This window comes from Ctenopharyngodon idella, chromosome 20, assembly GCF_019924925.1.
Source record: "Ctenopharyngodon idella isolate HZGC_01 chromosome 20, HZGC01, whole genome shotgun sequence".
Classification (NCBI taxonomy): Eukaryota; Metazoa; Chordata; class Actinopteri; order Cypriniformes; family Xenocyprididae; genus Ctenopharyngodon; species Ctenopharyngodon idella.
The window spans coordinates 3,773,042-3,917,220 of record NC_067239.1 but is presented as its reverse complement, the minus strand read 5'-3'; the positions used below and the strand labels follow the sequence as shown (position 1 = coordinate 3,917,220).

The window sequence follows — 144,179 nt, the reverse complement described above, 5'->3', positions numbered from 1 at the left end:
GGTGAGGGTTTGGTTTAGTGTTAAATGCTTGTAATTATGCATAATTTCTAGTTATTACTACAGTAACTACATGTAACGTGTAACAATAACACTGTAAAATAGTGTTACCAAATATAGGTATGTTAGTGTACCCCTTTTAAGTACAATGAAGTTGCTTTTATTACATTAAAATATACTTTGAGAGTTGAAGTGTACACATATACAATACAATTAAACACTTCTTTTTTCGAAAGACATTATGAAAGACATTATGCTTAAGACATTATGTAATTCTAGACCTTTAGAAATACCCTTTTACTCACTGTTTGCATGTAATGGAAGTGATTTGTGTGTGCGTGACCTCAGATTGCCTGATTTTCAAGAGTTTGACAGCAGGATGTACCGGATTTTGCCATGACTACACTTGACCTTGGGTCTAGTGGGGTCAAAGATCACTATCTTTTGTTTTCTTTGCCACATTCTGATCCGATAATGTTATGTTTTTTTTATAAATTACATAATTTTGTCACTGTTTGTTTTCCACAACAAAACACACTTTGGGTCAGCCTGTTATAAACAGTGAATCTGGAGAATCTGGAGAAAATTCAGTTTGTAGTTGTGACTTCCTCTCTTGACCTTGAAAACACATCAATCACGCGTCAAATGTGTCATGTAGACCTCATGAAGATGTTTGTTTAATCATTCCTGTGTCCAAACACAACTGTAGTTTGTAATGATGTAAAAGAATTTACTGTCCCTTTTGATCCAATTGAATGCTTCCTTGCTGAATAAAAGCATTTCCTTAAAAAAAAAAAAAAAAAAAATTGTAGTTACTCCAAACTTTTGAATGGTAGTATATGTTTATATTCAAAGACATCAAACTTGAAAATTATATAAAAATATTTTAGTTTAAATTTAGTGTGTTACAATTGGACTGGCTCCCTTACTGTAATTTTTTTTTTTTTTTTTTTTTTTTTTAAAGCTCTATGCAAATCCTAATGTGAGGCATAAGACATAACATTTAACTTAAAGCCTTTATATTTAATGTAATGCATTTTGAAAGTATTTTTTACTTTTACTTTTAATTATGCCTTGTAACGCACCTTATAATGCATTATAATGCAGTTATAATACTTACACTTTTAGAAAGTATAATGTATTGAAACATTATGAAAAACAACCAATTTCAGAAGTAACAAGGAATCTACAAATATTATAATACATTTTAACTTTAATTTTAACTGGTTTTATTGTTTATGAACATTATGAATACCTTTAGAATGCATTATACATAAAGGCTTTAAGTAAATGATTTTTTTTTTTTTCTTGTATTCTGAGAGAAAATGTGATCTAACCTAGTAACGTTACTGTTAAAATTAAAGTTTACATTTTATATAGAGACACGCCTTATTCTATGCTTTAATATGCAGGTGTATAAACAGATTTGACATTACAGCAGATATTTGATGAACAAATGAGTGACTTTTAGAGTTTTGGCCCACCAAATCATGATGTAAGGTCAGTTTCTGTAGGTTAAAACTTCTTTCCCTGAAGTCCTCAGTACTCAGACACTTTCTTATTAAGCTTCAGATTTATATGGATTTCTTTTAAAATGACATCAGCAGCTACCTTGTATTACATCAGTGTTGACTTGGACCATTCCCTCTTTGTGTATCTCTATTTAACAACTTCCTAATGGCACCAGAGTCGAGTGGAAATCAGACCCAGCAGCTTTATGGGCCCTGCATGGCATCTTTATGAGTGCATATTTCTGTGGATGTGTATGTTTTACTGTAATTCTACAGAATAAAACCATAATCTTACCATAAAGAAAAGATGTTGAACCACTTAGAAGTTTTTTTTATCCACAAAATGAAAGTCAATGTGGTCCAAAACACTAGACCCTAAAAGAAAGTGAATTATCCCTTTACGAATTGGACTAAGTCATTACAGACATAACATGCTCCTTTATTTATATTCCTTGGAGTAGTAAATAAACATTACATAGATCTGAAACACACAATCCTTTAAGTATTACATAAAAGAAAACATACAGTTGCACATCTTGTGTGGCCCACTCATCTTATCTAAACTGCGGCCCAAATATGTTGAGTTCAACTTTAAACCCAAGCAGATAGGATTCATTTCTCAAAATGATCTGCATTTCTCTCACTCCTCTCGTTTCTGAACTCCAGAAAGCCCCGAGATGAGCAGCCAATGACGTCTGTTTAGTGTTTCTCCAAAACCAGGAAGGACAGTCAAAACAGAAGCATGGACCAACATAAACAGATCAATCCCAATGACGTAGTGTGAGCGCAATATCTTGCTCTGAGTTGACTGTCATTGTATTTGAAAAGCATAACCTTTTAACAAAATTTTGACATTAAGTCTTGATTAACTTCTATTTTTATTGCCCTTTACTGTATTTAAGCATGGCACACAAGGTTATTAGTTTTCAATCATATTTAATAAGCAACTGAATACAGCCTGGGACCTCTTAAAGAGACCTTGGTTGTTCTCAGTGCTCTGAAAGGCTGAGGTCAATATACTCTTGTAGTCTCAAGTGAATCTCAAGATTGCAAATGTTTAAAGCAAATTGTGCAACATATGTCTACACTCTCAACTGAACGTAGAGTTAGATGTTCAGTGCATAACTCCAGAAGTTCTTTATAAAACAGGAAATTGCTGAAAGGATATTGGCCAATGACATGACGCTTGTTTTTTTCCCCCTGAATCTTTTACATTATTCCAAAATATTTTAAAAATGCAATTGAAATTTAGCGTCATTTAACCAAAATGCAGGAAGCCATTTTGTTGTCATGTGATAAGAAAATCATGAACGGGGAATTTATGGTGCATTCACATCATGTTGGGATTACCATAATTACAGGATTCAGATTTGTAAAAGGTGCTCATGTCTTTGTAAAATGTCATAATTTGTGAAATTGAAAACTTTTTTACCAGCTCTTATTTGTCATCTTATAGTTACAGTTATTCCAACATGTTGTGAACTCCCTGTTATATCACAGAAACTTCACAGACCCTCATGACTGTTAGTTGAGGTCAGTAAGCTTTGTTGTTGTTGTTGTTGTTGTTCTAAAATACTAGATGAAACTCCAAGAAAACCTTTTCATAATTCGAAAAATAATAAGTAATTAAATGAAATGAGTGTTTCACTCAAATAATAATGAAAGTTCATTGTACTTTATAGAAAAAAGTTGCGTGAACTCAATTTCATTGTAGTAAGCTGAACTTAATATGATTGAGTTGAGATGCAGCAGATTTGTAATTCCCAGCATGCCTTGTGTCAGACTTTATAAATAAATGTTGAAATTAAGTGTTATTTTGTGTTATTTTGCACGAGATTAACATAGGGAGACATAAGTTAGTGTTTAATGTTGTGTTATGTTGGGTTTTCTGTTGTTATGTTATGTTATGTTATGTTTGATTATATGTATATAATGACAGTCTCTTTGATAGTTATAATAGCATGTGTTATTTGCTATAACCAAGATCTGAATGTGATGTTTATGTAAATGAACTGTATGTAATTAACATTATGATGAGTTGGGCGAGGCTGAGAACTGTGGGAGTGAAGGGATGCCGGTGACGTGATTATTAAAGAGAGACACCTGTGCACCACACTGGTCTTGCTCCGCTTCCATGGCTCTCGGCCCCGCCCCACTTGTCACAAAAATTTTAAGTTCTACTAACTTAAAAAAAATGAGTTAGTTTACTTAAATGTTTTGAGGTCATAAGTTTCCTCAAATGTTTTGAGTATTCTGAACTTATTGACATTTACAGTGTATTTTAAATAATATTAAGTCTAATAATTAAGTTTGGAAATAATGAAAGAAAGCATTTTACTAGTTTTCACTTTTAAAAAAAATGTTTGTAACCAACATGAATACAAAGATTGCATTTCTATCCACTTTTCCAACCTTACTGTTGTTTTGGATTATGGGAGGCACTTCCGGTTTGGAGACATTCCACTCAAAAAGACTAAAAAACAAATCATTTCAAATCAAGGTTGTGCTACAAATAAACCTTATCCACCAGTTTGACTGAATGAGCTGTACAATTTCCTTCATATTCTATTTTCAGAAGTCAGGAGAATAACGTAACGTTTTGGTAGCCTATTTTAATGTGAGGCGGTATAACAAGAATATCTATGGCAGATAAGAGCTGCAATCTTTTCCTCCTGATTATTTTCTTTTTTTCCCCTTTGTATTCCGCTGTAACAGTATGAAAAAAGACAACATATACTGTGTATTTGTGGTCGGCTCTCCCGATTTAATTTACTATATATTCCATGAATAATTCACTGGAATGCACTCCTTTTTTTCACATCTAATCATATTAGCAGTGTTTACTGGAATGTTTCTAAAGCAGGTAAACACAATATTTATTGTCTGTCAAAATGACTGAAATCACTTATAAAATATTATTAGTCATTGTTCCATTTAATGAACATTTTTTATTAAGGCAATGTGCAATTGACATATTACTACTGTAATATTTATATCACTGTGGAAATAATCAATCTTTTGGGGTTATTCATCATCTGTGGCAGTAATTTGTTAATGCTTTTACACTTTTAAATTTCCTTTTAATGTCATCTCATTGTACCAAGTTTTTGTTAACGAAAAGTTACTCCCACAATTTGCACAAATATACATTCTTATTTGTCACTGACCCATATCCTATAAATCATTAATTGTTTAACATATCTGTTTGAGTCTACCATCACCTGTTTTTGTAATCAGATCAAGTCATAAAAATGGTCCAGCAGGTCATTGATCATGCATGATAGTGTTTCATGTCTGCTTATTATGATGACTAATGATGTTGTCATTTTTTGTCTGGGGTGTGTTTCATAAAAGCATCATCAGGCAACTATGGTTGCAAGCTCCATCATTACCAACATAGTTCAACAATGCAGTGTTTCCGCAAACCACACTGTTAAAAATTTCAGTGTGAAATTATTATTCCAGATTAATAACTGCATTACATTCACAGTAATTCCACAGTAGGATTTCTCTTGTATCTAACTGCACTCTTGGAAATTTCTTGCAAAATCTACTGTATTTTACTACTATGCAACTTTACTCAAACAAATACTGTGAGTTTACAGTATTGTAAATCAAAAATTACTGTAAACAATATCATGCTGTATTTCTACAGTGCATATGTACTATGAAGGTACCCAGCATGCAATGCAGCATGAATAGATTATGCTCTAGAGTTTTTTTTGTTTCACTTTTAGCAGTTTGTGTTTATTTTGTAATGTTCAGAGTTTATCTTTTTTATTATTATTATTTGTTGAGTGTCACTATTGTTGTATTTTGTATGTTGAGTATTGATGTCTGTGCATCATTAGGTGCTGCTTCACTATTGTAAAATTTCCATCTACAAACAATTATGAATTTGAAATAAGAAATTGGTAAATCTTCATGCTGAAATAACGCTAATAACAGTATAGTTTGATTAACTTATAAATCTCAGCCAATTAGTTTATTTTATATTTAAGCTTGTCATCGTTTTAACAAATCTTTTCATTTGTCACACTTTTGACTTGGCTAGATCACAAATTTGAATATGAATATACAAGATCCAAGATACCAAGCAAATTGAACACTGATCACCATTATGGTGACTTCAAAACAATTATAGTGGTAAACAATATAATTTCTTACAGTGCCTGGTTAAAGACAACTTTATCTTTATCATGTGAATTCACAGCAAAACAAGAGCAGTAAATTACTGTAATGTTAGCATCATTTTGCTTGATTCACAGTAATTTGTAAGCATGCATGTATTAATTTCACAATAAATTTCTTACTACATTAATTCATGGTAAAATAATACTTTATAATCCTGTAAATTCCTGACAATTTTTTACAGTACAAAGTTCCAATGAATATTCGCAAACAGCATCTCAAACTTGAGAGGTTGGAACTTAGCAGAAGTTAATATTCCATCACATGCGTCTTACAGCCCTATATGGTTGAACCAACGTGGTTCAAACGACAGATGTGCGACTATGTTACTTCTGTTTTGGAAACCGTCATAACTGGGTAGTAAATTCTATGTTAGTTCACGATTGTTGGTTTGGAGAGCATGTAAGTCATGTTACTATGTGAGATTGAGATATTGTGATTTTGAAGATTTAGACATTTGTGATATGTGTGCATCATGTAATAATTTTAGCTCATTATAACACTTGGTAAGCATCCCTCAGCAGTCCACCTCAATCAAATATCAGTTACACTTGGCGCCTTTGAGTTGGTATGTAGTCTCTAGTTAGATCAGCCCTTTGATTACTGTGCCAAAGGTTTCAGGTCTCATCTCAAGCATCACACCAACCTGAGAAAACTTCATGTGACATGTCATGCCCCAGATTGAGAAATGTGCAGTGTGTTGAAATGTCTTGCCCTTCTCACAAATTCACGTAACTTATTTCTGTGGCTTTTCCCAAAAGTGTTTTGCTTACATATTTGTGGAGAGGCTTTATTCGGCCCAAATTCATCCAGACATTGCATGACCTTTGCTCACGTTCTGCAAGCATTCAAACCACAGTTCGTAAAACTTTAATTGGATGTGATTTAGTTGTAGTACCATAATGTTTTTTGGATTTGTTAGCATTTCAGAGAATTCAGCCTGCAAGGATTTTCTGCAAGTTCAGTGTCAACATTGTGGTGAATTGCAGATGAGATGTAAACTTGAGTAATCCACTGTTCGCTTTATCATGTTTGAGTATGTAGTATGTCAAGCAAAACAATACAGCAATACCACAGTTTATGTTGTGAAAGCATTTGTCCTACGTTTGAATAAACCTTAATAGCTGTTTCGAAAACTTGCTATTGTAAATCTGTATATTTGTATACAGGCTCTTCAAATGTGATATACAGCAGTGGCTCAACTGGTGGGTCATGACCCAAAAATGGCCTGCAGGTTTTGATTGGGTCTCAGACAGCAAACTAAATCAATGATAAATGCAAGTAGTAAAATGCATCTAACTAGTTGCTAACTACAGTAATATAATTGTGCATAGGATAGCAACATAAATGTGTCCTGTTAAACTCTACAGCAGGGTTCCTCAAATCTGGCCCTGGGGATTTTTAGCTCGAGCCCTAATCAAAGACACCTGAGCAAGCTAATCACAGTCTTTAGGGTTACTAAAATTACAGGTGAGTTTGATCAGGGTTTGAGCAGGGCAGTGGCTCTCCAGGGCCAGATTTGGGGAACCCTGCTCTAAAGAATTTTGGTGCAAATTTATCTGTTACTTAGTAGAAGCTTGTCAAATTAGGCAAATACCAATGGATAAGTTACGTGATATCCCCATATCCTCAACGCAAAGAGAAAAGACCAGGGGCCAGTTGCATAAAATGCTAAGACTAATTTAGTCATCTTTTTTTTTTTTTTTTTTTTTCTTTAAGAGTGTTCATATCTTTTTTTTTTTTTTTTTTCAGTTACATAAAGTAGATTGGTCTAATTCGATACCAAAAAGGTAAGACTGATTACCCCCAACTGCTAGTTGGTCATACTAATTCTTAAGACACAGTCTTAACATAATATTTATGCAACTGGCCCCAGATTACACCTGGGTTATTATAACTAAAATTAAAATTAAATTAAAATGGCAACTTGACAACTAACTGAAATAAAATAAGTTTAAGTACTAAAATTACAAAAATTAAAAATAATAGAAATATTTTTAGAAAATAATAATAAAAATTACAAAAGTGCATATCAAAATAACTTCATTAAAATTATATACTGAAAATATATTAAAAAAAAGCTAATTCAAAATACTGATAAATACTATAATAATATATAAATAAAACTAAAATAACACTGGACTACATTAAATACCGGTTCACTTGCATATCGTTGTGTCTATGCAGTTTATGGTATTACTAATAATTTCAATTGTTTTTAACCCTCTAGTCCTCCTTGTTTAGGGGTCACACTTGGCTCTTTCGAGGACAAAAGTGACTGAAGCCTTGAAATGAACCTTTTTTTTTGAGGAAAACCAATATATAAAATAGAGGCAAGGCATTTGAAATCCAATTTTTTGAAGGTAGATTAATGCCATCTGGTGGAAGTAAAAAAAGAAAAACTTGTAATGCCATGGTGTAACCACTAGATTCCTATATAGTCATATATAAAGTGGCTTATAAATTCTCTAGTGGTTTTTAGACATAAATACTTATTAAGTTGTGGATTTGGGTTTATACTTAGACATTCTCAAAGACTTCTTTTTGTCAAGGTTTTTTCTTTTTTCTTTTTTTTTTTAAATGTTAATTTGAAGTGTCAGTTTTTGCATTAATTTTACTACAGTCAAACCTGAACACAGAGGAGGACATTTTGTTACACAACATCAAAATTCAATAAAAATATTTTCTTTATAAATAAAATTATTAATTAAAATGATTAATTATTGCAAAATTATGTCTGTTTTGCACTCTTGACATTTTAGAGTGTCACCTCTTCATTGCTGTGCACTTTTTTCTGCACAGTGGCTGAATTTTAGTTTGTACCACCAAAAGATTCTCTGAGTGTTCGTATTTTCTTTCTATGTTGGTCATTTGTGACCACGGAGTCAAGTGTGACTTTTTTTGTTTTTGTTTTTGATGCTTTAACAGATCCAAATCATGTCCATGATTGTTTTGTAAGATGACATAGCTAATGCGACAAAAGTCACCAAGTGTCATCCCATTTCGATGAAGCAAAAAAAAAAAAAAAAAGTAAATTTTGACCAAAGAGGACCAGAGGGTTAAATACATTTGTTTGATATTTGTGGCCACAGTCTCAACAAATATGTTTAAAAGTACAGTTCATCCAAAAATAAAATCCTGTCATAATTTACTTTTTCTAAACTTGTATGACTTTCTTTCTTCTGTGGAATATAAAAGAAGATATTTTGAGAAATTTCTCAAGTGGGGTTTTGTTGTTGTTCATTCAATGAAAGGCAATGTTGACCTAAATGTTTTGTTTACCAGCATTTTTTAAATTATCCGCAGAAATCATACAGGTCTGGAATAACATGAAGATGAGTAAATGATAACAGAATTTTCATTTTAGTGTAAACTATCCCAGTAAGGCATTGTAAAAAAGATAATGAAAATCAAAACAGTAGAGCAAGAATATGCCTGAGGTTCATCAGATAACGCACTATTTCCTCCTTATTGAAAAGCATGAGCTGAACATGAGCTGATTTTTCCTTTGTTAAATTTCACTCTGCATGGGGCCTGCTAAGGGTTTCAGCCAGTCCTGGGACCGCTCCAAGAGAAATATTGGACAAAAATATAGGGGCATGCACATCACTGAGCAAACAGCTCAGAAATATGTCCCTGGTTTTTCACCTCTCAATAACAAAAGCAGCCTCACTCTATTACAAAGGTCTTCAGGAACAGCCTCTCCATTATCCAAGGGGCATGTCATATTAAAACTACAAAACTCGCCGAGGCCACGCTTCATTCCTGAATCAGATGTATTAATAGTTCCCTTACAGATTCATTGTTGGAAAACACAACGAGAAACATGTGTATGACTACAAATGCCACTCACCCTGCACATAAATGATCAGTGAGATACGAGTCTAATTACAAACAGTCTGTTCAAAGACTACAGGGCAAGTGGTCTTGCCTCAATCCGGGGCTCAGTTTTGGGGGTTTATGACTGGAAATGATGGTGTGCATCTGGTTTAAGTTATTGTTGTTGTATTTATGACTGGTATGACATCTCTAGATAGAATGATTCGGGTTATCCATCAGGAGCAGGAGGACTCACATTAAACTTGAATCCCTCTGTGAGTCCACAGGTAGTCGGGGTCACGTTTTCGCATGTTACCCAGAAAGGGTTTTAATTGCGTACCGATGCACTCATCTGTTTCCTTTAGTTTGAGACTGGCTGGTGAATATAATCATTAAGGCAAAGCTTGATCCTGTGACCTCTTTGCTGGAAACGGGATATGAGCTTAAGTTGGAGAGCTTGGAAAATGTTAAGTTGACTTCTTTAGGGAATTTGGGCTTGAATTTCAGAATTAAATAGTAGTTGAGAACAGAACTTTTACTATGAAATTCAACTACTACTATTCATAATAATAATCCTAATTGTAGGGCTGTCAATTGATTTTTTTGTAGTTAATGCATTCATGCATGAACAAATTCAGTCTCTTTCCAAAAAAATAAAATACATATTGTGCAATTATTGGCAAATCTGCAAAATATTAAATAATAAAATAACTTCCCCCATACTTTATGGGCTTAATCTTACATGTTTAAAGTTGTCTGTGCATTAGTCCTCTGTTGCTGTTTCCATTAACATTTCTACATTATAATAATGAAATGATAATGACATACAAATATATTACACATGCACTGCCATTCAAAAGTTTGGGGTCTATAAGATTTTTAAGAAATTAATACTTTTATTCATTAAGCACACATTAATATATAAGCAGTTTGAGCAGCAAATCAGCATATTAGAATGATTTCTGAAGGATCATGTGACGCTGAAGACTGGAGTAATGATGCTGAAAATTCAGCTTTGACATCACATAAATCACATTTCAAAATATATATTCAAATAGAAAACAGTTATACTATATTTTTGATCAAATAAATGTATCCTTGGTGAGCATTAGAGACTTCTTTCAAATATCTAAATTATTCCAAACATCTTTCATAAGCATTAAAAAATCCTAGACATTTGAACGGTAGTGTATTCAATCACATGAGTTAATATGCTAACTTTAACAGCCCTAGAAATAATACTATTGCACACATATTTGGCTTATTGTCAGAACTCAAAGTCAAGAGATGTAAGAACAATGAAAAGTGGTAACCACAATCATAAAAACATCTCCATTCATCCATTTATTGAGTAATCATTCAGCCCCAGCTGAACATGTCTAAACACGCACACAATAGATACAGTACTATGCCAAGAGTTTACTCTGATTCCACCGCTCTCCCAATGAGACCTTGTACTGCCAACATGCCAACAGACTGCGCAGACAGAGGGTTTAATGACATGTCTGCACTCACCTACCGTCACTCTCATAATTACACCCCAGCCACCTGAATCTTATTAAACATAATGGCTTATTATTTTCCCAGCTGAAATTTAAAGATGACATTTAAAGATTAAGGTCAAATGTTTGCCAAAAAACCCCAAGGCTTTTATAATTTTTCGAAACTGAATTCTAAGAATGCTGCCTTCGACAATGCATGATTCTGAATCACAATTTTATGTTTTATTTTGCCTACTGATGGATACTGAAACTTGCCTTTGGCTTAGCCATCTCAAAGATTTCTTAATCTTACCAAAACCTCACCACTAACCTCTTGCAAACTCTTACATGTGTATCATGGCTCAGTTCCTTCAGCCTCACTGGCCTGGTGAAAGCCAAGCATGAGTGTATCCCAGAGTTCCAGTGCCAGCATGCAGCGAAAGGCTGCTGTGCAGAGAGACCAGGTGCAGCTTTGTTTATCCTCCCCTGCTAATTATGTCAAATATTATTCCAGTCTGTCTTCCACATACCTTCTGCAACCCTCTCCGGCTCTCTTAGAGAGGAAGTGTGTGTGTGCATGGTGCTAACGGGTAATTAAGGTAACTGTACACCAGTAGGATTGTTATTCATCAGAATGATCTGAGATTTTGAAAGATTGTGGCATCTGAATTTACATTTAATTACATCATTATTCTTTGCTTATATTGGAATCAAATTTATTTATTTATTTATTCATTCATTCATATGTTTTAATTGTTTCATAACTGATTAACTTTGCAACATGGGACTTACTGTAATGAATTGAATCAACGTTGAAAAGTGAAATTGAAGAAAGTGATGTGACACGAAGCCAAGTATAGTGTCCATTACTCAGAATTTGTGCTCTGCATTTCACCCATCCAAGTGCATACACACAGCAGTGAGTACTGAACACACACACGCACACACACACACTCCTGGAACAGTGGGCAACCATTTTTGCTGAGGCACCCGGGGAGTGATTGGGGGTTAGGTGCCTTTCTCAAGAGCACCTCAGTTGTGGTTAATGAGAGTGGAAGTCCGACTCTCTAACTATTAGGCCACAACTGCTCCATGCTGAGGCACACTCCCCCATTGAACTGACCTGTGCTGCTTTCACAGCCTGTCGTATTTACCATAATTCACATCCTCAGACTCGGAAGTTTCTATGGCCAGTAGCCATATCACCCTGTAGCCCAAGACTGGTTGCCCACTGAAGCTAAGCAGGGCTGAGCCTGGTTAGCACCTGGATGGGAGACCTCCTGGGAAAACTAGGATGCTGCTGGAAGAGGTGTTAATGAAGCCAGCAGGGTCACCCTGTGGTTTGTGTGGGTCCTAACACCCCAGTATAGTGATGGGATCACCATATACTGTTAAAAAGCACCGTCCTTTGGATGAGACGTTAAACCGAGGTCCTGACTCTCTGTGGTCATTAAAAATTCCAGGATGTCCTTTGGAAAGAGTAAGGGTGTAACCCTGGCATACTGGCCAAATATGCCCATTGGCCTCTGTCCATCATGGCCTCCTAATTATCCCCATAGAGTGAAGAAGCCAATCAGTATGTCTCCTCTCCACCAATAAGCTGATGTGTGGTGGGTGTTCTGGCACAATATAGCTGTCGTCGCATCATCCAGGTGGATGCTGCACATTGGTGGTGGTTGAGGAGATTCCCCCTTCCATATGTAAGGCGCTTTGAGTACCTATAAATGTAAAAATGTAAAAAATTATTATTATTATGGTAACACTATCAATACTAAAATGAATCTGCAGCATTCAGGTGGTACAAGTCAGAGCTATTTCTAACCTCCCATTTCTGGTAAAGGTCCTGGAGCATGCTGTGTCTGCTCAGTTACATGATTATTTTACACTAAACAGTCTCTTTGAACCCTTTCAATCAGGTTTCAGAACAGGGCATAGTACTGAGAGAGCCCTGATGTATGCAGTATCTTGGTCTTGTTAGACCTCAGTCCTTTGACACCATATGTCATTCTGTCTTGTTGGTCAGGCTGCACAGCTGACTGGGTTTCTCCAGGATGGTATTCAATTGGTTTCAATCTTACTTAACAAATCATGCCCAGTTGGTTTGTCTGGGAAATCATAAATCTGATACTGTACCAGCTTGACAGGGAGTTCCTCAGGGTTCAGTGTTGGGCCCAACTCTATTTAGGATATATATGCTTCCACTTGGGCAAATCATTAGGAAGTATGGCCTTGGGCATCACTGCCATGCTGATTATACTCAAATCTACATAACCACAAGCTCTGATGTCCACTGCACATTAGCACGTCAGAATCTGGATGCAGCATAACTTCTTGAAACTGAATGGCTACAAAACTGAGCTTATGCTGATTTGGTACAATGGTGGCTACTTGGAAGGTTGATCATATTAGTTTTGTTGTTGATTCCAGCATGGTACTTCCCACTTCACATGTGCAGAATCTGTCATCTTTGATCCTCAGCTAACATTTTATGTGCATATAAAAAATATCTCAAAAATCGCATCTTAATTTTCAGCTTTTCTCTCTTTTGCTGGTGCAGAAAGGCTCACACATGCCTTCATTACGTCCAGGTTGGACTGTAATGCCTTGTTCTCTGTCCTCCCAGCTAAATCTTTGAATAGGCTTCAGTATATTCAAAACTCTGCTGCACAGTTGCACTGGATTCTCATTCACACTAGAATTGATTTTAAAATTCTCATTGTAAACATGTAATACAAAGCATTACATGTGACGGCTCCAGCGTATCTTTGTGATCTCATTAGTCTATGTATTCTTTATAACATTTAAAAAATAAGTTTTATTTATTGAAGGTTGTTTTTAACTAACTTACTGTTTTGCTTCTCTTATTCTTGTTGTTGTTGCTTTTCTTTTTTGTGTTTTTGCTGTAGCGCTTTGTGTGTAAGAAAAACGCATTATAAATAAAATGCATTATTTATTATTATTATTATTATTATCATTGTAGAATAAAGTTAAAAATCATATATGATGTATAAATATCTGGTGTCACTGGAAATTACGCTGGTACTGAAAGTACATGCTATTGTGCACATGTCTATGAGTTCTTTAATGCCTATGAGGTGTTGAAATATTCTGGGCTTGGGTAACAGTATGAGTAATAGTGTTAGAGTTCAGAGGCCCTGCCGTTTGACTCTGTCATGCCAATATGCTGTCGTCTGGATTTAGTGGTTGGGGGTATAGACCGTCAGGCAGCTGGATATTGATATCCAATGGCATTCTGAATGGATATATTTATGTACTTGATATTGGAGAATGTATACAGAAGAGGTATTTAGATCAAGTTCATATGCAACTTGAAATAAACATTTTATGTGCCTGCGATAAGAGGATCTATCTATCTATCTATCTATCTATCTATCTATCTATCTAAGCAAATGTTTATTTTCATCAGTAGTTAATGATTAAATCCATCTCACCATTTCTGTCTCATTTCAGCATAGGTCTATACTAAATCAGACAGACTATTTATAGATGCCTTGAGGACCATAACTGTAAAGCTGGACCATGTATTGAGTGTCTTTGGCTGAGAGTGTTGCATTGCGTAATAGATTGTGTAACAATGGGTTTAAAGTGGTGAATAATTGTCTTATAGACTGGGCTTTGGCTTTTGATGGATAAGAGATGGCTATGAATGTTTTGGTGCTGTTTTAAGAATGAGTGACCAGTTTCACTCTGTAATTGTTCACATTTTCACTGCTAAACTTTAATTTTCTGCATGTTTTCTTTTATTTACCTGTTTCATGCAGAACAAGTTTGCATTTCATTATGTCTGAATGTGAGCTAATGATCTAAATCTTTTAAAGAAACAGAGGAAAATGACCTCATCATTGAGCTTTCGCCAGGCTCTTTCTTTTATTATCAATAATAAACTGCAGGTAACAAATAATATTTGGCTCTCTGTGGTTTCCTTTGGCAGTCTTTGTCCTGTAGTGTAGACATGCACAGGGGGAAAAAGTTCCCTTGATGCTTGATTTTGCAGCCCATGGAGTATATTTGTCTGTGCGGGTTTGTCCTGGGGCATTTTGGATTCACCCAGTGGTCGGAGTCTTGGGGACCTCTTTAAACACGGTGTGAAGACAAAAGAGACGCCGTACATCAAAGACGCTTTCCCAGTGTGTGTTTGGAGTAGATATCATACCAAACATCCTCAGCCAGCAACATCCAGCAGCCTTCTGTCTCTAAACCAAGATGGATACTAACAGTGAGGGAAGCCTTCACAAGAGACCATATGGATTTAGTCTTGTCTGGACTGTGTGAAAGTGACCCCTCATAGACTTCAGGGCATTTCGGTTATATTACGGATGTAGTAGGGATTCATTACACTTTTCCCACCAAAACTGTGGTATATATTGGCCCCTTTTACGCATTGGAATGATACTGGCGACTTTAAATAGTCATATTTTTGTCATTGACAATGTATTGTGTATCCCAGAAATAGCTAGATAATATACTACTTTTCTAGACCTTGAATGTGGTAATTATGTTGCTTTCTATGGGGGATAAAAAATAAAAAACAAAAACTCTCGGATTTAATCAAAAATAACTTAATTTGTGTTCCGAAGATGAATGAAGGTCTTACTGGTTTGGAATGACATGAGGGTGAGTAATTAATAACAGAAGTTTAATTTTTGGATGAACTAACCTTTTAATTGCAAAAGGCTGGTTAATCAAATGACATCACCATTGATGAAACACAGTGCTGATAAAAGAGCAGTGCAGAACAATGTAATTTGTTCTCATTAACAGACAAACAGTGTTCGGGCAAAGTATGTCAAACGTCATTACAAGGAATCATAAACTAGTGTTTGATGTATTTTAGTGAACTTAATAATTTGGCTGTGGACCACTGAACAGCTTCGGGACATTCTCCAAACGTCTACCATATAAGGCACATTTTGTGTTTATTCTAAATGTCCAACCAAGTGTTGTATGAATGTGAACCATGCAAATCCTTTGGAAAACTGAATTTCGGGCCATATGTTTGAATTTAAGTGTGTCAGCTGATGAAGAAAGTGAGATTGTTATTTATATGACAGATTGCGGCATAGGATGGAGTTAAAGTGAGGGGTAGAGTAACGTGTTTAATCTGTTAATTCTGTGTATATACATGGAGAAGAATGGCTGTTCAATGTTTCAACAGAAAAATCTGACAAAATGTGTTGTTTTTTTCCCTCTAGTCAAACATGCATGTGCATTTTGCAGTTTCAGCTCTGCTAGTAGAAATGTGGTATGGCTTTGTGCCTTTGAAAATACAATAAAGATGATTGATGAGCTAGAAAATCTTTAATTTTACCCCGCAGGCAAAAGTTTGGTATTTTTTCCTTTCTAAAAATCACGCTATTGTTCTTATGTATGATCCTGTCTAGCAAAAGAGAGCTTTAAAAATTGTCATCAACAACTATTATTGGCATGTTTACAAAGTCTAAAACGTTTGGCAATTGTGGCTTTGACAATGCAGAAATCTCTGTGGCCTTCATCGTCTGCAGTGTGCCAACGTTGACTCCTGTGTGGTATTACACAACGGTTACACAACAGTTGTACTGCGCTGCTGCTCTGTATCCCAACATCTCTAAGGAGTGAGTGGACAGCTCTTGTTTGTGGTCCATTGTCTCTGTGGTCTGAGTGAGGGGGATTTTTGGCATCATGATCCATACAGGGTCGAAGCAGAGGAACTAGAATCAGTCTTTCAGGTTGGCACTCTACTCCTCTCCTCTTACATAAAATGTTCATCCCTGAAGTGGACTGTTCATCGGATGCAGCTTTTTTTATTGTTCTCCAAGGCCATGGCTAATGGGGTGAAAGGTGGGAATGATTCTCAAGGTCCACGGCTCCAGGAAGGCCCACAACAGTTCTAGTGGGACTGATGCTAGATTAAGTACATTGTAAGAAAAAAAAATCTATAAAAATATTAAAAATTTCCTTCATTGTAACACAGTACACTGGGCTCTATTTTTCTGAATTTAATTCAGTGTTTTTATGTCACAATAAAAAATAATATGCAATAAAATAAAATACATTATAAAATAAAATTTTATATTATTAATATTAAAATGTGTATTATTTAATACACTGAAAAAAAAATATGATTTGTTATCACAACATTTTTATTTTGTCAAATCAACTTAGATAATGTGGTTCAGATAACATAATATTTAGAGTTTCTGTTGATTAAACCAATCATCTTCATTGTATTAACTCAAATTTTTAATTTAAATGAATTTTATGGCAACCAGGTAACTTACTTTAAGTTCAACAATTATTTTTTTAAATTATTTTTTTTATGTATTAGCATGTTAATTATTAATAATTTTGTTAAAAGTTAATACCTACATTGTGCTCAATGTGATGCAGATCTAAAGTAACTTTAATATTTATATCCATGGACAAACCTATCCTAAAAAATAAAAGTTTTATGATGCATGTTCTGAGATGAACAAAGTGTTGACAGGGAGGAAACAAAAGGCTGCAAGGTACAAGAAAGCAAACTAAAGAGTAGGAGCAGCAGATGCAAAACCAGATTCTTCTCAGGTGAGTTTGTCAAGTAATACACTGAACAAAATTATAAACGCAACACTTGTTTTTGCCCCCATTTTTCATGAGCTGAACTCAAAGATCTAAGACTTTTTCTATGTACACAAAAGGCCTATTTCTCTCAAATATTGTTCACAAATCTGTCTAAATCTGTGTTAGTGAGCACTTCTCCTTTGCCGATGATAATCCATCCACCTCACAGGTGTGGCATATCAAGATGCTGATTAGACAGCATGATTATTGCACAGGTGTGCCTTAGGCTGGCCACAATGAAAGGCCACTCTAAAATGTGCAGTTTTATCACACAGCACAATGCCACAGATGGTGCAAGTTTTGAGAGAGCGTGAAATTGGCATGCTGACTGCAGGAATGTCCACCAGAGCTGTTGCCCGTGAACTGAATGTTCATTTCTCTACCATAAGCCGTCTCCAAAGGCGTGTCAGAGAATTTGGCAGTACATCCAACTGGCCTCACAACCGCAGACCACGTGTAACCACACCAGCCCAGGACCTCCACATCCAGCATCTTCACCTCCAAGATCGTCTGAGACCAGCCACCCGGACAGCTGCTGCAACAATCGGTTCGCATAACCAAAGAATTTCTACACAAACTGTCAGAAACCGTCTCAGGGAAGCTCATCTGCATGTTCGTCGTCCTCATCGGGGTCTCGACCTGACTGCAGTTTGTCGTCATAACCAACTTGAGTGGGCAAATGCTCACATTTGATGGCGTAGGGCACTTTGGAGAGGTGTTCTTTTTACGAATGAATCCCGATTTTCACTATACAGGGCAGATGGCAGACAGCGTGTATGGCGTCGTGTGGGTGAGCGGTTTGCTGATGTCAACGTTGTGGATCGAGTGGCCCATGGTGGCGGTGGGGTTATGGTATGGGCAGGCGTATGTTATGGACAACAAACACAGGTGCATTTTATTGATGGCATTTTGAATGCACAGAGATACCGTGACGAGAACCTGAGGCCCATTGTTGTGCCATTCATCCACGACCATCACCTCATGTTGCAGCATGATAATGCACGGCCCCATGTTGCAAGGATCTGTACACAATTCCTGGAAGCTGAAAACATCCCAGTTCTTGCCAGCATACTCACCGGACATGTCACCCATTGAGCATGTTTGGAATGCTCTGGATTGGCGTATACGACAGCGTTTTCCAGTTCCTGCCAATATCCAGCAACTTCGCACAGCCATTAAAGAAGAGTGGACCAACTTTCCACAGGCCACAATCAACAACCTGATCAACTCTATGCGAAGGAGATGTGTTGCACTGTGTGAGGAAAATGGTGGTCACATCTTCATTTATCTCTCACATCATCACCTCAAAAATAAGATGGAAAAAGAGTTGTCAATGGTTTCCATTCTTTAAAGCTAGCTTTACGCTTTAATGGATAAAAATCCGCTGAAATAGAGGTATTTAGTACACTATGCAGCATCAAATGAATTCTAGATTCAATGCAGTAATATAAATCATCACATGTTGTTGCAAAGTTACTTACAGTTAGTAGAATGTCTAATGTGGACTATCAAAATAATGTGTAACCAAATCTTGTAATATGGTAATATTGGGGCATTGAGGCAGATTTGAAGTTGGCTTGCCAGCACAAAAGTATTAGAGCATCTAGCTTAATATCTTAATTTTCAATTTAAGAGCTCATAGCAATCAAGGGACCCATTATGCCTTTTTTTCAGATGTACATCATCCTTCACTTCAGTTTTCGCAAACCCCTTCCAGTCTCATCCTTCACTGTTCTTTGTTTCATTCTTTTAAGCTATAGGTGAAATATGTATTTTGTTTGGTTTTTCTGAGAGAATCTAACTCTATCTTTCTCTTCACTTCCTATAACGGTACCTGAGGGATTAAAACAAAGAAAACTGCACTATTATCAGATTGGCACTGTGCACAGACACTAACACAAACACAGCCTGTATCCATGACAGCGTGTGTTGTTGTTCCACTGTTTAAAGTGATGGTATTCAGTCTTTCATCTAGCACAAACTGTTTGATTCAGCTGTATAACATATTGTCTTACAACAACATCCACTAACAATGAACTCAGGAGAATTTAATTGAAGAATCGTCAACTGAAAAAAAACCTCAAAAGACACAGCCTGTCATAATATGGTCAGCATTAACATCAGATATTTGTAGGAAAGCCTGTATAATTCACTATTTCACTTCTTCTCATCAGTTTCTGCTTCAAACATATATGGCTGAATTAAACCAGTATTTCCACTTGCCATTGTGCAGCGTTTACTACAGTAAAGTTGAGCAAGTGGATCTCTGAGTTCGTGTGAGTGAGTGGAGGCGGGGCTAATTTGAATATTAATGTTCCACGTATACTAAATGAAGGTGTAGAGTTACACTCAAGCTATTTTAAGGCATGAAGAATTTTTTTTTTCACAGGAAAAAAACATCCAAATATGTAATTTTGGTGATCAAAGATGAGTTTTAAGGGATAAAATTATTGACTACAGGGGGATTTTAAATATGTTCTTTCATGCATTGGATTAAATTGCAAAATGGTTTTGCCATTCACAGTGGGTGTGTGAGAGATAATTACTATTGCATATATTGTGTCCACAGGAAGTAGCATTGTAGCTCTCATAAGCCAATACTCCATCTGGTTCAATACCGGCAGCTGGACGTGGAATTGGTGTAAAGATTTGTGTTACAATATCACCATCTGGAAGAAATTAAAAAATCTAACCATATAAGAGCTTGTTTATTGTCATCCCCAGCAATCTTCCAGTGAACTTTTTGTGTATTGTAAAACAGAGCTAGACATTCTCATGAGAGCATCTCTGAGGATTTGGGGTTTGTTCAATTTCTAAAGATGGATGGAAGCCAGGAAAAATGCCAGGAAGCCTGGAGATAGACGCAAAAGAACCAGATGTATGACCTTAATCACACAAAAATCTAAAGAAACAGACATTCATATTGGGAACACAAATACAATGTAGGTGGTTGTGGTTTATGGATGCAATACCATTCCACATTAACAGATTTTTGGCTTTTGTTTTTGAGTTTTTTTTTTTGTTTGTTTTTGTTTTTTGAGGTTTTTATATATATATATATATATATAATTAAGAAATCTTAATATATAGGATAATGTTACATTAAATTACAAAAATTAAACATCTGTGTTGGTCTGCATTCTGGATTCTTGTGTCCAGTTTTGTTTAATAAAAAGTTATAAAGTAGGCCTAGTTCATGTAATTCTAATGTAAATGGATCAAGTTAACTTTTACATTTTACAAATGTAAATTAATTATACACTATGAAATTGTCAGGAGTACACAGCAAAGTCCCAGAGTTAAATCAACTCTGCCTAGAGTACATATGGTACATATGGTCCCTCTGTAAATAGTGATAAAGTAACACTGAAGCAGAGTTAAAGTCAGTTGTAGTTTTTGTTTCTCTCTTTTCTTCAGTGATTCTGCTTGTTAACAGCAGGTGTTCATCACTAATGCTCAATCATCACTTAATCGCTCAATTATCTCATTAGCTTTAACTCTGCTTCAGTGTTACTTTAACACTATTTAGAAAGGGACCATATGTACTCTAAGCAGAGTTGATTTTGCTGTGTATATGTGGTTCATTGTGTTCTGTTTTGTTTTTGTTTTTATTCTGTTCCGATTTGCGGTTTGAGTTCATTCTGGTAAGTTGTTTCCATGGTTAATCATTAGTTCCACACCGGAGGCCTGTTCCATAAAGTGTGCTAAGAAAACTGGGGATTACAGTCCAAAACCTGACTTGAATTAACCTAACAAATCAGTCTGGGCTAAAGTGGTTCTATAAAGGACACTTTAAGTTCATGCAATCCTACTAATTTGACCCAGGTTCAATGAGTCAAGATCATTTGATGTGCTCGCTATTCTTAAGCAGCCCTAAAGGTCGATCATGGATCAAATCAATCCACCATGGCAAACGGCAGATATATTTTCTGCTGTTTAATGTGGTTGAAATGTGGTGTTTTCCTGTTTTCCTCAATGCATAACTTACATTTCACAGGTACACTCTAAAAAAAGATGGTTCTTTGAAGGTTCTTTACAAATAGTAACAGTTCTATTTAGAACCGTATGGTTATTTCCTTATTACTGTGCACTTCGTTACTACAGCCACTAAATGTAACGGAAATCAATGCAGTGAAATTAAAACAAAAAATTTTTCAGGAATTGTGTTGCATTAGCTCATTTTAATTAACTAAACTGAACAAGAAGAAAAATCTGCATTTTTTTTTTATTTATTTATTTATTTATTTATTTTTTGTCTGCATGAAAAGAAAAGGGGACCAAAGGAGAATGTCATTTCCTGTTTTAGCATTTTTTTTAAAGATATTAATACTATAATTCTTATACTGTTGCTTTGAGCTTTCAATTCGTCCAAAATCCTAAACAAAAATTAAGCAGTATAACTGTTTTCAACATTGATAATAATCAGAAATGTTTCTTGAGCAGCAAATCAGCATATTAGAATGATTTCTGAAGGATCATGTGACACTGAAGACTGGAGTAATGATGCTGAAAATTCAACTTTAATCACAGGAATAAATTACAGTTTAAGTTGGCTGAAGATTGATTAGCTTGTCAGTAAGTATGACAAGAATGGAACAATTCCATTTAAAACATTATTATTTATTTTGTAAAGGCTTAGTTTAATTGTGTGGAAAATGTTTTCTCAGTTTAATGAATGTGAATGTTATTCTTTGACTGTATTGTTCTCTTTCCTTTCTCTCAAAGCATTTCCATTCTGGACCAGCCCTGCTGAATCATGCTACATGAAGATGAAACAGCACTGGACTGCAGTGTTTGTGTGTGTGAGCACAGCTGTGTAGGCATTACTGGGTCAGCTGGACCTCTCTGTGCCCTGTTCCTCTGAGTTTTGGGTTGTTTGTGTGTGTATTTCCCCAGGTGTTTGCCTGCTTTGATGGCTGATGGAAGACTCTTTATAACATCAGTAAAATCACTGAGCACCGTTTCATCCTCCAGTTTCACTTTTTGATGGTTCCCTATAGACATTCTGTTGACTATAAGTAATGTTGTACCTGCATGTCTACTAACTCTCTTTAGAGTGTTAGTAGAGTATTACTAGACTGGTAGAGTTAGGGTTAGAATAAGTTAACATGTACTTACAAGTTACTTACAGTCAATAGAATGTCTGTTGGGGGAGCATCACAACAAAGTGTCAGAAGATATTAAGCAGACAGTCTACTAATACTCTAATGAGTAGGTGCAACATTACTTATTGTCAACAGAATGTCTATAGGGGACCATCAAAATAAAGTGTTACCCAGCCTCCTCGTTCTGTTCAACAAGATTGTGAATCCACAAAAATGTAACTGTTTCATGACAATGAAAAGTCCTCCAAAGTTCTGTTCTTGCACATGACAAAGTGCACAGTCAACAAGGTTAAGGAGAAGAAACAGAATCTCTCGAGCGAGCGCGGCCAACAGTTTGTGAGTAATAGGAACCACATGTATGAAATTTTGATTTAAGTGGTAATACATAAGAAAACTAAAGCTTCATCTTTTCCTGCGGGTTCACTGTAACTCGAGCTCTCCACAGCTACTCTTTAGGCAGGAGGGGAGGAGATGTCAGGGGGTATGATGAGGTCAGTCCCCTGGTTCCTGTAAAATGGCACAGGCTACAGCATTTACTTTACAGAGTCTGAACTGTGGAGGAACAACTCAATGATAAATCCAACAAATTTCATTAAACTTATTAGTTCCTTAAACATCTTATTAGAATTTGATGGATGGATGGATGGATGGATGGATAGATAGATAGATAGATAGATAGATAGATAGATAGATAGATAGATAGATAGATAGACAGACAGACAGACAGACAGACAGACAGACAGACAGACAGACAGACAGACAGACAGACCAGCCATACAAAAGCCAATTGTAAATCAGTTTACAGACCCAGTTTTCTGTGAAATATTTTCCAAAAGATATGGGAGATGTTCATTAAATTTTTTAGAGAGTTAAAATTATGCTAAAGCATTGGAGTAATCGGTTAGACTCATATGCAAGTGGCAAACAATGGCTTTTCCCCCCAATGTACCATTAACTTTTTTGTGCATATCTCTCTCTTTGTGTTTTCTTTTTACAACAAATATACAACAAATTACAACAAATATTTCATTCTACTTTTATCATTTATAATTTAATCTGTAACTTTTAATTTTAAGGTACTGTTCTAAATTCATGTTTAACAGACATGAAAACACACATTAATTGGACACATACTGCTTAAATTATCCTCTCAAGATCATGTATAAATGTGCTGATCAGTTCAGTAAAACTGGGCCTGTTCTCTAAGCAGCATACCTTTGGCTTAACCCTCTGGGGTCTGAGGATTTTTGGGGCCCTGGAGAAGTTTTGACATGCCCTGACATTTGTGCTTTTTTCAGTTGTTCATAAACATATTAATGGAATAGGTGTCATTACACTGTATTCAGCACAAACCATAATATGTGTGGAACATGTATGTACATGTTTGTATTTTTGAAGGAATAACGTTTATGCGTGGTTGTTGAAAAAACTTTTGTAAGACACTTTTTGTCAAGAAACACAGTATGCATGGAGGTGTGAATCTTCATGAATAATGAGAAGACAAAGACCCGCATAATGACCTGCATAATGACCCGCATAATGAGCCCTTTCAGTCAGGCAGGCTATGTGAAAATGCTGATAACAGGATCATATCAGCTATTGTATTAACGTTAATATAATGTCCACTCTTGACAAAAAAAAACATGATTTTTGTGATCTCATGCATGCACATATTATTGCACATCATGTCAAGAAAATTTTGTATAGGCTTATTATAGTTTAAATTACAGTACCAGTCAAAAGATTGGACGCATTACTATTATAATGTTTTTAAAAGAAGTTTCATGCTCATTGTGCTGTATATCAAACTTACAGAAAAAAACAGCAATACTGTGAAATATTATTACAATTTAAAATAATGGTTTTCTATTTTAATATACTTTAAAATATAATGTATTTCTGTGATGCAAAGCATCTGAACATTCATGTTACTTCTATGGCATTTCATATAGGCTATTATATTTGTTATATTATATAGCCTAAATGTTAATGTGCAGTTGACAAACTATACATCATTAAAAAGATCTAAGACTCAAGCTTCACATTTTGACCTCTGTTTTTAAAATCTTATAGTGACCGTAATTTGTTAATATGCATCAGGAGTTATGAATATGAAAAACGGAGTTGTTACCTTTGACAAAACAACATCCATCAGGGCTTTTTCCATCCAACAGCATTTCAAATGCTTAAAAGCTGGATGTTTATCTAAGGATTTCCAAAAATGTTTGCAAATGGACGGAGTAAAATATCTTACATTTCTGCCTTGAAGATGTAGTAAAAGTTGAAAACAGTTTAAAACAGATGACAGAATGTTCTTGAATGTTTTCTTCATGTAGTAATCCCATGACATCTTGTCTTTTCCACAAAGTACATGTTATTACAATGTAATAATACATATAAGTCATCTATTTCAATTAAATTATAAATAATTGCTGTGAAACACTAATTTAATCATCCTATGTAAGTGTTCGCCTCATAACTCTACATTATTAAATATCTTGCCACTACAGAATTGTTTATGCACATTTCACTGTTGGGCTGTGACCTCTGGCCTTGTAAAGAAAACATTTGATCAGAAAAGCAAGGCTTTTGATCGCTGTATAATGCTCTGTGCTGTGACCCTAGATATGAAGGGAGTAAACTGGCTTTCCTTTTGGTTCACAGAGAGTGTATTTCAGTGGAAACCAATAAACTCACACCACAGTCTATTACTCAACATTAATCTAATAATAATCTCATTATTCTCAGAATACTCCCTGATGACATCCATGTTATTTATTTCTCATAGCTCTTCCTCTGTAGGCCAGGTACTCTTCAGTCTGAACAAATCTAAACAGTTAGAGACAATTTTATTTTGATATGTGATAGGAAACATTTTCAAAACAAAGCATCCAGCAAAGACTCAACTCCTACGAAGTTCATTACTTGTATTTGGTACAACAGCACTGTGTAAAAGAGAGAAAGGGTTTTCACCCCAGCAAACCTTATCTCCTTTGTCTTCATGCCCTATGATTAAAATGGCAATGAGGGATTGATGTAATGCAGTATATTGGAACACACTGCAGTTTAATGATTGTGTATGAAGCGGATTCTGTAAGTTGGAGGATAAAGAATAATGTAGATATGTTACAGCACAGGCTTTGCTTTCCTGTTACATAGAAAATGCTATTTAGGTCAATAAGGTCCTATTCAGGAGCTAATTTTCTTGGAAGAGTGAAGCCTAAGCACAGAATGCCATCCTCTGGGATTGTGAGAAGCAACACAGCAGGCCTGGATAGCCAAGCTTGGGAATGCTGTAATGGAAGGACTCATCCAAGAAATTTCTGTTTAAAGGCCAACTGAAGTGTCCTGGAACACACAGCATTATTCAGTGTGTTGACGTAATTTCAACTGAAACAGGAAAACAGGGCAGGATATATCAAACAGCCCCACCCCTTTTTTAAAATAACCAATAGCGTTTCGTTTATATCACAGCTCGGGCAAGTTTTGTTTTTCTTTCTAATCTCTATCCGTTTCTCATCCTAATCTCCTCTATATCGCTTTAAAATACAGCATTCTGTGCAGAATTCAAATGGGTCCGATACCTTTTGTGGTCTGTGCCGACTCGTGCATATGATCCCCTCTGTGCTCTCGTGTCTCTGGACCAGAGCAGACTGTGCTCACACTGCGGCTGTTCACGTGACACTAACATGAAAATGGACTTCATTCGTGTCAATGGAAGCATATTTACACTGTCTGAATCGTTCCCTATCCTCTATATCGTGCACTATGTGCCATTCACCATGTAGAAACTAGTAAATGTGTGAACTAGTGACCGATTTCAGCCGCAGCTTCAGCATCTATTTATAGTGTAGGAGGGGCGGGACTTCAGATTCTAGAGAGCATTTGATTGGACAGAAGATTTCATAAGAAGTGCAGGGTGATGTCATGAAAATCTGTGATCCATTTTAGTGGAAGTGAGAGACTGTAAGTTTTGAATGCTTATATCTCCTAAATGCAAATTTTGTCATTGTTTTGGAGCACACCTTATTCATAACCTCAAGGATAACATATTCATACTAAAAGCTAAAAAAAATTGATTTCAGGGGGCCTTTGAGAACTTTGAATCCCCAAATGATGGTCAGTAAGACTAGTTTGGTGTCAGTAAGATTTTTTTTTTAAGACATTAATACTTTTATTCAGCAAGGATGCACTAAATTGACCAAAATCTGACAGTAAAGCCATTTATGTTTACAATGTACAATGTTATAAAAAAAAATCTATTGTTTATTATGAAATGCTCTTAATATGCTGATTAATAAATGTATGGAAAAAAAAAATGTCTAAAGGCACCACGTGTTAAACAGTCGGAGTCATCTGTATGACAGATAAAAATAATTGTATTTGCTGCATTCTTGGCCTATCTATTTTACTGCTCACCGTGTTTCTGCTACTGTTGTTAAATTAACCGTGTCATCTGCAACTCTTGATGTGGCGCTTTATGTCTTTAGCGGGAGAGAGAAGCAACGTGCACAGAGTGGAAAGGGCTTGAATGAAGCGCGTTTGGCTCTAGATAAAAATATTAGAGGATGTAGCACAGAAAGATCATTATGACTTTAAAGTAATTTTTACTTTAAAAGCATTTGTTTCAGTATGTATGTATGTATGCTTATGTTTACTGTAGTATTCCCAGCAGCCCCCTTCATGACTCAAGTGAGAAACTTTATGTATTCTTGAGTCCATGATACAGATTTTACTTGTCTGCCCTACCTTGCTAAAATATTTACACATTATTGGAACGTTGTTTCAATATTATGTATTTGGCAGTGAAATTCTTACCAAGTCTTTGATTCTTCTCCCATTGCATTACTTACCCACATGCTTTAAATGCAAAATTTAGTGAATAAATGCATGCAGGCGGGGTTTGAGTTGGCTGTGATGAGTCACAAATTATTGTCTTTGATCTCAAGGCTCTCATCACTTAATCAAGCCAAGAGTGGGCGAGAAAGAGAGATGGGAGGATGAGATGTAAAGAGTGAGACACAGTCTCCATTTACATCTGGCTGAACATCAGGTTAGATCACCTCCATATGTACACCCTTAACCGGGAGATCTTTCTGACCATCTCAGATTTTGTTAAAAACTATGTTATTATGTCTGTTTTTCACAGAATCAACGTTCTCGGTTGGTAGAAATGCAGCATTTTGCTTGGATGTTGTTATAGCAGCAGATAAACAAATGATTACAAATAGTGATCAATGTGTTTGTTGGGATAGAACAGTCAGCTGGTATCCATAAACTTATTAAGCATCAATTAGTGGTCTGCCTAAGTCATGGTGATTTCCATTAAACTTTTATGTTTGCTTGGATATTAAAATGTTTATTATTACATATAGACAGCATCTAAAATATATACTGTCGTAATGTTTATTAACCTTTTTAGTTGGATCCAATATTGAATTTAATATTATTTATTGTATTTAATAATGACATTAATTAAATTTGTCCAATGCCATCACATTTATTTAATGCATTTGCACATTAATTGATTGATACCCAAGTTAGTTGATTGACTGATTGATTGATTGATTGATTGGTAGATTGGTTGGTTGGTTGGTTGGTTGGTTGATTGATTGATTGATTGATTGATTGATTGATTGATTGATTGATTGATTGATTGACTGACTGACTGACTGACTCATTTATTCCATTCAAATATATTTATAAAGTATTTTAATGTCTCTAAATCTGCATACATAAATACTTTTACGTTTTACATGCTGCCAATACCTCCTTATTGCACAATACACCGTATATCCAGATGTATGATGCGTTGCTGCTTGTTGTTGTGGGGTCTGGGACACAGAGTTCTGGCACCGCATGCATTTGCGTACTCTATTGCACCATTTTATCATGGACGTCTCTGCAATCATGCAAAACACACATTATGATTAATTTACCAAGGCAAGTGTGTGTGTGTGTGTGTGTTTGTTTATGTGTGCTACTTTGCTCCTTTACCTAAATCAGCAAATAAAACCCAGTCTTGACAAAGGCACACAAATCAACAACATGTACGATAAAGTCATACAGTCAATACCTCTGCATTGAGTTTTCCTGTGAGACCTTCATTCAGCCAGACACAATGGCACTGAGGCAGAAACCAGATACTCATCAAACCTCCCGAGTACCTCTGGCCTTCTCCTCGCTCTCAGCTACATGCCTGCAGTCTTGCCAGCATTGTATTTATTGATTTCTCTTTTAATGGTTTAGTTTTTTGACAGCTTTGCTGGTTTTATAGAAATTTCCGGTGTTTGTCAACTTGGCCAGACTGGGAGACCAGCTTAAAACAGCTAGAACCATCAAACCATCAGCTTGATAATTTTTTTTTTTTTTTTTTTTTTTGTGAATGTTGACATATTAGAGACTGCGCAACAGATTCTCTTCAGTCTCTTCAGAAAATTTGGACTAAACCGCTCAATTCATATGTATTAGTTTTATGATCTCTTCATGAACTTTTTGAAGCATCAAAGTGGTAGTTGTGTAGCTGTCTATGGAGGGACAGAAAGCGCTCAGATTTCATCAAAAAGATATTCATTTGTGTTCCGAAGATGAACGAAAGTCTTACGGGTTTCAAATGACATGAGGGTAATTAATGACAGAATTTTCATTTTTGGGTGAACTGTCCCTTTAAAAGGTAACAAAATCAATGCTGGCTTTGGTAAATTGGGACCCAGAAATCAAGACTGAATCTAAATATTTGGATGCTCAATTGTGGGTCGCTCTGGAGTAGCTCATGATGAGGATTCTGGGAAATTTCTGTGTGCAGAATCTCAACAACTGTCACCTAAAGTTTATTTTAGAGGATCATGTTGTCGTACATTATTACGTACATCATATGTGATTACACCCCATTCCCTGCGTTATATCAACGTTTGCTTGACTTACCAAGGTTTGCAGCAACAGGTTCTGTGTAAACCATCCATTGCCTGGTTTGAGAAATGACTACCAGATGTCTTCACTGCAAAGATAAAGTACCTGCATGACAGTCAATTCAGGCAGATGCTCAGGGTGTTGCCAAGTATTCTCCTCTCATACGGGATCATCTGCATAAGTAAACAACCTGGGCGGGTTGTTAATGTGGGAACAGAGCAGCTGTCTTAATGGTTCATTGAACAGCCATGGTTTTCTCTCCGAGGACCTGATTTACACCTCATGTAAAGCGCTGTAAATGGAGATAGAGAATGAAATGTGCCCTGAGAGGGCAGCTTGCGTCTTTCCTCTGAGACTCGCGTGTCGTTGTCCCCATTGTGTGAGGAGATTTACAGGCAGCTCTGTGTTTGTTAGAACCACAAAACCACCTAAAACATAATGAGCTCTGAATCTCTGAAGATCAACAGCATGAACAACAGAAGCAGGCCGACAAGCTGCTCAGTGGAGGTATCTGTAAGAATAGGCATTATCAGAATTTTCACAAGAAAAAAAAAAAATTATAAGCAAAATGACAAAAATTAGAGCTCTGACCTAAAAGAAGACATCTCTCATCTTTCTCATCTCTATGACCAAGATCACTTGTTATCTTTTTAGCCTTATTGAAGCATAAACAGCTTATTAGATCCCCAAAACATTGTTTCCCAAATTTGCTTGTGCTTTCATATAAATTCTTTCTATATATATTTCCACTTAGCTGTGTTGGTTCATTCTAGACAGACTGTCAGTGGGTGCATTATTGGTGGGGATTTTTCAGTGAATTTTTCTGCAGGTTACATTGTTATGCCAGTAGGTGGCCACAAGTGACTGTCTTTATTAGTGAGTCGTTGAATCATTCACTCAACCAATTAATTCAAAACACTGATTCATTCAGGAACTTGAATTACTGTCTTTATAAGTGAGTCATTGAATCATTCACTCAACTAATTAATTCAAAACACTGATCCATTCAGGAACATAAATATTAGGCTTGTTCAAGATGCATCGACGCTGCACAGACCGATCGGCATATGACATCAAAGTACCGCAAGAGTGATTAGATAGCATACGACTCCTTATGCTTTTGAATCGCTCTCGCTGTACTTTGATGTCATACGCCAATCGGTCTGTGCAGCGCCGATGCATCTTAAACAAGCCTAATGTCTTTATGAGTGAGTTGTTGAATCATTCACTCAACCAATTAATTCAAAACACTGATCCATTCAGGAACATAAATGACTGTCTTTATGAGTGAGTCGTTGAAACATTCACTCAACCAATTTGTTTAAAACACTGATTCAACTGTTTGCCAGGAAAATTCAACTGTTTTGCGCATTCGATTTGTCTGTTCAGAGCAATGCGAGAGATTAAAAAAAAAAAAAAAAAAAACCTGGCAGATTTGTATAGTGTTTACAATACATATTGTTTCAAAGCAGCTTTACAGAAAATGCATATTTGAAATATTACAATAAAGGAGCCAGTGGTGACTTTTTCAGTTAAGTTCAATTTGTTATTAGTTACTTTATTTATTTGTTTTGATCAAAATTGTTGTGTATATTATTGCGTATATGCTGAGCAGGGACAAAGTGAGTGCTCTCTCGAGTGTCCACACTGTCAAGTAGCATTTTGTGAAGCACTTTTCTTTTTCATTGCAGATCTATTGAATTTATATTTAATATTCAGTAAACTAAATTAATTTATATCGTAGACATTGTTAATGTTGAATTATCAGAAACCAGTTTGTTCTGCAGCACCAAGTGTGAGTAAGAGTACTGGTAAACCGTGTCGGGCCTGATACCAGTTCTGGCATTCCGAAGTAACTAGGCCAACCAAAAGCAATAATCACTGCCCTCTGTGTGTATGATTGCATGTCCTGTATGTGTGTGATCCATTTGTCTTCTTCGCTATCATCCAGGAATGGGCCCCTTTGCATGTTCTGCTACCCTGCAACTTAAGATACATGTTTATTCATTTATCAGGCTGAAAAGCCTGAGTAATTCATATCATGCTCAAGAGACAGATGGACAGGGTGATGGAAAGAGATAAAAAAGCTAATAAGGCAAAAGCATAAATAATTTTTTTGTGCTGTTAGGGGGCTCCCTACTAATCACAACAGCTGTTTTTGATTACTCTGGCCTGGTGGGAGGAGGGATGCGTTACAAACCCCTTGCTGCTCTGGGGTTTAATGCAGCAGAGCATGGAGACCGAAGCCCCAACACTGTACGTCAAATGGGACGAGGGTAGGGTTGTTTGTGTGCTTGTGTGTGATGGGAAGGCAGGGGTAGTGACCGGGCTGCTGGAGAGCTGCAGTCTGCTTCTTATTAGTGTGAAGAGCATTTGGGTTCTGGTCTAAAGTATCCCAATATCCTCTCCTATAATCCACTCTCTCCTGCCGAAGGAATCCAGCTGTGGGTCAGCGCTAGGGGAAGGATACTCTGAGACTTTCAAAATCAAAAGCTGCATTTATTGCAAAGAGCTATAATGGCAATTCAGTGCATCATAAATGGGTCATAACTATTTTGATCATTACTGTTACTATCACTGAAAATTCGGCCCATAACCCGTTCCACAGTATTTATCCCAAGGACATGAATCATATTACCTTTTTAAGTGGTCAAATTACAATTTTCGTCTGGCACATGATAAAATGGCTGGGGGGAAAAAACCCATAGACTTACATTGGTGGGGCTTGAGCAATACTATATATAAACTATATACAGGTAGCCCTTTCTTGCACATTACTATAATATTAAAGGTTACAATTAACAACAGAGCCCAAACTATTAAATTCAGTTGCTATTTATTTTTAGATATAATTATCAACACTCAAATAAACAAAACATGTAAAAGTATTATTATTTCTTTTCAATTTGTTTCTACTCCAATTCATTTTTGAAATATAGTCATTTACACAGTTACTGTCATAACTTGTTTTCATGACAAATTTATTTAAATATATATATATTATAATTATTACATTACTAACAGGTAAATATAATGAATATATAAGCTAATATAGTGCATATATTTAGTGAAATGCTCCCCTCTAGAGTTCATTTCTTTAGTGATCTAACATGCTGTGGACACTAAATGACTTGCCTGAGGTAAATGTAATGCTACGTGAGATATTATTCTCAAGCTGATTTATTGATGTCTTTCCACAGTTGAAACACTGGTTGAGAGATTACACGTAAACGTGCATAGATGGTCTGTTCTTCTTCTGCACTTTTTCCTGTTGTGCAGTTTAGCAAACAGCGTTGCATTAACATGCGCGCCCCCTTCTGGATTGGAGTGTGGATCACATGTGACTGACTGTATTCATCGTCTGACTGTATGCACCGAACTGTGAAGTTTGTACAATGACAGTTTGGGACCAATACATGTACCATTACACCCCAAATATACATACATATTGCCTCACACACCCAAATGCCATTGACTGAAACATTGCTAAATGATAAATGATGTTTCATTAACAAAGTCCGGGAGGAGCACGTTCAAATGATCTATCCAATCAACATGCCATCAAGAAATTATCTCGTCCATCCTATCAGTATGAGAGGAGACATATATATATATATATATACACACACCGTCGACTCACCTACGTTGCTCAACAGTTTTCAGCATTCCTCCACCAAACTGACTCCTCACTCTTGGCTGATTCCTACCACAGCTAGGAATACAGGGTGAGTACTCTGGGTTCGGGCTAAATACCAAACTTGGAGCCCTCTCCTCGGACAGCACGCCAAATACACAAACCATTTACTATCTGATTTATTTGTAAGCGTGAACTCGTGAAACACTTTTTGTGATAATGCAAGTTGTTTTCAGGATTTATATATTTTAAAGACTGATGAATTGATACATGACTGCTGTTATCGTATTCATCCAGGAATCATTAATGTGATCCCCAGTTTGGAGGAGTTTGTCCAAATAAAGTATCACATATACATAAATGACTCTAAAGCAGATATCAGCAGCAGCTGAGGATGTTTGCGAGTGGATTAAGCAACCAAGCCAAACATTCCAGTCAATCTATCAAATACTCACTCATTGCGATTTAGAAAAAGATATGAAAGAGATCCGTCCAATCACTCAACTCTTACACACAAACACATTTCATGCTCTCTCTCGCTCGCTCACTCACAAACACAATTCCTCACTGCTTCCCAAGGGAAGGACTTAGATTTATGTATGTTTATTTACTTCAGCGCAGGCAGTCTCCTGTGGTCTTGTAGGGTTCAGCATTCCCAGAGGAAAACCAGGAATTTCTTTCACCACATATTCAAACACCCGACCGCACAATTCCAAGGAGCTCTTTATTGCTTCTTCTCATCAAAGAAAGTCTATATCTTGGATCTTAATTTCAGTACTTTGTTAAGGGATATGTGCTGTAGTTTCTTGTATATTCTAATCTACTTCTATCTTTTACTCAGAACTGCATTTCTTTTCCTGTGGGTTTTGAAGGATTATTTTTGTTAGTGTCCTGTTCTTAAAGGGAGATATTGCTTAACTTGCTCTGGAGGGCCTTATGAAAAGAAGTACACTTTAGCATACTTTTAAAAGGAGTACTATTACTAGTACTACCACAAAAATAAAATACTTTGAAATAATACAGTGCGAATTGCCTGTTATTCACAATTAAATGAGAATGTTTCATGGTTTTCATTTTTAATGTTTTATAATATTTTTTGACCCACTTAAGTACTTCTTTGTATAGATTTTCATTATTACTTGAGCTGTCTTTGGTTAAATATGGTTAAAGTTTATGTACTGACAAACCAAAATATACTAATGTTCCTACTGAAATGTGTATGTCATGCATTTAAATATATTTGCAAGTAGTAAGTACACATTTGTAATGACAAAGTTGCAATTTAATATATTTAAAATGTATTAACTTTTAATGTAATATCGAAAAACACACTTACAAGCATGACCAAATTTATTAAAGGGGTCCTATTATGCTTTTTTTTTTTTTTTTTGCACTGTTTCTGAACTCCCTGAAACACCTCAATTGTAGTCTTGGGTTTTCTTCCGGGAACGAACACGTCACAGTATTCCTCATTTTAATAATTCCCGTCCAAGGTATACGCAAAATAAAGGGATGAGGCCTGGTCGAGTAGCGTGTTGAAACTCACAATTATGGGAAGGGGTGTGACATTTCCAAAACATGCTTGAAACTGTTGACCATTCACAACACACTGATCCAGCCAACCAATCAGAGCGCATTTCGCTTTTTGGAAGGAGGGGCTTCATAAAGACAGGAACTAAACAGAGCGTTACTGACTGATTGGGAAGAGAGGTGCTGCAACAATGTAAAATATGTGAAAAATAATGTGTTTTTTGAACATTCAAGCATGAAAACCTACTCTAGTAGAGCCCAAAAACTACATCAAGACCTTAAAAAGGGCATAATAGGCCCATTTTAAGACATAATGGCCCGGTTTCACAGACAGGGCTTAACTAAGCCAGGATTAGACCTTAGTTCAATTAGGGCATTTCAGTAGCTTTTATAAACGTACCCTAGAAAAAAAAAACTTTACTGGTGTGCATCTTGAGAAAAAACAATGGCACTGACATATTTTCAGATATGTCAGTGCAAGTTGCTTTCAGTTAAGACAGCTCAGACATGCATTTTAGTCTAGGACTAGCTTAAAGGGATAGTTCACCCAAAAATGAAAATTACCCCATGATTTACTCACTCTCAAGCCATCCTAGGTGTATATGACTTTCTTCTTTCAGACGAATACAATCAGAGTTATATTAAATAATGTCCAGGCTAAACCATGCTTTATAATGAGAGTGGATGGTGGCCCAAAATTCTAAAGTCCAAAAAAACGCACACATCCATTATAAAAGATGTCCAAATGGATCCGGTCTAATGTGTTTTTGAATTCCTCTGGAAGTGGTCAAAAGTGGACAAGCTCAAAACGTTTTACACCCAGTTTACACCTGTATTTAGTGTCGTCCACTTGTGATCCGATCGACCAAAACGAATCTTAAAGGATTAGTTCACTTCAGAATTAAAATTTCCTCATAATTTACACACCCCCATGTCATCCAAGATGTTTGTGTTTTTCTTTCTTTAGTCAAAAAGAAATTAAGGTTTTTGAGGAAAACATTCCAGGATTTTTCTCCATATAGTGGACTTCACTGGGGTTCAACGGGTTGAAGGTCCAAATGTCAGTTTCAGTGCAGCTTCAATGGGCGCTACATGATCCCAGACGAGGAATAAGGGTCTTGTCTAGTGAAACGAAAAAAAAAAAATATATATATATATATATACTTTTTTTTACCACAAATGCTCATCTTGCACTGTTCTGCGATGCGCCGTGCATTACGTAATCATGTTGGAAAGGTCACACGTGACGTAGGCGGAAATACCGAACAAGTGTTTACAAAGCGAACGTGCAAAGACTAAGTCAAACACCCTTTACAGAAAAAGGTCAAACAACAATGCTCTCTCCTCTACGCTTCCGTGTTTGTCACTGGAGCTCACACTGAGCCTGCGTCCTACGTCATAAGCTGGGACGCCTCGTGAACGCGCGTATGACAGTTAGCGGCAGCTAGAGATTACAGTTTATAAAGTTTTAAATATGGATATTTTTCTTACATAAAGGCATTGCTTCACTTCAGAAGGCCTTTATTAACCCCCCGGAGCCGTGTGGACTTCTTTTATAATGGATGGGTGCATTTTTTTGGACTTCAAATTTTGGGCCACCATCCACTCCCATTATAAAGCATGGATTACCCTGGACATTATTTAACATAACTCCAATTTTACTTGTCTGAAAGAAGAAAGTCATATACACCTAGGATGGCTTGAGGGTGAGTAAATCACGGGGTAATTTTCACTTTTGGGTGACCTGTCCCTTTAAGTCTGTGAAACCATGGGATAGATTTAAAATGTACTTTAAAGTAAACCTGGTTTAATATTATTATAAAAGTGGACATAAGTATGTTAAGAAATGAAAGGAGGCATTTTATTTCATTAATATTATAGTATCTGCAAAGAGGGCCTACATTTTTCAAAATACATTCATTGAAGTACATCCAATAGCAATTAAGTGCACGTCTTTCTCACAAGGGAGTTCAAGGCCATGACTAAAGAACCGTCTGATGAAAGGAAGGCTAGCATATTGTTATTATCACACATGTCCCAAATTAAACACAACTATCGGATGGTGAGTCATACGCCGGCACAGGAAACCAAATGTGTGTGTAAGTCCACAACAACCAAAATATTGGTGCTTGTATCAGGTTGGCAGAAACCATTGAGTGGTCATGGTTTGGTTGTCTTTCACATAATAAACTTCCCCCATTTTCACTACTGCTGTCAGTTTTTGGAACAAATATTAGACAAAGGCATTATTGGTACTTAAAGTTTATGCTTAGATAAAGTGGTAAAATAATAAAAATGTCTAATGTGAAAAATATATTTACGTTTCATTTTTCGCCACATCTTCTCCAAGGTGTGCCATAATAGGAACAATGATTCTGAATGATTCGTGAACACAGCACGACTTTACGAGCTCTGTGTTTGTTCTGAGCCCATCGGTGAAAAATCTATTGAGGTTGAAGGAGTTCATGCATGTCACATTTGTGGTGCTCTAATGTGTTTTCTGTGGTGGAATCGGGCAATCAGCCATTTACAACACAGAGATCCTCTGCTCTTAGACATATCACCCTTTTCTTTCTTTGAAATATGCTTTAGATAGTTCAGACACAGAATTTGTGTTGGCCTTGGCACAGAAGTGTCCATGTTTTCAGTGAAATCATCCTCTTTTCACCTTTTTTTCAGTGTTATGACATTGAATGTGTCAGTATTAGTGTGTTTCATACAGAGAGTAGAAAGCACAGAAGGATTTGGCATTGAACTTAATTTATACAACAGTTAACTCTGGTCCTTAATTGGTCGAGTGGTGATCCAGAAGTGCTGATATAACAGTCCAACAGCTCTGTGACTTCTCACTGTTTGAATCACTCTGCTTGTCTGTTTGTTTCAGGCACTGTTTCCAGCTGGTATTAAAGGATTAGTTGACTTCAGAATTCAAATTTTCTGATAATGTACTCACCCCCATGTCATCCAAGATGTTTATGTCTTTCTTTCTTCAGTCGAAAAGAAATGAAGGTTTTTGAGGAAAACATTCCAGGATTTTTCTCAATATAGTGGACTTCACTGGGGTTCAACGGGTTGAAGGTCCAAATTGCAGTTTCAGTGCAGCTTCAAAGAGCTCTACATGATCCCAGACGAGGAATAATGGTCTTATCTAGCAAAACAAATGGTCATTTTGTAAAACAAAATAAAAATTTATATACTTTTTAGCCACAAATGCTTGTCTTGCTCTGCGATGTGCCACGCATGACGTAATCACGTTGGAAAGGTCACACGTGACGTAGGTGGAAGTACCGCAGTAGGGCGAAAAACTTCATCTCATTTTCTCCTCCAACTTCAAAACCGTCCGACATTGTTGTTTGACCTTTTTCTGTAAAGGGTGTTTGACTTAGTCGTTGCACGTTCGCTTTGTAAACACTTGCTCGGTATTTCCGCCTACGTCACATGTGATCTTTCCAACATGATTACGTAATGCGTGGCGCATCGCAGAACAGTGCAAGATGAGCATTTGTGGTAAAAAAGTATATAATTTTTATTTTTATTTTTTTTTAGAAAATGGCCGATCGTTTCACTAGACAAGACCATTATTCCTCGTCTGGGATCATGTAGAGCCCTTTGAAGCTGCACTGAAACTGACATTTGGACCTTCAACCCGTTGAACCCCAGTGAAGTCCACTATATGGAGAAAAATTCTGGAATGTTTTCCTCAAAAACCTTAATTTCTTTTTGACTAAAGAAAGAAAAACACAAACATCTTGGATGACATGGGGGTGAGTAAATTATCAGGAAATTTGAATTCTGAAGTCAACTAATCCTTTAAGATTCGTTTTGGTCGATCGGATCACAAGTGGACGACAATAAATACAGGTGTAAACTGGGTTTAAAACGTTTTGAGCTTGTCCACTTTTGACCACTTCCAGAGGAATTTGAAAACACATTAGACCGGATTGCTTTCACAGTGTAAACGCTCAAAATGTGTTCGAACAGCCACTAAAGACCGCCTGCTCTCCACCTACTGACCTAATGCGTAAACATTATCAGATCCATCTGACCAATCAGAGCAGTGTTGGCTCTTGGAAAGGAGGCGTTTACAGAGACTGAATCCTTTATCGAACCATTTCAGACACTGTGAGAAAAGAGGTGAGGCTGCAAATGTATAAAGTGTTTTTTGACCTCGGATGCATGTAAACCTATTGTAGGAGACTTCCAAAACAAAATTAGGAGAGCATAATTGGAGCACTTTAAAGTATAAATGTGTAATGTTAATGTAATGTTTTTTGAGCTGCATCACTGAAAAGTCCCACCGGTCATGATATACTGTATAAATGTTAACCCATGTGTGTAAATCATACAGCTTTTTTAATGTGTTACTCAATGAGCAGGTTCTGAATAATGCCAGAAACCCAGTATTGGCAGTAATTGAAAGTGCGTATAAAGTAAAGCAGGTTAGCGGACTTAAAAGCCCCGGAGGCAACTAGAACATTAGCACCACTCAACACTAATTACCCACTCAAACAGGGGCTCATAATTAGCCTTGTCAAAAAGTGTGATTAAGCACTATATCCACATGCATACAAATGGCTGTATCCATGACCTCTGCTGCTCTGCCCGGGATTTGCCCCGCAATGTTAAAACTATTTAGGAGGGTGTAGCACCCAGTTCAGCAAGCAAACAGAGCAACTCATGACAAACCGTAATCATAGATATATGCCAGATGTTTGTAAAAAACATGCTCTGTATTTGAAACTAAGCATGTTTTACATAAAAGCACTGCATGGAGAAACAGAGACCCTATGGTGTGGGAACTAACCAATGAGCATCTCTCATCACTGAAGCCCACTAACAGCATCCTGCTGTACAAGCCCTGTGTACCGGAGGAAGTGTTGATTAATGAGTCACTGTGCTCAGTTTCTTTCCCTTTGCTTTTAAGTGAGCGTTAGAAGCAGCATTCTAGGATCTAATTACTGTAAACACAACATAAGCACAACATAGATATTTCAACAGAACTCTCTCCCACCCCGACATTTCCAGTAAAGTGATGAGGACTAGATGAGTAACTTCAGATTGATGGAAAGATAATACTCGACAGAGTTTAACTTAAACTCACTAGAAGCCAAGTTTGGGTGGGTTACACTTTATTTTAAGGTGATGTAATTACATTGTAATATTAATTAAATACATGTAGCTACATAGGCTACTCGTTACAGTTAGGGTTACACCGTGTCCTAACCAGACGCGACTGTTTATGTGCTTTATTTAATGTTAAAAGCGTCTAATGTAAGTTTGAATATCATTTTGTGTGTCTTTTATAGCCGTACTGAAAGCAACAATGGACAATTTACCTCAGATCTTAGAAATAAATAAAGGGAAAAAAGAACGTTCAAACTGTCAACTCATTGTGAACAAACAAGTGTATTCTATGACAACGACAGATTCAGCAACTTAGTATGTATTGTTAATAATGTTAAAATAGTGTAATATTCAAGAGTTTGATTATGTACTTACTTATCCATTTCGTTGCGGGTGCCGGGAGCTTGCAACGAAAGCCCCGCCCACGCGCTCTTCTGATTGGCTGTGATTGACTTTATTGCGTCTCATAGGCGCGTTGCTGGAATCTTATCGCATCGCGTCAGATTAGGACACGGTTTGAGGGTTTGGTTTAGTTACTTGTACTTACTAATAACAGTAAATTATGCATAATTACATGTAGTAGGCCCAACGTGTAAAATAAAGCGTTACCAAAGTTTGTTGTCACAACAAACGAGTAAATTGACAATGGATCATTCAAAATGACAAACTTCGTTATTAAATCATTATTTATTTGTCTTTCCGCTTTAGTAAGATGTCCTGTATCCATACACCAGTGCCTCGAACCATATTCATCCGCGCAGAGGAGCCGAGTCGAAGTACAAACAAAACAATGTTCTTTCGCAGGATGCATGCAGTTTTATATTTTTAGAGTTAAAAAAAAAAAAATAGATAGAAGTATTATAAGTCATACAACCTAGCTCTTTGACCAATTTAAACCAGTTTCAGAGGTTAAAAAGGCAAAGCACCACCTGTTTGTGGAAAAAGAAAAAATGTTTTGCCAAGGAAACATCGACTTGTACCAAAAAAGTACATAACAAATAAAAAAGTAGGCCTACTTCTCTGAGCACAACAGTAAAGTGAAGGAAAGCTTACCTCTTCTTTAAAAGATAGAGAAAACCTGCTATGAGTTACAAGAGACAGTCTTTGTTTTGGCTTGATGTCTTTGTGTTTCTGTGTTGAGTATGTTTAAGTTAAAAGAGTAAATATATCAACTGAGTGAGAATATCTTTCTAGGTAGTGAAGATAACACTGTGACGTTATAAACAGGCACATTTAGACTGTGTATGTGTGTGGTCAAAACCAAAGTGAGAAAGAGATAAATATGGTTTGTCCTGTTAAACCATTTCACAATGTGAAAATGTCAAACATGTCTTAAAGAACTGATATATTGCATGCTGTTAAATGCTGCATATTTATTATGACTAAAGGATATAGTATTTCCAAGTTATTAAAGGGATAGTTCACCCAAAAGTGAAAATTTTTCATCATTTACTCACCCTCGAGTTGTTCCAAACCTGTATGAGTTTCTTTCTTCTGCTGAACACAAAAGAAGATACTGTATTTTAAAGAATGCTGGTAATCAAACAGTTGGTGGTAGCCATAGTAGGAAAAAATACTATGGAAGTCAATGGCTACTTGGTTACTAAAGTTCTTTAAAATATCTTCTTTTGTGTTCAACAGAAGACAGAAACTCACACAGGTTTGGAACAACTTAAGGGTGAGTAAATGATGACAAAATTTTGATTTTTGGGTGAACTATCCCTTGAATGAAAATCAATAGTCCTACAGTTATGTACTGTTAAACTGTCTATGAAGTGCGTAAAATGGCCCCATGCTGATTATTTTGGTCTCCCCACATTAGAGCCTGAACATATGATACATCGGCCACTATCTCTGTGGATGAACACCTCACCATACATGGCCCTGAATCTATCACTGGGGTTATAGCCAAATTCAGGTTAAAGGTTGAGTCGGACTATGTGTGGGCTTAGTCTGCCCTCTGGTGGTGGATGTGTAGAGAGCGGTTTGAAACATAAAATGAAGCCCCACACAACATTTGCATGACCATACCATCAGTAACATCCAACATAAGCTGCCAAATAATCATGACTGCACAAAATCATTAGTATGTAAAATTAAGATAGAAAATGTGAGGCATATTTGTTAGAGCACAATATTACACTTTTTCTCTTGTGTTTAGATAATTGTTTTCAGAGCAGTGACTTAAGTTTGGAAAAATGTGTCAAATTGATGGAGAAAAACTACAAAATAAGTAATAATCACTTCGCATTTAAATTTTTTTTATTTTTTTTATTCCAAAAGCTCACAAATTGACATTTTAGTTAGGTTAGTTAAGATTTTGAAAATAATTAAACTTTTCTAACTGCAAACATACAAAAAGTCATTAAGTCACTCTTAAACAGAAATAATGGTTAAACAGTCTTAAACAACATATAACAAGCAATTTTAAATACACTGTACAGGTTTATCTGTATTCATGCCTTTTGAAATCTTAAATATGTATTTTGAGATCAGGAGTCAGTATGAACACATGTCAAACTTTATACTCCTGCTCTTTGCAGTCTTGCCCAGATTTTCCAAAACCAAAACATATCTTTTGATCAATAAATGAGCATTCAGTATGGGAATTAATGCTGTCTTGCTGCACAGTCCATTACCTAGAGACTATGACAATGCCATAGTGTGTATCATACATGTGTGTGTGTGTGTGTGTGTGATATCTTTCTGAAGATTGTTTAGTGCATAAAACAAACAAACTCAGAGTAACATTTTGAGGACGACTATACTGAAGGCCATTTTCACCGCTTCTCCAGTTTCTTAAACTTGGCCTCTGTGAATAAACACACAAATAGAAGTTATTACACAAGTGAAATACAAAATACTGAAAGCTGCACATCTGAGCGTTATATTAATCTCACACAATGTGCTTACTACTGTAACAGAAGAGGAGCAGGAGCATCTTTTTTGGTCTAATAGCGCCAACTAATGTCCATTTAATCAGTTAACCGTCAACTCTTCAGCAATTAATTCAGGGGTATTTCATTTAATAAATCTAGTTTCTACATCTTACACAATATGAGTTTTGCTATAATGGTCTACAGAACTACATATGAAAAGAAACTAATTTCATAAAATTAGTAGATCAAAAACTATAAACATCATAAGCTGACTCTGAATGATAAATACAGTTCTATGCGATCAGTACATATGATATTTGTAAATTAATAATTGGATTTCAGTTGAATTGCAAAAGTTCAAGGGTAATGAAAGCAGCTGCACAGCAGTTTAAAAATAGAAATGTGGTGTGTGTCATCTCAGTGGACGCCTACAGAGTAGACAGCTCTATTGATTGTGATAGGAGATGAACTAGTTTCAACACAAAATGTTGAGTGCTGCGGAGAAGACATATTTTTGTAGGCCAAAAGCATTTGAGCACTTCCGGTTCCATCGTCCCAAATGGGTTTTTCTGAATGGGTTTTTGGTTAAATGGCTGAAATAAGGTGTGTGGTGAACGCAAGCTCAAGATATTTTCATGTTTTATTCTATGACAGGAAATACATCAGTAAAACCCCCTGGTGATTTTTTTTTTTTTTTTTTACAGCTTGTACTTGTCTTAAAGAAGGCGTTTGCTTATAAGTGCTTGCTCATGCTCTTGTAAACTATTCTAACTTCTTTCAGGGAAAATGTATTTAAAGAAAGACTGAAAGAGTTGACAGAAGCTTAGTGATGGTGAAGTTATGAGACCGTGGTATAGTTCATTTATAACCTACGTTTACCTTTTTGCTTCTGCTGATTGTACTTAAGCTTCAAAATTCACTCAAGTTGAGTTAATTGACCATATGCACAGTTACTTCCTGGTTTTCATTAAGCCAGCTTGTCTTTTCCAGTGAACTGTTACATCGACACAAAACTATCAATGGTTGACTTTTTAATGTTGCATTTACATTTTAATGCAGTTATCACACTTATTGCTAATAAACCAGTTTTATTGATTGCAATAAAGACAAAGGTAATGGGAACGTTTTAATAAAAAACGCGGTGTCTGTAATTGGACACGCACACGCAACATTTTTACAGCACTTCAAATGTTTGTAATGTGATGACCAGAAACATTTTTTGTTCATCCTTCTGAAATTGTCCCTATTTGTTAAACTGAACATTTCAAGATGTAGGAAATTGAACATTTGATAGAAAACACTTATTTAAAAATAAAAAAGACATTAATTACCACTATAACCAGCAGATGGCGGCAGAGGAGCATTTATTTGCACATATATTAGCCATTTCCTGTAATAGTTTTTCACTGTTTCGCTTTTGAATAAATATTAAACTTTATAAAATCATTAGGTTTAAAAGTACATTTTGTCAAGGTGAAGTATGAAGTACTCACAAAATCTCATGAAAAACAATAACTTTCTTGTGACTCAATTACACAGAAAGCGAACACCGCTTTATAAATCACAGAAGCTGTCAGTCAGTGCAGCGGAAGCTCAATGATTTTGGCACACTTGTGAAACCCTGACTGTAAAAAAAGATGGGCGACGCCACTTCCTTCCATTGTAATGAACTGAATGCAAAACATACGACGATGGGCGTTGACATGTTGCGCAAAAACAGTCAGTTTGGAGCCTGGGCATGCGCAGATGGAATCGTCAGTGGAGCCCGGAGGCGGAGTCGCGGTATCAAACTTCCGCCCAAACAACTGTGTCATCATTGATGTATTTTAAATAGGCTATATAAACTATACATGATTTAAAATTCTACCTATAAAATAATAGGCTATTCTGTTTCTAGAGCAATAATATTTTTGAAACAGCAAATTCAGTAGATAAACTCAATATAATATGCCACTAGAAACTTTTAAATGTCTTAAACGGTCCTGCCATTTTAAATGAAGTTAAACTAACGTTACAGGAGATCGATTGCTGTAGACAGTGCTCTATAATTAATTAGAGTAGGCTATCATTAGTTTTGTCCTGCTAATTATTATTTTATACCAATAAAAATAATTAGTAACTGCCAGATAACGATCACCTGCTTTTTCCCCGACATGGTAAACGTTAGGCGTGTTATCTTAGCTAATAACATTTATTAATTACCTTATAAAAAAACCACATTTAATGTTACCGAAAAAAGTTCAGTGATCCGTCAGATCCTGTAGGTCGGTTAGTACAGTTTACTGATGAACAACTCCTTTTGTCGGTGTGAAATAACACAGAAATCGAAAATTAATAGTTATATATCTTCAATCTCCCCTCGAAGCTCCGACAGTCCTCAGAGAAGCTGTCAGTCACAACTGTCAATCATGACGACACGCCCCGTTTCTATAGCATCAAATTGCTAGCTAAAATAAAACTTATCACAAAAACGAACAATTGAATATATATCAGCGTGATAACTACCTTAAATGACAAAAACCATCTTTCGGAAAATTTTATTTGAAGCGTAATTTATTTTTTTTATTTTGACTCATTCCCGGTCGTTTGAATTGAGAGGGCGAGGTTTATGACCTGTACTGCATCCAGCCACCAGGGGGTGATCAAAGAGCCCGCTGCTTCACTTTTCAGGGCGTATGAGGCACACCCATTGTGAAAACTCACATTTTATTCAATGAATCTAACTAAAGTGCACAATAAATCTTTAATATGCAGTGTGTTGATGCTTTTTTTCAAATGAAAGCACGAAAACTGATGGTTGAATTGAATTTTGCAGAGGAGGTACATCTTTATTTTTTATGTCATCTTGCATTTGAATAACTAAATGAACGCTAGGCCTGACTATTTAAGTGACTACATATAAATTATAAACTAAGTATTACACTATTGATGCTTTTAAAGCTACCTCAGGACAGTGAAGATACTGACATACCAACAAGTGACATTTCACCGGAAGTTTTCCAGCTGGTTTATATTATTGCAGAAGTTCTAAAGAACACTGTGCATATAGTCCATTTGTGAAGATTATCATGTTAAACAAAACATGTAAGAATCATTAACTTTTGTTGCCCACAGAGCTTATTTTCTGCAATAATCTAAAAGCCAATGGGAAATCCTATTGGGTTTTTGTCAAGGGAACCAGGGTGACACTAAAAATACGTCATCACTGCAGCGCTCTTTCATCATGATGATCATCTGGCTCTTCATTTTCTCTACGTTGGGGTTAGGGTTAATCATTTATACAAAATAAAGTCACAGTCCAGACAAGACTAATGGTGTCCTTCATAATTTTTAATCAAAATTAAACATGTCTACATAAAAGTAAATAAAATATAACGTAAAACTTGCAGTGTTTTCCCCGCAGTATTTGTACTCACCTAGTTTCTTTGAATATGTGTCTAGTTTATATGCAGCCTGCTCCAGAGCCGTAACCTGCTCCTCGATCTGGTTAATCTGATCCAGATAAGGCTGTAAACCGGCATCTAAAGCCAAAAATGAGAACACACTTTAAGATGATCAATATGGTTGCATATTCACTTATCAGCAAATCACAAAATAAACACTATGTTAATAAAACGCTCATTCATAAGTGTACTTTATCTCTAAAGAACACTGTGATGGGACAATGTGAATGCAAAATACTTAATGTCATATTAACAACATGAATAAACACATATGTTGGTTGATTTTATATATCGGAGCCGCATTTCTCACATTTCTGATTGAGATCTTGCAGATTGCGGCTGATGTTGATGGATATGTCCTTCATCTCCATGTACTTCAGACTGGTGAGTTTGTTCATGTTCTCGAGGAGTTTGTAGTCCTCACAGGTGGCTAAGGAAACAGGACAAAAAATTACACACAAACATCTGGAAGTCTACAAAGAGATTCATTATTAATTATATTCTCATTACCAGTGAGCTCTCCCTGTAAGAAAACTGCCATTTTGTCAAACATGTCTCTGCAGAGCTCGTTGATATCTGGTTCAGCGGGTTCAGTGGCCTCCTCTGCTGTCTCCACACCTCCCTCATCTGTTACAGACAGCAAACACTTTTAGTGTCCCTAAACCTAGAGAGCTGCCTACCCTGCCAGAACTTCTGGGCATTAAATGTGGATTCTAAATGTCTATGATGCCCCAAATTGCAGTCTGGGTAGGCAGCTTAGTAGATTTAGAGACGCGGACACAGTTTAGTCACTGTATACAAAACGCATTCTTCTCTTTGGGAAGAGATCACGTCAAATAAAGAAACCTGAAAAGAAACAGGTTGCATTAGCTTAAAAATAAGTGACGAACACAACATGTTCAACAGCAGCACTGTAAAGCTAAGACTCTCTACAGATGAACTTGCAGTATACAGTGACTTGCACACAACTTGCATTATTTACAAAAGCAGCTCACTGTTATTACTAGGTCTTTTGACTTTTGGGGTCTCTGTCGCATCGCTTGTGGCCGCATCTTTCCTAGGCTCGGGCTCTGGCTCGGGCTGGACTGTGAGGTTGAGGTCGGTCGGGGGAGCGGGTGCTTTACAGATGCTGTCCATCGCTGCGGCCTCCTCCCCCGTAGCTGCCATTTTCAGTACACATGATCACATGACCAGAGCAGTTTCACGTGACTTCTCGTTTCCGTCTTTTTTTCTAATGCAGTGAAATGAAACCGAATACTTTTTTTTTTTCTTTTTTTTTAAATCTAGTAAAACGAAACGGACAGAAGACAATGTATTTATAAAGTGTGACGAGGATTTATGAAAAAATTAAATATTTTTAAAGTGGTCATATTATTAGTTGCTCTTATTTCACTTGTATGTAATATTCTTTTTGTCGTACATATCAGATACAATTCATGAATACGAAATGTGAAATCTAAATGTGGGTCATTAAGAGTTATAATTAATAAAGTATAGGACAGAAAACACATGTTTTATATACAGATATGGGTGGGGCTGCGTGATAACGCTGCCAATTTAAAAAGAGTGAAGCAAAGAACAATGAGCTGGTATTAGATGTATTTCCGGTCATATGCATTTCAAAATAATGATAATTCAAGATTTGTATTTGGAATTCATGCATTTGTATTATTCAGTGTTACTTGCTTGAATGCCTACTTATTTTTCTATATATATATATATATATATATATATATATTACTATCATAACAATATATAATTTAGTAATCAACCTACCCATCAAGAAATAAACGTAATTACTGATCAATACATAATCCACTTTAAAATATATTCACTTTCTTCTTTAAAAGAAAGATATATTTGAGTATACATATTATATAATATACACAGAACCATATTTTACTCGTTTTTACACATGTATTAAGGATCAGGGGAATATTTTCATTCACACTCTATGGTGTTGAATGAACATCTTTAATTATTAATTTGCATTTGTATTATTAAAAAAAAAAGAAGAAGAAAAAAAATATATATACAGTACCAAGTCCAAAGTAATCAACCTACCCATCAATAAATATTAAACATTATTTATAAAAATAATTATTATGAACGTGTTTCTATTTGACCTTTATTTTGAAAAGTATCCCAGTCTACACCCACCTATCTAGCCATTGGAGTCGCTAGCTTCACAGGCCTGGCGTGGCCCGCTCTCAGCCCCGCTGCCCTCTGCCTGTGACGGGAATCCATCGTGACAGGATACCAGCACCACCACCGACTGTAAACATGGCGGCATGCACAGCCGGATGCCTGTGCTATGTGCCCCCTTACTGAAGCCCCGATCATCGACACACTTCCATGATGGAGACAGAGGAGGAGCAGCATATGACCACGCTGTTATGCATGGGTTTCCCAGACCCGGTGGCCATCCGGAAAGCCCTGCGCCTGGCCAAAAACGACATCAACGAGGCTGTCGCGCTGCTCACCAACGAAAGCCCGGGACTCGGATACGGCTACGAGCCGATGGAAAGCGGCACTTCCCCGGGCTCCGGCCTCAGTGGAGACGGCGAGAACAGCGGGCGCACGGGCACCGGAGGGTTTGATCCTCCGCCAGCGTATCACGACGTCGTGGAAAGTGAGGTATGATTATGAAACGCATGCATATGTGATCATTTGCACGGCGGCTTTCACCGGGGCTGTCAAAAACCGGAGGGAAAGGCGCCGCACGCCTTTATCGCCCCTATAAATGCATGCATTACCTGTTGTGCATGTGCATGCAACACCTGACGAGGATGTCAAGATATTGTCTCTTATCTTTAGGATCCTTGTGCATGCGGTAGCAGATTAAGAATGAATTCTGCTGCCATGTGAATGAATGCTGAAGTTGTAGGATCTTGGGGGATGGGTGTCGTAGATTGCCTTGAAATGCTAGAGACCTGTTAGAGTTTACTATGTTTATTTGCGTGTTGAACGTTAATCATTAAGCCAATGGAGTATTTTTTCCTCCTGATGAATAAATATACTAGTGTCTTTCTTTACTAACTGTTGAGCAATAACAGGAGACGTGTGGCTGATAATTTACACGTCAGATCGTTGAACCATCAAATGTCATTTGTCATCAGTTATATTAAAGGGTTAGTTCACTCAAAAATGAAAATTCTGTCATTAATTACTCACCCTCATGTCGTTCCACACCCGTAAGACCTTCGTTCATCTTCGGAACACAAATTAAGATATTTTTGATGAAATCTGAGAGGTATACGACTCGTCCATAGACAGCAATTTAACAGACACTTTCAAGGTCAAGAAAGGTACTAAAGACACTGTTAAAAAAGTCGACGTGACTGCAGTGGTTCAACCTTATTTTTATGAAGCGACGAGAATACTGTTTGTGCACAAAAACAAAAATAACTACTTTATTCAACAAGATCTTCTTTTCTGTGTCATTCTCGTTCAGCGTGTTTACATCCGAACGCCGGCTCAGTATTGGCCGACGCTGTTCACATAAGCACCACGACGCATGCGTGTGATTCCGACGCAGGAGCTGGCCAATAATGAGTCGGCTTTCGGATGTAAACACGGAAGCGCTGAACTGCATTCACTGCGTTAACTGCGTATGACTGACAGGGAGATTTTTACGTGGAATTGGGCTACTTTAACACTGTTGCAGAAGGTTGTTTTTCACGTCTGCGTGTTTTAAGCGACTCCAAATAACATGATATTTAGCCCCTGGAATGCAAATTTTACCAGGGGAAGCCTGCAAAGAACGCGGATTTTACTGGGGGACCCCCCCCCTCCCGCCGAAGCGCGACTGCGCTAGTTTTGAGTAGCAATTGGGCGGGTTTAGTTGTGAAAACCTGGCAACCCTGCTGACAGGGTAGAGGAGAAATTGTTGAATAAATTTGTATTTTTTGTTTTGTTTTTTCACAAAAAAGTATTCTCGTCGCTTCATAAAATTAAGGTTGAACCACTGTAGTCACATGGACTATTTTAACGATGTCTTTAGTACCTTTCTGGACCTTAAAAGTGGTGGTTAAATTGCTGTCTATGGGCGAGTCAGATACCTCTGGGATTTCATCAAAAATAATTTGTGTTCTGAAGATGAATGAAGGTCTTACGGGTGTGGATCGATATGAGGGTGAGTAATTAATGACAGAATTTTCATTTTTGGGTGAACTAACCCTTTAACTCTGTGATACTGACCAGTGTTACTGGGTTAAATTAAAAAGACTGATAAAAAGCTGCTTTATATTAGCATGTGAAATGACTTTTGTGTGCTAGAAGTCTTTCCCACAGGTCTTGAATGGTTATTTTTCTGAATTTGGATAAACAGCTCTAGTTTTGTGTAATTCTGTTGTCTGATATTTGAGTCTTATATGTGGCCATCAGGCTTTGTGATTATTGCCCAACTGTTGCAGTGTTCCTTTCGCTGTTTTCCCTCATGGCTTCTTTGACCTGTTGGTCAACCGCAGTCAGAGCTGAACACTAAAGTGCAATGATTTAAAATGTCCATGTTGGTCAGTGCGTCCCGGACTTGACTTGTGTGTGCACAGACCCTTTGAATATGTTGTTAATATTACTTCAATCTTGTTTTTATTACTGTTGAGGACGCTCTTTACAGTGAATCTACCCTTTATTAATGGTAGTTATACTACAAGCCAGTTACTAATAAAAAGTATTTAACTTAGTTGCAACTATTTGGTGGGTGGGAAAGTGTACAAATATAGGCCTGGTTTCACAGACAGGGCTTAGATTAAATTAGGACATTTTAAGTAGCTTTTATAAACATGCCTTAGAAAAAACATTACTGGTGTGCATCTTGAGACAAAACTATGGCACTGACATGTTGTTCCAAACCCGAAAGACTTTCTTTCATCTTCAGAACACAAATTAAGATATTTTTAATGAGTCTGAGGGCTTTCTGTCCCTCCATTGACAGCCTACGCAACTACCACTTTCAAGCCCCAGAAAGGTAGTAAAGACATCATTAAAGTAATCCATGTGACTTCAGTGGTTTAACCTCAATTTTATGAAGTGACGTGAGTGCTTTGTTTGAACAAAATAACAATTTACCACTTTATTTAAGAAATATTAATCTCCAACGCACATTCACGCAACAACGTCTGCTCTTATGTCAAAACCAAAAATCATATGTCGGTATTTTTAAGCTGAAAGACGGTACACGATATATATCTCTGCATTTTCTAGGAAGTAGGCTAGGCCTAAATGTTTCATTTTCTTTTCATAAGGCACATGGGTAAATAAAGCTTTAACACACTCTTCGTACTGCAGTTTATGATGCGGTTGCAAATTATGGAAGATATCTGAAGTGCTTTTATTTTCATATGCAATCTGTTTATGGCTTAATCTGTTTATTATTTCTTTAATTAATCAGATAAGTCAGTGTGCAGATTGAAGGCTATGAAAACAAATATAGTGAATGTATCTATATCTATCTAGGTTATTATGGTATACACTATTAAAAAAAAAAAAAAATATATATATATATATATATATATATATGGCTGCAAGATATTGGAAAAAAAACGGACTTTGTAACATTTTGTTTTTCTGCGATATATATTAATAAATTCTGCGATATATATAATAAATTCACCAGATTACTTGAATAGCTCTATTTGGAAAGAATTAATAATTCTAGAATGATTGGGGTGATTTAAATGAAAAAAACAGTGCCTTATATTTTTCAGGTAAGTATTCAGGTACAGAAAATGAATAATCAAATGTAAAATAACACAGTATAGTCTTCACTGTATAAATTGAATATAATTAATCTGTGTTAAAGCTGCAAAAGTGATTTTCTCTTTGTATTTTGTTGTTTGATAACATTCATGTTGCAGAAAGTAGCAAGAATATTAGCCCGCTGTCACTTTAAGACCGAATGTGCGGATCCAATATAATGGTACACATCTGTTTTCTAAGGATGTGTGCCTAAGCCATAAGCAACTATGTTTTACAAGGATACTCGCCGAGACGGGCATTTTGTCATAATTTTGCATGTATGTGTCCGTTCAAGCACAAATAGACACGGAAGTGAACGGAATTCAGTGTTCACATGCTGCCTGACTCTGCAGTGCACACAACTGACTGTCACAATGATTTACAACAGCATGGAAAGGTTTAAGCATCACTACTTTTAGTTGTTATTCCCCAGCATATGCACACATACATTGGGCAGTATTAGTGCAGTTATAGAGATGATTTTGTGTCAAATATAGTTCATCTTTTGGTTTCAGGTAATTACTACGGTTTGTCTTTGAGTCCTTAACCTGTAGTCATTTTTTAAACATGATAGGTGGATATATGCAGGGCTCGACAATAAGGACTGCCAGATTGGGCCAGTTCAGCATCATCACGAAACTTTGTCATTTGTACGAGCTTTTAAGCCTTTCCCATTTAAATATTCAAGTGCAAGAAGACGCAAAAGTGAACTCAATTTGGTACTCACATGCAGTGTGAGACGTTCTGTGCGCGCACATATCTGAAGCTCGTTCCCAGAAAGCTGTGTCTCAGACAGCACTCAAGTACTGAATTGAGTTCTCTTTCACGTCTTCTTGCACTTGAACGGACATATTCACACAAAATTTTGTACCACTGGCCTGATCCTTAGCGTTGAGCCCTGTATATGGCCATAATGATTGGACAGAAATGTTATGTAGCCGTTCTGTTCCAGCCCTGTTTGTAATTGCTTCATGTAGAAATGCCACTGTAACAAAAGGAATCCAGATGACATTTAAATTAGATCCTCGCCTGAGTCCTGTCATCCCCTCTCTATGTCTTAGGTTTGCCTCTTCTGCCTGAAAAATGTCGTTGGATGATGATTAAAAAAAAGGCTGAATGGTTGTTGTGTAATACTTTTGGCAGACTTATCTTTTGGAAGGGTGGTGATACTATTAGGAAACCATATACTGATCAGTGTTTCCCAGAGGATTTTTGTAAGCCTGTGGGGTGGACCTGGTCTGGGGGCATGAAAATTTAGTACATTTTAAATTTAAATGCATCAATATGGTGCACTTTGAGAGTTCAAAGTTAAGCGCTCCAACCCATGTTTAATTGAACAGAATAAAAAGTCTTTGCATTGATCTGTAACTGGACTTTAAAGTCGTCATAAAATCAACATCGACTATTCTTATTTTTTATGTAATATTGTAGTGTTTATTATAAATGATTTATCTGTACACTTTATTATTTTCTTAATTTATGTGCCATCATAATCTTTAATCAAAAACTTTTACCTTCCCTTCCCCCTCGAAACGACTTCTCTTCACGTCATGTGCTATGGCGTGAGGGTGGATCTTGTTTCTGCCTCCATTTTGTTAGCAACGCCCAACTTCCAATGATCCAATTAATCTCCAAAAGATGAACTCAAGCCCCGTCCTTCATTTTTTTTTTTCTAATTTCAGGAGCCATTTCACTAGGATATACATCACAATAGGAAAAAAAAGAACAATCGTAACTTTCATTTTTAAAAGTGGACTCAGTCTACATTACATTCACACTGGTGTTTTAAGAAGTAAAACATTTAGAATATAATGATAAACACTGCAATATTTCCACTCAATGAGAAAACTCCACATATCCAGAGCTGATCTGATGGCATTTCATTTGATAAAACTATCATCATCATATACACACACAACTCAAAGTGCCAAAATAAAAGTAAATAAAAAAATAAAAAAAATAACTTGAAAAAAATTACGGCAGAAATATATTACAGTAGAATGTACTTCTCAAAGTAACAATAATAATACAGTTTATTAAAACATTATTTACAAGGAATATCACACAATTTTCTGTATCACACAATTTTCCATGTCCCTTTTTTTGGATTAATTTGATTACCACTATTTATTTATTTACTTATTTATTTTTTATTTTTTGATAATTTTAATTTAAAAAATCATTTATTATTTTTGATAATACAATTGTATTAAATGATAAAACAGAATGTAGAAAAATTTAAATGGGCAACAGAATTTTAGGAAAAAACTAAATGCATTTCATAGGACACTATTATTGTTAAAATTGTAATAAATTAAGTTTTAAGAATTCAATTGATTAGACATCCTTTTTGATTATTCACATTTAATTGAACCATTAAAACAGAATCCAGCATTTTAGGAGAATTTACGAGAAAATAAAACTGATTTTGGAAAAAAAATAAATAAAATGGATTTCATAGTGCCCTATGTTTGTGATGCAATCATGAAGAAATTTTTTGGAAAGTCTCAGACATGCCTAGCCGCTTTGTTTACCTCTGGTCTTGCATGTAACAGGTTGCAAGCACGGGACTATAAATAGAGCCAGCAGGCCTGGTCTGGAGGGTACTGGTACACACACACGGGGTCTCCAGTTACCCAGCCACTCTGCCCAGCACTGCGCAATGCAGTGGGGAACAACAAACAACTTTCACAAATCACAACTGGCAGGATCACATGCACAGTTGCAGAGATGTATTAGGGGTATGTCTTAAAAGAGAAATGCATTCCAGGCATTGGGCAACAAACACCTCAGTCCACCTAAACACCGATGCCATACAGGCAAATTTGCAATTAGTTTGTGCCTAGGGAGGTTGGAACCCTCTGAGGTTGTATGTTTAGCAGGCAACAGGCCGTGCGCACACACCTCACCCTATTAGTATGCCATGGCAACAAGTTTGGAATGTGCCATGTGACCTTACATCGCCCCAAAGACCAGAGGCCTCCTAACAACACTGACTTTCTCTCTTCTCTTTAGATCATTGCACATGCAGCACGCCAGCCCTAGATTCACAGTGATTGTTCGAAATATTAATATTACAAATTGCAAAAATTACCTAGAAGGCTTCTAAATGGGTACAGAATGTTTGCACAGCAAAATTATTATTATCTCCATCGACGCCAGTAAACATAATCCTGCATTGAAATGCGGACTGGGACAGTGTTCAGTAACATGCTCGATGTTTTTTTCCGTAATCAGTGGCACCCTTATATTAGACTGTATGGGATTCTTGACCTTCAAGAACAGTACACAAGTATGCAGAATGCTTGTAGAGCTCAACAATAAGAATATTTTTTCTGCCTCTGTTGTTTTTGTTTTAGTGGTTCAGATTTTCACTGGTGTCTTTTTTATATTTACCAGCTTATTATATTATATTATACTATGAAATAATTGACTCCAGTCCGTTGAATTATTAGAAAATAATGCACACATGAGGTGTAATGGCCACTATTTGAATTATTAGAAAATAATCGGTTTCACGACCGGCTTCGCATCGTGGCCGCATTACCACCATGGGTGTGCATTATTTTCTAATAATTCAACGAACCGGAGTCAATATTTATTATATTATATTATATTGTATTATATTGTATTGTATTATAATATAATATAATATATTATATATATTTTTTTTTTTACTATGGGGCTGTTGAATGCTTGAATCTGATTGACGAACGTTCTATGGTGTGCAATTATTTTCAGGGAAACGCACGGCTAAAGTAGTTCTAGGCAGGTCTTGACCGCATTACAGTTCCATATCACTTCGCCAAATGATTTCAGTTATTTCAAAGGTCATTACAGCCTACAACAGGAAAAGAACCAAAACCCACAACGTCACTGACCAATCAAATAAATATGGTAAACAATAGGATAAAAATAACAAATAATTTCCATGTTTTTTTTTTTTTTGGCCACAAAATTACGTTTTATGTACAGAAAGCACATACTCTCTTTCTCCCGCTCTCTCTCCCACTCAAACTAAAATAGTTTAGCAACTTAAAAGCTACATGACATTTCTCAGTAGTGAGGTAATAACAGTGCTGTTCTTGAAGCAGATAAACTTACAGTTTTGCTATTAGTAGAAACGCTGCTGCCGAACACTGACGCACAGACTCAGGTCATTTTCTCTCTCTCTCTCTCTCTCTCTCTCTGGGCCCTATTTTAACAATCTAAGCGCATGGTCTGCAGCACATGGCACAGGTGCACTTTAGGGCTTGTCCGAATCCACTTTTGCTAGGTTAACGACAGAAAAAATGGCCGACGCACCAGGCGCATGGTCCAAAAGGGTTAATGAGTCATGGGTGTGTTTTGGGCATAATGTGCAATAAGCCAATCAGAGTCTCATCTCTCATTCCCTTTAAAAGCCAGGTGTGCTTGCACCATGGTGAATTGCAATTTACATGGCGGAATATAGACAATTCTCAACCTGACGAGTCAATTTAAATACATGTCTGTATTGCCATGATTGGTCAAATAATTAGCCAATTTCAATCATCATTACTGCAAATAGGTAATTCTGATACATGCAATGACTATCCATTATGACATATAGGCATTCTTATCGTTATGTACACAATAATAATCTTTTACTTTGTAATCCTTTTATTTTTAATATTTGGCATGTTTGTGTGCTGTTGCGCGTCCCTGTGTGTGTAACAAGCAGAGTGTACACGCATTGTGCACTATCCTATAGGCTCATATTACTAACGTGCCCTTTAAAAAAAAAATAAAATACTGCACCATTGACTTTAGACCAGGTTTCAGTTGGTCAATGGCACAGTCGTTTTCAGTTGCCTCAAAATAACAACACGCCAACAATGTGCCTGAACACACCTCGTTTTCAGACCAGAAACGTCCATGGCCGAACAGATGGGTGCGAGTGCATTTGCTATTTAAACAACGTGGCACAGGACGTGAAAATGAAAGCTGCGTCGGGCTGAAACTAGAAAAACTAGCGCCGGGTGTATGACAGGTCTCTCTCTCTCTCTCTCTCTCTCTCTCTCTCTCTCTCTCTCTCTCTCTCTCTCTCTCTCTCTCTCTCTCTCTCTAATAACTGCATTAAGTCTGCTATCAATGGCTCAAGCCTCTGTTACTAGCTCTAAAATGACATTTTGGAATTAGCAATGGAGGCTTATGATGAGATGCGTAAGAAATTAGTCCTCCACATAAGGGCGTTTTAAGGACTAAAACCTGACAAATGTCTTGAAATACAATATCTGAACAAAGTCTTGAAGTGTGATAACCATAGTATAAGTGAAATAATTGACTCCATTGAATTATTAGAAAATAATGTACACCCGCTTTCCCGCTTTTACCACCTCGGTGTGCATTATTTTCTAATAATTTAACGGACCGGAGTCAATTATTCATTATATTATATTATATTATATTTGCTTCTAATATTAGCCAGTATTTGCAGCTAAAAAGTAACACCTTTTTATGGTTTGGCATAATCAGGAACCGTGTTAGTAGGTTACCCTACAACAAACACCACTTCCCTTCTATTCTTAGCAATTGTGGTTTCTCAGTTTAAAATCACAAGGCATAGATTAGGTTTTCACACAGTTCCTGAGGCAACTTTTATTTGAAATTAGCAGCTACAACTGTAAATGATGACATATATGTGACAAGTCATTAGCTACAAGTATAGATCACGAGAGTTTTAACATGTACAATAAATATATGCAAATTAATTTTATGTGGGTTGTAATTAGCATATTTTCGTCCTCAGAACAGACTTCAAATATTCAGATAGGAATAGAGATTTTCCAGTCTTCTGACCATATACAATGGTCTTTATATTTTTAGTAAACACATTTATTTGATCAGAATGTTAAAATAGGCCGCAGCTCGACTTCCGTGGTCACTATTTCTGTCTCTTTCTGAGATCCTCACAGTGCAGGTGGTGGTTGCCTCCACCAAAGAACAGAATAAGTAATTTGTTCCTGTTGCCTCTCTTCTGCTTTCTGCCTCTCCCTCTCACATTGCTCAGCGCTTCTTATTTCTCCTGAACACAGAAGCTGTCAGGCTCTGTCAACAGAAACACACAGATCTTTAACAAATCAATCCGCTCTTCTACAGTCGTTTAATGTTTCTGTCACAGAGATTGTAATGAGATCTCATAACAACTGCTGTAAACTCGAAAACCTCAACGACCTTAATAACAGGCGGTTGTGGCACATTTCACTAATAGGGTGCAAAATAGGATGTGAATCGATAAAGTATTGTTTTTTTTTTTTTTTTTTTTTTTTTTTTTCAACAAATCAGTGAAAGGAAATGCTTAACTTTCAGAATATTTTAATAGTCAACCACCCCCCTCACCCCTCACCCCTTCCCCTTAATTATGCTTTAATTTTTTTTTCTTTAATGTTTAATTGCTTTATAAAAACCTTGATTTGTTCATGGTATGTATGATATTTGTAATTTTTTAGGAGTAAGTATCAAATGAACTTCAAAATTAAATTTAAAATACAAATATGAAAAATTAAAAAATATATATTATAATGGTTAAAAAAAAAAGAAGAAAAATGCACGCAAGATTTGCGATGCGTAGAACGTGAATTATGGCCATTCAAAATATTTAGAAATGTGTGGAGATAGTAGCTAATTAGTAACAACCTAAGATTGCTTTTATATGCTAGAAAATTAAATGTTCATTTAAATTACATGTGGGCTGCGATTTTGCATAGTATTTGCTCTAAATTGTTTGAAAATAAGACTGACTGATACATGGTCACTAAACAGGTATATGGAAGGAAAAAAGTCCAGTCATTTTAATAGCAATCTGCATGATTGCGAGTTTCGAATAAAGGAGAAAAAAGTTGCAGATATGCTTCATGCATCACTACACTATTGACAGTGGTCTTATTTTGCCTCCAAAATTTTGGTCATACCTTCAATTAAATTGTGTAAAATATATTCTCCTTTGTATTTGATATTTTTTTTCCTTCTCCATATAGTACCTTTATACAGCCATCTCTACCTTGTTTGTATGATATTACATACTAGGTAGTCACATTGTTTGACCTGGAAATGGAGTTATGTGAATGAAACTGTATTAGATTAAATTGGTATTTTATTGACACATGACTGGGCCTGTGGTAATTGTTGTTGGTGTAGTTTTGCTATGGATGAGAAAGAGTATGACTGAAATGTACAGTATACAATACACATTGACCAAATGTAACGGGTCTTACTCGACCCGCTCTAAGCGGAATTCAAACCGGGGTCTCTGGCATGGGAGGCGGGCGCTCTAACAAGGACCCTAAAGATCGCAGTCTCCAGCTTCAGTTGCTAATGCGCCTCTTGAGTCCAGGGGAGTGAGGTTTACTCGCACAGCTCTTACTAGCTGGCCTCCGTTACACTCACCCCCCTAAACCTCACTCCCATCCAGGTCACCGCACTAACAGGTCGTACTCCACCTGTTCCGACCCCTAACAAGGACGCTAAAGACCGCAGTCTCTAGCGTCTGTCGCTAGTGCACCAATTGAGATCAGGGGAGTGAGGTTTAATTGCACAGCTCTTGCTAGCTGGCCTCCATTACACTCACCCCCCTAAACCTCACTCCCATCTGGGTCACAGCACTAATGTAACAGGTCCTACTCCACCCGTTCCGATCCCTAACAAGGACGCTAAAGACCACAGTCTCTAGCGTCAGTCACTAGTGCACCAATTGAGGCCAGGGGAATGAGTTTTACCCACACAGCTCTTACTAGCTGGCCTCCATTACACTCACCCCCTAAACCTCACTCCCATCTGGGTCACAGCACTAATGTAACAGGTCCTACTCCACCCGTTCCGATCCCTAACAAGGACGCTAAAGACCACAGTCTCTAGCGTCAGTCACTAGTGCACCAATTGAGGCCAGGGGAATGAGTTTTACCCACACAGCTCTTACTAGCTGGCCTTCATTACACTCACCCCCTAAACCTCACTCCCATCTGGGTCACGGCACTAATGTAACAGGTCCTACTCCACCCGTTCCGATCCCTAACAAGGACGCTAAAGACCACAGTCTCTAGCGTCAGTCGCTAGTGCACCAATTGAGATCGGGGAGTGAGGTTTAATTGCACAGCTCTTGCTAGCTGACCTCCGTTGCACAAACAAGAATGCAGAAGAATACAAAATGTCATTATGATTTAAATGTAATGGTTCATTTAGCACAATACTGAGATTTTTGATGATTGAGAGACACATCACTTGTTAAACAGTCTAACCTGTTGTGAAGAGGCTGTTCTTGAAACATGAAATTGAAGACGATATGCAACATCTGCCTGTGGAAAACATGTGACATTTAAAGTTGACTTTGACCCAGAAACGTCATTGTGCTTGGTCAGATGGTTGAAGTTCCTGAGTGAATGTGCTTTGTCATCGTTCATAGTACACAATGAAGTCTAGTCAAAGCCTGAAGCTTCTCAGAATCAATAAAACCAGGGTCCCCATGGGTTCTTAAGTCGTAAATTTAGTTTCATCAAATTTAAGGCCATAAAAAGTCTTAAATATCTGAAAAGGTATAAGAAAAGTCTTTATCATTTCAAGAGGTCCTAAATTTGGGGACGGAAAACGAGGAATTGCAATATGGCTTAATGTGACAATTAAATGTGTTTTATTAAAATTCTACAGGCTCGCACTTTTAGAGCGGTTCGCAATCACAGAATAGCCCATATTTATGCCAAGTGATTGCTTTGATCTACTGTTGATGAATTATGCCAATGTTTACTCTGTGGTGTTCATATCATACATGCAAACTTGTCACCTTTTGAGGTGATTAATGCCTAATAGTGTTGATAAGCATAGTGCTGCTTTGTTTACAGAGGTAACAGGAGAAACCGCTATATTTCTTCTGTTCCATAAACGACATCTACTGTCAGAGTGAATGCAAAGATCAACCCATATTTTTACACATCGCAAAGAAGCTAATGTGCATTCACAGAAGTGTAGAATAATAAGGTATCTAGAATATTATATATAATAATATTTTAAATGTGTATATATATATATATATATATATATATATATATATATATAATGTCAATTATCATTTTTACTCTTAATTATCCCTTTTCTTAAAACATACAGTAGTTTAAAGGTTTATAAGTAAAATGTAAGGTTTATAATTTTATAAAAGTTGTTTTTGTCAAAACTTGTATTATTTGAACTGTAAAGTTGTTTAAATTGTGATTTTTACAGTCATTTTATGGTTTAGGATTTTAACATAAACCAGTGGCAAGGCCAGAAATTTTTAAGTGAGTAGACCTTGGTGAAATAGGGTGGACCTTAATGGGATAAAAATAATTTGATAATTAAGATTAGTTAAATGTGATTTATTGTCAGCTAATAGTTTCATAAAAACAACAAAATCCATTCATAAATACAATAACCAGTGAATATATTAAAATAATAACTAAAATAACTAAAATAATAACAATAAAGGAAGATCAATAATAATAGGCAGAGCGTGTGTAAGGCTGGGCAAGGCTTGCCTTCCCCTGGCCACGGACTTGAGACGAGCGTGGAATTTTCTCACTCAAATCACTGCCTGCTGCTGCTTCTGATTGCTTTTAGAGGGAAAAGCTGCTCTTAACTGCTGGTCTAGGATCAGTTTTTTCAGTAATAATAGCATATTGGCGATTTGGAAAATTATCCAGTGCGTTTCCATATTTATGCTCTAGAAAGCATCAAAGGTTTCTGTTTACAACGTGTTTTTCAGCGTTGAGCAGTGTAGCCAATCGTAAGCATGTCTGTTGATTTCTTGAACACAATGGACAATCAGAGATGTTAGAATCCCCTCCCCGCTCAAAGCTGGAGTTTTTGTACAGTGCTGAGTTCTGTACGCTCAGAAATCCTCTCATAATAACAAAGTGTGGACATTATGTAAATAAGAGATTCCCTTTGCAGTCAGCTTCATTGATTATAACAGAACTTTGACAGCTTTTTAGTGATTACAAGGGGACCGCTCTTTGCATGCTTTCTAGGCGACATAAAATCAATATATAATCCAGCGGCCAATATAATATTCATGTATTTGAGTGATTATTATTGTCATGTATGCATGACATTTGATTGGGTGGACTAGACATCAGTCTGAGTGGGCCAGTGCCACCCTCACCCTTTTGTAGCCTTGCCACTTCCATTAACATTAACCTACAACCACCCCCCACCCCCAAATATGGATTTAATTCTATTTCTGCAGGTCTTAATAAAGGTCTTAAAAGCCTTAAATTTGATTTTAAAAGCACTGCAGATGCCCTGTGATACATCTTTCACAGTTGCAGCTCTCAGCTTGAGCTCAGTGTTAAACCTGCTTTATAATGGCTCTTTAATAAGTAAATAGTAACAGCTGAAGTTCAGTCAGGTCAGAAGAAGCTTAATTTAACCCTTGAACTCAGGACCTGCCCACAGGGAGACATTCACTCCTAATCCCAGGTCTAAAACGGATCTCGGCTTTCCCTCTCAGAGTTAGAAAATCACTGATTTCCTGACCTTGGGAATGCCACAGATATCTGACGTTCCCCCGAGGAACCAAAAGAGAGAAGGTGACTTTCACTCTGTGTTGCTGCGCTCAGTCTTTCCAGACCTGATTGCACATTCACTTATTCCACTCACTCAAGGGCAAACATATGTCTTGTATACTAATATTCCACTGGCAGAGCTGTTTCCTGTTCGCAGAGTCCGCAGCCCATAAAGCAGTAATCTACTACAGCGCGTACGCTGATACTCACCAAACAACCATTGCAATATTTGGCCTTTAAAGTTGCGATATAATTGCAGTGAAAATTGAACATAAATAGCCTCAGAAATGAACTGCCAAGCTTATTTCATGTTGCATTCCACTCAACAACAACAAATCTGTGCTGCTAGTTTCTTGGGCAACCGCGTTCCAGATTGCAGCGTTAATTATAAATGTGAAACAGATGACGTAGATAATGAATTAAATTAATTTAAAATGAGATATGTGGAAGTCACACAAGCCATTGAAGGACATCTGTCAGTCTCACACATTCTTGAAATGAAAAGGAAAGAGACATATCAGATAAATTAGCCTGGCTAATGTCTGTTAGCCCTTTTTTAATAATTCTGAATTGATTTTGAGTAAGCATTGTCTAAAAATGTCAACAATTTTGGTTCGTTAGGTAGTGCACAGCACTTATTGGTATTGCAGGATTGGATCTCTCTCCCCAATAGTTTCTTGTTCTCGACGTGTCATGTTATGTAAAAGCATTAAAAGGCTATAAATAAATTAAATAAAGAATATATGAAAACAAAGAGTAATTGCAAGTGTTAATAAAGTGACACATCTCTCTCTTTCTCTCTTATAGAGGAGTAATGATGAGAACGGGAACTGTTCTGGGAACAGCATGGAGTTCCCCACCACTAATCTGTATGAGCTGGAGAGCAGAGTGTTCACTGATCACTGGTCCATACCGTACAAGAGAGAGGAATCACTCGGCAAATGCCTCATCGCCTCCACCTGCTTGGCCAGACTGGGTAAGTTCTTAAGGCTTTTTTTATGTACATGTCTGGATGTTTGCGTCTTCTAGAAAGAAATTACACATCTGAAATCTTGTTTTCTCTCTCAAGGCTTGGCTGATGCAGATGAGAACTGTAAGAGGTTCATTGACCGCTGCATGCCTGAGGCCTTCAAAAAGGTTTGTGTGTGTGTGTTTGGATAAGCAGGCACGTAATAAACTCTACCAGGTGTTTGTTGGAAATTGTTATAAACGACGAGATGAGATGAATAATTCAGATGTTCAATGGTGTTGTAGTTGCTGACGTCCAGTGCGGTGCACAAGTGGGGAACTGAGATTCACGAGGGCATCTATAACATGCTAATGCTGCTGGTGGATTTGGTCGCGGAGAGAGTCAAACAGGATCCCATACCCATCGGCCTCATGGGAGTTCTTACTATGGTAAACATACCCTTTTGATTTTACGTTCTAGTAACTGGTTAGCTTCTACTAGGATTACGACTGGATGATATAACTAAAATAATTATTTACTTTTGGTGATATTCTGTATGTATTTGCTCTTCAATATTAACGTTATTAATTTTTGCAAAATTAACATTTTAACCAAACAGTCATTGCAGCCATGTAGACTCAATAAAATATAGTAAGGAAACATAAGGTAAAAAAAATAAATAAAATCTATTTTTTTTTACTAAGTTAATAAAATACTTTTTTAAAATTTATATGAACCAATATAACAATTAATGTATTTATTTTGTATTATGTATAATACATATTATTAATATTTTATGCTTTAATATATATTTTATATACAAATGTATTTTAATTATTCATTTTAATGACAGTTCTTGTATATTTATATAATACGTTACATACATATACATACATGTATAAATATATATATTTATTGAATTTTTTTATTTTTACATACATATTACATACATATACATGCATATATAAATATATTTATTGTATTTGTTTGTTTAAATGAACCAATATAACAAGTAATGTATTTATTTTGTATTATGTATAATACATATTCATTTTTTATGCTTTAATATATATTTTATATACAGATTTATTTTAATATCAATTCATTGTAATAACAGTTCATACATATTAATATAATAAATGTGTGTGTGTGTGTGTATATATATATATATATATATATACACACACACACACATATATAAATATATATTTATTGCATTTATATATACAAATACAATAAATGTGATATGTATAATATGCAATATTTATGTACATATTTTTTTAAGAATTATAATGCATATTAAAATATTTTTATGTAATTAAAACAAAATGCCATGTTAAAAAATCTAATTTCATGTTGAGAATTATATGAACACTTATATGATGGCACAAACAAATCATTGAATCAGAGTTTTGAATTTTATTTCGTCAATTTGAGTCAATTGAAATAATTTAATGGAACTTACTGACTCAGTAGTCTCTGCCTCAGACGTCACACACACGGACCGTTGGCTGAACGTCTGATGCATAAGGCAAACAAAATGGGAAACACTTCGGGAGTTTTGAAGTCGTCATCTGATTGGTTGAATTATACAGGATTGTCGTAGGGACATCGACTTCACATTTTCATGCCCCTAAACATGACGTGGAACAAACTGAACTGTTATTAGTTGCTTTACATGTCAGTAAGACATCCTCTTGGGCTTTCCTTGGCGAATGAAAGCTGTGATGGAGTCCAGACCTTCAGCCGTCGGTCTGAAGGTTTGGCTACGCGAGACTACCTACTCAGGCACAATTTCAATACTGAATTTTAAAAATGGGTGACATTTAACACATTTCTGTCTGCACTATGTCTGACTATATTTATGAAACTACAGGATTTCTCTGTCGGAAAGATATTAAAACTAGTCTAATAGAAAAATGCTCAGTGTTTTGTAATTTCATATCACCAGTAAATTCACAGCAAATATATTGTGAATATAACCTATATATCTTTGGGTTAACATGTTTTCCCTGTGTTGTTTTATTGACAGGCTTTTAACCCTGATAACGAGTATCACTTTAAGAATCGGATGAAGGCCTGTCAGAGGAACTGGGCGGAAGTGTTTGGAGAGGACAGCATGTTTGCTGTTTCTCCCAGCTCCAGCTACCAGAAGGTACTGTAAATGTTCATGTGTGGGTGTGTACGTGTGCTTTTGGCTTGACGCTTGACTTGACAGTCCTAGTTAATGGACAGAAAAACTGGTTTTGTAGATTCCAACGTGTGTTGTCAGGAAAATAAAGGCACAGGTTTTTTTTTTTTGTTTTTTTTCCAGAAGTACCTTTGCACGTGTGTGTGCGTTTGATGGAAGGATAGTAAATGTAAAATCAGCAAGTTTATCATTAAGAAATTTTACTATTTTAAGCCAATGACTGCAAGTGAAAAGCCTGTTAACTGCAAAGCAATAAAGAGTGATGTAGACCATGAACCATGCGGTTCTAAATATATTCTCTAGGATAAAATGATATAATTTGCAAAGAAACAACTTGCATAAGTGAAGAAAATACTAAATTTTTGCATGAAATTTAACATATTGTGTCTTCTGATTGGAATAGGAGCCTCACGGCTGGCTGGTGGATTTAGTGAATCGGGTAAGAGCTTCAGTCACGAACACTGATGGATGGAATTATTATATTACCTCACATTAGACATCAGACAAATCTATGTGGTGTTCGATATCTCTGAATATGACTCTTTCTTATATCTGCAGTTTGGAGAGATGGGAGGCTTCACAGCAATTCAGTGCAAGCTCAACCAGGAAGAAATAGAGATTGGGGTAAGACTCTACACATTTCAAAATGTTCCTGATATAGAATAGAGTCTTTATATTTATTTACCGCAAATGCCCAAGGTCAGTATTAATGGGACAATTGTTGTTGTTATTATAATAATTATCCTTTGTGAACTGAATTTCTTAATTGCACATTGGTGATAGCTTGCTTGACACAAATGAAATTGCATTGACTGTCATAGCATTGTCATGACATTCTGTGGGTTTCTTGTGTTACATTGACGAGGATCAATCAGTAGAAATTAAATAGCTGAAACGTTTTTTCCCGTAATTGTGATTTCTGTGTAAACACGCATGCAGCTTCTTTCCTCAAAGCTCTTGTTTATTTTAGATGCAAATCTAATCTTTGCCGATGTTCTGTTATTTCCTCAACCAATTTCTTAACTCCAATTATGAAAAAGGAATATGCATGTAAATACATAAATGTGTAAAAAAAAATGGAAATAAACTGCAACTATTAAACCATTACCAAAATGGACTAAAACCTGGAATGGAAACCTGGAAACTGGAATGTAAAGAAACTTTAAAAATAGTATTAAAGTGCCACTATTATGCTATTTTAGATAAGAAGTTCCTTAATTTTGTTTTGGAGGTCTCCTACAATAGGTTTACATGAATTCAAGGTCAAAAACACTTTAATTTCTCATAATATCCATTGCAGCATCATCTCTTTTCTCACATTGTCTGAAATGGTTCGATAAAGGATTCAGTCTCTCTAAACCCCTTCTTTGCAAGAGCCTACTCTGCTCTGATTGGTCAGATGGCCCAGTCTGTTGTGATTGGTCAGCACGTGTCGGAAACAAAACGCCTATCACCATATCTGAATTTCAGCTCTAGAGGCTTCCTTAGCACTTGTGATATGAACAGTAAAAGATGGCTTTGGTTTTGGCGCTATCAATTTGAGCCTGAGTCCTCGTCCTTTGTAAGTTCATGCAAAGTGAAAATCACTGATGACTAGGGCTGGGTATCGAATTCGATACTTTTTAGGTACCGACCGAATTGCCTCGATACTATCGAGTATCGAAAAGTGTCTTGCCATTCGGTACCAAATTTCGATACCTCCAAACGGAGCAGGGGAGAGTGGGCGGAGAAATGCTGTCGCTGTCTCGTTGAGCAATGTAATAACGTTGCACTACATTATTTATATCTAAATATGTAAAACTATACGCGTGAGAGAGACCCTGAGTGCGAGAGAGCGAGTGAATCAATGGTTTCACTTTCAGTTTATCTCTGAAAGGAAGGGTGAGAGTACCGGCTGTTTATGCGAGCAGCCGGTTCGCTAAAGTCACTCCAGATACTGTGAACAGCAAAACAGAAGTGCCGCACTGACTGCACAAACAGCGGGACGCGCAATGTTTTTAGACTTGTTATAGGCAGGTACAACACACAACAACGTTACATCAGCGTTCGTTCCTCAAGTCTATGGAAACACGTGACCGGTTTGTGACGGCCTCTAGTTCATTTATATATGCAACAATGATGTAAGGAAACAGTGGCAAAATATAAGATTGAAGGGATTAAAGGCTGTGTTTAAAGTCTGTTAAGAAAAGGTAATTTAGCCAAATAAGAACTTTAATTTTAAATAAATGTTAATTTATAAGCAGACTTTTTTATTCCTTTGTGCAGTGGCTCATTAGATGAGTCTTTGAGTCTGTAAAAAAAAAATAAAAAAAATAAAGTCAAACTTAAAATATAAAACCAAAGATTTTTTTGAGGTAATGTAATCTTGTTAAAACAGATTTTATCAAATTGGTAACGAAAAAGGTATCGTTCAGGAATCGGTATCGGTATCGATATCGAAAATTTTTGAACGATACCCAGCCCTACTGATGACTCGTTTCAGGCAGTTCAGAATTGGTTATTTTTTTTGGTAAATTTACTTTGATCTTTGAAACTCTGCAGACCTTTTACATTCACAAACAGCGATATTACACACGGCATGAAAGATAATATCTGAATTAAAAGCATAATGGGGCACTTTGAAATTAAAACAAATTTGAAAATGAAAAATAATAACTTTGTACCACACCTTAAATTTAAAAGAGACATCAGTTGCACACTCGCACAGGCTACGAGGTTAGATATCCCACATATGAGCTGGACTGGTTATCTTCGGGTTGAAAATTCTGTTAGTATAATAATGGAATGTCAAAGAAATGAATGGACAATTCATGTATCATCAGAGCTAGAGAGTGAAGAATAATTGTCTGGATGAAGAGAGGCAGTATGAGTGAGATGCTGAGAGAGAGCGAGAGAGAGAGAGAGAGTTGAACGAGGACAGATTCTATTATAGCGTGTGTGCTAAAGAGCTCAGGATGTTTATCACCATCACGGAGAGCATCCTACACACAGCAGACAGTGAGAAAGAGACGAGAGCAGGGGGATGAGAGGGAAAATGAGATGCCAGAAAATGGGCAGAAAAAAGGGCATTCAGGCCAGTTATTAAAGGGGTCCTTGATTATGATTTTACTTTTTTAACTTTAGTTAGTGTGTAATGTTGCTGTTTGAGCATAAACAAAATCTGCTAAGTTACGATGTTCAAAGTTCCATGCAAAGGGAGATATTTTCTTTTACAGAAATTACTTTTTAAGGACTACAACAAGCTTCTTCCCAGGCTGGTGACATCACAAACCAAATTTACATAAACCCTGCTCCCGGGAACACGCAACAAAGGGGGTGAGACCATGTTGGGCTGCTTTAGAGTAGAGGAAGAGTTGTTGTAGAGTTCTGTCACCATGCCGTCATTTTACGACAGACTGCTTCACAAACGAGGGTCAATTCAACGTTGAATTTGCACAAAAGATTAGCATGATGCCACATGCTAGACGATGAGTTGAATCAACTCCACAGCAACTACATAAATGTATCCACTAACCATTCAGAAACGTCCAGTTTCATTCTAAAAGTTGTAACTTCTTCCTGAGTCTCTCCATCAGTGTCCGAACACCATTGGCTGAACACCATTACTGACAATCCTCATTTTGGCTGCGTGAGATTCTCCAGCTTTGTTGTTGTTGAGCAACCGAAGCGCAAGCTGTTAAAGTTCCGCCCTCTTCTGGAAAGGTTGCCGGGAGCAGCAGCTCAGTTGCATTTAAAGGGACACACATAAAAATGGCGTGTTTTTGCTCACACCTAAATAGGGGCAAATTTGACAAGCGATAATAAATGATCTGTGAGATATTTTGAGCTGAAACTTCACAGACACATTCTGGGGACACCAGAGGCTTATATTACATCTTGTAAAAGGGGCATAATAGGTCCTCTTTAAGTGACGCACTAACAGAATTGATTTTAAACACTATTTCTCATCAAGCCCTCTGAGGTAATGCAGTTGTCTGAAAAACATTAAAAAGTGATTTAGTGGGATAATGTCAAAGAATTCTACCACACAGCCCTCAAACACAAACTAACAATGTTTATATGGTCAAACATCTTTTTTTTTATTTATTTATTTTTTTCTTAAATAAAAAAAATTAAATAAATAACCCCTCAGAAAAGCATCTAATCTGGTCTGAGACAGACAAATAGATGCTCAGAATGTTTGACAGCTTCATTATTTTTAGCAGAAGAGGTGTCCGCCTCCCCCTTTCAGTGCAAGTGTGTAAATGCTCCCCCTTGTCTTGGAGCTGTGAAGCCGCCTTGTTTTTGGTTCCGCCCGCTTGTCTTTTGAAGGTGGGCATTAGCATGATCTGGGTGCCAGGGCTGAGAGATAGAGCTGGCGACAGGGAAAAGATGCTTTGATTTAGGATTTGCATATTAATGGCCTTAACACAGGAACAGGAAGTTTGAGGCAAGCGTAGGGAGGGAAATTCTTTTCAGGGGCACATATAACCTGCTGTGGCACGTAAAGGAAACTCCGCTGGTTGGTTGCCAGCTATGTTTGTATCTCAAGGGATGCCCTGCTACAGTAACCATTTAATCTGTAGTGAGGGTAAGAGTCAATTAAAGCCAGAAAACAAGAGAAGGATGCTGTCTTCTCTCCTCCACTGACTGGACTGATTCATTCACTCTCTCCATTGGATGAGAAGTCATTAGATGCTGAACAGAGGAGTGATTCATCTGTGCTGACTCTCTGTTGGCAAATAGCTCTAAAGAGATGTATGCCTGCAGAGACATGTTGTATAAATGTATAAAAATCCCTATTTTGTAGTTATGGCTTAGTATTTAATCAGGTGCCTCTGAGTGGCCATTAAATGGGTCCTATTATGCTTTTTCAACTTTAATTAGTGTGTAATGTTGCTGTTTGAGCATAAACAACATCTGCAAAGTTACAAAGCTCAAAGTTCAATGCAAAGGGAGATATTTTATTTAACAGAATCCACTTTCCAAGAACTACAACAAAATGACTCTTTTTCCAGGTTTTGTGAAGTCACATTGTTACTTATTTAAATAATCCCCACCAATTGACGGCATCATTAATATTTACATTTGAGTAGAGCTCTCGGTTGTGGTAAGGGCGTGACATTTCCCGAACGCGCGGTAAGTGGTGCCAATCACAACACACTGGGCCAGCTAACCAATCACAGCACATTTTGTGTTTCGGAAGGAGGGGCTTCATTGAAACAGGAACTATTCAGTGCGTTCGAGCCATACTTGGGAAAGAGGTGCTGTAATAATGTAAAATATGTGAAAAATAACAATTTTTAAATTTTTTTGATCAAGCATGAAAGCATATTCTAGAACAACTCCAAAAACTTCATAAAAGGGCATAATAGGACCCCTTTAAAGGGTTATTGGAAATCATTTGCTTACCCTTATGTCATCCTAAATGTGTCTGCTGAAATATGAAAGATGGCTCTTTTCCATACAACGAAAATTGCTCTGCAGAGATTTTGTTTTTATTCCACTGGCGAATGTGTCATACAGGTTTGGAACATGAAGGTGAACATGAAGGGTTTTTTTAATCAAGGACTCTGTCCGTTTACTCACTTATCCCTTTAGAGTTTACTCACCCCTTGTTGCCATGTCATGTCTCCAGCTTAGAGAAACATTTTTCTTTTAGCAGGCGAAAATTATGTATTTGATGTTTCATTACTGATTTGTTTTTGTGGTAACATTCAGAGTCAAATATACATGTGTATGTGTTTCCTCAGTGTGTATCAGCTCTGGTTCAGCCGCTCGGCGTGTGTGCAGAATACCTCAACTCCGGCCTGGTGCAGGTGAGTGTTTCCACAACTGATCCGTTCTCACTTTGTTACACGGATCCCTGGAATACTTGATTCTGATTAGTCTGAAGTTCCGTGGTCAAGTCAGTTAATAGTTTATTTGAGGTTTTGTTTTGTTTTTTAGTTACACTAATTATTTAATTTAGACAAGCTAGTTGTGCTAATTAAAAAATCTCTGTAGTTTTTAATAGTTACTTTGTAAAACATCTGTTTTTTTAAGAAGAATAAAAAAAAAAACGCCTTGTCAGAAGTGCATCTAATCTCGTCTGACAGACAAACAGATAGATAATATTATAATATGAAAATAATGTAATGGTAGCACTTTATTTTACAGTCCTGTTCCAGATGTACATACTATTTACTTGTTATAGTAATAACAATAACTGGGTAATAACTATGTAATAACCCTGAACCTACCTCTAAACCTAACCCATGTAGCTACCTTATATTACCAGTACTTTCTTGAGTAAGTGCACTGCAAGTACACATACTGTCAGGGCCGTCGCCAGAACATATAGAATGGGGGGCATTTCGTTTTCATAGTGGGGTACACATTTTTATGATCCAAGAAACAGACTTTTGCCAAAACAATAACATCCCGTGATAGTCATTTATAAATATAGCCTAATTATGTATCAAGTTCCATTTTGTGTAATAATGTGTTAACTCATTTTCTGAGCATAGGAGGAGGGTGAACCAACTCCAGGGAAAGTCTGAGGAGATGCGCTTCCTGTTTAAAAACGCATTTAAATAGATTTCCTTGAAATAGTTTTAAGGAAATTATGAATGGCCAAATCCACAGATATAAGGTTTTTGCTCTCAATCGTAAATTTGCTGAATGACCATATGATTAGGCCCCCCAATGACCCCCTTGGCGAGGGGCCTGCATACTGTAAAATAAAGTGTAACCAAACCAATGTAATATATCTTTCTAAGTTCAAATGGACATTTCATGTCTATTTATTCACTTTTTTGGTAAGTAGCGTGTTACCTGCGGAATGTTAAGCAGAAAGCTTCACATCAGACTCTTGATCACCCTGTCTGGGTTTATTTTTCTCTAATGTTCGGCTGACTGTACATTATTCCAACCAAGTATAGTTGAACCTTAGAGATATTCTTTATATAGTCAAATTTACCTGGTGTTAATGACATAGTTTTGAAAATAATATTGAATCATTCATGTTTTAGAACAATGGTAAATTTTGAGGACGTGGTCACCTTAATGTGGTTTGTTTTGTTGTATTTTGTAGCCCATGCTGGACCCAGTCATCCATAAGATGATAACATACGTGCAGAACCTGGAGGAGAAAGACCTGAAAGACAAGGTGAGGAACCTGCATCACTTTGGTGGGCAGCAGTGTAAGATTTTTACAGATTTTTACCCCCCCCCTTGCACTATCAAAATAGCTAGTAACATAGTAACATTGACCTGACCAATGGCGTGAGTTTGGTGCGGGACTATCTGCTTGACTGACCAATGACAGATGGGCAAGTGCTTGGGAAACCTGTTTGAAAACAATAGTGTTGTTTAATGTTGTCAAAAGTACCGACTTCGGTAACAAGTCAGTAGTGAAATTTAAAAAATGTGACGATACCAGCATTTCTTTTGAGTGCTGTTGAGCGGATTCTTAAACTCCTCTGATTGGCCATTGTGTTCACACGCTCAACAGATATGTCTGTGATTGGCTACAATGATGAATTTAAAAAAAACACCAAGCGCTTACACAGAAACACACGGGAGCGTTTGAAAGCAGGCGTCTATCAGCAGATCCCTAATATAGCTGCATATAGTGCTGTTTTCAAACGCTCTCATGTGTATCTGTGTAAGCGCTCGGTGAAGAGCTAGGGGAAAATGTTGGTGTCATCACATTTTTTAAAATTTCAGTACCGAAGTTGGGAAAAATAAATTGAAAATTTTAATGTTGCTTATTCACACTGGTTTTGCTGTATTCTTCTGGTTGTTTACAGTATAATGTTTTAAATTTAAAAATTTTAATGTTTTAAAATTAAATTTATCATCCTGTTTTAAATTTCTGTAATGGACGACTTTGACTCCCCCCTTGTTGTTTCTCTCGTTTTATGTTCGTCTCTTTCTCTCTAAAGCGTTTGGTGAGTATTCCAGAGCTCTTGTCGGCCATTAAGCTCCTCTGCATGCGTTTCCAGCGGGAGCTGGTGAACGTCGTGGATGACCTTCGGCTGGACATCCTCCTCCGAATGCTCAAGACGCCCCACTTCAGTGCCAAGATGAACTCCCTTAAAGAGGTTCAAATTCCTTTCTCCTTTCTAGTGCTTAAAGTTCACGCCTGAGTTCTCCCTCATGTTGATGGCCCTGTGCTCTTATAGGTCACGAAACTCATTGAGGAAAGCACAGTATCCAAGACTGTGAAGAACGCCATTGACACGGACCGACTCCTGGATTGGCTTGTAGAAAACTCAGTCCTGTCAATAGCTTTGGAAGGTAAGAATTTCCCTGTTCGAGTTTAACATATTAACATTTAGTCTCATATAAAACCCATACCGGGCCTGTTAATCTTCTCCAGTTTCATAATGGTTTACCACACGGGGGGAAAAATTAAGAAAACATATCAAAATCACTTATTTCATATGCAAGGTTAGCAATCACATGGAAGACATTAACATATTAATGTCTTAAGGGTATAGCCTGTTTAAAAAGTGTCAGAGAGAAGGTGGAAAATGCTCATCTAATATTGTAATTTTCACTGTTTTAAACTAACTTTATAAGTGAATGCTGCAGTATATAATGCTGCGAAAGCATAGAATACAGTCCCTTAAAGGATTAGTTCACTTCAGAATTCAAATTTCCTCTTAATTTACTCACCCCCAAGTTATCCAAGATGTTTATGTCTTTCTTTCATCAGTCAAAAAGAAATTAAGGTTTTTGAAGAAAACATTCCAGGATTTTTCTCCATATAGTGGACTTTAACAGGGTTCAACGAGTTGAAGGTCCAAATTACAGTTTCAGTGCAGCTTCAAAGAGCTCTACATGATCCCAGACGAGGAATAAGAGTCTTATCTAACAAAACGATCTGTCAGTTTCTAAAAAAATATATATTTATATATATACTTTTTAACCACAAATGCTCATCTTGCACTGCTCTGCGATGCGCCACGCATTATGTAATCACGTTGGTAAGGTCACATGTGACGTAGGCGGAAGTACCGAGCAAGTGTTTACAAAGCAAACGTGCAAAGACTAAGTCAAACAGCCTTTACAAAAAAGGTAAAACAACGATGTCGGATGATTTTGAAGTTGGAGGAGAAAATGAGATTACGTGATTACGTCATGCGTGGCGCATCGCAGAACATTGCTAGAAGAGCATTTGTGGTTAAAAAGTATATCATTTTTAATATTTTTTTTTTTTTTAGAAAATGACCGATTGTTTCACTAGATAAGACTCTTGTTCCTCGTCTGGGATCGTGTTCAACCCGTTGAACCCCAGTGAAGTCCACTATATGGAGATTAAATCCTGGAATGTTTTCCTCAAAAACCTTCATTTCTTTTCGACTGAAGAAAGAAAGACATGAACATCTTGGATGACATGGGGGTGAGTAAATTATCAGGAAATTTTAATTCTGAAATGAACTAATCCTTTAAATAAGGCTCTATGACGTGTCTTGTGTATGTGGACGCTCACATTTTTACACTGAGCGAATCATCTGTGTGTTAAGTGTTCAGAAGTCAGAGTCTCAAACTGTTGCTTTGTGCCTGAAGTCTTTTCACCTCACCCACTCATTTGTGTCATCATCTCTTTATTCAATTGTCTTTATTTAACACTGCCTCGTTGTCTTTTCTCTCTTTGTTCTGTTTGCATTTCTCAAGACACTTTCTTTTTTCTCCCCTCACTTTCTCTTTTGCTCATCTCTTTCACTTTAATTCCTTTGATTTGTTTAACTTTCTATTTGCATTCTTCCTTTCATTTTCTCTTTTTTTACTTTCATTTTTCTATGCCAACTTTCTCTTTCACTTGTGCCTTCTCCCTGACTGAAATCTCTTTGTCTTATCGGTCTAAAGTAAATATTATTTTTTTGTGGAAGGATGGAATTTGTGGATTTTCTCTCTATAAGGAATGTATGATGTTTTTCTGGATGTATTTATTTTTCATAAAGATTTTGTTTGTTCGCACTTCTCCTTTTCAAAGCTTTTCTGTGGTCCTTAGGTTGCTATTTAAAACCAATGCAACATGCAATTATTAAAGTACTGACTGTAAACTTGAGGGTAAAAGGGGGGGAAAATACAGTATGTTTCAAGTTTTTTTTTATTTACAGATGAATAGCTTTAAGAGGTTTTTACATCTGTCGGGAGCTAGTTTTTCTCATTTTTTGAGAGTGCAATGGAAAAAGTTTTTTTTTTTTTTTTTTTTTTTTATAAAGTTGTAAGAATGAATAAAATAAGCAAAATATTTCTCTTTGTGTGTGTGCTGTAGGAAACATTGACCAGGCCCAGTACTGTGACAGAATAAAGGGAATCATTGAGCTGTTGGGCAGTAAGCTCTCATTAGATGAACTCTCCAAAATATGGAAAATACAGGTAAGCTTTTTATAGATATTCATCAACTCCATGCTCCATCAAAGCTGCATGAACTTTTGACATTGATTCTCAGAAATATTTTGCACAGAAGGCTATAAATGTCTTTTTGAATAAGATCTAAATGAATAGAGAGCAGTTCACTTGGCGTCCATCTGCATTCCCATTGATTTTCAGGATGGAAATGAAGCTGTAAACAATCTTGAGATTAATTCATTACACAAGGACTGCATCATTTAGTTTAACTTTATGTACCAAGTGCAGTTACTAATAATATTATATGTTTATTTCTTGGAAATGCACGTGACAGTAAAGCACTGAGCTTGAGTTGAGATGCAGATAAAATGAACTTTTATTAACAACAGTAACTTGCAAAAACCTATATTTATAGGGAAAATTTTAAATATTCTACTCTTAATAAATGTACCATTGTTCCTCTATAGTATCATACTGAACTGACCGACAGCTTCAGTGATTATAAAAGGAACGCTTTGTCTCAGTTATTGTTTTTCATGACCCTATGTGACTTCCTACTTTAGTACAAAAAAACTGCCAAACTTTGAGAAAAACAGATTTTTTGTTGATTTGATATTTTATAATAGTGATTTTATAATGTCTAAATATAAATTAAAAAGTAAAAAAAAAAAAAAAAATAGGTAGTGGAAATGGTTAATAAGCCAATAAGTGCTCCTCTGTCGCCATCTATTGGTTATAGTGGTAATTTCGTATCTTTTTTTTTTTATATAAAAGTGTTTGTTTGCCACCAAGTGTTAGTTTTCCCACATCTTGAAACTTTTACAAATGGGGACAATCTTTGAGAGATGAACAAATAATGTTTTTGGTCATCACATTAAAAAAAAAAAAAAAAAAAAACAATTAAATTGGATCATTTTAAGAGCTTTGAAGTGCTGGAAAAAAATGTTTGATGCATTTAAAAGTCCTTAAAGTGCTTGAATTTCACTCTCAAAAGGTTGTACAAGCCCTGAAATGAATAATGTAAAAATATTCAACTATTTCTGCCACAATACCATGGTTACAGTTAGAGCTACTACATTAAATCCATGATTTGTGGACTGAAAAGCCTTCTATAGCTTGTTTGTTCATGGCACAATATTTCTCCTGGTTTTCACGTCAGCACTGTTTGTTCTGATATCTATGGTTTATAACAGAAAACTCTGTTTTGCTGCTTACCAGATCTCACAGCGATGTTATTAATACTGTGGAGAATTCAAACGCTTTCTCACTGTATCGAGATCGGCCCGCGGCTAAACCTGTTCTGAGCTCGTACTGCGTTGTCTATTATTGGTCTGAGCTGATAAGCGGTGTAAAATAGTAACACTGGTCTCAAGATCACATATTATTTTTTTCATGATTTTAACATATTAAAAGGTATTAAAACAAATCCACTTATCTTGAGTTATCACAAGAAAACAAGGCAAAAATAGTAATGCAGTAACTCGGTCATCCTTACATGGTTAGTCTGCCTAAATATATACAGTTTGTAAAATTGTTAAATTATATTATTACTATTTTAATATAGTATTATATTATATTGTATTTAATATTTTATATTGCTTTTTTATTATAAAATTGCTGTTAAAATTAATTTTATTTAGTTTGTTTATATATGAGCGAAATGCTGATGTTTTGTGTGCAGGCTGGTCAATCCTCCACTGTGATAGAGAACATCCACACCATCATCGCCGCTGCTGCCGTCAAGTTCAACTTTGACCAGCTCAGCCACCTCTTCGTCCTCATACAGAAGGTCTTGTCCATCTTCCTTTGGACTCTTTCATCTTTGTGAAGTGTGTTTTTGACTCTGCCTTGTGTGTTTTCAGAGCTGGGAGGTGGAGAGTGACCGCGTGAGACAGAAACTTCTGAGTCTGATTGGACGGATCGGCAGGGAGGCTCGCTCTGAGGCAACCACAGGAAAGGTGCGTGTCGTCAGAATTAAACTGCATGTGTATTTCTGTCCCTCACCTGAAAGTTGGGCTTTGATCCTGGCTAGCTGTTAATAAGCTACAGTGCTGAAACGCGAAAGGCAGTGATTGATGTAAAACTGTTGAAGCTAGTGAAAGTGGATTATTATTGCACTGCAGTGATTTACAGTTTAACATTAAGAAGTTATTTATTTACATTTAAATCATAAAATGTAGTAATATATAAAAAAAAAATGTACAGAAATCTTTAAACAAATACTCCACAGGGTAGGAATACATGAATATAATATTAAAATGCTACATATAATATTTAATTAAACCATTTTTTAAACCCAAATCACCTGTATATTATATTAGATAAATTATATGACTGATAAATATTGTATTATACAATCTTAATATATTTCTTCACTTTCACATGCCACTTGAAGGTGGTCAGGTTAAACCTGGTTAAAGTTATTTTCTGTATTTGACAATAGATTTTAATATGCTACCACCTACACTACCATTCAAAAGATGTGGGTCATTCAGATTTATTTTTTTTAAATGAATACTGTTACAAAAATTCAGTTTCATTCTTTTGAACTTTCTATTAATCAAAGAATTCTTAAAAAATGTATCACAGTTTCCAGAAAAATATTAAGCAGCACAATTGTTTTCAACATTGATAATAATCAGAAATGTTTCTTGAGCAGCAGATCATCATATTAGAATGATTTCTGAAGGATCATGTTACACTGACATGACACTCTAGTAATGATGCTGAAAATTCAACTTTGCATCACAGAAATAAATTACATTTTACAATATATTCAAATAGAAAACCGTTATTTTGAATTGTAATAATATTTCAAAATATTACAGGATTTTTTTTGATAAAATAATTGCCGACTTGGTGAACATAAGCGACTTTGGAGCATGACAAAAAATAAACAGTATCTGTGTGTGTTTTTTTTGTGGCTTGTGTGTCAGGTGTTAGAGGTATTGTGGGAGTTGGCACATCTCCCCACCTTACCAACCACTCTAGTGCAGCAGGCCCTGGAAGAACACCTGACCATCCTCAGCGACGCATACGCCGTCAAAGAAACTGTCAAGAGGAACTACATCATCAAATGCATCGAAGACATCAAGAAGGTGAGCTGATGCCATAATTCTCAAAATTCCAATAATGGCTCCAGAGTCTGCCGTACACTTCACCTTCAGTGTTTCAACTAATAGGAATCTGATGTTTTTTTTTATGATGTGACTGCTACATTATTATTATGTTTTTCTGTCATTATGGTAAGTCGCTGTCTGTCTTGCTTCTGGTGGTCTGAATTGGAGTGAGAGTCTCTCACACAAATCTCCTGTTCTCCTCCATCTGCTTTATGCTCCTTCCTCAAAATCCATATTCAGAAGTTTATAGACCGTAAACACACAGAAACGCAATGACACACATTTTTGAGCTTCCTGGCTTCTCTTTCAGGCTAGAATTTGTGCAGTGGGCTATTTTAAGAGCTGATCCTGGGAGTATAAAGGTGTTGTTCTGTCTCTAGTGCTAAATGTATATTTTTGGCACTCTCGTTTCAGCTTGCCTCATCTCACCCCAAACACGCACGCACACACAGGCATTCACTTTGCTCAATCTTTGCGCTTCAGCCTCTGGTGGGATTTGGGTGCAGCGTCTGCCGCATAAACTCTTTAGTGGCGCTCACTGAATACAAACTGAAGTTTATCTCTTTAGATGCAAATACAGGAGGATTCAAAGTCTCCCAGCGAGACACAGGTCTCTTTTCTTACTGGCACCTGGGGCAAGAAGAAACCGAGCTCATTGGCTAAAGTAAGAGAAGACCCACCCCTTAAGTTTAACACTGACCAATCATAACTCAACTGAATCTCACATGAACAGAATTTGATTTGCAAACTCATGATTGCCACTTGATTCACAGGGAAGTACTGTAAAGATGTGTGTGATTTACAAAGGGAACCTCTAGGGGTTTGATCTTCAAATCCAAATATTAACTAATGACTATTGGCTTCAATCATTCTGTTGTTGGACGATTTTAAAGGTTTGGTAATCAGAGACTCTAACCAAAGCCTGGGGTAATGGAGGGGTCAGTGACATGATGCTGATTTCTTTGTTCCTTTTATTAATTTAATAAAAAAAAAAAAAAAAAAAAAAAAAGTATTTCACATGTGTAATAACTTGAATATTTTTTGGGGGGAATAAAGTAAAACATTTCTGGGAGTTCTGATATCACAATGAAGAATAAAGCCTCATTAAAAGAAGACAAACATGTAGAAAAAACATAAAACAGGAAATGATATCATAAAAAGGACCCCTTCAAAACCACATGACTCCATGTCAATAAGTCTCTTAAAAAATCAGATGATTTGACCATTTTATGACAAAACAAAGTTAGTGTTCAGGTTGTTAAATGTCATGTGGTGCGACTCTTCATGATATTCATGAATTCATAATTCATGAAATTTGTAAAAAAAAAAAAAAAATGTTTTGAAAAATAGTTTATAGTCCTATCCCATGGAGGCTTGTCTCCACCATTAAATGAAAAATAAATAAGGTAATTGTGACTTTTTAATCTCACAATTCTGACTTTTTTCCTCACAATTGTGAGAAATAAAGTCAGAATTGCAAGATTAAAAAGTCACAACTACCTTTTTTTTTTTTTTTTTTTTTTTTTTTTTTTAGTGGCCGAAATAATCATCCCTTCATTTATGTCTGTTCTAGATTGTGTGTCTGTTGTAGATTTTGATTATTTTTTAATTTAAAAAAAATGTATTGTATTTCCCATTCATTTCCTATGATGGGTCAAATTGACCCGAGGAGAGGATCGAGTGCGAATTTTTTTAGATAATTTTTTTTCGAAAAATTAAAAAAAATTTTTTAAAACAACCACAGAAACTCCTAGAATCTAGTCAACTTTTTTTGTGCGCATTCCAATTTGTGGTAAAATTAAACAAGGTCTTGTACTGCTCAGATGAAAAAAAAAAAAAAAAAAAGCTTTATTTTATTACTTTTTACTTGATGGTGACACCACATGACATTTTAGAGTCATTAAATTGAAAATGATATGAAGTTTTACTAAACCATTTGAAAGTACATATTTCTACGTCATTGACCCAGATTGAGATTGCTGTATTCAGTGAATGCACCATGTGTGTTATGGTTGATGTCATTGTGTGTTTATATCTGTGTGTTTGTGCTTGTATTGTAGTCGTCTCAGCAGACTAACCCTCAGACAGTGTGGGTGGTTCCAGCCTTGCGGCAGCTTCACGAGATTACCCGGTCTTTTATCAAACAGACCTACCAGAAACAAGACAAGGTAGGTTCAGACAGCGTCCAGACGGACCATCTGGCCTGTTCATTTTTTTACACATCTGGTGCTACGTAATGGCTTTGCATTTATAGTTTGTGTCATCTTCTCTATTAGAGTATAATCCAAGACCTGAAGAAGAATTTTGAGATAGTGAAGCTGATCACAGGCTCTCTGGTGTCATGTCATCGCTTGGCCGTGTCCGTCGCGGGATCCAATGGTCTTTCTGGGTCCACACTGGTCGATGGACGGTACTCCTATCAGGAGGTACGCTGCCACATGTCAATTTTCTTTTAGTCATACTGAAAACTTGATGTTTATATCACAGCTCGATTGATGATTGCCAATAATGAGTACCACGGTTATTTGAATTTTTGGTACAGTCATTTTTTTAAAGAAATGAATACTTTGATTCAGCAAGGATGCATTAAATTGATCAAATGTATAGACTTTCTATTAGAAATGTTTGAGCACCAAATCAGCATATTAGAATGATTTCCCAAAACGGTAGTGTACGTACATAATAGATATAATAATAAAAAACTGATATGATATAAAAAAAATAATAATAATAATTAAAAAAATTCAATTTAAAAAGAAGAAAACCATAAAACTTGTGCTCCCAGTGGTTCTCAAAGAGGTAAATGAAATAAAATATGCACTTTTTTTAGTTATCTACAACACGAAAAATATTTCGAAATGTTTTTCTGATGCAAGACTTTTATTTTGAAAGACGTGCATAAAAGCTGTTGACTCCTCTACAAAGACTGCATTTTTCCATTCCAATATGCTACGTTTTCATTCTTTTTCTATGTAAACACTCTACACGGACATGTTTGGCATTTGCGTTCCCGTCTTTTGCAGTGTGCATGACACGGCGTTCCAAAACACTTAAGTTAAAAAGTTAAACTTTTAAAAAACATGCCTTGCAGAGTTTTTCCGTTACCAAAAAAGTACCAGTAAATTCCATAACTGGTACGTTGTGTGTTAGCTGGGAGGGATTTGCGTGCAGGTATGATGTTAATTCTATTTATCAGGATCAGTGTCCATATGTTTTATTAACCATTCATCTTAGTATAGTGTATTTAACCTTAACCCAAAATACCACCAGTTCTATATTTTTGATGATTGTGGTGGCTTATACCAGCTCACTAACTAGTCTGTGACTGCTATTTAATAGCCTTACTGTATAATACTGTTTATTCATTAGTGTTAGTGAAACTCTTACAATGTATGTGCATGTTAAGTGGGTTGAGAACTATTGATCTACAGCATATTACATAGTTTTTGATGTTACAAAAGACGATCGACTTCTAGCTTCTAGTTAATTATTACAGAGTAAAGAGTCTAGTAATTTCCTCTGGGGCACAGATGAGTCATATTGTTATTTGACTGAAGAATTAGCACAGGACAAAAATATATTTGTTGACTACAGAGGTGACTCATGTTATGCCTCACATTTAAAAAGAATTCAGAAGAGAAGTGTGGTTTTGACTACCTGATGTTATCATTTATTTTTTCCACATTTTTCCAGTATTTGGAGGGTCACTTGAAGTTCCTTGCATTCTTCCTGCAAGAGGCCAGTCTGTACCTGGTCTGGAATAGAGCCAAAGAGATCTGGGAATGCTTAGTGTCCGGCATGGATGTGTGCGAGCTGGATCGAGAGGTGTGGTGGTGTTGTTTTTGTTTGTTTTAAGTAACTTATTTATGCGAACTTGTTAAATAAAGTATGTTTAATGGCTTTTCAGTTCTGTAGTATAGAAATTAGGGATGTACCAATATCACTTTTTTCAGAACGCGTCCGATATTTTTAGTACTTGCCGATACCGAGTACCGATACCTGTATTTTAATTGCATTTTTGATTTTAAAAATATTGGGCAGACAAACCAAAAGAATATGAATCAGTTTAGTTGGCTTAGCAAATAGATATTTCCTTCAGTTATTTTCATGCCTAATTATGCCTGTTAAAATGAATTGTAGAAGCTACTGTTACTGTCACTGTTCATATTATTGCGGTATCGTATTTTATCTTTAATTTAATAGCACATTGAATATTTAGAGCTGCTCCAGCAGGGCTCAACCAGTCAAGAGCAGTGACTGATTTTCTCTTTGTCTTTTTTTGTTAGATTAACATTGAGGACAAAGACAGCAGTAGGTTTATTAGGCTGCTGTCACTTTAAGAGCTGCACTTATCCAACATACTGTTACACACGCCTTTTTTCTCAACTGTTTACAATCACTTAAAACATAACTGGCTATGTTTCACAAGGATACTCGCCTATACGGCATTTTGACATAATTTTGTAGGAATTTGTCCATTGAAGTGCAAGAAGACATGAAACGTGATTTAATAGGATATATATTATATTCGCGTTTCTATGTTTCTGTCACAAGCACTGTACTGTACACGCTGCATGGTATCGGTTGTTGGTATCAGAGCATTTTAATAAGTACAAGTACACGAGCGCAGTTTCGGGCCCGGAACCAATACTGGTATCGGTATTGGTGTATCCCTATTAGAAATCGTTGCATTTTACCAAACTATGTAGTAGTTTTGTTAATGTTTGTCTCCCTGCTGTAGATGTGTTTCGAATGGTTCACTAAAGGACAGCATGATCTAGAGAGTGACGTTCAACAGCAGCTCTTTAAAGAGAAGATCCTCAAACTGGAGCCTTATGAGATCACTATGAATGGTAAGATTTCAGCCACAAATATCACTCACCACTTCCACTTAAAACCGCAGTAATTCCACATTAAGTAAGTATTGTACCTTGAGGTATTGCATCCTGTACATCTGCAGGAAACCACTGTGGGTACTGTGCTAATTTTACCCTCGCAGAAAAATGCCCTCATTAGCACCATGCGGTGGAGTTGCATGAAGTGGTATTTTGAGTATGTGAGTTTTCTCTGGGTTTCATCATGTCTTACAGGGTTTAACCTCTTCAAGACCTTCTTTGAGAATGTAAACCTCAGTGACCACCGTCTCAAACGGCAGGGAACACAGTTGGTATGAGATTCCTTGCTTGTTCTCAGTAAAATTGATAGGGAAAATCCAGCATTAATGTCTAGACTGGCAAATATATATATATATAATTGATTCTCTCAGTGTGTGGAGCGATTGGATCTGGCTGGGATGGACTTCATCTGGAGAATTGCGATGGAATCTCCAGACGAGGACATCGCAAATGAAGCCATACAGCTCATCATTACCTACAGCTACATAAATCTCAACCCCAAAATGAAGAAGGTCAGAAACCCTGATTTTTTTTTGTTATCAGTGCACATAGTTTCTCCATAATTCTCTGTTAATAAACCTTTTATTGTGTGTGTATTTTTACAGGACTCAGTATCTCTACATAAGAAATTCATTGCTGACTGCTACAAGAGATTGGAGGTGTGTGTTACAGTGTGAAATGACACTCTCTCCCTCTTCCCTTGTGATGATAATTGTGATAAAACTCATCCTTATATCACACACAGGCTGCTAGCTCTGCGCTGGGCGGCCCGACCCTCACACATGCTGTTACCCGGGCAACCAAGATGCTGACAGCCACTGCTATGCCAACGGTCGCCACATCAGTGCAATCTCCATCTAGGTATGAGGACTAGTTTTTATTTGAGGAGCTTATTATATTAATTTACTACTTATATTATTTTTAATATACTTATATTAAGCTACTATTAATTTTTCAAGGGGACCTATTATGCAAAATGTACTTTTATAAGGTGTTTAAACACAGATGACAAACGTGTGTGTAAACAATCAGCCTATAATGGCAAAAGTCCACCCACTCCTTTTTTATAATCCCCATAAATCATAAACTGTCTCTCCAAGTGAGCGGTTCCAGATTTAATACTCTTACATAAGAGTAGGGGGAAGCCTTATTAAAGCTACTGAAGTTATTCAGTCAAGAGCAGTGAGTGATTTTCTGTTTTTCTTTTGTTGTTCGGATCATATTAACAGCAGATACAGCAGTAGGTACTGTATATTACGCAGCTGTCGCTTTAATACACAGATCTGATATACACATGCGATTTCTTTCCCTGCTGTTTACGTTCACAGACATAACTGACTATGTTTGTGAACTGTGTTTTTGACAGTGTAAGTGCAATAAGACATGATAGAGAACTCAGTTTAATACTCACAGGACGTGCCGTCTGACAGTCAGCTTTCTGTGCGCGTTTCAGTTGTGTGCGCTCAGAAAACTATATATCAGAAGTTTAAACTGTTATGGCCTTAAAACGCATGAAAATAATTAAAATATTAACATATTAACATCATTAATATGATGACGAAGAACTGCAGTGTCACGAGAGCATGACAGCGATAGAGATGATAATCAAAACCAAACAGATGTTTTGTTAGTTTTTGGCAGAGTATCCGAGGCATGAGCTGTTAAAGCTCCGTCCTCTTCTTGACATGGGGGCGGGGAGCGGCAACCCATTTGCATTTAAAGATACATGCATGGAAACAGATGGCCATTTACAAATGGCCATTTACAACATGGTATAATAAATGATTTGTGGGGTAAACTTCACAGACACTTTCTAGGGACACCAGAGACTTATATTACATCTTGTAAAAAGGGGCATAATAGGTCCCCTTTAAAAGTCCAGAGCAACTTATAAAAAAAATTAGGAAAAACACATCAGAATTGTACCAAAACTGGAGCAGACGGTTTTAACTGTACAATAATTAACTAATAGCAGTATTGTAGTAATTATTAATATAAGAATTATAGTAATAAACAAAATATTTAAAGACACATTATTGTAGCATAATTGTTACAAAAAAAAAAAAAAAAAAAAAGGGAAAGTTTGAGTCAGTTCAGTTGAAAAAAAAAGTTTTTGTTCATCACTAATAGCAGAAAGTCTGTTAGAATAACACAAACCTTTGCAGAATCACAAAGACTGGTTTGTTGTATTTGATTTTATTGTGGTTTTGTTTTGTTTTGTTTTGTTTGGGGTTTTTTTGTTTGGTGTGTTGTTTTGAACAATTCATATCTCACATTCACCTTGTCATTAAGTCACATCAGACTTGGTGCAACATTAAAGTTTATCTGTCTTAACTGATCTGAAGGTGAATTTGATATCAAGATTGACATTAAAATTTAACCCATCTGTCCTTAGGTCCAGTAAACTAGTGATCATTGAGAGACTTCTGTTATTGGCAGAGCGTTACGTCATCACAATAGAGGTGAGAATTGATACACACACACACACACAACACAAATGAGTATACACACATCCTGTATTGAACCTCCTATAGTGTTGCTTTAATCTTAAATAATTTAGAGTTTATCTCTGTTTGAAAGCGCCAGTCGTTCTCTGCAAAGAAACCAGCAAGCTGTAAAAGTCAGACGTAACAACGTCATTGAATGACAGACTTGGCTAATTAATTCTCTTAACATGTTAGATAGTTGTCAGACTTGCAGCTGTAGAATGATGGTTGACTGCAATATTCAACATCTCCCCGTTTCTCCAGCTGTTCAGTTCTGTACTGAAATCTGGCATAGAGTCTGTCGCAGCATTTAGCGCATTCAGGAATAATCATCCCAGGACACAGTGAAAGTGATCCGATACGGTGTTGATTCCTGTGTGGCAGACGTTTTGACACCCGTTCAGTCTAACAGATACTAATTGGTTATTGACAGACATTTGGTGCAGGAAGTTCTTTTGGACTGTAGCACTTTTGTCAAATGTGTGAATTTGAGTAAATCATGTAAAATTAAGCTCAGTAGCTCATTTCTAGCATTCATTACCCCATTCATTGAAATGGAAAATTGATTTGAAATTGCAAGTTTATTGCTGTAAGATATGAAAGAGCATCTAATGTTAAGTTTACCTCATGAAAGTGGTCCAATAGCTTTTGTTTTATTCATAATAATATATTTTATATATTATAATAATATATGCATTATATTTTATTTGTTATGTATGTCTTAATTATTTATTATACACTACCGTTCAAATCTTTGGGGTCGATAGTTATTTATTTATTTTTATATTTTTAAATATTTTTTGAAAGAAGTTTCTTACGCTCACTTATTTGATAAAATAAAAAACCGGTAATATTGTGAAATATTATTACAATTTAAAATAACTGTTTTCTATTTTAATATTTTTTAAAATGTCATTTATTCCTGTGATCAAAGCTGAATTTTCAGCATCATTACTCCAGTCTTCAGTGTCACATGATCCTTCAGAAATCATTCTAATATGCTGATTTGATGTTCAAGAAAAATTGTTTTGAATCTGTAAAGTTTTTATGCCAATCAACATTTAAATTATTATACATTCACACTGGTTTGAATTGGAAAATGTGTTTCTTGGTCAAAGCGACTCACACTGAACTGCTGGATCTGTTTCAGGACCTGTATTCTGTTCCTCGAACTATTCTACCTCATGGAGCGTCTTTCCACGGCCATCCTGTTACACTTCACATCACTTATGAATCTACCAAAGACACATTCACCTTGGAGGTAACACCACACACACACTTTCTGGAGACAAAACTCCCTTTCCGTCTGGCACTCGCAACACAGACGCACACACTTATGACAGATTGTAAGCAGGGTTGATATAAATGCTAGACAAACATTCTCCTTATTTGGAGAATAGAGGAACATTGATTTATGGCAGGTGGACGTTCGGCATGAGACACCGAATGTGATATTTAAAAACACAAAGGACTGTTGTGTGATCATTCACTCTGTAGACTCAACTGACTGGCATTTGCTTTGACCATTTTGATTCATCCTTTCAAATAAGGCCTTATGTGTTTGTGTACATGTGAATGTGTGCAGGCCCACAGCAACGAGACTATAGGCAGCATCAGATGGAAGATAGCTGAGCAGCTCAGCTGTCCGGTGGACAATGTGCAGATATTTGCCAATGACAGCATGGTGAGTCAAAACTAACTGTGATCTGTCACAGTCATACCCGAGCGGTGCACAGGTGCCAAAAACTCCTACAGCACAGGCCAGCACTGTTTGAGACTGCGGCAGCTATTATGATCGCATGTGGAGACTTTAGAGAGTTAACAATAAACATTGTATATTCATATGGATTATTGTTACTATTAGTGTTATTTTAGTAGTATTTATATACTATTATTGTGTTTATTAAAGTGTCCCTATTGTGCTATTTTAAAGGTTCTTAAAGGGTTTGTTCACCCAAAAATTTAAATTCTGTCATTAATTACTCACCCTCATGTCTTTCCAAACCTGTAAGACTTTCGTTCATCTTCAGAACACAAATTAAGATATTTTTGATGAAGTCTGAGAGCTTTCTGTCCCTCCATAGACAGCTACGCGACTACCACTTCAAAATGTTCATAAAAAGATCGTAAAACTAATCCATATGAATTGAGCGGTTAAGTCAAAATTTTCTGAAGAGACTTGATCGCTTTATATGATGCACAGATTTAATTTAGTCTTTTATTCACATATAAACATTGATCAGTGAACATAAACAGAAGCTCAACCAAACTGGCTTGATGCGCGAGAACAAACCTCTTGCTGAAGCTCAATCGTGCTGCGTAACACGAGAATGAACCTCATTGGTTCTTGCTGAAGCTCAAACGTGCTGCGTAACACGAGAATGAACCTCATTGGTTCTTGCTGAAGCTCAAACGTGCTGCGTAAGCCATAAGGATACTAAGTAGGAAGGAAGTAGAAGAACAAAGTAAGAGGAAGTAAGACTGGAATTACTAGACTCGTTTCAGGCAGTTCAGAATCGGTTCTTTCTTTTGTGAAATTAATCATGCACTTTAATCTTGCAGACCTTTTACATTCACAAACAGCGATATTACACACTTCATGAAAGGTAATAACCGAAGAAAGCATAATAGGGGCACTTTAATATTTTTAAATAGCTTTTATTTTCATATTTTCAGTTTTCATTTTAATTTTAGTTTAATATTTTTGTCGTGCTTTGTTTTTTAAAAATATTTCTAAATAGTTTTAATTTATTTTTGTTTCAGTTTTTAGTAATTTAAGTAAACTTTTTTTCAGTTAGTTACCAAGGCAACATTTCTAATTTTCATTTAGTTTTTCTTCTAATATTTATATTTCAATGAACAGAAATGTTTTTAATAGTTTAAGTTTTAGTTTTAATTAAGAATAACGCTATTGGCCAAGGAAATGTCATTTTGAAATGATCAACATCATCCAGTAACTGCCTGCAAGGGCCAGTTTACACCTGGTCACTTCATGTGTTTTTACTGATCAGATAGCTGATCTGATTTGTTAAAATGGTTCCATTTACACTTGGCCACAAAAATGTGTCTCCGTAAAACTAATATAAATTCTTACTTCAATTTTAAACGGAGTTCACTTCAACAAAAACAACAGATATGAGCTGCATTTTATTTATCATCAGCTAATTTCAAGATCAAAGACAGCAATAGGAGAGAGAGTGGCATCAGCACTGGTAAGATCATTTAGTCTCACTACTTTTAATAAAAATGATTGTGTTTTGAGCATCTCCGTTTACGTTTGCAGCAGTTTGCGTTGGCTTGCTGAAGAGATACTCGGCTACTCCTCTGCAGCAATGACTGTTGCAGTAGCGCCATCATATCTGGCTATAACATGTCAAATAGCCTATAACACACTCTCACACGTTTATTTTTTTTAACATTTTGGGAGGAGTAAAATTTACAAATGTGGTTTCAACAACCAGATGCATTTACACTTGTCCAGTTTCGTCTGGAATTCATCTCAGACCACCTCCTGAAGTGGTTTGAGTGATCGGATTTAAAGCGTTTCGGAGGGCACTTACACCTGGTCTTTTCACGATCGGATAGATATCTAATCAGAGAAAATACATGAAGTGACCAGGTGTAAACAGACCCTCAAACTTCAGAGTGCTCATTTTTTTATGTCAAATACTTAATTAACTGTTAAATGTGCATTCCAGCTGACGATGAATCGTGACCAGAAGCTGTTGAATCAGCTGGGTTTCTCTGATGAGCAGAGTCTGACAGTGAAGAGCTCAGGAACAGGCACACCGTCAGGCAGTTCAGCGGACAGCTCTGCCTCGGCCAGCTCCAGCAGCAGCGGGGTCTTCAACTCAGCATACGCTCTGGAGCAGGTACATACACACGCTGATCTGACAACTCACACTTTGCTGGTACTTATTGGATCAAGTACACTCTAATGGTACCAGTACACACTTGTTTACATCATATGCAAAATTTGGGGGGTGGTAAGATTTATAATGTTTTGGAAAGAAGTAGGACTATCACCGACTAAAGATTTCTCTAGCCAACTATTAGTCATTCATTTAAGCCATTAGTCAACTAAATGCACATTTATATTAATTTAATTGTAATTAATTTAATTATATATTAAATATATACTGAGGAGAATATTAAACTATAATGAGCATTTAAAATACATATAGGCATACAGCCTATTTTGGGTTAAAGCGCACGCTTAAAGCTTGCCACAAAGCATCGGCAAAAGTAATGATTATGAATGTGGTGGGAAAAAAATAGCAAGCAGACATTTTAATAATTTATTAATAAACTAGTGTTTTCTGAGTCTGTGTCCGTTGCAAAGATAAAGTTGATGATGCTGACTCTCATCTCTGCAGTATAGTAAATATACACCTATAGAGAAATGCACCTTTCATATGAATTACATAAGCAGAGAGCATTTATTTTTGACATTTCAAGCTTTCTATAGATACATTTCTCATGTCTGTACGGCAAGTATACGTTGAGTTTTGGCTCATTTTTGTGACACGCTCCAGTTCAGGGAGATGGAGACAGCAGGAAGGGCATCCTGTTTGTTTTCTTTATTTTAAAAAGGCACAATGTTTTCTTGTTGTTGTGAGTTTACACAAATAAAAGTAGACCCTTTCCAGTTTCGAATGATGTCTTACTCTTATCTGTATGACCAAAAATAACTGAGTATTTTAAATGGTTTCCGCTGTTATCAGGAAAAAAATGATCGCGCCGGCGCCTCCATGTCTTGCAGTAAAGCGCGCTTTACTTCAGCTTTCACACTCCGCACAAACACTTGGATATGTGCCTAATAATAGCGCACATTTATCTAGGATAACGTTAGAGCGAGCAGCCATGTAAAGATGCTACTACTAGTCGACTATTAGGGGACATCCCTAATTTCTTCAGTGTCACATGATCCTTCAGAAAGTATACTAATATGCTGATTTGCTGCTCAAGAAACATTTCTCATTATTACCAATGTTGAAAACAGTTGTACTGCTTAATATATTTGTGGAAACCGTGATACATTTTTTTTCCTGGATTCTTTGATGAATAGAAAGTTCAAAAGAGCAACATTTATTTTAAATAGAAATCTTTTTTAACATTATAAATCGCTGTAGTTTCATGTTTGATCAATTTAAAATGTTCTTGTCTAATAAAAGTATTAATTTCTTTCTTTAAAACTTGCAAAAAAACAGTTGTGTATTTATCAAACTCATGTGTGATTGCAGGAGAAATCTCTTCCTGGTGTGGTCATGGCTTTGGTGTGTAATGTCTTTGAGATGCTTTATCAGCTTGCTAACTTGGAGGAACCCAGGTAAACAACCCACAACAACTGCTAGTTATCCTATTATTTATTTGAAGGGATAGTTCACCCAATAATTATATTCTGTCATTATTTGCTCAGCATCATGTTGTTTCAAACCGGTATGCTGTTTTTTCTTTATTCTTGTATTGTTGATTTCGCTTCACAAATGAACCCTTTCGCTTTGCTGGCATATATTGTATTTTGTGATTTCAGTTGACTTGTAATGATTGTGTGGCCATCTTGTTAATATCCAGAATAACTTTGCGTGTGAGGAAGTTGTTGCTGCTTATCCCGACTGACCCAGAGGTGCAGGACGCCCTTGATAACTTTGTGCCAAAAGAGTCTAGCGTCTGGAGTCACCAGGTAACGCCTATCCATGACTTTGGATAACATTGGATAAAATTTCTACAATGTTTCTCATGTTCTTAAAAATGTATTGATCCAATGACTCATCCTTAAATGATTTATTTTATATATATATATATATATTTTAGACAAATATACACTACCATTAAAAAGTTTGGAGTGATATGAATTTTTTTTTTTTTTTTTGAAAGAAGTCTCTTTTGCTCGCCAAGGCAGCATTTATTTGATCAAACATACAGCAAATACAGTAATATTGTGAAATATTATTAGAATTTAAAATATCTGTTTTCTATTAGTTTTTTTTATGTAATTTATTCCTGTGATGCAAAACTGTATTTTCAGCATCATTACTCCAGTCTTCAGTCACGTTCCTTCAGAAATCATTCTAGTATGATGATTTACTGCTCAAGAAACATTTCTTATGCTTCTTAATATTTTTGTTGAAACAGTGATACATTTTTTTCCAGAATACTTTGATGAACAGAAAGTTCAAAAGAACAGCATTTAATTAAAATAGAAATCTTTTGTAACATTATAAATGTTTTTACTGTCACTGTTGATCAATTTACCCTGTGCCCTTGCTGATATTTTTCTTAAAAAATTGTATTGACCTCAAACTTTGATTTGTTTAACATTTTGTGCTCGATACATAACATGATTAAAATGATGGAAATTATTTAATAGTTTTGAGGAGTTTATTATTCTCAGATGTGTAACATTGTAATAGTAAAGAATGAGTAGGTGTGACTGGTAGTTTAGGTGAAATAGATCACTGGCTGGATGACTCAGCATTTTGAGAGCTGTGACAGTGTTTTTTGTTTTTAGCAGGATGCACATAGAAGACAGTGCTTTCTAGCAGACAGTAAATAACTTCTCTCTCTGTCTCATCAGAAAACTCTGTTTACACTGGGGTCTGGTTCTCAGGCCTCGAAGTCTCCGTCTCTGTCCAGTAAACAGCAGCACCAGCAGAGTGCAGCATCTATCCTGGAGTCTCTGTTTCGTTCATCTGCCCCGGGCATGTCTACATTCAGAGTGCTCTATAACCTGGAGGTTTGTCATGCATTTCTCATGTTTAAAGGATTAGTTCACTTCAGAATTAAAATTTCCTGATAATTTACTCACCCCCATGTCATCCAAGATGTTTATGTCTTTCTTTCTTCAGTCGAAAAGAAATTAAGGTTTTTGAGGAAAACATTCCAGGATTTTTGTCCATATAGTGGACTTCACTGGGGTTCAACGGGTTGAAGGTCCAAATTGCAGTTTCAGTGCAGCTTTAAAGGGCTCTAATGATGTCGGATGGTACTTCCGCCTACGTCACCTGTGGCCTTTCCAACATGATTATGTAATGCGTGGCACATCAGTTTACTAGATAAGACTCTTATTCCTCGTCTGGGATCATGTAGAGCCCTTTGAAGCTGCACTGAAACTGACATTTGGACCTTCAACCCGTTGAACCCCAGTGAAGTCCACTATATGGGGAAAAATCCTGGAATGTTTTTCTCAAAAACCTTAATTTCTTTTCGACTGCAGAAAGAAAGACATGAACATCTTGGATGACATGGGGGTGAGTAAATTATCAGGAAATCATTCAACCCTGTTACTAAAGTTATTATTCGTAGAAATTATCGAACAAAAATGTTTGCGTTTATCAAATATTAAAAAACAACGTTTTTAAGACCCTACTGATTAACAGCTTAAATTTTAGCCCTGTTGCAAATCATAATATTACAATGATTTCTGAAGGACCATGTGACACTGAAGACTGGAAAAACTCACTTATACACTCACCTCCATCCGTTCTCTTAGGTGTTGAGCTCCAAGCTGATGCCCACATCTGATGATGAAATGGCGAAGACCAGTGTCAAATCTTTCTGTGAGAACTTCCTAAAAGCGGGAGGTCTCAGGTAGCCGTCTACTTTTTACCCACTTTTCCTCTGCATGTTGATAATTATGCAGTCTTAATGTGTCTGTATATTTTAATCATTAATTATCTCAGCGGCACATTGTCTCTCTCTCTGTCTCAGTTTGGTGGTTAACGTCATGCAGAGAGACTCCATCCCCTCTGAGGTGGACTACGAGACCAGACAGGGAGTCTATTCCATCTGCCTGCAGCTGGCCAGGTGCAGTCTCATTTATCAGTCTGGCTGTCTTCTCGTTCCTATTTTTCTATTTTGTGTCGTACTTTTCTCTTTTTTTCTCTAGCCCTGGGTATACTCCGTTTTTTTACGCACACGCTAATGTACGCGCACAGTCGAACGCAGGCGTTCAACGCAGTTTTAAGCGATCTCTCACCACGAGTTACAACCCTTGTAAATATATTTGTATTCTTTCATGCTAGAGTTGTACAAATGAGGGTACTTACTAACCCCTTCGCACAATCACTCGTCTATATAGGCCTCTATTGTGGCTGTAGCTTTCGTGCGTTCTGGTCTGTTGTTGTGTTTATGCAGTTTTTCTTCGACTACCTTGTGAATCGCCCCCAAGTACGCTGACCTTTTGTACACGTAAAAAGTGTTGCTTTAAAAACGCTTGTGTTCTTTTCAGGTCATTTTTGTCATGGAAGAAAAATAAAAACTGTTTGAGAGAACATCCCATAGATTTCTCTTTTTTATTTTTTTTTATGCGTTTTGGCCATTCATTTACACGACAACACCGTTTTGGGGGCCTGAAAACGCAAACTTTTGAAAACTGTTTTCAAAGTGCAAGTTCTTGAAAATGATACTGTTATCGTCTCTGTGTAAACTACAAAAATACGAATTTGTGAAAATGGTGACGCCATCCTCATGCGTATAATGTGTTCAGTCTATAGGTGCGTAGTGTTTCTTTACAAAGTGACATCGCCATCTACTGGCCTGGCGGCAGAATACAGTGTTTTTAGTTGTTTTCGCAGATCCGTGTGAACGGGGATCGTTTTGACAACGTTGTCGTCTTTATGCAAAAAGCACAAAGTATATTTTAATATATCTTTGTTGTTGTTTAAATGTACTCTAAGACATCTAGATGAAAACATGACTGAAATGGGTCATTTTTGAGCCAAACATAATGGGTGTAATTTTATAAATAGTCAGCAGGTGTTAAAGCATACCTCATTCAGAAGACATGGCTTAATTTGAAAGGCGAAAGAAACCGATAAGACAGAACAACAACAAACTTGACAAGCCCTTGTGTGAGGGGGTAAAGAGATTCCTGAAACTCTAATTTAGAGACATTTTTATCACTTATGGAGAGAAATAGCACAAACCCTTGACAAGGATGAAATTTTCTAGTGCGCATGTGTCAGATACCGGTGTTCACGCACGCTATATCGGCTGTATGCATACACTGTTCACGTCAAAGCTGAAGTATACATTTGGCTTTAGCGTTCATTTAAGTACTTGCTCTTTGTCTCCCCCTGTAGGTTCCTGCTGGTAGGGCAGGCTATGCCTAGTATACTCGACGAAGAGTTGAGCAAGGACGGTCTAGACACTCTGTCCTCTCGGCCGTTCCGTAACGCCGGGCGGCAGAGCGGCCGGCAGCTCTCCGTCTGTGGAACTCCGGAAAAATCCTCCTACAGGCAGGTGTCCATGTCTGACAGATCCTCCATCAGAGTAGAAGAAATCATCCCGGCCGCCCGTGTCGCCATACAGGTGCGTGAGAGCATCCAGTGCTCTCTTAGTTTTCTAAATTATTTTTTCCTTGCCATGTATGATTTGTCTGGTTTGTTGTTTCAGACAATGGAGGTGGGAGACTTCACATCCACAGTGGCGTGTTTCATGAGACTCACCTGGGCGGCAGCCGCAGGCCGATTGGACCTAGTTGGCAACAGCCAGCCGATCAGAGAGACCACCAACTCGCTTCTCCCACTGGGCGTACGCAGCAGGGTCAGCAGCACAGGTGAGGCTCTGATTGGTACTACACTACCGGTCCAAAGTTTGGAATAATCAAGATTTTTAAAATGTTTTAAATTACATTACATAAATTACATTTTAAAATATAATAACATTGAAAAATTTTTGTATGAATTGTAATAATATTTCAAAATATGACTGTATTTTTGATCAAATAAATGCAGCCTTGGTGAGCATAAGTGACTCATTTCAAAAATGTAATAATTCCAAACTTTTAACCTGTAGTGTATACATCTGTCTTTCAATCTTTGCATCTCTCTCATTGTTCTTGCGTGTGTGTGTGTGTTGCAGGAAGTAACTGCAGCTCCGGCAGTGAGGGAGAGATCACCACATTACAAGCTGGGATATGCGTCAAACAGCTGTGTGTGTCCATCAAGGACACTATTATCGCACGAGAAGCGCTCTCGTTACTTGTCACATGCCTTCAGCTACGCTCCCAACAGCTATGTAAGAAAAAAAGCACACTCATATGCTAAAGAAAAGTCAGCAAAAATGAAAATGCTTATGGAATCACTTTGTTTCTTGTTCTTTTTTAAGCTTCATTTTACAATCTGCCTTCTGTGAATGATTTCATCATTGATATTCTGCTGGGCTCGTCCAGTGGAGAGGTCAGTGCCTGCGTTATAGTTCTGACAAAATCAAACTGGTCTTATTAAGTATGACTTCTGAGTCCAAATGTCCTTTCACAGATCCGACGTGTGGCGTGTGATCAGCTGTACACTCTCAGTCAGTCAGACACATCTGCGTACCCTGATCTCCAGAAGCCCAACCTCTTCCTGCTGAAGGTGGTTCTGACAGCTCAACTTCCTCTCTGGTCTCCTACCAGCATCATGAGGGGCATTAACCAAAGGTCCGACACATAAAACATGCATGATTTCTTCTCTTTTAAGAGAACAGTTTAACCATTTGTGACAAATGAGACCTAAACAAAATTGCTGAAATTCAAGCACAGATTGTTACTGTAACAGGCCTACAAAATAAAGATATTGTGTAAACTTCATAAATCTGTGAAATGATGAATATCTACATGAGCTAAAATGATGATCATATTTTTAGGTTGCTTTCACAATGCACAGAGTATTTTGACCTGCGGTGCCAACTACTGGATGACCTGACCAGTAAGTTTCTGCCTTATTTTCAATAGAAATATATAATATATAACTTTCCACAAATTAGATGTATTTTCTAATTATTCACATAATTTTTGTTATAATACATAGTTAACTGTAGTAAAATCTATTTGTAATTTTTAACTAATTACCAAAAACATTTAGCTTCCTCCCACACTTTTACTTGCAACCCTGTTACCACATGATTTTCCCCTCTGTTACAAAAAAATTTAACATTCTTTAAAATTGTGACACATGAAGTAACATCATGTGTACAGCATTAGAAGAAAACAATCAAAGAAACGGATTCCATTTTCTATTGTAGTGTTGACTGCATTTATCAGTCTCACTCTTCAATCCTGTTACCCAAGTTATTGGGTTATTAGAAAATGTAGACAAATATGTATTTACTGTTTAATCTATAGGAAATGTAATTTTATCAAGAGCTTAATTAACATTTGGCTAGTCACTACTGAATGATCGCTTGATTTAGGCTAAATTTGCAACCCTGTTACCCCTTCTCCCTTATAAAATACAATTCATGTTTTTGAAAGAAGTCTCTTCTGCTCACCAAGGCTGCATTTATTTGATCAAAAATACAGTAAAAACTGTAATATTGTGAAATATTATTACAATTTAAAATGTCATTTATTCCTGTGATCAAAGCTGAATTTTCAGCATCATTACTCCGGTCTTCAGTGTCACATGATCCTTTAGAAATCATTCTAATTGGCTGATTTGATGCTCAAGAAACATATTATTATCAGTGTTGAAAACAGTCTTGCTGCTTCATTTTTTTGTGGAAACCATGATACATTTCTTTCAGGATTCTTTGATGAATAGAAAGTTCAATGAGCAGCATTGATTTGGAATAGAAATCGTTTGAAACAAAGTTTTTACTGTCAGTTTTGATCAATTTAATGCATCTCTCTCACACAAATATAATTTTTAATCTGTATTAATAAGGTTACATAGGGCTGGGTACTGACACAAATTTTACGATTCCGTTCAATTTCGTTTCACAAGGTTGCGATTTGATTTCAATTCGATATTATTTTGGATATATATCAAGTACAGCACATCAAATTTTCTCAAGGAAAAATTAAATCATTCAACTAATGCTGTAAACTATACATGGGAGTTAGTTGGTACTACATTAATGTAATATTGAAGGTCAAAATTAAAGGTGCAATATGTAAGAATTTTGCAGTAAAATATCCAAAAACCACTAGGCCAGTGTTATATATTTCGTTCACTTGAGTACTTACAATATCCCAAATGTTTCCAACTATTTGTAAATCATGAGAAAATTGCAATTTTAACCAAGGCTCCGGGATGTGTGAGGAGTCTCCTATCATTTGCGTCATACCCGCGTTACCCTCGGTTTCCGGTTTTATTTTGTAGAAACCATGGAAACACCAAAGACGCTTTAATATTTACGTTTTAATAGGCAAGGGAACAACTGTTTTGATATATTTATAGACAGAAAACGAATTATTGTTATATAGCTCAACACGTTTAGTCTTATTGTTTAAATCTAATTTTCTTGATTTTCCGAGAGTACCATTCTTTACCATGCCTCAGAGAAAAACACTATTTTGTGAAGTAGCTATCATAGCATAATCAGATGCAGCTTTATTTTTAGTAACAGTAATACAGCATTTTCTCCATCATACATTTTAAAATTAATTGCATGCCATTTATCAACACAAGCCATCCAGCATTTATTATTATGATATTCTAAAATCGATCTATCTTACTGCAGTGTGTCTCAAACAAGTGTCTCACAGCAGCCGCCAAGCAAATGCACAGAGTAACATTACAGCATTTTCAACACACTCAAATGTATCTAATATGATAAACAGAGCTGTGTTTCCTCATACTCATGACCAGAAAAGCGGAAGCGGCGCCGGGAACTGCGGCGTAATAAAAGTTCCGCTGCTCGCGGCATGTGTTGTGCAATCGCTCCAGCGGCCTCGTTCACCTCGGTCCTGCTCTGCTTCATACTACAGTAACGTTAATAATCGCATCCATGAACATGATTTCTTCCCGAGTCCTATCCCAATTCTTTTCCACCGGCCGTTGAGGTGAAGGCCACATGTCCCAAGATTCCGCGCTCAAACTTGGCATCGTCAAGCTATGCCTTTTTTTTTTAATAGGCCTCTAGCGAACAGAAAATATTACATATTGCACCTTTAACTTATTTTTATACAAACACTTATATTACACTCAAGGAATTTTTTCATAATAATAATAAAGGTATAATGCTAATTTACAATTACATAATTATATTTGTATTTCAATTAGTTTTTTGAAATATAAACATTTAAATGGTGACTGTCATAACTTGACAGATTTATTTAAACATGCAATAAGTATTGAAGAACTTTAAAAGTTATAATGAGTATGTAATATGGTGCATATATTTAGCAAAATGCTCCTCTCTAGAGTTAATTTTTCTAGCTGACTAACAAGTTTATGGTCACTTAATATGGTTTTCAGAGGTAAATGTGACGTTACGTGACATTGTTTACCAGCTGTTCTATTGATTTATTCATTTACTGTATGTGGAAAGCTCCAAATGTAACTTTTGGGGGGTGTCCTTTGCTTTAGTTCTGCTTAATTTAAGAATATTTTTTTGAATCCTTTGGAAAAGCTCAGCCCTACGTGTTTCATGTTCTCAGCATCAGAAATGGAGCAGCTTCAGATCAGCCCGGCGGCCATGCTGGAGGATGAGATCAGCTGGCTTGATAATTTCGAGCCCACTTGGACCAACGAGCTGGAGACCAGCGAGGCCGACAACATCCTGCTGGCCGGACACCTGCGCCTCATTAAAACCCTGCTGTCCCTCTGCGGCAGTGAGAAAGAGCAGTTTGGTCAGCCACTTTTCCGATTAATATGACAGCATGATATGATGCATATGGAGATTTGGATGTGGAGTAAAATGTTTTTTCTTGTTAATGTGCTGCAGGTCCTTCTCTGATACAGCAGCTGTTGGACGACTTCCTGTTCAGAGCGTCTCGAATCATCCTGAACAGTGACAGCTCATCTAGCACTACGGCGTCTATCCACGACTTTCACCCAAAGTAAGATGAAAGGCATACATTCATCCACATTAACATGTAAGTTGCTCAAATTGCCTTTAGCATTTGTGCGCGTGTGTCTCAGGTGCAGTACGGTCAGCAGTCGTCTGGCGGCGTACGAGGTGCTGGTCATGTTGGCTGACAGCTCTCTAACTAACCTGCAACTCATCACTAAAGAACTGCTGTCCATGCACCATCAGTCTGACCCATCCCTCACCAAAGAGTTCGACGTGAGTCCCCTCATCAGCCTCGCTGTCCTTCTGGCTTTTGATGAATTTTGCAACATCGACACTGTTATTGAACTGAATTGAATTAACATTGTATGGAAGCTTGTTTCCACCATGGGATAAAAAAATAAAACAGGGAATTTTATCTCACCATTTACTTTCTTTATCACAATTGCAAGTTTATATCTCACAATTATGAGAAAAAATTGCGAGTTTAAAACCTGCAATTCTAAGTTTATATCTAAAATGTCAGAATTATGAGATATAAACTTGAAATTGCAAGAAAAAAGTCAGAAATGCGATCTCACAATTTTATATCTCGTACTTCTGACTTTATATCTCACAATTCTGAAATTATATCTCTTTGACTATCCCTAGAAGGAAAACTACTTATGGTCATTCTGCTTTTGAATTTACTGCCCCAAATGATTGGAATGTGTTACAGAAGCTATTGAAATTCGAGACATATGTTTCAGTCCGTGCATTTAAAAAATTATTAACGAGTGCTTTTATTACAACCTGTAAATGTTTTAACTGATTTTTTTTATTTTATTTTATTTATTTTTTTAATGTGTATTGTAATGTATGGTTGTATGTTTTTCAGGAGACCTTTACTCTCCTGCCAGGCTGTTATTGAAAATAAGAACTTGTTCTTAATGACTTGCCTGGTTAAATAAAGGTTAAATAAAATAAATAAATAATAAAACATCTAAACTTACAATTGCGGGGGGAAAAAGTCAGAATTGTGAGATAAAAATTTGTAATTATCTTTTTTTATTTTTTATTCCATTGCAGAAACAAGCTTCCATAACATTGAACTGACTCGAGCTGAATAACGACACTTTTGCCTTCTGTAGAAGTCAGAATAATGTCAGAATTGTGAGATATAAACTTGCAATTGCAAGAAAAAGTAAGAATTGCGATCTCACAATTTTTATATCTCGTAGTTCTGACTTTATATCTCCCAATTCTGACTTTATTTCTCCCAATTCTGACTTTATACTCAATTCTGACTTTATATCACGCAATTCTGACTTTATACTCAATTCTGACTTTATATCACGCAATTCTGACTTTATATCTCCCAATTCTGACTTTATACTCAATTCTGACTTTATTTCTCCCAATTCTGACTTTATACTCAATTCTGACTTTATATCTCCCAATTCTGACTTTATACTCAATTCTGACTTTATATCACACAATTCTGACTTTATATCTCCCAATTCTGACTTTATACTCAATTCTGACTTTATATCACACAATTCTGACTTTATATCTCCCAATTCTGACTTTATACTCAATTCTGACTTTATATCTCGCAATTCTGTCTTTATTTCTCCCAATTCTTACTTTATATCTCCCAATTCTGACTTTATATCTCCCAATTCTGACTTTAAATCTCGTAATTCTAACTTTATCTCTCCCAATTCTGACTTTACATCTAAACCTACAAGTGCAGGGGAGAAGGTCAGAATTGTGAGATAAAAAGTCATAATTATGTCTTTTATTTTTTATTTCATGGCAGAAACAAGCTTCCATAACATTGAACTGACTCAAGCTGAATAATGACACTTTTGCCTTCTGTAGAGCTGCTTATAGCTGAATTGAACTCATTTCATAATTGATGAACTTTACACAATTATTGAACTGAATTGACTTGAGCTGAATAATGACACTATTGTCTTTTTAGAGCTGCTTCACAGCAGAATTTGAATTTGTCTCGTGTTTGATGAAGTTTGCATTGATTGTTATTTTCCTTTTCCTCTCCTTTCCTGCTTTGTAAAAAGTGCTATTCTGAAAAAAAAAGGACTTGACTTGAGCTTTGGAGAAAATAGGAATTCATTTTAATTGCCCCAAACTACTATAAGAAGTCTTACAACAGATGTACTTGCATTAATTTCTGTCATTGTGTGTGTTGTCAGTATCTTCCTCCCGTAGACAGTCGCTCTGTGTCTGGGTTTGTGGGGCTGAAGAATGGAGGTGCGACCTGCTATATGAATGCAGTGTTCCAGCAGCTCTACATGCAGCCTGGTCTGCCTGAGGTAAACTCTATTATCACTAGTGTACGGTTAGCACAATCTCTCTCCACTAGGTGACGCCCTAACCTAATAGTAGTAGGAGTGAACTGGAGGAAGTGTTTATTGCTGTCTAACTCCATATTGCGGTTAAACAATGGATGATTTTTTGGATGTGTCATTATAGTTCGTTATATTGTTTCATTTCTCTGTATTTTCTTGACAAATGCTTCTTTATGGTATACTTTTTGCTTGTTTTTTTTTTTTTTTTAGTTTTAGTATAGTTCTTTGACATTAGTGCCTCGAGTTGTTCCATTAGCTTATGATAAGACATACACTAAGCTGCATCATACTCAAAAAAAAAAATAATAATAATAATAATTCAGCAACACTACATACTGCAGGGAATGCTTCAATATTGATCAATAGTCAGACTTGACAGATGAATTAAATCAGACCAGTATTGACTAGAAATATTTAAACAAGTTATTTTTGATGCAATTCCATTTAGTTTACTTTCTTATTGTTTCACACATTTATAGTTTTTAGTTTAGTTTTCATTCTTTAATTCTTTTACAATCTCCCAACATTCTATTCATCAAAGAGTCAAAAAAAAGTATCACGGGTCCCACAAAAATATTAAGCAGCAACATTAATAATAATGAGAAATATTTCTTAAGCAGCAAATCGTCATATTAGAATGATTTCTGAAGGATCATGTGACACTGAAGACTGGAGTAATGATGCTGAAAATTCAGCTTTACCATCAGATGAATAAATGACATTTTAACATGTATTAAAATAGAAAACAGTTAATTTTTTGTCTTCATAATAAGTTTTGGTAAGAATATTAACTTTTGTGTGTGTGTGTTGTAGGCTGTCTTGTCAATTGAAGATGACACTGAAAACCCAGAGGAGAGCGTGTTCTGTCAGGTTCAGTCTCTGTTTGGTCACCTGATGGAGAGCAAACTGCAGTACTATGTACCTGAGAACTTCTGGAAGGTGAGAACCACCTGTATGATCCACATGCACACAGTGACTGTGAACTGAATTTGGAATAGATGCTGCCAAACGTCTGAAATACTAAAAAGAATTTTTTTTTAATGTTGGATAATAAACTACTTTTATTTGATCTGTAGTTTATTAGATACTATACACAGTCTGATGACAGTCATCAGAATTAAGAGCAAGTATTTGATCATTCTCATCACATGGTTATCGTCTTGATGCAGATCTTTAAGATGTGGAATAAAGAATTATATGTGCGAGAGCAGCAGGATGCCTACGAGTTCTTCACCAGTCTGGTGGATCAGCTTGATGAACATCTGAAGGTACAGCTCACATGATGTCCCCTGCATACTCAAGAGTACATCCACAGTCTTGAAGTGTTGTTGTAATTCTCATAATGTCTCCCTTATAGAAAATTGGTCGAGAGCAGATCTTCAAGAACACCTTTCAGGGCATTTTCTCTGATCAGAAGATATGCAAAGACTGCCCTCACAGGTGAGCCTTAAAGAAGCAGCTCACCCATCATTTCTGTCATTGTTTGCTCACCCACACCCATATTCTGTTGGGGTTTTTTTTCCAAGTAGTCTTCTTAATAACAGTGGCTTGAGTTCGTGTTTGGTTATGGTTTGTAGGTATGAGCGTGAGGAGACGTTCATGGCTCTGAACTTGGGGGTGACGTCCTGTCAGAGTCTGGAGATCTCTCTTGATCAGTTCGTCAGAGGAGAGGTCCTGGATGGCAGCAATGCTTATTATTGCGAGAAATGTAAAGAGAAGGTACGGTTGGATTTGTTCTTGTTGATAAAGAACCGCAGTGAAATATCTGTATACATATGTGCTCACACATTTCGTGTTGCAGCGAACCACTGTGAAGCGCACCTGTATAAAGTCTCTGCCCAGCGTGCTGGTCATCCACCTCATGCGATTCGGCTTCGACTGGGAAAGCGGCCGGTCCATCAAATACGACGAGCAGATCAGAGTAAGATTATACGCATCAGCAGCTCTGCTCCAGTTCACATGTCCACATAATAAATAATTTAAAATGTCAATTAATCTGTTGATTATTTCTTTATACACTACTGTTCAAAAGTTTGCCTCTGGTGCTCTTCGGTCATTTTTGATTGAAAAATGTTATGTTCTGTTTTTTTCGAATTTTTTACTTCAATGGAATGGTATGAAACTTAGTAAAGGTTTTGGCACTTGCTATGTGAACACAAAAAAAAAAAAAAAAAAATCATGGACATGATTCAAAAAGGTTAAAAAAGTCACACTTGTGCTCCTCGCGGTCAAAATGACCGCATTGGAAATTAATGGGAGATGAATTTCATCTAGTTAAAACTTTTGGTACTACGGCCAAAAAAAAACCTTACTGAAAGCTCATTTTTTGAGATATCAAACTCAAATTTGGAACACAACTTGTTTAGATTTATGGCTTTGATTTTCTTGCAGTTTGAGAGTAAAACATGGTTTTGAAAATATATATTTCATATAAAAATTGAAAAAAGTATTTTTGTGCATTTTTCATAACAATAAATGTAAAGTTTTGTAACTTTTTTGTAAGTTAACTTTTTTAAACTTTTTTTTTTTTTCATATTAGCTATAATTTGCCAAGTGTCGTCTTTGAAAAGAGATCAAAATTAAGTCTGTGCTGTAAAGCCCTCAAAATTTATGACAGTTTAAGTTGTACATTTAATTTTTAGGTCTATGCCCAAAAAGTGAATAAATGAATTATAACTACAGCGTAAATATAATTTAGTACCATAAAATCCCCCAAAAATACAAAATATTAAATAAAAAACATTATCGAACTAAATTATAGTACATTCATTTCATTGAAAAAAAAAAAATATATATATATATATATATATATATTTAAAAAACTTATATTAAATTTTAAACTTAAAAAACAGCAATGTTATGAAATATTATCACAATTTAATATATCTAATTTTGTTTAAAATTTTAATTAATATGAATTTTCAGCATCATTACTCCAGTCTTCAGTGTCACATGATCCTTCAGAAATCATTCTAATATGATGATTTGCTACTCAAGAAACATTTCTGATTATTATCAATGTTGAAAACTTTTCTATAGCTTAATATTTTAGTAGAAACCATGACACAATTTTTCAGGACTCTTGATGAATAGAAAGTTCAAAAGCATTTATTTGAAATAGAAATCTTTTGTAACATTATAAATGTCTTTACTTTTACTTTTGATCAATTAAATATTTCCTTGCTGAATAAAAGTAAACAAATCTTACTGACTTCAATCTTTTGAATGCTAGTGTATATTCATCCATTTCAATAATTTGTGTTCACTCTATGTGCTCTTAGTTCCCTTGGGTGCTGAACATGGAGCCGTACACGGTGTCAGGAATGGCCCGTCAGGATTCAAGCGCAGATCACGGAGAGAACGGGAGAGGGGGCGAAGCCGGATCCGGGGGGTCGCCTCGGAAAAAGGTCACCATCTCTGAGAACTACGAACTGGTGGGAGTGGTGGTTCACAGCGGACAGGCCCACGCAGGACACTATTACTCGTTCATCAAAGACCGCCGGTGAGGGACAGCGAGAGAGATCATTCATCAGACAAAAATCATAAGTCTGATTTCTAGTCACAGAATTTCCTGGTTCACCTGGGTATTTGTGAGTTGATGAAAAGACAACTAATTAAATACAAAAATGTTACTTAAAATAAATAAATTTCCATCAAAATAAAATACTAAAAAAAGATGAAATATTTTATGTTTACCTCCATATCATGTGACCATTAACCAACATAAGATAACCATGAACATGTGAATGTTCCCAGATAGCTTGTGTTTGAACAATACGTTTATGAAGTTCTGCAGAGTCTATTTTCATAAAATAGTCTATATACATATATGTATATAGGACATACTTCAGCAACTGTAATATCTGAAACATGGGCTTGATTTTCCTGGGAGGTCTTTTGCCCCTCTCTGTGTGTATGTGTGTGTATTTATGGGTCTCTGGGGGGGCCATGCTTCTGTTTTTGGCAAGTGTTTTTATGAGCGCCTTAAACAGTCCCAGATGCTTGGCAGAATGATGGCGCTTTTAACCAGCGCATTTTTTGAGGGATTGAAGGAATGTTTGAGTGATCACGATGAACTGAGCAAGATCTGTAACGTGTTTTTCCAACCCTCTCTTCCCTTTTAGGGGTAGTGCACGAGGACGCTGGTATAAGTTTAACGACAATGTCGTGGAAGAGTTTGACATGAACGATGAGACTCTGGAGTATGAGTGTTTTGGGGGAGAATACAGACCCAAAGTTTACGACCAGTGTAAGTTAATGTTTCTTTAAATCCATATAAATTAATGATGCCAAAAGTACCAGTACGTCAGTACCAAGTCAGTAAAATGAACATTTCTGGTAGTAAAATAAACAGTTCTGGTAGCACCTCCTCTGAACATGAACACAAAATTAGGCCTAAAAATAACTGAACAGCTATAAAATAAATATATAATAATATAAGAATATATAATAATTAAATAAAATTGTACAGCTTATTAATATAAACTTCAAGCACTGTTTACTTAGAGGACCTATTATGCCCTTTTTCAAAGTCTTGATTTTGTTTTTGGGGTCTACTAGAGTAGGTTTTCATGCTTGGAATGTTCAAAAAACACATTATTTTTCACATATTTTACATTGTTGTAAATTATTATGTTCACATGCTATAGCGAACCCCTACCCGGATGTGCGGCGGCGCTACTGGAATGCCTACATGCTGTTCTACCAGCGCATCAGTGACCAGAACTCCCCCGTCCTGCCCAAAAAGAGTCGAGTCAGCATCATGAGGCAGGAGGCAGAGGATCTCTCCCTGTGAGTTGGCGTCTTACTTCCTCCTGCATCATTGTTTGAATACAGACACACTCATTAATGTTCATAATCCTTCATCTCAGGTCAGCCCCGTCCTCTCCGGAGATCTCACCCCAATCCTCCCCAAGGCCTCCCAGAGCCAACAACGACCGCCTCAGCCTGCTCACACGCTTGGTCAAGAAAGGAGAGAAGAAGGGTCTGTTTGTGGAGAAGATGCCCGCCAGGATCTTTCAGGTAGAGATTTTAAGGCCTTTTCACATCTGAAGTGACTAAAAGAAAGGTTCTGGGTTCAGTCAATGTTAAAGGGTTAGTTCACCCAAAAATGAAAATTATCCCATGATTTACTGACCCTCAAGCCATTCTAGGAGTATATGACTATCTTCTTTCAGACGAACACAGTCAGAGATATATTTAAAAATATCCTGGCTCTTCCACTCCCTTTATAATGGGAGTGAATGGTACCCGAGATTTTGAAACCCAAAAAAGCACATCTATCCATCATAAAAGTAATCCACACGACTCCAGGGGGTTAATAAAGGCCGTCTGAAGTGAATTGGTGGGTTTTCGTAAGCAAAATATCCATATTTAAAACTTTATAAACCATAATAACTATAATCCTGAATTTAAAAATTCTCATTTTACACTTTTAATTAATGACAGGTGTTTTGTTTTGCTCTGTCCTCTGAGCTTCCGCGCTCATCAGTGCGTCATATTTCGGGTCAGAGGTTATGCTTCCGCCGTAAGTTGACTTGCGTACGGATTTTTGCCGGAAGCTGGTTATTACAGTTGTAAATATGGATATTTTTCTTACGAAAACCCATCGCTTCACTTCAGAAGGCCTTTATTAACCCCCTGTGGATTACTTTTATGATGGATGGATGCATTTTTTGGGGCTTCAGAATTGTGAGCACCATTCACTACCATTATAAAGCTTGGAAGAGCCAGGATATTTTTTAATATAACTCCGATTGTGTTAGTCTAAATAAAGTCATATACACCTAAGATGTCTTGAGGGTGAGTAAATTATGGGATAATTTTTATTTTTGGGAGAACTTGAACCTGTAACTTACCTTAACAGCACAAAAGAGTAGATGTAAATAATTATACAAATCTTTTAGTATTTCATGCCGAATTTTTGTAATTTTCTAAAAAAGTATTCCAAATGCTTCCTATTTAAAAATTGACTTTATTTATTTATTTATTTTGATGCTTTGATGAAAGTATATGAATTTGGATTATATTTTGGTGCAAAGGTGTTCATAGAGATTTTCTGTTTTCCACTGAGTAAATATTGGTACTATCTGGAAGACTCGTCTTTTAGGAATAAAATAAATAAACGGTTGAGAGAACCACCATGTGTCCTCCTGATAATATTGTTTTGAGGTATTACAATGTTTTGACAAGTTTGACACACACTCGGATTTTTGGATCTGTAGATGGTGAGAGATGAAAATCTGAAGTTTATGAAGAACAGAGATGTTTACAACGGCGATTACTTCAGCTTCACACTGTCTCTGGCCTCTGTCAATGCGGTAAACTGAGAATTCATTTGATTATTGCCTCTTCTATAAGCTCTGTATATTCCCTGCTCTTATATTTGAGCTTTACCTTTTTACAGACAAAGTTAAAACATCCGTCTTATCAGGCCATGGCAAAAACTAGCCTGCAGCTGGCTGTTCAGTTCCTCTTCCACACATACCTGCGCACCAAAAAGAAACTCAGGTGAGACGCTACTTTCGTTTACAATGCTCAAACTCAAGGCTAGTTCCAGTTGTTATTATCGTTAAACTATTAAAAAGACAAGAACAAGTGGTGAAAAATACATATTTCATTATGTATTATATATAATTCTAACAATTTATACGTCTTCTCTCTCAGGGTGGACACAGAGGAGTGGATTGCTACCGTGGAGGTTTTGTTGTCCAAGAGTAGCGAGGCATGTCAGTGGATGGTCCAGTACCTAGTGGCACCTGAAGGACGGGAGATCATCAAGTGAGCATCATATCCATCATCCTCTGCACACATATTGGCAATAGAATCGCCATTGGCTATTAAACATTTTAGTCACTCAATCACTGGTGAGTGAAATCTAAAAAAAATTATTTATTTTAAGCCACACTTAAAGGTACACTATGTAATTTTTTTGGTTCAAAATTTAAATTAGTCAGTACATCATCAATCCTTCTTCCCAAAACATGTTGTTCTCTTACCCTTCACTATGCTAAGCCTATTATAAGTATTAATATTGATTGATAATATTGATAAATGGTTTTTGCGGAGAATTGCGTACATATGTCACTCGCCTGTGCATGTCTCGTCAGTCTGTAAATAGAGAAAAGTTGCTCAGGCTACTTTGATGCGTGTACAGAGTGGTAGTGGAATAGATTAGTTGTCACAATGAGCACAAATGGTTGACATGGAGCATGATAAATATCCAATCTCTGGGGATTCACCCTTTTAAACAAACAGAGAAGAGTCTGCTGGCAAAAAGAGAACTCAACAGAGCTCGTAATAAAACAAGAATCAACATTGGCTTGGCTTTTCACAGATGCAAGAACTGAGGGATTTGAAATGTTGTAAGCGACGCGAAGATGGTGTTTTTGTACATTAACGTCTTCAGTTAGTCAGCTTGAGATCCTTTCCATCTAAACTGGTTATGTTTTATGAGCAATAAGATAACCATATTCAATAATCAAAATTAAACTGCACGCAATTTGGCAAAGGCTGCGAATTTTTTTTTTTTTTTATGTGCAACTTCTCAGTGAAGCACGGCTCTGTGATCAGTAGTAAATGCTGCTCCATCTGAAAGCCAGAGGGCGCTCTCACGCAGAAACTCCAAATATGCCCCGCAGGAATACGATAACGCACGTCATTCCAGAAAATCCCTATGGGCATCATACTATTGCTGTAGCTGAATAAACAGAAGATTGATTAATCATGACTAATAAACACACGACTATGACAATATATGGTTTATCTGAGTTCTTCAAGCCTTCTCAGGTATTTTCATGATAATAAAGTATATTTATAATGCAATGCTAATCGACATAGCCTTTATCACTGTATAGAATACTATGAAATAATGTTGTGTGCCTTATTCTGTGTAAGAAGCCACATCATCTCACAAAAGGATGTTTTCAAACACTCAGCTGATGTTATGAAGTGAGGTTTGGAGTAAAACATGTTATTAAATGTTGTCTTTTGTTGGACAAAATGTTCATAATTGATTCTCATGTTTAGAAAGATGTTTGACGCGTGTTGCTTTTTCAAATGCCCGTTATAAGCGATTCAAACTCGCAGTGCTTTCAGATGGAGCAGCATTTACTACTGATCAGAGCTGTGCTTCACTGACAAGCTGTGCATAAAAAATAATCGCAGCCTTCGTGATTTCATAATCGCACCAAGCCAAATCGATTTAAGCGTGATTTCATGTTAATTGAGATTTATCATGCAGCCCTACGCACTTTTAAACTAATTGTCCAAATACGATTTAAGGCCACTGTACATTTAACTTCTGTTAAATGATCTGTTGTACAACTGGTTTCTACCACAAGAAGTAAAAAGAAATGCATGGAAAGCCATAAATTGTCCCATGAGGGATATTCCCTTACTTTTGTTTTAGCTAATGCCCAGTTCACCCAAAACCAAAAACACCTGTGTTTGTGTAAGTGTGTGGTCGTAGTTGTTTTGCTGAAAATCAATAGCACATGTGGGTTAAGGCCGCAGCTGCTTTCTGTCATCCTGGAAGGTGGGCCCGACAGGGGATGTTAATGTGTAGAGCATGTAAGCGAGATCTGGAGATTCGCAGCCCTGTTACACGATTGGCTGGTTCGTATCGGATGGTAGGGCTGCCCCGATTATCACTCCATACCGCAGCCGACGCCAGGGAATGTTCCATATTGTTTTATGATCGAGTTCTGACACACATCCAACAAAACAAGCAACCGTTTCCCTTATCAATGGAGACCTGGAGCCATAATTTTGCAAACACTTTTCCCCCTGGAAAGAACGATAGAGCTGGCTCTGCAGGAAGAGTTTCCACAGAACCTCCCAACCAGCTCAGATATGCCAGCATCTCCTACCACACATTCATGCAAAATGTAGAAAACACTGGTCGGATTCACAAAACATTCACAAGTTAATGGGTGAATCTGATGAAGGACATGTCTTTCTCTCTCTCTGTAGGATCTGTCTGTTGGAATGCAGTGTTCGGGAGGTCCGTGTCGTGGTGGCCACCATCCTGGAGAAGACCCTGGAGAGTGCTTTGCACTTCCATGACATTGGGCTGGACTGTCTTTTAGACATGCTGCTTTCTCTGTTGGATAAGGACGTCCCGGACAACTGCAAGAACTGTTCTCAGTACTTCAGCCTCTTCAGTAACTTTGCTCAGAGGGTGAGAACAATGATGTCACTGTAATGGGCACCAGACAGTGTATTTGAAGAACATTCATGCTGTCCTTTTCCATAACGAAAATATATAGCAAGCTCAAAAAAGAACCATAAAAGAGGCCCCCACACAACTTGTACACTAATATTCTAAAGGTGCGGTCACATTAGCAAAATTACACGTCCACAAAAAAACAGCGTCCATTGTCAGTAGCGTAGAGATGTATGAAGCACTGCTCACAAATAAGTCACTTTTAAACCAAGCAGCTTTCAGTTGGTCAGCACAGGGAGTTCACGTGACCAACTTGAACACGAGCAAAATCAGCATGGGAAACCTTACGAGAAATTTCGCCGGGCGAACTGTAAATTTGTCTGCACCTGCAAGTCCCTCTGCGGTCAATAATTTTATCCCTTAAAACTCATCTTTGATCACCAAAATGGCATATTTAAACCTTTTTTCCTGTGTAAATAATTTCTTCATGCCTTAAAATAGCTTGAATGTAACTCTACACCCTTGCTTCATTTAGTATACGCGGATCTATGAATATGCAAATTAGCCCCGCCTCCACTTGCTCGCGCCAGCTCAGAGATCCACTTGCTCAACTTTACTGTAGTAAACGCTACACAATGGCAGGTGGTTTAATTCAGACATATGTTTGAACCAGAAACTGATTCAGAAGAAGAAGTGGAAGAATGAATTATACAGACTCGTATACAAAGCCGATGTGTCGTAGCCAATGTTTGTGTCGTAGAGAACAAGGGCGTTTTTGAGACTGTCTTTGGTTCACTGCAGTTTTAAAGAGAAAATACTCAGCAATGCTGTTGACTTATGAATTTGCACATGGTTTGTCTTAAAGCATGTTAAAACACCACATAGACATATAAACAACATTAAAAACTTTAAGTCTTCTGAAGCCACACAGATTGAGCGGATTTAAGTTATTCACTGATGATCTGTTTCAGGGCTGTGGGCCGTGTCAGCTGCTGCTAAAACATTCAGCTTATCGTCGGATGCTTGTCTTCCTCCTGGGAGCCAACCGGCAAAACAACCAGGTATTGCAGACGCCATCTTTTAACTCTTGATTAAAGGGATAGTTCACCCAAAAATTTTAATTTTGTCATCATTTACCCACCCTCATGTTGTTCTAAACCTGTATGAGTTCTTCTGTTGAACACAAAAGAAAATATTTTGAAGAATGAGATTTGACTGTAGTCATTGACTTCCATAGTAGAAAAAAAAAATGCTATGGAAGTCAATGGGTGCCGTCAGCTGTCTGGTTACCACCATTCTTTAAAATATCTTCTTGTGTGTTCAACAGCAGAAACAAACTCGTAAACTTTGAGGGGGAGTAAATGATGACAGATTTTTTTATTTTTTTTGGGTGAACTATCCCTTTAAGTGTTCTGTGTGAATATTGGGGTTTGCTTAAGCGCTCATGTTAACCTCAGGTGTTTAATGTCTGTGTTAATGACATTCTGCTCGTTGTGTGTTTTAGCACCGACGCTGGAGTTCAGCACAGGCTCGAGAGTTCCTGCATCTCCACAACACTCTGGCCTTGATAGTGCTGCACACAGACCTCACGTCTCTGAGATTGGAGGGTAAGAACACAATGATTTTTTGACCCACACCAAAATTATAATGAAAATGTAAAAAAGACCAAAAAAATATTTTGAAATAAAATAAAACATTTGCAAAATACAAGTACAACTAAATTATGAGAAAACACTTTTTTTATATATTTTATAAATAAATAAAAAACATTCAAATACATAAGATTTTAATAAATTAATGCTTTTATTCAGCAAGTACACAATAAGTTGATCAAAAGTGATAGTAAAAAACTTTGTTCATCAAAGAATCCTGAAAAAAAATGTACAAAAATGTGTGTTCAGCTCAAGGAGTGTTCAAGCACGCTTCCTCAGGACTGGTGGCTCCATCTTCGCCCCTCCTGCCTCTACATCCAGACATCATCGCGCTGCTCTTTAAAGCGGAAGGACAGGTGTATCTCATGGAGGTAAGACTATCTCTTTTTCACTCTCTCCTGTCTCTCTCTCTGTATTTCACACTACTGACTGAGGCACATGTCTTTCAGGTGATGTTTGCCATGCGTGAGTTGTCCGGCCCGTTGTCGTTTCTCATAGAGATGATCACATATTGCTCATTCTGTAATGAACCTTTCTCATTGGGAGTCCTGCATTTACTCAAGGTTGGTAACCTGACTAGTTTAAACCTTTAAAAAATAGTTTATTTTTAATACTTAAATATTTATCATTAATAATGTATTATTATTATTATTATTATTATTATTATACAAATTATTTAGGGAAAAAATGTTGTATGTATATTGTTTAAAGTAAAAATATCATATACAAATCTGAAGTAATCTAAGCAGAAAAAAAAAATGTTAAGCCGATCCCTGCCTTTATTTTTATACAATAAAAATATCCCTGACAATATGTTTATGTTCTAGAATCATCTGGAAACGGCTCCTCCTCATGAACTGAAGAACGTTTTTCAGATGCTGCTAGAGATCCTGGTGAGTGATGGCCGTGTGCTGCTATAAATACTGGTTTCATGTAGGGTGTAATGATGTAACACCGCTCTTCCTGTCTCCTCTCAGATGGTAGAGGACCCTCTGCAGTCCCAGAGGCTCAAATATGCATTTGAATCTGATAAGGGCCTTCTGGGTAAGAACCATATCACTTGGATCTATCAGCATGAGTATTTGTAAGGTTAAACTGATGTGTACTAACATGTGATTCTCAATCATTCACAGCTTTGATGCATCAGAGCAACAATGTGGACAGCAGTCGCTGCTATCAGTGTGTGAAGTTCCTGGTCACGCTGGCACAGAAGTGAGTGTTAAATTAAGGATGCACAACATAGATATTTACATAGCTGTGTTGTAGAGATATATGATATAACCACCTCTCCTCACTCACTTGTTTAATTTGCTCTGGATGAATATTGTTGGTGTTACAGGGCTTGAATTTCAGTGTGGGATTGCACGTATAGCGCATAATTTTACTCATTCCCACAGATTATGTGCTCACACCCAAAGTGCGCGCACATAAAGTCGCCTCTCAGTACTAAATTGAGTTCTTTTTCGCTGCTTAAACAGTCAAATACACAAAATAATTTCAAAATGGCGGTCTTTGTGAGTATTCATGTAAATAATCAGTTATGTTTTAAGTGAACATAATCAGTTGAGAAAGAAAACGCATGTGTAACAGTATAATGGATCTGTGCGTCAGGTCTTAAAGTGACAGCAGCCTAATATACCTGCTGCCAAATTAGGAGATAATATTAAAAATATCTATATGGCAGTTTTTCCCCATGGTATTGATGTCAAATTTGTGGCCAGTGAAAATGCTGAGTGGCTAGTAACTAACAAGATTCCTTGTTGCATCTTTTCTTGTGTTTTAATGTGTTATACTTTCTAAAGGCATAACATAAGTATTATAACTGTGGTTAAAATTATTTATGTGACTGGCAGCAGTGATGTTTAATGCCTCTGTGTTTCTGTTAGATGTTCTCCAGCTAAGGACTATTTTAAAGAGCTCTCAGGACATTGGAGTTGGGCAGTGCAGTGGCTTCAGAAGAAGGCAAGAGACCACAGATACTCACTTACACACTAGTACTTCTTTATTGTGCATTTTTTGAATTCCCCCTCTCTCCTCCTCCAGATGTCAGAGCACTACTGGACGCCTCAGAGTAACGTATCGAATGAGACGTCCACGGCTAAAACCTTCCAGCGCACCATCTCAGCACAGGTACTGCATTTCAATTGCCGAAAACTATTTTAAATGGTTTTAGTTTTAAGTTAACAATAACAACACTTTAAGGGAAATTTGTCATTTTAAAATCAAAATATGATTTGTAGAGATCTTAGGAGTAAAAAGTCCCATTTCCCACTCTCTTTCCCTCATTTTTGTACATCCTTAATATTTTGCTTTTCTTTGAGTTGAAAACACCCCCAGAACAACACAAATATGCTAAGTTAAGCTAATTTCCTAATATTTTTTTGTACAACAGGAAATTGTATTTTAAAAGCATTTACAGTAGACTTATTTTTAATTTTGTATCTATTTTTTATATTTTGTATTTTATGTTAAAGGGTTAGTTAGTAAATCAAAAAAATTCTGTCATTAATTACTCACCCTCATGTTGTTCCACACCTGTAAGACTTTCGTTCTTCTTCGGAACACAAATGAAGATCTTTTTGAGGAAATCTGAGAACTTTCTGTCCCTCCATAGACAGATACGCAACTACCACTTTGACGCTTCTAAAAGTTCATAAAGAGATCGTAAAACTAATCCATATGAATTAAGTCCAAATTTTCTGAAGAGACTCGATCACTTTATATGATGAACAGACTGAATTTAGGCTTTTATTCACATATAAACATTCATCAACTCACACATCAGTTGTTGAAAACGAAAGCTCAAGAATGTTTGCTTGATGTGCAAGAACCAATGAGGTTCATTCTTGTGTTACGCAGCACATTTGATCTTCCACAGCAACCAATGAGGTTCATTCTTGTGTTTTGAAGCATGTTTGAGCTTCAACAAGAACCAATGAGGTTCATTCTTGTTACGCAGCACGTTTGAGCTTCCGCAAGAACCAATGAGGTTCATTCTCGTGTTACACAGAACATTTGATCTTCCACAGCAACCAATGAGGTTCATTCTCGTGTTACACAGAACATTTGATCTTCCACAGCAACCAATGAGGTTCATTCTTGTGTTTTGCAGCATGTTTGAGCTTCAGCAAGAACCAATGAGGTTCATTCTCATGTTACGCAGCACGTTTGAGCTTCAGCAACAACCAATTGGGTTCATTCTCGTGTTACACGGCACGTTTGAGCTTCAACAAGAACCAATTAGGTTCACTCTCGTGTTACGCAGCATGTTTGATCTTCCACAGCAACCAATGAGGTTCATTCTTGTGTTTTGCAGCACGTTTGAGCTTCAACAAGAACCAATGAGGTTCATTCTCGTATTACGCAGCACATTTGATCTTCCACAGCAACCAATGAGGTTCATTCTTGTTACGCAACACGTTTGAGCTTGCAGAAGAGCCAATGAGGTTCATTCTCTTCAATAAGATTGAATGATGAATAACAGTCTTGAATAAATGATCAATGAAATTCTTTACGAGTTTGGAACGACATGAGTGTGAGAAAATGATAACAGAATTTTCATTTTGAGGTCAACTAACCCTTTAAAACGTACCCCAAAAACAAAATATGGTTTACTTACAGCTAAGAGTTAGCTAGCCATTATGAGAGAATCACTGCATTTGGCCTGCTGAATGGAGCTCAATGAATGTTTTGTGTTTAGGACACTCTGGCTTATGCCACAGCTTTACTGAATGAGAAGGAGCAGTCCGGCAGCAGCAATGGATCAGACGGCAGCCCGGCCAATGAGAACTCAGACCGAAGCCTCAGACAGGTCTCATTAATTCAACAGTCTTTTATCAATTATATCAAAACAGTGTCAGCAGTATATTATGATAAATCATCCAAATTATATTTACTGTGTCACCATTTCTCCCTCTCTTTCTCTCAGGGATCTGAATCCCCAATGATGTTGGGTGATTCTCGGAGTGATCTAGAAGATGTGGACCCCTAACGTTTCTCATTGTTTGTGCGCAACAAAACAACACAAAAAAAATCCCCTCTGACGGAAAGATGTTGGGGCTCTAAACACACAATCAGAAAACTGCATTTGATTTTCTAGGGACTGGAAATGGAACGACCAGAAGGAGCCAAAGGGCCCGTCGGAGCGCTCACTCTTCAAGCTGCCTCGCCGGAGACGTGAACAGACGCAAATATCCATTTTTTTTTTTTTTTTTCTTCTGGTGGTTAAAGACTGGCTGGATGAAATTAGAGTTCATGTCTTGCAAGTTATTGAGATGTTTCATCTGACTTGATGTGTTCTGTCAGACGAATGGGACTTAAAAACGGAGGCTTTCATTTCCTTGACGTTTTTACACAGAACTACTACTATGGTGCCAGACGGGGTGTTTTAAAAGAAATCAGTCAGCGTATATTTGCCAATGTAATTAAGTAGATACTGTTCATGAGAAATGTAAAGATGTGTTCCATAAGTGTAATTTCAAATGTAAAATAATATTTTTAAGAATCCTTTACTGATTTTCTTTATTTTTTTCTGGATCTGTTTGAGAGGTGCCTCAAATCTATTCAAGAAAAAGAGGAACTTGCCAAGTCTCTGAGAGTCAAATAATCACACCATTTTTCCCTTCTCATTCTTGCTGGTATTTTTAAAATGCACTTTATATTTGAATTCAGTTTGTGACCGATTCATCACGTGGAGACAATTGGACATACATGCCCCTCGCTGCTCTCTGTCCATCCTTGACTTTCTGGATAGGAACCGCTGGATAGGAACAGCGTGCAGCAGAAGACACGAGATGTTTACGCACGTAAACAGAGAAATATGACGGTGGACATGGGGGACAGACTTTACAGCGGAAGACGCATCGCATCAGAAGATACACATATGCAACACACAGAGATGCTACTGTCCAATGAAGGTTTCTTCCTCCTGAAAGACAATGAGTGCTACAATCAGCAGTGTCATCTCACTATTTCTGTTCATCTGTTTTGATGTTGTCTTGTGCTGCTCTGGTATGAAGGTCTAGGATGTGAAGACACTTTTCAGGGTTAATTTTGCCAAATTTGTCCCTTTTTTTTGTTCATTTGCCTGCATCATTTCCATTCAGTCTGCCTTATGCGATAGAATGACGGGACGAGGATCGGGCAGAAAGGGGATGAAGGGGGAGGGGAAAGAGTAAGACAGAGGTTGTTTAAGGGATGGGAAGTTGTCAAAGACCAGTAAAGTGCCTTTACTCGACTCGTCCCCTACGCTGCTCGCGTCCTCGTCTTGAGACAAACCAGTAGACAAATCGTGCTACACAAATGCCTGAACTCGCTCGACATTTCGATAACAACGCACACACATACGCTCGGCCGCGCTCATCTCAGAGCGCCATATGAGGACACAGGCGGCATCTCGTGCGTCACGGTCGCTTGTTTGAGCCGGGCCTGTGATGTCTCTCTTTCAGGGAGTCCGCAGGGTGATTCATCTGCCGTTTGCTGCTCATTTTGTATTTAGACTAGAACACTTAGTGACATTGCTTCAATGTTTACAGTGGAAAGACCTCAACACCACCTCACACAAACGTTTGCTGAAAGAGTGCTGCTTTTTTCTTCACAGTCACCTGCTCTTTGCTTGGTTTTTCGAAAACTTTCATGTTGATGCTTTTTTGGCGTGCTTCTTCGCATGTTTGCATGTGTGAGAGACTCTCTTGGTGGAAAAGAATTGAGTAAACCGGCCAAAGCTGAAACACACTAGTCCTCCACCTGTTGAGAAAAAAAACAAAAACTTAAACCAGCCTAAGCGGGTATGCTGGTCTTGGCTGGTTTCTTCTGGTTTCCCTGCCTGGCTTAGTTGGTGTTCAGCTGGTTTAGTGGCCAAATACCAACTTGAAGACTGCTTGAAGATGTTTTTTTTTTCCCCCTGCTTACCCAGCATACCATCTTAAACTAGTTTAACATGTTTTTTTCTTCAACAGGCCAGACTAGTTTGCTGGTTTTAGAGTGACTTTGGGCACTTTGACTGAAGATTGGTCAGGCTGGGAGACCAGGTAAAACCAGAAAACCACTTAAGGCTGGTTTAAGATGTTTTTTTTCTCAGCAGGGAAAGCCTGCTTATCTGGTTTTGGGAGGTTTTCGTGCACTTACAACTCTTGATTTGTCTGGCTGGGTGATTAGGTAAAACCAGAAAGTCACTTAAGGCCAGTTTAAGATGTTTTTTTCTCAGCAGGGAAAGCCTGCTTATCTGGTTTTGGGGGGTTTTCGTGCACTTAAACTCTTGATTGGTCTGGCTGGGTGATCAGGTAAAACCAGCATACCATCTTAAACTAGTTTAACATGTTTTTTCAAACAGGGCCATCCTTGTATGCTGGTTTTAGAGTGATTTTGGGCTCTGTAACTCTTGATTGGTCAGGCTGGGAGACCAGGTAAAACCAGCAAAACACTTAAGGCTGGTTTAAGATGTTTTTCTCAGCAGGGAAAGCCTGCTTAGCTGGTTTTAGGGGGTTTTCGAGCACTTAAACTCTTGATTGGTCTGGCTGGGTGATCAGGTAAAACCAGCACACAATCTTAAACTGGTTTAACATGTTTTTTTTTCAATAGGACTGGAGTAGTTTGCTGGTTTTAGAGTGGTTTTGGGCACTTTAACTCAAGATTGGTCGGACTGGGTGACCAATTAAAACCAGCAAACCTGTTAAGGCTGGTTTAAACAGTTCTTTTCAGAAGGGTATTTGACTTTTTGACTCTTTAACCTCTTGGTGTCAGCCTCTTATAGTCAGCGAAACACTGCAGTACTCACAACTGCCTTTATACTTTGAATCAGTAAATGATTCATTGCTAATTCACAGCCGCAGATGTGGTTAGCGTTTGGGATGATTAGCTAAACAGTTTTTAGGATCTCGGGCTGAAGGCACAGGGTTCAGTGACGATTGACAATTCATCAGATCAGTGCCTGAACACAAGGCATCTTTCTTATTTTGCTGGAATATGCGCATTCGCAATGATATCACACTAATTTCAGCTCAGCTGCCTAGATCGGTTTTCACTAAATGAGCCCATAAGAAACGGTGCTGTAGAGTCTTCTTTGAAGTACGGTGTACTTGAGTGAACAGAGTGTGATAAAACTATCATCAAGTCTGATCCTCCTCCCTCCAATCAATCTTTTTTTAACCTTTCCTACACCTGTAGATGCTGTACCAACCACTCGGCAGATCTGTGACGAGGCTTGAATTTTTAAGCTGGGTGTCAGGACAGGGTTGAAGATTCTTGAAGAGTTTTTAATAACTGGGGATTCTGAGATTCATTTCTGCTGCGAGTGTGTATGATGTGTAAAGGAATCTGTTAATGCATGTTAAAACCACATTTTAATTTGTACATCAGAGTTTGACAATGAAAACATTTGATATAAAAAAGGAAAAACTGGAATGCACAACTTTCACAGATTGTGTCACTTTGTGCGTGTCAAGTCTGAAGTTGATTTTAGACTATCACTCACATAAAGTTTGTATAATACTTGTAATGTAAAAATATACATTTATAAAAAGAATTAAACTCTTATAAACAGTGCACATGCATAATAGTAGATAATGCTCTTTCCAAAATATAGTAAAAATAGATCTTCAGAATGTGTAAATATCAAAATGAAAAGTGCTGACTCAATACAGTGTTATCAATATTATCAGTTACCAGTATTGGAGGTTTGTTCATTTATCAGTATTGGTCCATATTTTAAATATATCGGCCAATTTTGCATGTCATTGTATATGCGTGATTCCTCTTTTTAAATTTAGATTACCTTTGCCATCATCTAAGTCAATCTTTAAAAACGTATAATTTAATAACGCCGTTAAATGTAATCTTTAGCAAATCTCAAAATGAATGCCAATTCTTCAGTGAAGCCTAAATTCACTTGTAGCATTTCAAATGATTTTATTAGTGTTTTATTTTTAGTTTATTTAAACAAAATAGTAAATAATTTTATATGGGCCATAACATGATAATTATTGGTATAGGTCAGAATTGGTCAATGCATCCCTATTTAAAATGTGTTTTGCAGTCTAAAGGCCTAATTTAAAGTGTTTTAGCGTGTCTAGATTGTTTATGGTTATATCCAGAACCAGTTACAATGTTCTTCTCCATCATGTAATATTCCCTAGTGGCAGAATTGAGCTCACTTGTGTCACGCCTCCTACTATTCTATGCGTTATAGCAATAATGTCCTTGGTTACGTGTTCAGAGAAGGGAGGAAAGAGGAACACACATCCCTTAGGCATCAAGGAGGTCTTCAGTGGTCACGCGGCTGGTCGGGTGGGCGGACGGGCGGTGCCTGCAGCAGGTGGCGATGGCGGCAGCTCCTTTATCTCTTCCAGATGTACGAACTACACAGGTGTTTCCCAAAGCAAATGCCCCATGAGTGACAGAACCACGTGAAAGAGCCTGACAGCCTGTCAGTGTCCAGGAGTCCTCACATGAAACTTCCACCTAAAAAAGATAATGCAGGTTAGTGCTGCTCAGATACACTAAAGGTTCTGTCATATTAGCGAAAAGTCAATAGCGATGTATGAAGCCCTGCTCTCACAGAAGTCACTTTCAAATCTAACAGCTTTCTGTTGGTCAAAAGGGCGAATTCAAATGACCAACTGAACCTGATGCAAAATTTATGTCAATCTTTCGCCCTCCCGCGAAACCAGCACATACATTCCTATTAAGATGACAAGATTTTGCCAAAAAAAATATTAGATGACCAGCAGTAAATTAGTTCACCAAAAAATCTAAATTTTGACACCCTCATATCATTTAAAACCCATAAGAATTTGGTTCATCTTTGGAACACAAGGATATTTTTATTGAAACATTAAGCGGTGAATGCACATAGAGTATTAAAATATGGTAACGGAAGCTCCAGCATTTATTTTACATTCTCTTTATGAACGTTTTGAACTATCAGAGTTTTGAGTGAAAAGACTTTTCAATGGAAGAAAAGTCTCTCAGATTTCATTAAAAATATATATTAATTTGTGTTTTGAAGATGAACGAAAGTCTTATGCGTTTGAAATGACATGAGAGTGAGTAATTGAGGACAGAATTTTCAATTTTGGGTGAACTATCCCTTTAAAGGGTTAGTTCACGCAAAAATTAAAACTATCCCATGATTTACTCACCCTCAAGCCATCTTAAGTGTATATGACTTTCTTCTTCCTGCCTAACACAATCGCAGTTATATTAAAAAGTATCCTGGCTCTTCCAAGCTTTATAATGGGAGTGAATGGTACCTGAGATTTTGAAGTCCAAAAAAGCGCATCCATCCATTATAAAAGTAATCCATCGACTCCAGGGGGTTAATAAAGGCCTTCTGAAGTGAAGTGATTTTGTAAGTAAAATATCCATATAATATCCAAGTCTAAAACAAGAATTTTTAAATAGAAATGTCAGAGGATTTTGATATAAGAGTAGAGAAGCTTGAGTTTGTTGCCCAGCCCTATTTGTTTGAACCGCGAGAGACGTCCAAGCTTACGCTACTCCTACATCCTACGTCATGCGTCAGCTCAGAGTTTACTCTTCCGCCAGAACTAAACTCGCGTACGGCCGTTACCGGAAGCCAGTGATTTTAGTTTATAAAGTTATAAATATGGATTTTTTCTTACAAAAACCCATCGCTTCGCTTCAGAAGGCCTTTATTAACCCCCTGGAGCCGTGTGGATTACTTTTATGATGGACGGATGTGCTTTTTTGGACTTCTAAATCTCAGGTACCATTCACTCCTATTATAAAGATATTTTTTAATATAACTGCGATTGTGTTAGTCTGATAGAAGATAGTCATATACACCTAGGATGGCTTGAAGGTGAGTAAATCATGGGTTAATTTTCATTTTTGGGTGAACTAACCCTTTAAGTCCTGTTTCGATGAATCCACAGTTGTACAAGAAGAGATTCAGGAGTTAAACTGCTACCTGTATAAATGTTAGAAGCAGTGCATTTGTTTTTGTGTTCACTGAGTCAATGGAAACTTTTTGTGAGAGTGAGTCACCTGCTCGCTAAGATCCGTGGGGTCATGTTCTTTCAGATGACACTCCAGAGAGGACATGTGGCAGCAGGAGGCATATGACGTTACACCCCTTTTAGCAGGACATGCCCTGCGGCTGCCATATAGAGGTCGATCAGAGTCTGATACGTCTCCAGATGAAGAGGAAGAACTACAGCCTGCAGGGAAAGATGACAGTTGTCACATTCTAGAAACGTGACTAGAAATGTACACAAAGACAATCAAGTTGTCATACGGGTCATAAAATGAATTTTCGGCAGCAGTGACAGCAGAAACTGAAAACAAAATCATTTCAAAACAAATGCGCAAGATTAAAATGTCTATTTAAAAGACTTTTTTATTAATATTATTAATAATTATTATTTTTAGCAGTATTTTAATGAAATAACCTTTTATATAGGACTTTTTCAGAGTGAAATTATTGTCTGTGAACTTCCACTGAACCCAGAACGTTCCATTAATTAATCATAATTTCATGAATTTATGAAAAATGCTGCAGTGCGAAACCATCTGTCACCTGTCAGCTGGTGGTCTGGGGGACATTCTGCATCCGCGCCTCTCTCGGGACTCTCTATCATCTGGCACTGAGCTTTATGGCCCGTACAACAGCGTGCTACAGCAAACACGCCTTGCCCTCCATTCCCATTGACAGCAACACACTCTTTCTGCCCATCTCTCACCTGTCAAAAAGAAAATTATTAAACATTACTCTGCTTCACTCACTCTCTGGTGTAGAGTATTGACTTGCATCAGGTTGACAGTTTAAACTGTATTTTTTGAGGATACTGAACAAAATTTCTCCGACAATGACCTCCACTCTTTCTCCAGCTCTCGCGCCGTTATGTGAGAAACTGGAGCAGCTCAGCATCTCTTCACCTTGGCGACAGCGGGCCACAGCTGTGGCGAAACCTGAAGCGCCTGACCTCTCAGACCAAACCGATCTACAGAACAGATCCTCTCCTGTGAGAAAACACACATGTAGTGGCAACCTCATTAAAAAAATACACCTTAATGGTTACAGATATGTTTTGGCCACTTCTATAGTGTTTAAACTAGTCACCCATCATGGCAACACTAGTCTTAAACTGCAAAAAAAATCCACATAAACCAGCCTGGGCCAGTAATAGACTACCAAAAACTGTTTAATACTATTTTGTAAGTTAAACTGTTCCAAAATGTTTTTCAGGGAAGACAATAATGCAATAAATTATTGTATGTACAGTATGTTACATGATGAAAGTCACTATTAATACACAATTAGCATGTAAATAAACCAGTAAAACAAAACAAAAAATATGGTTAATAATAAACATTAATAAGGTTTTAAATTATATTATATTATATTATGTTAATTCAGTGCAGTCTGCTAAATATAATATTAAAATGTTACATGATGAAAGTCACTATTAATACACAATTAGCATGTAAATAAACCAGTAAAACAAAACAATAAATATGGTTAATATTAATAAGGTTTTATATTATATTATATTATATTATATTATGTTAATTCAGTGCAGTCTGCTAAATATAATATTAAAATGTTACGTGATGAAAGTCACTACTAAATACACAATTAGCATGTAAATAAACCAGTAAAACAAAACAATAAATATGGTTAATATTAATAATAAATATTAATAAGGTTATATTATATTATATTATATTATATTATATTATATTATATATTAATTCAGTGCAGTCTGCTAAATATAATATTAAAATGTTACGTGATGAAAGTCACTATTAATACACAATTAGCATGTAAATAGACCAGTAAAACAAAACAATAAATATGGTTAATATTAATAATAAATATTAATAAGGTTATATTATATTATATTATATTATATTATATTATATTAATTCAGTGCAGTCTGCTAAATATAATATTAAAATGTTATGTGATGAAAGTCACTACTAAATACACAATTAGCATGTAAATAAACCAGTAAAACAAAACAATAAATATGGTTAATATTAATAATAAATATTAATAAGGTTTTATATTATATTATATTATATTATATTATATTATATTATATTATATTATATTATATTATATTACTGTATATTCACTGCACTCTAAATATAGTATTAAATTAATTAGGCGTTAATTTTAATATTAAATACGATAATTATTTTATTATATAAATTCATTGCAGTCTGCTAATTATAGTATTTAATTATTAAAGGTTAATATGAAATATTAAAAAGGTTGTTATATTACATTATATTAAAAACTTACTGCAATCTGCTAATTATAGTATTAAAATCATCATACATCAGACTGTAATATCAGTCTATATTATTACTGTTGTTGCTCAGCAAGCCACATTGTTGAAGCTTTACTCGTGAACTCTGACCTGTGAGTGTGGAGGTCGGGTCGGGCAGGGCGACCACCATGTTGGGTGTAGTGAGACGGTGGTCCTGTGGCAGAGACTCTGGGTTAATGACCTGTTTGACTGAATGATAGAGGAGCTGTTGCAGAAGCTCAGCAGAGCTGGAGTTTGGACTCAGATTCAGGAGCACCGCCGCTATACCTGAAAACACACACGGACCAGAGCTGGTTATCTGGACAGACTGATACTCTCATCCATCTAATAATATGCACTAATAATAGTATGAATTAGCATGTGTGTGTGCTAACCAGCAACATGTGCCGCTGCCTGTGATGTTCCGCTCTTGGTAGTGAAGCAGGTAGAGCAATCGCTGGATGCGCTGATGATGTCATCACCGGGTGCGAACACGTCCACGCAGCGGCCCACGTTGGTGCCTGTCCTCCCAGTGCTCAACGGCTGGTCAGCAAAATTAACAGCCCCTACTGTTATCACCTGCAACAAATGATGTCAGAATCGATTATATTGACAAGCAAATGCTTTTCTGAAGGATTCAACACATTGTAATCTCAGGCCGGTACCTCGGGCTCTGAGGCTGGTGAGTACAGACACGCATCATCGTTGTAGTTACCAGCTGCAGCAATGAGCACCGCGCCAGATTCAACCATTGTCCTGCAGGCAGCGTTGAGGGTACGACTGAATCCCCCTACAAATGGCAGCAGTAGGATCACGGGTCTGATAGGCTGAGACATCAGAGATGACTGGATGTACTCCAGACCTGTAACAGAGTTGTGTAAAATAATAATATAATATAATATACAGTTTGTTTACCTGCCAAAGCTCCTGACACTGTTTATTATTTAATAATAGATATTTTCTTGTTTATTATTTTTCCTTTTTTATATATATATATATATATATATATATACAGTCAAACCAAAAAAAATTCAGGCACCTTGAACATTTCATTCATTAATACAGTTCACTATATTCACTATAGTTTAAAAAAATGGTACTAAAATATGAAAAGATTTCAAAGTTAAACTGTCAGAAAAAAATAATCTTAATTATGTCAGATAACACTTAAGCAAAACATGGTCAGGTCAAAGTGTCTGAATAATTTTTGGTTCCAAATTTTTATCAATTTTACTAGTAGTCCACTGTATGAAGAATTTTTGAGTATAATATATAAAATACATAAATTAACTATAGTGTCCTGTACCCACTAGTAAAAATATATAAAAAATGACAGAATAATTTTTGTTTTGACTGTATTTATGTATATATATATAATTTTTTATTATTTATGTATTGGTTTACCTGCTAAAGCTCCTGACGGTATGTTTCTATTTTTTATTATTTACTTCTTATTTAATAAATAATGTTAATATTAATAAAAAATATTAATAATGTTTTATTATATTATATTATATTATATTAATTAACTGCATATATTAAATTAATTAGGGGCTAATACTAATATTAAATATGATAATTATTTTATTATATAAATTCATTGCATGATATATAATATATATATATAATAAAATATATATAATTTATTTATTGGTTTACCTGCCAAATCTCCTGACAGTTTATATATATATGTAATATATAATATACTGTATAGAATTTTTTATAACATATAATATTTATTTTTTATTAATGTTATGTTTTTTATTTATTTAATTTTATTTATTCATTATTTATTCATGTTTTGGTTTACCTGCCAAAGCTCCTGACACGGTACCCTTGCCTTGGCAGTTCAACACTCGGACACTGTTCACGCTGGCACCTCGAGCTACACCCGAGTCCCGTCCACTGACCACTCCTGCTATGTGCGTCCCATGATTGTCACACTGACTAGCCTGTGGGCAGAACACCGTAGGAAGTGATGGACATTCGCTTCTTGTTAGCACTTACACTAAAAATTGCCATAAATTGTCAAACATTTAATTACATTCACCAACCTGTCTGTGAACTCTGACCCCATCCTCCTCTGGCACACTGTTGAAGTCCGTCACCATAACCCTGTCCTCAAGCTCACGATGAGTCACCTGAACGCTTGTGTCTAAGAGATACACTCCCACCTTTGCGCCATCATCTGCATAAACACAAGTATGGCGGCTCAACAGACCATAAATGGCAAAACACATGAAGAACAGGGATTGAAGATTGAAGATTAAACATTTTATTACCCATTTACAAAGCATTAAAAGAGAGAGAGGAGATTTTAGCTCACTGGGTGGTGAGTATTTTCCAGGCTCATGTTTGTTTTGAAGGATGCGCTGCAGGTTCCATGGGATGCTCTGGGCAAAGATGGAGGAATCCTCTTCAATGTATTCCACATGGGGCAGCTTTACTGCCTGCCAAAAACACATGCAATGAAATGAAAAAGACAATAACTGAAGAATTATTTTAATTCCAGTTTTTTTTTTTTTTTCAGTCCATAATACAGCTCAAACATTCTAAAATATACGTTATGAAAATTATGAAACAGAGCATTATTGTGCAATAGTGTCTGTAAATTACCATGTGAAGAACATCGCTGCTCATTTTCACCAGAAACCCGTAGAAGGCTCCAGAATAAGTCTGCAGTATTTCGATCAGGTATCCGCGTTTTGCGGCTTTTGCACGGAGTCTGCGCACGGTGCGCTCCACCTGGTTCACGTGCGTCCCGTTCCGCATCACCACTATATACTGACCCGGCATGCGCCACGCGTCCTGTGCATAAAACACGCAGAGTATTTGATTCACATTTGATAGCCGCATCATTCCAAACGTTTCACATGTACAGTACATTTATTGTAGATTTCGGTGGCTTATGGCAACAGTGATTTTGTCAGGACAACTTGTGTTTCTACACAACTAAAAAAACATTTAATGTTTACTAAGGTCCTTCTATTATCTATTGAATCCCACAATAATATTTAAAATATCAGTAAGCCTAATATATACAAAATCATCATTTACTTTCAACTGGGTACTTTCAATTGGGAGGTGGCTGTCCCAAACCCTAACCCCTAAATTTCAACTTGTGAAAACGATATTGAAATAATTTTTGCAATTTTTTCCATTGTTGTTTTTAAAAATATATATATATTTTTTTTTTTTAAGAAGTGAAGTTAAAAAATATATATATATTTATTTTATTTTTTATTTTTAAATCATAAAACTTTGTTAAAAAAAAAAAAGTGTCCCACATTTTCATGTCACTACCGAAACAGTGTATGTTTTAGTCCATTGGCTGAGACTGATTTTAACCACACTCCTACATTTATGATCAGGAAATATTCCTGTGTCCCTCCCTCTCATAGCCTCTCTTTCAAAGTAAAGAGGTACCATCATTTTGAGTTAAATGTGTTCAAAAGTCTAAAAATCTGTGTGTAACACCTTTTTTCTGCAATTAAGCAAACTTTTTTTGGGTGTTATTCCAAAAAATTTAGCTTTTGTGTGTTTACAACTGTTCTGTGCTGGCTAACCATGTGCTGATTATCATCTTTGAGCTAGGCTCAAAAGTATCTAAAATTGTCACTACCGAAACCGTCACAACCGAAACATTTGGTAAAGTTTTGGTTGTGACATTGTTTTTTGGGTGTTATTTGATCAAATTTAGTGTTTGTGTGTGTACAGCCGTGCTAGGTAACCATGTGCTGACTATCATCTTTAAGCTAGGCTCAAAAGTATCTAAAATTGTCACTACCAAAACAGTCACAACCGAAACATGTCATCATTGTTTTTGTAGTGACAAAAGGGAACACAATCATTTATTTGGGTGAAACAAAATAAATTTTAGTACAGTAATTAAAATCATTAGTGTTTTGATGTTTTAGTAGCGTTTTAACATGAGTTAAAATTCTGTAATGTGATGTGGTTGCTACTAAAACATTACTGTCACTACTGAAAATGTGCAGTCACGACCGAAACATGGGATGTTTTGTCAAAAATAAAGTAGAGTGAATTATCAACAAAGATGTTATGATAGTGTTTGGTTCACTGTATATTCAAACTAATGAATCCTTCACTTTCAAATCAGTATGATAAACTTTATGACTTTTACAAAGAAAGATTGGATTCAAAATACAACAAATCTCATAAATTACACTTGAAATATTGTTAAAATTGTAATCGTTATTGATTTACCTGTGAGAACTTTTTTTTTTTTTTTTTTAAATAGCAAAAAATATATTTACAAGGTAGATGTAAACAAAATTGTATTAGGTCAATGTAACCCTTCTTATTAAATTATTTATTATTGTGTTTCAGTAGTGACAAATTTGGGGAGAGGAAAAATATTCCAAAACTTAAATACAATATGAGAATTAACTGTACAATTACTAGAAATGTGTACCTTGGATATTATACATATATTATATATATATGATGTCCATGGATTTTTGGTCATCTAAAGTGTCCTTTTTTCACATTAATATATTGGGGCTAACAATGTGCCTGCTACTTTAGAAGAAATATATATGTAAAAGTGCATCTTGTTCATTAGTTTTACTTTATTATTTTATTTGCTTTATTTTATACAACTATTAATAAAAATCTCCATCCTGTAGACATAGCAAAAGCACTTGATATAAAAGAAAACAAACTTCATATATCAGAATAATTTCTTTTACATTTATAAAAAGAACAATTTCATGTGATTAAGTCCAAATGCCCACTATCCTATAGTACACAGAAAACTGAATTATTGAATTTTGCTATGTGATATGCAGCATTTTTCTTTCCCTAAGCATAAATTTGAAAAACAAAAAATGTTCAGTTAGGAAAAATACCGTTTTTAAAGCTAACATCAGGTAATAAGCCCATACAGTGATTAGTACCTTAGTGCACCTGTAAAACTGGGCGGATGGCCTGCTCTCTGCTTCAGGCTGAGTGTCATCCTGCAGAATTAGAGACAGGATCATCTCTTCATCCTCAGTGTAGTCTTCATCACTCTCAACCACAGCCACAAGACCCAGCAGAAAACTCAGACAGCACACCGTCACGACGCCTCTCATTCTGTGGACACTTTTTGTGCCTTTAGGTCAAACTGAAGAAGAAAAAATAACCAGTTCAAGTGATATTGCTCAAAATTCCCTTTTTTGGATTGCTGTTCGTCATATGGCAAGGCAGAAGTATGAAGCAGAGAGATTTAGAGCTGAAGTGTATCCTCATGTCATTTAACATGTCATTTGAATAACTCTGACGGACTGAACGCAGTGAGGTGGGGCGTGCTGACGTTTCTCTGTCCTTATATCGAACGATGTCTCGTTAATAAATACAGCAGAAGAGGAGTCAGATTACAGTCCACCCACACACATATTATACGCTTATTATTCCTGCACAGGCTTGTAACATTTGCTGAAATGAAACCTGTAAAATGAGTGTCAGTGAGGCTACAAATAGACTAACAAATAAAGTGAGCAGCCTTAAGCAATAAATTGAATTGAAATGGAATTGTAGTGAAATTTTATTTGTTTATTCAGAAACAAGGCAAAAGGAAGATGCATGTCTTACTGTTTTACACAGAACATAAGCTCGCACACATGTCACCTGCGCGCGTCCTTGAGAGTCAAATAGTTGCACGTGTCGGATGCTGCTATAAACTTTGACCAAATACAGATTCACGTCGTCCTCTGTTGGTCAGATAGTGGTATTGTTGAAGGGCTAAAAGAGTCGTAATCAAATGAAACCAGTAAAACACGTATTGTAAAAGCAGATTTTTTTTATCAGTGTTTTATGACAGTGTTGACTCATGTTGAGTGAAGGAAAAAACAGTTTGTGAGAAAACGGAAGAAACAGGAGATGAACCTAAAACACCGCTGACATGCTGATCCAAAATAATAGCCTAGGGCTGGCTACATACTTTTCCACTTGTTTTTTTTTTTTTTTTTTTGCCTGTTTGTTGCAGTACTCAAGAATTATTATGAAACTAGTATGAAAATAAAATGCAAGAATAACAGGCTGTTAAAAGTAGGCTTTTTTTTTTTTTTTTTACTATTCAAAGATGACATTAATGAAATCCAACTTTTTTAAGTACCTAAAGAAAGGCGGGAACAGAACAAAAAAAGAAAAGAGTATTTAAAAACAAAACAAAAAAACAAGTATTACATTTTTTCTCAATTCCTTAAACACATTTCTTGAAACTATGCCTCATATTCTCAAAACAGTAAACACAAATCCATAACGCCTTATCCCCAAACATCCTATTTTCAGGTCAAAATGAAGCTCTACACTCAAAACCATTCACTCTTGCTGAAAAACCAAACTTTGCCCTCAGACATCACACACAAGCCCTCAAAAACACACACTACAACACTGGCAAGATAAATTCAAAACAATACTGCAAAAAACAAAAACCAGTAATAAGTTGTGTTGCTTGTGGTTCTCCCCCTTACTTTTCACATGATGAACACACGTGTATACATTTGCACATTTTCTATTCCTTAACGTACTGTACAGTACAATACACCAAACAACAACAAAAAATATTCTGCCCCAGCATCACGTCTTTGGTCTGGGACAGGCCAGAGAATCTCGTCAACTTCACAGTCTGTACTGGCCCTATCCAGGCAGCGGGGGGAAAATCCTCTTGCATGCCTGATCCACCCCTGGCACACATCAACTGAAATATCTAGTCAGGCTTCTTCCATTCCATCGTCTCTGAGTCCTACAAAAACAGAAGTACTGATTACTGTAACTGTAACACATCCTTTTTACAAAATGGAAGCAGACAGAAACTCTATCTGTATGTAAGGCAATTTGATGCATGTGTTGTAACAGAGCACAGCACTCAAAATTTAGTACACTGAGCCTTCCTCATACCATGAACAAGGACATGGTCAACTAGTGGCACGAATTTCATCTGAGACTCCTTTTCTCCTTGCCCCTCATCCTCCTCCTCTTCCTTCACCTCTTTCTCCACTCCTTACTGCTGTTGCTCATCCTCTTCCTCCTCCTCCTCCTCTCTGGTGTCCTCGACTCTCTGGATCCATTGTTCCAAATCTGAATGAACTGACTCGGGCTCTTTTATCTCTCTATTGAAGGTTCTGATTGGTGTGTGATAAATTTGGACTCTTAGTGTTTCCACGTGGGTAACTGTGTGCTAACTGAGCTCAAGCTATGCTGACTTGAGTGAACAGTATTGAATGCTAGTGCTTTCTAAATGACCATATGGTGTAGGCAATGAGAAATGAAGGGATTTGTGTGTAGAGTTTTGCAGCGACAGTTCAACAAATCTGACACATGCGTCAAAACTGGGGAATAGTGTTTATAGTTTAGGGAAATGGGTGTGCTTTTTGATAAATGGCGTTATGGTTTTGAAATTTTAGTTCAAAAGCCTGGTTATAATGTTTAAGCAATCAAGAAAAACTGTAATCACGGTACTCTTCAAAAAAGAAATACATTTTTTGTTATTAATTACTCTTAGTGAATTGATTAAATGTTCTACTTCACATAAGAAATCTATAAAAGTAGGTATTTTCTTAAGAAACCTTTGTTTGTGAAAATAGAATTTTGCCACAAGGATAAGAAAGTTAACGGTAGATACTAAAGATTTGTTTTGGTTTTCAAAAAAGCAAACAACATCCTTAATGTGTAAATTACAGTTCATATTAACTTTAGAAAAACAATAGGAACTCAAATCTTTCCAGAAAAGTGATGAAACATTACATGAGAAAAATAAATGACAAATATCTTCACTTTCTTTTTTACAGAAAGTGCATCAGCTACATCACAAGATTTTGACACAAAAACATTACAAGGGTATATATTATGCAAAATTTTAAAATGCACTTTCACTTTATTGGGTATACAGTATTTATATAGAAATATGTTTTCCTCCATTGAATCTATTTTAGAACCCCAAAAAATTTGGAGAAATTGAGTTTCGAGATTGAGAAAGTTGACGAATAAATTTATTATTACATTCTTTACTTAAAAGCGAAACACCTCCCAAACATAACTGTGAAAGTTGTTTTGAGCATGACTCGTGGGTAAGGGAAGCTTTCATCAGACATATTAATCCATCAGGAATCGCCTTTATAACAGAGTTAAATTCTTTAAATGGAACGGGACATTGATGGATATTCGTAAAACATTCATAAGATAACAAATCACCATTAGAGTTGAATAGATCAGCAGCAAAAATTATGTTTTTATTAAACCATTTAACAAAAAAGAATGATCTATTTCTAATTTTAATATCCAAATTATTCCATAAGATGGTTTTGTGGGTCTGGTAATTTACCAGTGGAGTAATTGCATTTCATCAAAAAAGAAAGGCCATCTACCCTATTAAATATATTATTAGGAATAAAATATCACATAGAATCTGACCCAAGCAAACATCTTTTTAACCAATTAATTTTAAATGTATTATTAGTATCATCGAAATTCAGGACTTCAAGACCCCCATCACTGCTTTTGTTTGCTAAAACATTGTTAAAAGTAGGCTACAAGAGAACTATAGCGACGGTGATGATGCAATCCGATATACAGGAGTGTCATATGTTTGTAAACGATCTGATTATGCAAATCACATGCCAGAGGCCTGGGCAGTATGAATGATTAATAATCTAATTGCTTTAACAGAGGCTGAACGCTTAAGAAATGGATGTCAAGTTTTGCATAGGCCTGGCCATTTTTGGAAAACGTTCCACAACATTACGAATTCTACAGATATCCAGGTAAATAAACAGAACATTGTTCAATAATACGTTTTCTGAAACGTTTATATGCTTTTATGTTTCTGTTCCATAAGCTTTAATGAATGTGTAGTTCTTAAGGTACTTTTTCAATTTACAACAAAACATCAAAGATACTTTTCAAATAAGTAACGTAAGTTACTTTTTTTTCACATTAATTGACTGACAGTACTCCTACGGAGCCCCGGGCATGACATGCAAGAAAAAAAATGAAATCGTGCACACGATTTACTATTTCGTTCCCTCGATTTATAAATCATGCGCACGTTTTAGTAAATTGAGGGAATGAATTAGTAAATTGTGCGCACGATTTAGCCTACTATTTTTTTCCTGCATGTCATGTCCAGGGCTCCGTAGTTCTCCTGTCCACATGTTGAGAGAAATAAAGTGCAGAGGTGTTGTTGTGTGCGTAAACATGATGGTTATTGTACACCGTGTGCTTAGAAGAGACTGTATCCTTGCGCCGGGCGGGAATTCCTTCAGTTCGAATATTTAAACTCTTCATTGTTGAAATGTCCGCGTATTTCAACAAAGAATGTATGATTATATTATATTACGAGATGATATTATGAGAAGAAATTTGTTACGAAACGAAACATCGAAAGCAGCAGAACTACTTTGACAAGTGGAACAGTCAGAGTAGTGATTAAGAACGGAAACGGAAATTTTATGTTATTTCACAGTTACATGTTTTTCACATTATTTTACAGCGGATATGTAAATTTACATTATATTTCTGTAATTTTACAGAATATTCAAAATACAGGAAAAATCTGTAAAATAAAACAGTAAAATTCTGTAAAATTACAGTAGTTCTAGACTAAATGTGAAAATATATTTACTCATCTCACGTGCACAAAAACATTCAGTATTCCTCAAAATGAATAAAAAAATGTATGCAAACCTGTAATAATTAACTATCTTAAATTACACAAATATACTTTATGTATAATCTAGCTTTATTAACCAATGTCTTTGCTGCTGACCGTCAGTGATCTAATTCAACCATTCTAATAAGCAAAAATGACTTTAGATTAGATTTAGAAATAAGAGTGTTTAACTTCCATCTCCTGTATCCTATTCTCCTTCAATCCTGAATGGCAGCACAGCTGAAAGGTTTGTTAGAGCTGCGCCCTCTACTGTACAGACGTAAATATGTTTTTCCTTCAGCATGAGGATTATTCATTTTACTTTTGGTCAAGTCAAGTCACCTTTATTTATATAGCGCTTTTTACAATGTAGGTTGTGTCAAAGCAGCTTTACATTGATAACTGGTACATTATTTGGCTGCACAGCAGCTCTTAAAAGAATAGTGTCAATGCAGGCAGATCAAAGCACTGTTGAATATCAAATGTCAAGTCAAATGTCAAGTGTCCCCAACTAAGCAAGCCAAAGGCGACAGCGACAAGGAACCCAAACTCCATCAGGTGACATCAGGTGGCAGACAAGTGGCAAATAGGTGTTTAAATGGAGAAAAAAGCCTTGGGAGAAACCAGGCTTTTGGGAGAAACCAGGCTTCTTTTGGTGTGAAAGAGCCTTAACATTAGTCAAAAATAGAAGTTTTTTGTTGTTATTAAAAAACAAACAAGCAAGCCCAGCCCATGAGAAAAAGTAACGCAAAAGTAATGTAACGCATTACTTTTCATAAAAAGTAACTAACGCAATTAGTTACTTTTTTAGGGAGTAACACAATATTGTAATGCATTACTTTTAAAAGTAACTTTCCCCAACACTGCTCATGAAGCATAAAACTGAGCTGAATGGACAGGGAGGACAACATAGAAGACGGCACGAATAGCTGACACCAATGTGCCGCACAAGTCCTGAAAACTAAAGCCAAAACGTTTCGATTGCTGGATGCAGTAGGTCATAAACACCGCCCTCTCCATGTAATCTAATGAGACAAACTAAACAATTAAATCATACTTCAAATACATTTTTTTTATCATTTTATGTAGTTTTTATCACGCTGATGTAAGTTCAAGTGTTCGTTTTTTTAATAAGTTTGGTTTTAGTTAGTTATTTGATGCTATAAAAACGGGGGTGTGACGTCATGATTGACAGCTGAGATTGACAGCTTCTCTGAGTGAAGTAGTCACTGAGGCACCAACAGACTTTTTTTCTGGATTTTTGGGAGAGGATTGGAGCTTTAACTTTAAATTCTACATTTCCATAACTGTTTATTTCACACTGACATAATGAGTTGTTCTGTAGTAAACTGTACTAACCGATTCTGTGGGTGGGGCCTTGATACCTCCAAGATGTCAGCACCATATTAAGACACTGGCTTCACTTTTCTACAACAGAAGAGAGTGAAGGTGCATCGTCCATCTTTTTTTACAGTCTATGCCTGCCACAAATAAAACAGCAATAACAGTAGACAAATGAAGTCAGTGTTTTTTTTTTTTAGCACAAACGGAATGACATCATTTCCTGAAATCCTTTATAAACGACAGAACTAGGCCACATAAAGGACATTCACACCAATAGACCTACTAATTTATCTAAACAAGTAAATTACTGTAGACATGAACAAATGTGTAGTACAACGCTTTATCTTAATACATAGGCAATGACTGTAATCAAGGACAGATGTAGAAGTACAAAGCAGTCGACTTCTTTTTGGCACAAATAGAACCTCATAAATGGAAAGTCCCCACCATGACAGGAAAACAAACATGCGTGTTGCACATATCTTGTGGCTCAAATGATTCACAGTTCAGTAGGCTTCTGCAACTGTATTTTTACACATATCTATAACTGGCTCGACAATTATCCCTAACACATTTAAAGAATTTTACTACCACACTACATTTAAATAATCAGATATGGTTATTTTATCCTGCTGTCTCATGTATGTGAAGGAGCACCACAGACAGATATAAAAACAACACATTCCAGGCAGTTCCTCTTTCAGTGTCCTCTGGTGTCGGTGGTATGAGTCAAGGTCACAAGTATTTCATCACCTAATGTTTAAACTTTTTCCAGCCTTATTTCCCTGAGAGTTGAACGATCCTATTATCATATGCTTGTGACAAAGTCATGGCCAGACCTTTTGAAATAATGTAAAATGTGACGGCATAATTTACACACTTAAAATAGTATTAAGTATGACAACATAGTGGCAAATCTTTATGTCAGATGTAGATGATGATTTGGACATTAATCAACAGGCACTATTCACTCTCCAGCTCAGATGTGAAGTAACACGAGTCCTCCATTTTCCCATAGTACATCTCTCGGTTCGGGTCTGCTCCTGTGGTTCTTCTGTCCGTCACTGGAGTGCTAGAACATGCCAGCACACTGGGAGAACTTCGACATGTGTGGAGGACGATGACACGCTCACTGTGTTTGTGCTCAGCGTGGAGTTTTGGATCTGCCGATATTTCTACTTTTTCATCCTCACAGAAGCCAGCCAAGGGAGCTCTTATTGGTTTCTGTGGACTGTAACAAGAAAATACAGGTGAGTTTTATGCAGTTTAAAGGTGCATATTGTAGTTTGGGCTAATTTTAAAAAAGTTTTACACATTAAAGGTCCAGTGTGTAATATTTAGGAGGATCTATTGACAGAAATGCAATATACTATACATAACTATGTTTTCAGTGGTGTATAAAGACCTTACATAATGAACCGTTATGTTTTTATTACCTTAGAATAAGCCATTTCTACATACACCGCAGGTCCCCTTACGTTAAGTCGCCATTTTGTGCGACATGTTTCTACAGTAGCCCTAAATGGACAAACAGCTCTACAGAGCGCATTTGCTTGACTGGCTACTCTCTGCTGTCTCAGACGACGACCTCTTTGTCCTGTGTCAGCCACCGTAGCTTCTCTATATTGCAATTCACAACCTAACGCAAGATGGTGATAAAATTTACACACTGCACAATTCTTTTCTCAGAAATGCAAGATTTAAACTCGCAATTGCGAGTTATGAAGTCAGAATTGTGTGATATAAAGACAGAATTGTGAGATATAGTCGCAATTTTGACTTTTTCTCGCAACTGCGAGGTTTTATCACGCAATACTGATTTTTTTCAGAGAATTTTGAGATATAAAGTCAGAATTGCGTGATATAAAGTCAGAATTACGAGATATAAAGTCAGAATTGCGAGTTATAAAATCAGAATTGCATGATATAAAGTCAGAATTGTGAGTTATAAAGTCAGAATTACGAGTTATAAAGTCAGAATTGCGTGATATAAAGTCAGAAGTACGAGATATAAAGTCAGAATTACGAGTTATAAAGTCAGAATTATGAGATATAAAGTCGGAATTGCGTGATATAAAGTCAGAATTATGAGATATAAAGTCACAGTTCAGACTTTATAACTTGCAATTGTGAGTTTATATCTCACAATTTTGAAAAAAAGCTTCCATAGAATGGTGTACACTTGAATCAGATGAAGACTATATTAGTTTTCTATAAAAAGTGGTTTATTTATGCATGGTGCAGGTCACTCCCTCAATGTATTTCGCCATGTTGAAATGACGTGACCCGTAGAGAATCCTCACGCTCACTGGCTGCCTCCTCTGTAGTTACGCTAGTAGCGTAATGTTGTTTGATGATGCAAAGAATGAAAATTAGACAAAATAAACTCACTTATCGTGTTTACCAGCGGAGACAACGGGAAAATCAGTATGTGTACAGCAGAAAAAGTCTGAAGGCAGTAGACAGAAAGACCAACAAAAACAAAAAACGAGCGTCATTCACAAGGTGGAAAGTTTTGAAGGAGAAAATCCTGACAAGTGATGCCCAAGTTGCATATTTTTTGTCAGACAGGTAAGGAAATTAATTGTTGTGTTGACCGCTCTCTTAAACTTACTAGTATCAGTGTAATTTACATAAAACTGATGATCATTCTGAAACACATTGATAGATGGCAGCGGATGGTCTAACACCATTGTGGTATTGGTACTAGCTATATACTGTAGATAGCCTATATTCTAGAAGGCTATTGGGTTGTAAAGTTGTCTCTTCAAGATTTTTACAAAAATAATCTTATCACATATAATAACGTTCTCTGAAAGAGGTAAGATTCTCTAAGATTCAATTACCCAACCGCTTAACCCAGTTACAGAGTGAGTGAATTTAGACTTAAACGAATCTTGATGGGCCTTCAGAAAGCACAAACACAGACCCCAGTGTAATGACAGGAAGAGAAGGAAGACACTGAGTTAGACTGGATGAATGACTGGACGGTTGTGGTGAGATCATTTACATTAAATGTAGGGTAGGCAATTTTTTCATAAACACTTTTTGTTATTCTGGTTGAAACTCTCTTCACATCCTGATAGCAATCAATAATAAAAGTCTAAATATGAAAAAAAAAAAAAAAAAAAAAAATGCACATATATTGTCTCTGGAAGTCTCATGAGGTAATTTAACACTATCTCTTATGACTCTTATGCTGCATCTGCTCTGGCTGTGCATGACCTCATGTGTTTTAAAGGAGGCTTTGGAGACGCTCTGAAGGGAGGGTAAGATCACATGCTCTAACTGCTCCGAAATTGCCTACCCTACCTTTAACCTTGCACTCTTAAATGCATGAAATCTAAATTGACAATTCTTTTTTTACAGAATGTTACAGTGTTTATTATAAATGATTTATCCGTGCACATCATTATTTTTAAAAAATTCATATGTCCTCATAATCTATAATCAAAAAATTTACCCTCCCCCTCCCCTCGAGACGACATTTGTTCAGCAGACTAAATATATTCCACAAATGACTGCAAATTGGCATTCATATCTGCATCCATTTAGTTAACAATGCCCAACTTCCTACGATCCAATTAATTTTTCGAGGACAAAATCAAGTCCCAGCCTACATTTTCTCATTCCTAATGAGTTTGTAGAGGCTTATATATATATATATATATATATATATATATATATATATATATAGTGCTGCCAAATCGATTAATCGTGATTAATCACATCTAACATAAAAGTTTGTAAATATATACACTCGAACCAAAAATTATTCAGACATTTTTCATATTTTTTATATATTTTTACTAGTGGGTAAACTAACAGTATTGGTGATTGCCAATTAATTTTTTATGTTTCTGTAATGGTTAATCCAATTTTCGAATTTACTGTTTTAAATTCAAATTTGGGTATAAAAACAGGAATTCAATTTTACATTCCTCACTCCAGTTCAAAATGGTGAAACGTCGAGAAGAACTCTCTGAAAAGGTAAGAGTCTGCATTAAAATAAAATATTTCTGTTTTCTGACAGGTGGTCTAATAAATATTTGTGTTTTCTGTTTTCTGACAGGTGGTCTAATAAATTTGTTAAGCACTGTATATATATATATATATATATATATATATATATATATATCTTACTCTAACCTTTGTTCATCCAAGCTTTCAGCACTTAAGTCCTGTTTTTCAGCCCCACAGAGCTCTTCCTTCTCTGCCAGCATAACAGTCACCTGTTGGACAGGGGAAACACTCTAATGTAACACACTCTGTCAAATTATACGCACATTATAATCAAAGTCAATTGCTTGAACATAAACATAAAATCCATCTATTACCGAACAGTGGGAACAGCCCACTTTCCTTACCCTGGGGTAACACTGACACACTGACCAGACAGTCCCCATGCCCACCATTATCACTCCCACAGCGCAGAACGTGGCGAACACCTGTGGTTCCTCTACGGAAATCATGAACAGACCTAACGCCACAAACGCCATCCCAAGAATGATGAGCCCGTAGCGGTACGGCTTGTTCTCTGCCATGGAAGAAACTTGGAGGTCCAGCAGTGGTTAACAGAGGAAAGTACCGGTGAGAGTGTGGAGCTTTATGACTGTGTCCCTATAGAGGTGAAGGGCAGACTGAGAGGGCAGGAGTGACTGACAGGACGCAGAGCCAGTGGAGAACCAAGATCCAGATCATTAAACCTGTAATGGGCCTTAGTCAGGTGACCTTCCCCCAGGGAAAATTGCATTGGCTTAAAAAGTCTTACTACGTTCCTTTCCAGAATACTGGCATATTAACAATATAGTAGAAGATAAGTAAAGTACAAGTACATACAAAAACATCTGGTTTCAGACAAGGCTTAAGCCTAGTTACAGACTAAAATGCATGTTTGAGCTGTTTTAAACTGGATTTATGCCTCTTTTCACAAGATATAAGTCTCTGGTGTCCCCAGAATGCGTCTGTGAAGTTTTAGCTCAAAATACCCCACAGATCATTTATTATAGCTTGTCAAATTTGTCCCTGTTTAGGTGTGAGCAAAAACATGCCGTTTTTGTGTGTGTCCCTTTAAATGCAAATGAGCTGCTCCCTGCCAGGGTGGAGCTTTAACAGCTCACGCTTCGGTTGCTCAACAACAACAAACCTGGAGAATCTCACGCAGTGAAAATGAGGATTGTCAGTAACGGTGTTCAGCCTTACATTGTTCAAACCAGAGTCGACAGTGATGGAGAGACTCAGGAAGAAGTTACAACTTTTAGAATGAAACTGGACGTTTCTGAATGGATAGTGGATAAATGTATGTAGTTGCTGTAGCATGTATGTTAATCTTTTGTACAAAATCCGTACGGACGCCAACTATACATAGCGTACATGTTTACCAAACAGAGCCATACATTCCAGGCTAAAGTTTGTGATCAAAAGCTGTGAATGGTCTAATATTTTTTTTCCAAAATATCGCTCGGACAGAAACACTCGTTTTTTAGCAATCGAGCTTGCCAGGGTTAACTTGCAGGCTATCCAAGCTAACGAGACTCAAAATAGCCAACAACAGAACAGTTAGCATGTTTTGCTCGAACTTTTGCCATGACGTTATAACTTTGCCACTGTTGTCGCTTGCAAAAACAAAATGGCGGTGACGTGCGTAGAAAGGGGCGGTAATATTATAATAAGATCCCCTTCCTACGTCACTAGGGAAGCGAAATCTGAGCGGGTCATTTTTTCACATGCTTACAGAGAAAGGCTTACTAAAACAAAGTTACTGGGTTGTCCTTTTTCACGTTGTCTGGGTTGGTAGATGCACCGGGGACCCGATTATAGCACTTAAACACAGAAGTCATTTTTCATGATATGTCCCCTTTAACTGAAAGCAACTTGCACTCATATATCTTAAAATATGTCAGAGCCATTGTTTTGTCTCAAGATGCACACCAGTAATGTTTTTTTGTTTTTTTTCTAAGGCATGTTCATAAAAGCTACTAAATGCACTAACTGAACTAAGGCCTAATCCTGGCTTAATCTAAGCCCTGTCTGTGAAACTAGGCCTTAGTTTGATAATATTATTGGTTACCAAATACAAATCAACAAGAGTTTTTGTATCATATGGTGTATTGGTATTTAAATGCACAGGTAATAGCCAGGCAATACAAAAAGAAAAATATGTGTAACTGACAAAACATCACAGAAAATAGACTTATGCAGCATTATGTGATATAGTAATAATAAAACACACACAAAACAAAATATTAGCTTCTGGTAGGCCTGTTACAGTGACAGTGAATGTGACAATCAGGAGTGAAAGAGGCACATTTCCTCAATCCTATATTTTACAACACAAAGTAAGCCCACCATTAATATAGAAAAATAAGATTATTTACATTAGGAAATTTCTAAATCTTTCTGAAAAAAAAAAAAAAAAATGTTCTGGTCATTATGAAAAATCAAGGCACAATTCAATATTTGGTTCAGCTTATTGATAAAGAGGTACTCAAAACCATTAAAGTCCCCCTGTAGTCAACAATTTTATCCCTTAAAATTCATCTTTGATCACCAAAATGACATATTTAAACGTTTTTTCCTGTGAAAAAAAAAAAAAAAAAAAAATCTTACTGCCTTAAAACAGCTTGACTGTAATTCTACACCCTTGCCTCATTATATATACACATATCTATGAATATGATAATTAGCTTCGCCTCCACTCACTCCACTCGGTCAACTTACTGAGGTAAATGCTGCACAATGGTATCGCTTTTTACAACGGACACAAAACAGTAATTAATATAATTAGCGTTTTGCTTGACTATGTTATCAAACCGCTAATAATGTGTTGCTAATGTTACACAAACCATGTTCACATTCACAAGTCAGACAGCTGCCTTCTAACGATCAGTATCCTTAGAAATGCTTTGAACTCAGAACGTCAGTGGAAAAAGACATATAGTTCATCATAACATCATAATATGCATCATACACCCGCCATATGGCTAAATCTACCCGATTTTTCATATCAACAGAAAAAAATACTGGGATAACATTCTAAAGCCCGCCAGCACGTTGACGTGATTGGTTACAAGGTAGTTTGTGATGTCAGAAACACCAGAGATTTCAAACCGTGAGTTTGAGACTGTCTTTGGTTTACTGCAGTTTTAAAGAGAAAATACTCAGCAATGGTGTTGACTTATGAATTTGCACATGGTTTGTCTTAAAGCATGTTAAAAACACCAGATAGACATATGAACAACATTAAAAACTTGATTTTCACCACAGGGGGACTTTAAATGTATAACCTAGCATCTTAACCTTCATGTTCTGTTCAGACTGACTTTATATTTTAGGTCCAAAAGTCCCCAATAATATACACTACCATTCAAAAGTTTGGTTTTTTTTTTTAAGAAAGTAACTCTTTTATTTAGCAAGGATGCATTAAATTGATCAATAGTAAAGACATTTACATTTACTTTATTCATCAAAGAATCTTGAAAAAAAAAAATGTATCGCAATTTGCACAATAATAAGCAGTTACTTTCATAGCACATTTGC

The 144,179-nt window shown here is 36.5% G+C and overlaps 4 protein-coding genes across 7 annotated transcripts; 1 reads left to right on the top strand and 3 right to left on the bottom strand.

The window, feature by feature from the left end:
• Positions 1-42,145: 42,145 nt before the first annotated feature.
• On the bottom strand, positions 42,146-47,466 carry bloc1s2 (biogenesis of lysosomal organelles complex-1, subunit 2). 2 transcript variants are annotated; one of them, XM_051873935.1, is made up of 5 exons: positions 47,228-47,466; positions 46,734-46,850; positions 46,534-46,653; positions 46,197-46,301; positions 42,146-42,713 (listed from the first exon to the last, which is right to left on the bottom strand). In XM_051873935.1, exons 1-5 carry the CDS (start codon positions 47,388-47,390, stop codon positions 42,682-42,684), a joined length of 537 nt encoding a protein of 178 aa, XP_051729895.1. In that variant the 5' UTR covers positions 47,391-47,466; the 3' UTR covers positions 42,146-42,681. The 2 variants fall into 2 exon arrangements, with proteins under 2 accessions (XP_051729895.1, XP_051729894.1); XM_051873934.1 differs by having other exon boundaries at positions 47,219-47,438.
• An 895-nt stretch (positions 47,467-48,361) lies between these two features.
• On the top strand, positions 48,362-120,777 carry usp24 (ubiquitin specific peptidase 24). 3 transcript variants are annotated; one of them, XM_051873930.1, is made up of 68 exons: positions 48,362-48,860; positions 63,320-63,488; positions 63,582-63,649; positions 63,767-63,910; positions 65,494-65,616; positions 66,056-66,091; positions 66,211-66,276; positions 71,385-71,450; positions 72,707-72,781; positions 73,560-73,718; positions 73,800-73,914; positions 75,902-76,005; positions 77,660-77,767; positions 77,841-77,936; positions 78,915-79,076; positions 79,666-79,761; positions 81,158-81,265; positions 81,374-81,523; positions 82,791-82,922; positions 83,839-83,950; positions 84,188-84,264; positions 84,364-84,504; positions 84,598-84,651; positions 84,738-84,853; positions 86,388-86,454; positions 87,629-87,739; positions 88,064-88,162; positions 89,640-89,690; positions 90,177-90,350; positions 91,722-91,807; positions 92,053-92,161; positions 93,056-93,214; positions 93,971-94,068; positions 94,189-94,284; positions 95,562-95,790; positions 95,875-96,037; positions 96,343-96,498; positions 96,589-96,659; positions 96,741-96,901; positions 97,108-97,169; positions 99,845-100,036; positions 100,132-100,246; positions 100,329-100,473; positions 102,396-102,515; positions 103,365-103,490; positions 103,721-103,819; positions 103,909-103,991; positions 104,129-104,270; positions 104,353-104,472; positions 105,833-106,053; positions 106,676-106,800; positions 107,201-107,342; positions 107,423-107,573; positions 108,776-108,871; positions 108,958-109,061; positions 109,218-109,331; positions 111,525-111,732; positions 112,689-112,778; positions 113,222-113,324; positions 113,619-113,740; positions 113,819-113,932; positions 114,197-114,262; positions 114,347-114,413; positions 114,503-114,581; positions 115,256-115,331; positions 115,413-115,499; positions 117,070-117,180; positions 117,298-120,777. In XM_051873930.1, exons 1-68 carry the CDS (start codon positions 48,579-48,581, stop codon positions 117,358-117,360), a joined length of 7,932 nt encoding a protein of 2,643 aa, XP_051729890.1. In that variant the 5' UTR covers positions 48,362-48,578; the 3' UTR covers positions 117,361-120,777. The 3 variants fall into 3 exon arrangements, with proteins under 3 accessions (XP_051729890.1, XP_051729892.1, XP_051729891.1); XM_051873932.1 differs by lacking the exon at positions 79,666-79,761 and having other exon boundaries at positions 48,369-48,860; XM_051873931.1 differs by lacking the exon at positions 89,640-89,690 and having other exon boundaries at positions 48,370-48,860.
• Positions 120,693-130,948, bottom strand: pcsk9 (proprotein convertase subtilisin/kexin type 9). The gene is made up of 12 exons (XM_051873933.1): positions 130,564-130,948; positions 128,261-128,452; positions 127,971-128,094; positions 127,699-127,832; positions 127,455-127,596; positions 126,310-126,506; positions 126,040-126,223; positions 125,756-125,932; positions 124,201-124,349; positions 123,907-124,069; positions 123,375-123,547; positions 120,693-121,826 (listed from the first exon to the last, which is right to left on the bottom strand). Exons 1-12 carry the CDS (start codon positions 130,738-130,740, stop codon positions 121,611-121,613), a joined length of 2,028 nt encoding a protein of 675 aa, XP_051729893.1. The 5' UTR covers positions 130,741-130,948; the 3' UTR covers positions 120,693-121,610.
• A 6,018-nt stretch (positions 130,949-136,966) lies between these two features.
• On the bottom strand, positions 136,967-142,839 carry bsnd (barttin CLCNK type accessory subunit beta). Its single transcript, XM_051875486.1, has 3 exons — positions 141,008-142,839; positions 140,790-140,872; positions 136,967-137,871 (listed from the first exon to the last, which is right to left on the bottom strand). The coding sequence occupies exons 1-3, from the start codon at positions 141,182-141,184 to the stop codon at positions 137,604-137,606; spliced, it is 528 nt and encodes a 175-aa protein (XP_051731446.1). The 5' UTR covers positions 141,185-142,839; the 3' UTR covers positions 136,967-137,603.
• Between the last annotated feature and the right edge of the window lie 1,340 nt (positions 142,840-144,179).

Coding starts and splice junctions, on each gene's coding strand:
- bloc1s2 (XM_051873934.1), bottom strand. CDS start 47,390: ATGGCAGCTACGGGGGAGGAGGCCGCAGCGATGGACAGCATCTGTAAA. Junction 46,302..46,533: donor GCAAGATCTCAATCAGAAAT/GTGAGAAATGCG, acceptor TTTTGGCTTTAG/ATGCCGGTTTACAGCCTTAT. Junction 42,714..46,196: donor CACATATTCAAAGAAACTAG/GTGAGTACAAAT, acceptor GTTTATTCACAG/AGGCCAAGTTTAAGAAACTG.
- usp24 (XM_051873930.1), top strand. CDS start 48,579: ATGATGGAGACAGAGGAGGAGCAGCATATGACCACGCTGTTATGCATG. Junction 84,505..84,597: donor TCAACCCCAAAATGAAGAAG/GTCAGAAACCCT, acceptor GTATTTTTACAG/GACTCAGTATCTCTACATAA. Junction 100,037..100,131: donor CAGTGAGAAAGAGCAGTTTG/GTCAGCCACTTT, acceptor AATGTGCTGCAG/GTCCTTCTCTGATACAGCAG.
- pcsk9 (XM_051873933.1), bottom strand. CDS start 130,740: ATGAGAGGCGTCGTGACGGTGTGCTGTCTGAGTTTTCTGCTGGGTCTT. Junction 124,070..124,200: donor GAGCTGGAGAAAGAGTGGAG/GTCATTGTCGGA, acceptor TCTTTTTGACAG/GTGAGAGATGGGCAGAAAGA. Junction 121,827..123,374: donor CCACGGATCTTAGCGAGCAG/GTGACTCACTCT, acceptor TATCTTTTTTAG/GTGGAAGTTTCATGTGAGGA.
- bsnd (XM_051875486.1), bottom strand. CDS start 141,184: ATGGCAGAGAACAAGCCGTACCGCTACGGGCTCATCATTCTTGGGATG. Junction 140,873..141,007: donor TGTGTCAGTGTTACCCCAGG/GTAAGGAAAGTG, acceptor CCTGTCCAACAG/GTGACTGTTATGCTGGCAGA. Junction 137,872..140,789: donor GAAAGCTTGGATGAACAAAG/GTTAGAGTAAGA, acceptor TTCTTGTTACAG/TCCACAGAAACCAATAAGAG.